Source organism: Salvelinus alpinus, chromosome 2, assembly GCF_045679555.1.
Source record: "Salvelinus alpinus chromosome 2, SLU_Salpinus.1, whole genome shotgun sequence".
NCBI classification, from domain to species: domain Eukaryota; kingdom Metazoa; phylum Chordata; class Actinopteri; order Salmoniformes; family Salmonidae; genus Salvelinus; species Salvelinus alpinus.
Window position 1 is genome coordinate 107,026,983 of NC_092087.1, and position 124,363 is coordinate 107,151,345.

General features: G+C 43.2%; 9 protein-coding genes across 16 annotated transcripts; 5 read left to right on the top strand and 4 right to left on the bottom strand.

Annotated features, from left to right (window-relative positions):
- Positions 1 to 13,472: 13,472 nt before the first annotated feature.
- LOC139548120 (zinc finger protein 883-like) lies at positions 13,473 to 51,887 on the top strand. Of its 2 annotated transcripts, none has more exons than XM_071357532.1 (2): positions 13,473 to 14,438; positions 46,964 to 51,887. In XM_071357532.1, the coding sequence occupies exons 1-2, from the start codon at positions 13,709 to 13,711 to the stop codon at positions 47,944 to 47,946; spliced, it is 1,713 nt and encodes a 570-aa protein (XP_071213633.1). In that variant the 5' UTR covers positions 13,473 to 13,708; the 3' UTR covers positions 47,947 to 51,887. The 2 variants fall into 2 exon arrangements, with proteins under 2 accessions (XP_071213633.1, XP_071213638.1); XM_071357537.1 differs by lacking the exon at positions 46,964 to 51,887 and adding an exon at positions 39,364 to 41,066.
- A 1,661-nt stretch (positions 51,888 to 53,548) lies between these two features.
- Positions 53,549 to 69,592, top strand: LOC139548440 (zinc finger protein ZFP2-like). The gene is made up of 2 exons (XM_071358148.1): positions 53,549 to 54,154; positions 65,510 to 69,592. The coding sequence occupies exons 1-2, from the start codon at positions 53,806 to 53,808 to the stop codon at positions 66,676 to 66,678; spliced, it is 1,518 nt and encodes a 505-aa protein (XP_071214249.1). The 5' UTR covers positions 53,549 to 53,805; the 3' UTR covers positions 66,679 to 69,592.
- Positions 69,593 to 71,234: 1,642 nt separating this feature from the next.
- LOC139549368 (zinc finger protein interacting with ribonucleoprotein K-like) lies at positions 71,235 to 78,658 on the top strand. The gene is made up of 2 exons (XM_071359816.1): positions 71,235 to 71,819; positions 77,112 to 78,658. The coding sequence occupies exons 1-2, from the start codon at positions 71,456 to 71,458 to the stop codon at positions 77,789 to 77,791; spliced, it is 1,044 nt and encodes a 347-aa protein (XP_071215917.1). The 5' UTR covers positions 71,235 to 71,455; the 3' UTR covers positions 77,792 to 78,658.
- Positions 78,659 to 81,996: 3,338 nt separating this feature from the next.
- On the top strand, positions 81,997 to 88,087 carry LOC139548768 (zinc finger protein 135-like). The gene is made up of 2 exons (XM_071358592.1): positions 81,997 to 82,572; positions 86,377 to 88,087. Exons 1-2 carry the CDS (start codon positions 82,248 to 82,250, stop codon positions 87,390 to 87,392), a joined length of 1,341 nt encoding a protein of 446 aa, XP_071214693.1. The 5' UTR covers positions 81,997 to 82,247; the 3' UTR covers positions 87,393 to 88,087.
- A 6,464-nt stretch (positions 88,088 to 94,551) lies between these two features.
- On the bottom strand, positions 94,552 to 97,817 carry LOC139549886 (uncharacterized). Its single transcript, XM_071360593.1, has 9 exons — positions 97,515 to 97,817; positions 97,251 to 97,427; positions 97,099 to 97,160; positions 96,930 to 97,016; positions 96,801 to 96,842; positions 96,559 to 96,732; positions 95,791 to 96,479; positions 95,398 to 95,509; positions 94,552 to 95,303 (listed from the first exon to the last, which is right to left on the bottom strand). The coding sequence occupies exons 1-7, from the start codon at positions 97,576 to 97,578 to the stop codon at positions 96,444 to 96,446; spliced, it is 642 nt and encodes a 213-aa protein (XP_071216694.1). The 5' UTR covers positions 97,579 to 97,817; the 3' UTR covers positions 94,552 to 95,303; positions 95,398 to 95,509; positions 95,791 to 96,443.
- Positions 97,818 to 100,894: 3,077 nt separating this feature from the next.
- LOC139550083 (putative nuclease HARBI1) lies at positions 100,895 to 104,018 on the bottom strand. 3 transcript variants are annotated; one of them, XR_011669973.1, is made up of 9 exons: positions 103,858 to 104,018; positions 103,594 to 103,770; positions 103,442 to 103,503; positions 103,273 to 103,359; positions 102,902 to 103,185; positions 102,787 to 102,822; positions 102,134 to 102,688; positions 101,741 to 101,852; positions 100,895 to 101,646 (listed from the first exon to the last, which is right to left on the bottom strand). XR_011669973.1 is itself a non-coding variant. In XM_071360706.1 (8 exons), the coding sequence occupies exons 6-8, from the start codon at positions 102,200 to 102,202 to the stop codon at positions 101,276 to 101,278; spliced, it is 552 nt and encodes a 183-aa protein (XP_071216807.1). In that variant the 5' UTR covers positions 102,203 to 102,822; positions 102,902 to 103,185; positions 103,273 to 103,359; positions 103,442 to 103,503; positions 103,594 to 103,770; positions 103,858 to 104,018; the 3' UTR covers positions 100,895 to 101,275. The 3 variants fall into 2 exon arrangements, 2 of the variants coding, with proteins under 2 accessions (XP_071216807.1, XP_071216815.1); XM_071360706.1 differs by having other exon boundaries at positions 102,134 to 102,822.
- A 1,408-nt stretch (positions 104,019 to 105,426) lies between these two features.
- Positions 105,427 to 108,549, bottom strand: LOC139550097 (putative nuclease HARBI1). Of its 3 annotated transcripts, XR_011669978.1 has the most exons (9): positions 108,390 to 108,549; positions 108,126 to 108,302; positions 107,974 to 108,035; positions 107,805 to 107,891; positions 107,434 to 107,717; positions 107,319 to 107,354; positions 106,666 to 107,220; positions 106,273 to 106,384; positions 105,427 to 106,178 (listed from the first exon to the last, which is right to left on the bottom strand). XR_011669978.1 is itself a non-coding variant. In XM_071360731.1 (8 exons), the coding sequence occupies exons 6-8, from the start codon at positions 106,732 to 106,734 to the stop codon at positions 105,808 to 105,810; spliced, it is 552 nt and encodes a 183-aa protein (XP_071216832.1). In that variant the 5' UTR covers positions 106,735 to 107,354; positions 107,434 to 107,717; positions 107,805 to 107,891; positions 107,974 to 108,035; positions 108,126 to 108,302; positions 108,390 to 108,549; the 3' UTR covers positions 105,427 to 105,807. The 3 variants fall into 3 exon arrangements, 2 of the variants coding, with proteins under 2 accessions (XP_071216832.1, XP_071216838.1); XM_071360731.1 differs by having other exon boundaries at positions 106,666 to 107,354; XM_071360737.1 differs by having other exon boundaries at positions 106,666 to 107,354; positions 108,126 to 108,549.
- A 1,407-nt stretch (positions 108,550 to 109,956) lies between these two features.
- On the bottom strand, positions 109,957 to 113,967 carry LOC139550054 (putative nuclease HARBI1). Of its 3 annotated transcripts, XR_011669970.1 has the most exons (9): positions 112,920 to 113,967; positions 112,656 to 112,832; positions 112,504 to 112,565; positions 112,335 to 112,421; positions 111,964 to 112,247; positions 111,849 to 111,884; positions 111,196 to 111,750; positions 110,803 to 110,914; positions 109,957 to 110,708 (listed from the first exon to the last, which is right to left on the bottom strand). XR_011669970.1 is itself a non-coding variant. In XM_071360650.1 (8 exons), the coding sequence occupies exons 1-5, from the start codon at positions 112,981 to 112,983 to the stop codon at positions 112,155 to 112,157; spliced, it is 483 nt and encodes a 160-aa protein (XP_071216751.1). In that variant the 5' UTR covers positions 112,984 to 113,967; the 3' UTR covers positions 109,957 to 110,708; positions 110,803 to 110,914; positions 111,196 to 111,884; positions 111,964 to 112,154. The 3 variants fall into 3 exon arrangements, 2 of the variants coding, with proteins under 2 accessions (XP_071216751.1, XP_071216742.1); XM_071360650.1 differs by having other exon boundaries at positions 111,196 to 111,884; XM_071360641.1 differs by having other exon boundaries at positions 111,196 to 111,884; positions 112,920 to 113,872.
- Positions 113,968 to 114,344: 377 nt separating this feature from the next.
- Positions 114,345 to 121,588, top strand: LOC139548834 (zinc finger protein 180-like). Its single transcript, XM_071358714.1, has 2 exons — positions 114,345 to 115,042; positions 120,069 to 121,588. Exons 1-2 carry the CDS (start codon positions 114,619 to 114,621, stop codon positions 120,956 to 120,958), a joined length of 1,314 nt encoding a protein of 437 aa, XP_071214815.1. The 5' UTR covers positions 114,345 to 114,618; the 3' UTR covers positions 120,959 to 121,588.
- The last annotated feature ends 2,775 nt before the right edge of the window (positions 121,589 to 124,363 follow it).

The following is a 124,363-nucleotide window of genomic DNA, read 5'->3' on the forward strand; positions in this document are numbered from 1 at the left end:
CATCCAGAGTTTATACACCTTTCAGTCATCCAGGGTTTATACACCTTTCTGTCATCCAGGGGTTTATACACCTTTCAGTCATCCAGGGTTTATACACGTTTCAGTCATCCAGGGGTTTATACACCTTTCACTCATCCAGGGTTTATACACCTTTCTGTCATCCAGGGTTTATACACCTTTCAGTCATCCAGGGTTTATACACCTTTCAGTCATCCAGGGTTTATACACCTTTTCAGTCATCCAGGGTTTATACACCTTTCAGTCATCCAGGGTTTATACACCTTTCTGTTATCCAGGGGTTTATACACCTTTCAGTCATCCAGGGTTTATACACCTTTCAGTCATCCAGGGTTTATACACATCATTGGTCGGAACAGTGGAATGTAACAAACTAATGGCGATTGGATAAAATGATTTTGGTTCCAACCCATGGGGTGTATTCATTCCGCCGATTCTGTTGCAAAACGTTTCTTAAAACGGCAGCAAAAGGAACGAAAACGGGGAGGGGACTTGAATTCGTCCAATAATTTTGTCCAACATTCAGGCGGAATGAATACACCCCAGGTGTGGAAAGAGTTTTACCCAGTTAGTGAACCCAGTTAGTGAACCCAGTTAGTGAACCTAATTGTGGAAGGACATTTTCCAGGACAGAGGACCTGATATTAGAGAATAGAAAGCCTGTCTGCCGTTACAGAACCACCCACCAATTCAGAGCCAAGCAGCGGTGTAAACGGAGTAAGGGACAGCGCAAGAAGGAGGAATGGACTTGGGACGATGTATTGGACGGTAAAGGTTGCTACACATGGGAGGAGATCCTGGCTGGAAGGGATCGCCTCCCATGGGAACAGGTGGAGGCACTGAGGAGAACAGAGGCAACCGGAGAAGGGAACCGGCGTTATGAGGGGACGCGTCTTGCACGGAAGCCCGAAAAGCCCGTGAGTAACTCCCAAAAATTTCTTGGGGGGGGGCTAAGGGGTTGTGGGCCAAGGGCAGGTAGGAGACCTGCGCCCACTTCCCAGGCTAACCGTGGAGAGCGGGAGTACGGGCAGACACCGTGTTACGCAGTAGAGCGCACGGTGTCTCCTGTACGTGTGCATAGCCCGGTGCGGGTTATTCCACCTCCCCGCACTGGTAGGGCTAGATTGGGCATTGAGCCAGGTGTCATGAGGCCGGCTCAACGCGTCTGGTCTCCAGTGCGTCTCCTCGGGCCGGCATACATGGCACCTGCCTTACGCATGGTTTCCCCGGTTCGCCTACACAGCCCGGTGCGGGTTATTCCACCTCCCCGCACTGGGCGGGCGACCGGGAGCATTCAACCAGGTAAGGTTGGGCAGGCTCAATGCTCAAGAGAGCCAGTACGCCTGCACGGTCCGGTATTTCCGGCGCCACCTCCCCGCCCCAGCCTAGTACCTACAGTGCCTACACTACGCACTAGGCTACCAGTGCATTTCCAGAGCCCTGTTCCTCCTCTACGCACTCTCCCTGTAGTGCGTGTATCCAGTTCGGTGCCTCCAGTTCCGGCCCCACGCACTAAGCCACCTGTGCGTCTCCTAAGTCCTGTACACACTGTCACTTCTCCCCGTACTAGTCCTGAGGTGCGTGCCCTCAGCCCGGTGCCTCCAGTGCCGGTACCACGCACCAGGTATAGAGTGGGCTTTGAGAGTACAGTGTGCCCTGTCCCTGCTTCCCGCACTAGTATGAAGGTGCGTGTCCTTAGCCCGGTGCCTCCAGTTCCGGCACCACGCACCAGGTCTACAGTGCGCCTTATCCGGCCAGAGCCATCCGTCTACCCAGCGCCATCTGAGCCATCCGTCTCCCCAGCGCCATCTGAGCCATCCGTCTCCCCAGCGCCATCTGAGCCATCCGTCTCCCCAGCGCCATCTGAGCCGCCCGTCTGCAATGAGCCTGCAAAGCCGCCCGTCTGCAATGAGCCTGCAAAGCCGCCCGTCTGCAATGAGCCTGCAAAGCCGCCCGTCTGCCATGAGCCTGCAAAGCCGCCCGTCTGCCATGAGCCTACAGAGCCGTCCGCCAGACAGGAGCCGCTAGAGCCGCCCGCCAGACAGGAGCCGCTAGAGCCGTCCGTCAGACAGGGTCTGCCAGAGCCGCCAACCAGACAGGATCTGCCAGAGCCGCCAACCAGACAGGATCTGCCAGAGCCGCCAGCCAGACAGGATCTGCCAGAGCCGCCAGCCAGACAGGATCTGCCAGAGCCGCCAGCCAGACAGGATCTGCCAGAGCCGCCAGCGAGCCATGAGCAGCCAGAGCCGTCAGCGAGCCATGAGCAGCCAGAGCCGTCAGAGAGCCATGAGCGTCCAGAGCCGTCAGCCTGCCATGAGCGTCCAGAGCCGTCAGCCTGCCATGAGCGTCCAGAGCCGTCAGCCTGCCATGAGCAGCCAGAGCCGTCAGAGAGCCATGAGCAGCCAGAGCCGTCAGAGAGCCATGAGCAGCCAGAGCCGTCAGAGAGCCATGAGCAGCCAGAGCCGTCAGAGAGCCATGAGCAGCCAGAGCCGTCAGAGAGCCATGAGCGTCCAGAGCCGTCAGAGAGCCATGAGCGTCCAGAGCCGTCAGCCTGCCATGAGCGTCCAGAGCCGTCAGCCTGCCATGAGCGTCCAGAGCCGTCAGCCTGCCATGAGCGTCCAGAGCTGTCAGCCTGCCATGAGCGTCCAGAGCCGTCAGCCTGCCATGAGCGTCCAGAGCCGTCAGTAAGCCATGAGCTGTCCCTCAGCCAGAAGCGGCTAGTAATTCAGAACTGCCCCTCAGTCCAGAGCTGTCTCTCTGTCCGGAGCTGTCCTTCAGTCCGGAGTTGCCCCTCTATCCTGAGCTACCTCTTTATCCTGAGCTACCTCTCTCTCCTAAGCTATCCCTCTGTCCTGAGCTATCCCTATGTCCTGAGCTACCTTGTCCCAGAGCTGTCCTTGATTCTGGTGTTGCCCCTAAATTTAGGTGGGGTTATTTGGAGGGTGGTCATTGTGGGGAGGATACGGAAGCGGGGATTGATTATGGTGGGGTGGGAACCACGCCCGGAGCCTAAGCCACCACCGTGGTCAGATGCCCACCCAGACCCTCCCCTGGACTTTTTGGTGATGCGTTCGGAGTACGCATCTTGAGGGGGGGGTTATGTCACGTTCCTGACCTGTTTTCTGTTTAGTTTTGTGTGTTAGTTGGTCAGGACGTGAGTTTGGGTGGGCATTCTATGTTGTCTGTTTCTATGTTGGTTTAGGGTTGCCTGGTATGGCTCTCAATTGGAGGCAGGTGTTTGGCGTTCCTCTAATTGAGAGTCATATTTAGGTAGGCTGTTCACAAGGTTTGTTTGTGGGTGGTTGTCTCCTGTGATGTTTTCGTGTTGTCGATGTATATTCACTATGGGACTGTTTGGCTGTTCGTTTTGTTTCGATGTCGTCTGTTGCCTGTTCGTGAGTTTACGTTTCAGTATGTAAGTTTATGTTCAGGTTTTCGTTCTACGTCGTTTTGTTATTTTGTAAGCTTTGAAAGTGTTTGTTTTCGTGTCATCAGTTTTCGTTTTATAAATAAAGATGGCATATTTCCCTGAACCCGCATTTTGGTCAGAAGATCCTTCTCTCCTCACCTCATCTGAGGATGAGGAAAGCGACAGCCCTTACAGTTCTGACTTATGTTTTTGTCTGAGAATTTGCCTTTTTTGTTTATGCCACATAAAATCATATTGTTTGTATGAAATCTTACTTTCATTTTTTCCCTCTCAAGACATTATTGTTAAAAATAGATAAACATTTTAAATGTGTATTTTATTTTGACTATGTATTTTGATTGATTGAATACAAGTCTGAATGCTTAGATGTTCATGATATGGTTTTGATATTTTGATACAGGGTTAGAATGGGGCTAACATTCTAGAACACGTAGCCTAATTCTTGATTCTAACCTTGAAACCTCACGGATTTAGTCGTTTTGTTTCATTGAATTAATTTGTGTACTAGTCTTCAAGCTAAAGGTGTATGAAAATATGATGTTCTGAAAACGTCAGGTAAGTTGTTGACATGAAGAACATTTACTACCTCATCAATGTTCCCAAAAGTATTATTCCACCGTGTCAGAGAAAACACAGGTGCTGATTGTAAAAAAAAAATATATATTTTGGTCTGAATGTAAATCAAATGTGGAACACCACTAGTTGACGTTCATTATATAGATACACTACCGTTCAAAAGTTTGGGGTCACTTAGAAATGTCCTTGTTTTTGAAAGAAAAGCTAATTATTTGTCCATTAAAATAACATCAAATTGATCAGAAATACAGTGTAGACATTGTTAATGTTGTAAATAACTATTGTAGCTGGAAACGGCTGATTTTTAATGCAATATCGACATTGGCGTACAGAGGCTCATTATCAGCAACCATCACTCCTGTGTTCCAATGGTATATTGTTAGCTAATCCAAGTTTATAATTTTAAAAGGCTAATTGATCATTAGAAAACTCTTTTGCAATTATGTTAGCATAGCTGAAAACTTGTTCTGATTAAAGAAGCAATAAAACTGTCCTTCTTTAGACTTGTTTAGTATCTGGAGCATCAGCATGTGTGGGTTCAATTGCAGGCTCAAAATGGCCAGAAACATAGACCTTTCTTCTGAAACTCATCAGTCTATTCTTGTTCTGAGAAATGAAGGCTATTCCATGCGGGAAATTGCCAAGAAACTGAAGATCTCATGCAACACTGTGTAATACTCCCTACACAGAACAACGCAAACTGGCTCTAACCAGAATAAAAAGAGGAGTGGGAGGCCCCGGTGCACAACTGAGCAAGAGGACAAGAACATTAGAGTGTCTAGTTTGAGAAACAGACGCCTCACAAGTCCTCAACTGGCAGCTTCATTAAATAGTATCCACAAAACACCAGTCTCAACATCAACAGTGAAGAGGCGACTCCGGGATGCTGACCATCTAGGTAGAGTTCCTCTGTCCAGTGTCTGTGTTCTTTTGCCGATCTTAATCTTTTCTTTTTATTGGCCAGTCTGAGATATGGCTTTTTCTTTGCGACTCTGCCTAGAAGGCCAGCATCCCTGACTGACTGACTATGAACTTGCCTTAATATGCAGATCAGTATTTTAGATGTTACGTTTTTAAAATGTTATTCTCACTCATTAAAACTAATTAATCAACTCTTGCTTCTCAATACAATATTGTTAGCTATTTAGTTAAATAAATGAAACAAATTAACTTTTGGTCTGGGATTTTTTTTATTTTTTCCATGAACTTCAGGGTCTGTAGCTTCAGCACCAACATCACACACACCAACTGACACTCACACCAACATCACACACACCAACACTCACAAGTGCCTGATTGACTATCTCCGATAGGCAGGAACGATGGAGAGTAGAGTTTTTCAGGATCCTGGATCAGTACCATGTTAAGGTCCATGTTTTCAGGATCATGGATCAGTACCATGTTAAGGTCCATGTTTTCAGGATCATGGATCAGTACCATGTTAAGGTCCATGTTTTCAGGGTCATGGATCAGTACCATGTTAAAGGACCATGTTTTCAGGGTCATGGATCAGTACCATGTTAAAGTACCATGTTTTCAGGGTCATGGATCAGTACCATGTTAAAGGACCATGTTTTCAGGGTCATGGATCAGTACCATGTTAAAGTACCATGTTAAAGGACCATGTTTTTCAGGATCCTGGATCAGTACCATGTTAAGGTCCATGTTTTCAGGATCGTGGATCAGTACCATGTTAAAGTACCATGTTTTCAGGATCCTGGATCAGTACCATGTTATGGTCCATGTTTTCAGGATCGTGGATCAGTACCATGTTACGGTCCATGTTTTCAGCATCATGGATCAGTACCATGTTAAAGTACCATGTTTTCAGGATCATGGATCAGTACCATGTTAAGGTCCATGTTTTCAGGATCCTGGATCAGTACCATGTTAAAGTACCATGTTTTGAGGATCATGGATCAGTACCATGTTAAAGTACCATGTTTTCAGGATTATGGATCAGTACCATGTTAAGGTCCATGTTTTCAGGATCCTGGATCAGTACCATGTTAAAGTACCATGTTTTGAGGATCATGGATCAGTACCATGTTAAAGTACCATGTTTTCAGCATCATGGATCAGTACCATGTTAAAGTACCATGTTTTGAGGATCATGGATCAGTACCATGTTAAAGTACCATGTTTTCAGGATCCTGGATCAGTACCATGTTAAGGTCCATGTTTTCAGGATCATGGATCAGTACCATGTTAAAGTACCATGTTTTTCAGGATCATGGATCAGTACCATGTTTTGGGGATCATGGATCAGTACCATGTTAAAGTACCATGTTAAAGTACCATGTTTTCATGATCATGGATCAGTACCATGTTAAAGGACCATGTTTTCAGGATCATGGATCAGTACCATGTTAAAGGACCATGTTTTCATGATCATGGATCAGTACCATGTTAAAGGACCATGTTTTGAGGATCATGGATCAGTACCTTGTTACGGTCCATGTTTTTCAGGATCATGGATCAGTACCATGTTTTTCAGGATCATGGATCAGTACCATGTTAAAGAACCATGTTTTCAAGATCATGGATCAGTACCATGTTAAAGGACCATGTTTTCAGGATCATGGATCAGTACCATGTTAAAGGACCATGTTTTCAGGATCATGGATCAGTACCATGTTAAAGTACCATGTTTTCAGGATCATGGATCAGTACCATGTTAAAGGACCATGTTTTTCAGGATCATGGATCAGTACCATGTTAAAGGACCATGTTTTGAGGATCATGGATCAGTACCATGTTAAAGTACCATGTTTTCAGGATCATGGATCAGTACCATGTTAAAGGACCATGTTTTGAGGATCATGGATCAGTACCATGTTACGGTCCATGTTTTTCAGGATCATGGATCAGTACCATGTTACAGTCCATGTTTTTCAGGATCATGGATCAGTACCATGTTAAAGTGCCATGTTTTCAGGTTCATGGATCAGTACCATGTTAAAGGACCATGTTTTGAGGATCATGGATCAGTACCATGTTAAGGTCCATGTTTTTCAGGATCATGGATCAGTACCATGTTTTCAGGATCATGGATCAGTACCATGTTAAGGTCCATGTTTTTCAGGATCATGGATCAGTACCATGTTAAAGTACCATGTTTTGAGGATCATGGATCAGTACCATGTTAAGGTCCATGTTTTGAGGATCATGGATCAGTACCATGTTAAGGTCCATGTTTTCAGGATCATGGATCAGTACCATGTTTTGAGGATCATGGATCAGTACCATGTTAAAGGTCCATGTTTTTCAGGATCATGGATCAGTACCATGTTAAAGTACCATGTTTTTCAGGATCATGGATCAGTACCATGATAAAGTACCATGTTTTGGGGATCATGGATCAGTACCATGTTAAAGTACCATGTTTTTCAGGATCATGGATCAGTACCATGATAAAGGACCATGTTTTTCAGGATCATGGATCAGTACCATGTTAAAGTACCATGTTTCTCAGGATCATGGATCAGTACCATGATAAAGTACCATGTTTTGGGGATCATGGATCAGTACCATGTTAAAGTACCATGTTTTTCAGGATCATGGATCAGTACCATGATAAAGGACCATGTTTTTCAGGATCATGGATCAGTACCATGTTAAAGTACCATGTTTTCAGGATCATGGATCAGTACCATGTTAAAGGACCGTGTTTTTCAGGATCATGGATCAGTACCATGTTAAGGTCCATGTTTTTCAGGATCATGGATCAGTACCATGTTACAGTCCATGTTTTTCAGGATCATGGATCAGTACCATGTTAAAGTACCATGTTTTTCAGGATCGAGCTTCTTTATGGTAGTCTGTATTATTGTGACTGTCTTTATGGTGGTCTTCATTATTGTGACTGTCTTTATGGTGGTATTCATTATTGTAACTGTCTTTATTGTAAGGAATGTTTAGTGCCTCTTTGTATGCAGTCTGTTGATATGCCAGGGCCTGGTCATGCAGTTAGGTTTGTACAGTGTGATGATATACCAGGGCCTGGGCATGCAGTTAGGTTTGTACAGTGTGATGATATACCAGGGCCTGGTGATGCAGTTAGGTTTGTGCAGTGTGATGATATACCAGGGCCTTTTCATGCAGTGTGATGATATACCAGGGCCTGGGGATGCAGTTAGGTTTGTACAGTGTGATGATATACCAGGGACTGGGGATGCAGTTAGGTTTGTATGCAGTCTGGTGATATACCAGGGACTGGGGATGCAGTTAGGTTGGTATGCAGTCTGGTGATATACCAGGGACTGGGGATGCAGTTAGGTTGGTATGCAGTCTGGTGATATACCAGGGACTGGGGATGCAGTTAGGTTTGTATGCAGTCTGGTGAAATACCAGGGACTGGGGATACAGTGTGATGATATACCAGGGCCTGGGCATGCAGTGTGATGATATACCAGGGCCTGGGCATGCAGTTAGGTTTGTACAGTGTGATGATATACCAGGGCCTGGGGATGCAGTTAGGTTTGTGCAGTGTGATGATATACCAGGGCCTGGGGATGCAGTTAGGTTTGTACAGTGTGATGATATACCAGGGCCTGGGCATGCAGTGTGATGATATACCAGGGCCTGGGCATGCAGTGTGATGATATACCAGGGCCTGGGCATGCAGTGTGATGATATGTCTTCCAGGCGATGCTGCCAGGGTGCTGCTACACACCCCAAGCCTTGTTTTCAGGGCACCGTTGAAGGGAGAGGTTTCTGGGGCAGCATTAAGGAGGTGGAACAAATGAAGTTGAAGATTCCTGGGTGGGGAGAGCGTGGTGAAACAGAGGTGACACGGTCTTGTTCTTTTTGAGCTTTTGATTCAGAGTCTTTACCTGACAAGGTAATGTTTGGATACATGCGTTATGCTGTTAGAGATTTTTTGTGCCGTATCCACTGCAGTGTTCTAGGTGTCACGTTTATGGCCATGTCACAGCAGTTTCTAAGAGGGAGATTCCACGATGTGAGAAGTGTGCAAGAGGACATGGGACAGAGGAATGTGTCATTTTGGTAGAAAAAGTTGTGTATATCAACTGTAAGGGTGTCCATGTTGCTGGGGATAGGAGGTGTCCAGTGCGAGAAATGCAGGTTGAGGTGGCCAGAGTCAGAGGAGTGCAGAAGGTGTCGTATGCTGAGGCAGTGAAGAAAAGTAGAGGAGGGTGGGTCAAGGGTGAGGGATTCTGAGAGGATCCCTGTGAATAGTAGATCTGTGCTAGAACAGAGGGATAGACCAATGAGTTATATGTTATATCAGTAAGGTTGGGCTTCTTACCGTTCATAACACAGGTTATCAACTTTACCAAAGAGATGGAACGTACAGTGATTTCGGGAAATATTCAGACCCATTGACTTTTTCCACATTTTGTTACGTTACACGCTTATTCTAAAATGGCGTAAATAAATGTTTTTCCTCATCAATCTACACACAATGCTGCATAATTACAAAGCGAAAACAGGTTGTTTTGAATTTTTGCACAAAAAAACAGAAATACCTTATTTACATACAGTTGAAGTCGGAAGTTTACAAACTCGTTTTTCAACCACTCCACAAATGTCTTCTTAACAAACTATAGTTTTGGCAAGTCGGTTAGGACATCTAATTTGTGCATGACACGAGTCATTTTTCCAACAAGTGTTTACAGACAGATTATTTCACTTATATCACAATTCCATATATATATATATTACAAAGCAATTCCAGTGGGTCAGAAGTTTACATACACTAAGTTGACTGTGCCTTTAAACAGCTTGGAAAATTCCAGAAAAGGATGTCATGGCTTGAGAAGCTTCTGATAGGCTAATTGACATCATTTGAGTCAATTGGAGGAGTACCTGTGGATGTATTTCAAGGCCTACCTTCAAACTCAGTGCCTCTTTGCTTGACATCATGGGAAAATCAAAAGAAATCAGCCAAGACCTCAGAAAATAAATTGTAGACCTCCACAAGTCTGGTTCATCCTTTGGAGCAATTTCCAAACGCCTGAAGGTACCACGTTCATCTGTACAAACAATAGTACGCAAGTATGAACACCATGGGACCATGCAGCCGTCATACTTCTCTGTCTCCTAGAGATGAACGTACTTTGGTGCGAAAAGTGCAAATCAATCCCAGAACAACAGCAAAGGACCTTGTGAAGATGCTGGAGGATACAGGTACAAAGGTATCTATATCCACAGTAAAACAAGTCCTACATCGACATAACCTGAAAGGCCGCTCAGCAAGGAAGAAGCCACTGCTCCAAAACCGCCATAAAAAAAGCCAGACTACGTCTTCCCTTCAGCAGTGATAAATTCATGAACTTCTTTGAGGAAAAGATCATGATCATTAGAAAAGCAAATTACGGACTCCTCTTTAAATCTGCGTATTCCTCCAAAGCTCAGTTGTCCTGAGTCTGCACAACTCTGCCAGGACCTAGGATCAAGGGAGACACTCAAGTGTTTCAGTACTATTTTTAGTACTCTGAACCTTCAAGCTGCATACTAGACCCTATTCCAACTAAACTACTGAAAGAGCTGCTTCCTGTGCTCGGCCCTCCTATGTTGAACATAATAAACGGCTCTCTATCCACCAAATGTGTACCAAACTCACTAAAAGTGGCAGTAATAAAGCCTCTCTTGAAAAAGCCAAACCTTGACCCAGAAAATATATTAAACTATCGGCCTATATCAAATCTCCCATTCCCCTCAATTTTTTTTTTCTGCCTTCCTGAAGACAAATAATGTATACGAAACGCTTCGGTCTGGTTTTAGACCGCATCATAGCACTGAGACTGCACTTGTGAAGGTGGTAAATGACCTTTTAATGGCGTCAGACTGAGGCTCTGCATCTGTCCTCGTGCTCCTAGACCTCCTAGACCTCCTCGTGCTCCTAGACCTCCTAGACCTCCTCGTGCTCCTAGACCTCCTAGACCTCCTCGTGCTCCTAGACCTCCTAGACCCCATAGACCCCCTAGACCTCCTAGACCCCATAGACCCCCTAGACCTCCTAGACCCCATAGACCCCCTAGACCTCCTCGTGCTCCTAGACCTCCTAGACCTCCTCGTGCTCCTAGACCTCCTAGACCTCCTCGTGCTCCTAGACCTCCTAGACCTCCTGAACATGAAGTAGTTCAGTGAAATAGTGGTAGCGTTCTGTCCTCCCAGACCGTTGGCCTGGAGTAGGATTAAATAGGGTTAAATAGTGGTAGTATGGTGTCCTCCCAGACCGTTGGCCTGGAGTAGGATTAAATAGGGTTAAATAGTGGTAGTATGGTGTCCTCCCAGACCGTTGGCCTGGAGTAGGATTAAATAGGGTTAAATAGTGGTAGTGTTCTGTCCTCCCAGACCGTTGGCCTGGAGTAGGGTTAAATAGGGTTAAATAGTGGTAGTATGGTGTCCTCCCAGACCGTTGGCCTGGAGTAGGATTAAATAGGGTTAAATAGTGGTAGTATGGTGTCCTCCCAGACCGTTGGCCTGGAGTAGGATTAAATAGGGTTAAATAGTGGTAGTGTTCTGTCCTCCCAGACCGTTGGCCTGGAGTAGGATTAAATAGGGTTAAATAGTGGTAGTATGGTGTCCTCCCAGACCGTTGGCCTGGAGTAGGATTAAATAGGGTTAAATAGTGGTAGTGTTCTGTCCTCCCAGACCGTTGGCCTGGAGTAGGATTAAATAGGGTTAAATAGTGGTAGTATGGTGTCCTCCCAGACCGTTGGCCTGGAGTAGGATTAAATAGGGTTAAATAGTGGTAGTGTTCTGTCCTCCCAGACCGTTGGCCTGGAGTAGGATTAAATAGGGTTAAATAGTGGTAGTATGGTGTCCTCCCAGACCGTTGGCCTGGAGTAGGATTAAATAGGGTTAAATAGTGGTAGTATGGTGTCCTCCCAGACCGTTGGCCTGGAGTAGGATTAAATAGGGTTAAATAGTGGTAGTATTCTGTCCTCCCAGACCGTTGGCCTGGAGTAGGATTAAATAGGGTTAAATAGTGGTAGTATGGTGTCCTCCCAGACCGTTGGCCTGGAGTAGGATTAAATAGGGTTAAATAGTGGTAGTGTTCTGTCCTCCCAGACCGTTGGCCTGGAGTAGGATTAAATAGGGTTAAATAGTGGTAGTATGGTGTCCTCCCAGACCGTTGGCCTGGAGTAGGATTAAATAGGGTTAAATAGTGGTAGTATGGTGTCCTCCCAGACCGTTGGCCTGGAGTAGGATTAAATAGGGTTAAATAGTGGTAGTATGGTGTCCTCCCAGACCGTTGGCCTGGAGTAGGATTAAATAGGGTTAAATAGTGGTAGTGTTCTGTCCTCCCAGACCGTTGGCCTGGAGTAGGATTAAATAGGGTTAAATAGTGGTAGTATGGTGTCCTCCCAGACCGTTGGCCTGGAGTAGGATTAAATAGGGTTAAATAGTGGTAGTGTTCAGTCCTCCCAGACCGTTGGCCTGGAGTAGGATTAAATAGGGTTAAATAGTGGTAGTATGGTGTCCTCCCAGACCGTTGGCCTGGAGTAGGATTAAATAGGGTTAAATAGTGGTAGTATGGTGTCCTCCCAGACCGTTGGCCTGGAGTAGGATTAAATAGGGTTAAATAGTGGTAGTATGGTGTCCTCCCAGACCGTTGGCCTGGAGTAGGATTAAATAGGGTTAAATAGTGGTAGTATTCTGTCCTCCCAGACCGTTGGCCTGGAGTAGGATTAAATAGGGTTAAATAGTGGTAGTATGGTGTCCTCCCAGACCGTTGGCCTGGAGTAGGATTAAATAGGGTTAAATAGTGGTAGTGTTCTGTCCTCCCAGACCGTTGGCCTGGAGTAGGATTAAATAGGGTTAAATAGTGGTAGTATGGTGTCCTCCCAGACCGTTGGCCTGGAGTAGGATTAAATAGGGTTAAATAGTGGTAGTATGGTGTCCTCCCAGACCGTTGGCCTGGAGTAGGATTAAATAGGGTTAAATAGTGGTAGTGTTCTGTCCTCCCAGACCGTTGGCCTGGAGTAGGGTTAAATAGGGTTAAATAGTGGTAGTATGGTGTCCTCCCAGACCGTTGGCCTGGAGTAGGATTAAATAGGGTTAAATAGTGGTAGTGTTCTGTCCTCCCAGACCGTTGGCCTGGAGTAGGATTAAATAGGGTTAAATAGTGGTAGTGTTCTGTCCTCCCAGACCGTTGGCCTGGAGTAGGGTTAAATAGGGTTAAATAGTGGTAGTGTTTTGTCCTGCCAGACCGTTGGCCTGGAGTAGGATTAAATAGGGTTAAATAGTGGTAGTTCTGTCCTGCCAGACCGTTGGCCTGGAGTAGGATTAAATAGGGTTAAATAGTGGAATGTGTTAATAGTTGTCAGGGATTAATAGTTGCCACAATTTGTATTACCGAATCAAAAATGTTATGTAGGCAGGCCGTGAATGGCCTCACACACCAGGCCAGCAGGTGGCGGTATACGCACCTTAAACCCGGATGAGCTCCGCCAACCAAATCCTAAAGAAGAAGAAGTCAGCCACCTCGGTAGCTTGCTAGGCAACGTAGCTGAAACATTGGTGCTCTTCAGACGCTTTCGGTAATTATTAGCCACTGTGTTTTAATTAAGCTCATTTCTGTCGTCTAGCTAGTTACTACGCCTTTCGTTAAAATTTTCCGTTGTTAGTCATCTAGCTAGCTGGTTAAGTTAGGAGTAGTATCAGACGAGTTGCTAATGCTAACTAGCTAGCAAGCTAACATCCCCGACCATGAGCTCACTAAGCTACTCCACCCATGAGGAGGTCTGCTGGACGGAGAAAGAAACTCTCGTGAAAGAGGAGGAGGAAGAGGAGGCTGTTACAATACAAAAACAAGTAGAGGGTGAAGCTGTTGCCGTGAAAGCAGAAGATAAAGACGTTATAGTGAAAATAGAGGCGTGCAGAGTGAAAGAGGAGGAGGATGTTACTGAAGAGATGGAGAATGCCGTTTTTGGAATGAAGGAGGACGAGGGGGGGATGACTGTTACTGTGAAGGAAGAGGAGGAAGACTATGCCGTTTTTGGAATGAAGGAGGAGGGGGAGGTGACTGTTACAGCAAAAGAAGAGGAAGAAGTTTCCAGAGTGAAAGAGGAGGAGGAGGATGTTACTCTGAAGGAAGAGGGGGAAGCTTTCAGTGTGAAAGAGGAGGAGGATGTTACTCTGAAGGAAGAGGAGGAAGCTTTCAGTGTGAAAGAGGAGGAGGATGTTACTCTGAAGGAAGAGGAGGAAGCTTTCAGTGTGAAAGAGGAGGAGGATGTTACTCTGAAGGAAGAGGAGGAAGCTTTCAGTGTGAAAGAGGAGGAAGCTTTCAGTGTGAAAGAGGAGGAGGATGTTATTCTGAAGGAAGAGAAAGAGGAGAATGCCGTTTCTGGAATGAAAGAGGAGGGGGAGGTGACTGTCTCATTGGAGGAGGAGGAGGAGGAAGAAGAAGAAGAAGAGACGACAGGAGATCTGATTAACAGTAAGTACTGTCTTAAAAACAGGCAAAAACTCTGCATTTGTTGAACTATATGTGTGGTTATGAATTGTTAAAGCTACAGATTGTCATCAACCAACAAAATGTTAATGGATAAAATGCTTCCCATATTTTATGTTTCCCAACATTTTTAATCATCACTGAATGTCTCTTCCTGTAGTGCTTTGCTCATTCTCTATACTCGACATCCCATGAGAGCAAAGTTATTATTTTGTATTTATTATAGTTATTATTGATGTTTGTATTATTAGGTCCTTGGTTGTTTAGTTATAAGATAAAGGACTGATCAGAATTTTTTTTATTTAAAATTCATTTAACTTGGCAAGTCAGTTAAGAACAAATTCTTATTTTCAATGACGGCCTAGGAACAGTGGGTTAACTGCCTTGTTCAGGGGCAGAACGACAGATTTTTACCTTGTCGGCTCGGTCACTAGTCCAACGCTCTAACCACTAGGCTACCTGCCGCCCTCAGGTTTGAGATCTCTATGGTTACCATATCATATATTACAGCCAACTCTGATTTCAAATGATGAAGAGGACAGAATCAAGACAAGGAAGAATTATTTTGGAGAAAAAAAAACGAGCCACATGTTTTTGAATATAAGCAGTAAGGCCATGAGAACCAGTGTTTGACTTGGACTGAAATAGGTTCCGGGTACTGATTATATTTAAGGTGCAGGAACAAAACAATACTTTTGACCTAATATTTTATAAGAGGTGCAGGAACTCAAGCGATAGAACATTTTTAGGTTCCGGTACTCAGTTCTGGGGAGCTCCTGCCCAAATCAAGTAGTGATGAGAAGTAGGGTATTATTGTCGAGAACACAGCTATGGGCTGTTCTTAAACATGACGTGAAGCTGAGTTCCGGGAAACATCTCTAAAGACTCTGTTTTTCACAATAACATAGGTTTGACTGCTTTATTTCTTACGTTAAAATGGTTACATGTTTCAAAAAGTTGATATTTTGTATGTTATTTTAACAGTTATTTTAACAGTTAATGTTATTTAACTAGGCAAGTCAGTTAAGAACAAATTCTTATTTACAATGACGGCCTACCCCAGCCATACCCTAACCCAGACGACGCTGGGCCAATTGTGCGCCGCCCTATGGGACTCCCAATCACTCTGTGATACAGCCTGTAGTGACACCTCTAGCACTGAGATGCAGTGCCTTAGACGGCTGTGATACAGCCTGGAATCGAACCAGGGTCTGTAGTGACACCTCTAGCACTGAGACGCAGTGCCATAGACCGCTGTGATACACCCTGGAATCGAACCAGGGTCTGTAGTGACACCTCTAGCACTGAGATACAGTGCCTTAGACCGCTGTGATACAGCCTGGAATGGAACCAGGGTCTGTAGTGACGCCTCTAGCACTGAGATGCAGTGCCTTAGACCGCTGTGATACAGCCTGGAATCGAACCAGGGTCTGTAGTGACGCCTCTAGCACTGAGATGCAGTGCCTTAGACCGCTGTGATACAGCCTGGAATCGAACCAGGGTCTGTAGTGACGCCTCTAGCACTGAGATGCAGTGCTTTAGACTTCTTCGCCACTCTGGAGCCCAAATGTTTACATTAATGAGTACATTCATTTTATTTCATCCTTCTATGACTGGTGTAGATTTATTATCTGATAAAGAAACCAACATATGACTGGTGGAGATTTATTATCTGATAAAGAAACCAACATACACCCAGCGAACATGTCTCCTCCCCAAACCTACCATCCTGTTCCCCAAACCCCACCCAGCCAACATGTCTCCTCCCCCAACCCCACCCAGCCAACATGTCTCCTCCCCCAACCCCACCCAGCCAACATGTCTCCTCCCCCAACCCCACCCAGCCAACATGTTTCCTCCCCAAACCCCACCCAGCGAACATGTCTCCTCCCCAAACCTACCATCCTGTTCCCCCAACCCCACCCAGCCAACATGTCTCCTCTCCAAACCTACCATCCCGTTCCCCCAACCCCACCCAGCCAACATGTCTCCTCTCCAAACCTACCATCCCGTTCCCCCAACCCCACCCAGCCAACATGTCTCCTCTCCAAACCTACCATCCCGTTCCCCCAACCCCACCCAGCCAACATGTCTCCTCCCCCAACCCCACCCAGCCAACATGTCTCCTCCCCCAACCCCACCCAGCCAACATGTCTCCTCCCCCAACCCCACCCAGCCAACATGTCTCCTCCCCCAACCCCACCCAGCCAACATGTCTCCTCCCCCAACCCCACCCAGCCAACATGTCTCCTCCCCCAACCCCACCCTGCCAACATGTCTCCTCCCCAAACCTACCATCCCGTTCCCCCAACCCTACCCAGCCAACATATCTCCATCCAACCCCCCCTCTCCAACAGTCCCAGAAACCATGTTTTCAACCTCTTCCCACCCCCCTTGCAAATAGTCACTAGGAATGGGCAACTAGTCACTAGGAATGGGCAACTAGTCACTAGGAATGGGCAACTAGGAATGGGCAACTAGTCACTAGGAATGGGCAACTAGTCACTAGGAATGGGCAACTAGTCACTAGGAATGGGCAACTAGTCACTAGGAATGGGCAACTAGTCACTAGGAATGGGCATGAGTAATCGAACTGTCGTCAACCTGATCTTTAACCAGAGATCAAATTTTTGTTCAAATACTGTAAAACTATTTGGTCAATGTTGTCTTGAAGACAACGTTAATTTGCTTGGACTCTAGTGTTCCATTTGTACAAGTGTATTTGCGGGACACAATAATAATAAAAAATAAACCAAAGCAAGCATCACACAGTTCTGCTCCCGAAATTCCCTTTCCCCTTCCTGTCTCACTCACTGGATTGTGTTCCGACCGCTCCCACTACACACGCCAGCTGTGTGCATCTACAGAAATAAATGGCTATAAAAACCTATCTGATGTGATACACAAGTTACATTCCTTGACAAATGAGGACAGTTTTATCACATTCTAAATGGACTGGTTGACTGAAGTAGGGGGTCTGTGTGTTCCAACAATGAGGACAGTTTTATCACATTCTAAATGGACTGGTTGACTGAAGTAGGGGATCTGTGTGTTCCAACAATGAGGACAGTTTTATCACATTCTAAATGGACTGGTTGACTGAAGTAGGGGGTCTGTGTGTTCCAACAATGAGGACAGTTTTATCACATTCTAAATGGACTGGTTGACTGAAGTAGGGGGTCTGTGTGTTCCAACAATGAGGACAGTTTTATCACATTCTAAATGGACTGGTTGACTGAAGTAGGGGATCTGTGTGTTCCAACAATGAGGACAGTTTTATCACATTCTAAATGGACTGGTTGACTGAAGTAGGGGATCTGTGTGTTCCAACAATGAGGACAGTTTTATCACATTCTAAATGGACTGGTTGACTGAAGTAGGGGATCTGTGTGTTCCAACAATGAGGACAGTTTTATCACATTCTAAATGGACTGGTTGACTGAAGTAGGGGATCTGTGTGTTCCAACAATGAGGACAGTTTTATCACATTCTAAATGGACTGGTTGACTGAAGTAGGGGATCTGTGTGTTCCAACAATGAGGACAGTTTTATCACATTCTAAATGGACTGGTTGACTGAAGTAGGGGGTCTGTGTGTTCCAACAATGAGGACCGTTTTATCACATTCTAAATGGACTGGTTGACTGAAGTAGGGGATCTGTGTGTTCCAACAATGAGGACAGTTTTATCACATTCTAAATGGACTGGTTGACTGAAGTAGGGGGTCTGTGTGTTCCAACAATGAGGACCGTTTTATCACATTCTAAATGGACTGGTTGACTGAAGTAGGGGGTCTGTGTGTTCCAACAATGAGGACAGTTTTATCACATTCTAAATGGACTGGTTGACTGAAGTAGGGGGTCTGTGTGTTCCAACAATGAGGACAGTTTTATCCCATTCTAAATGGACTGGTTGACTGAAGTAGGGGGTCTGTGTGTTCCAACAATGAGGACAGTTTTATCCCATTCTAAATGGACTGGTTGACTGAAGTAGGGGATCTGTGTGTTCCAACAATGAGGACAGTTTTATCACATTCTAAATGGACTGGTTGACTGAAGTAGGGGATCTGTGTGTTCCAACAATGAGGACAGTTTTATCACATTCTAAATGGACTGGTTGACTGAAGTAGGGGATCTGTGTGTTCCAACAATGAGGACAGTTTTATCACATTCTAAATGGACTGGTTGACTGAAGTAGGGGATCTGTGTGTTCCAACAATGAGGACAGTTTTATCACATTCTAAATGGACTGGTTGACTGAAGTAGGGGATCTGTGTGTTCCAACAATGAGGACAGTTTTATCACATTCTAAATGGACTGGTTGACTGAAGTAGGGGATCTGTGTGTTCCAACAATGAGGACAGTTTTATCCCATTCTAAATGGACTGGTTGACTGAAGTAGGGGGTCTGTGTGTTCCAACAATGAGGACAGTTTTATCACATTCTAAATGGACTGGTTGACTGAAGTAGGGGATCTGTGTGTTCCAACAATGAGGACAGTTTTATCCCATTCTAAATGGACTGGTTGACTGAAGTAGGGGGTCTGTGTGTTCCAACAATGAGGACAGTTTTATCACATTCTAAATGGACTGGTTGACTGAAGTAGGGGATCTGTGTGTTCCAACAATGAGGACAGTTTTATCCCATTCTAAATGGACTGGTTGACTGAAGTAGGGGATCTGTGTGTTCCAACAATGAGGACAGTTTTATCACATTCTAAATGGACTGGTTGACTGAAGTAGGGGATCTGTGTGTTCCAACAATGAGGACAGTTTTATCCCATTCTAAATGGACTGGTTGACTGAAGTAGGGGATCTGTGTGTTCCAACAATGAGGACAGTTTTATCACATTCTAAATGGACTGGTTGACTGAAGTAGGGGATCTGTGTGTTCCAACAATGAGGACAGTTTTATCACATTCTAAATGGACTGGTTGACTGAAGTAGGGGATCTGTGTGTTCCAACAATGAGGACAGTTTTATCACATTCTAAATGGACTGGTTGACTGAAGTAGGGGGTCTGTCTGTTCCAACAATGAGGACAGTTTTATCACATTCTAAATGGACTGGTTGACTGAAGTAGGGGATCTGTGTGTTCCAACAATGAGGACCGTTTTATCACATTCTAAATGGACTGGTTGACTGAAGTAGGGGGTCTGTGTGTTCCAACAATGAGGACAGTTTTATCACATTCTAAATGGACTGGTTGACTGAAGTAGGGGATCTGTGTGTTCCAACAATGAGGACCGTTTTATCACATTCTAAATGGACTGGTTGACTGAAGTAGGGGGTCTGTGTGTTCCAACAATGAGGACAGTTTTATCACATTCTAAATGGACTGGTTGACTGAAGTAGGGGATCTGTGTGTTCCAACAATGAGGACAGTTTTATCACATTCTAAATGGACTGGTTGACTGAAGTAGGGGATCTGTGTGTTCCAACAATGAGGACAGTTTTATCACATTCTAAATGGACTGGTTGACTGAAGTAGGGGGTCTGTGTGTTCCAACAATGAGGACAGTTTTATCACATTCTAAATGGACTGGTTGACTGAAGTAGGGGATCTGTGTGTTCCAACAATGAGGACAGTTTTATCACATTCTAAATGGACTGGTTGACTGAAGTAGGGGGTCTGTGTGTTCCAACAATGAGGACAGTTTTATCACATTCTAAATGGACTGGTTGACTGAAGTAGGGGATCTGTGCGTTCCAACAATGAGGACAGTTTTATCACATTCTAAATGGACTGGTTGACTGAAGTAGGGGGTCTGTGTGTTCCAACAATGAGGACAGTTTTATCACATTCTACATGGACTGGTTGACTGAAGTAGGGGACCTGTGTGTTCCAACAATGAGGACAGTTTTATCCCATTCTAAATGGACTGGTTGACTGAAGTAGGGGGTCTGTGTGTTCCAACAATGAGCTGCAGTTGGGGAATAATTGCATGATTTTCAGTTTATAGGCTACTTTGCGGTTTTCGCTAGTTACCACAGCCACGAAGTAAAGTTATGCTTTTTGGTCTTAATTTAAGGTTAGGCATGAAGTTAACAGTGTGGTTAGGGTTAAGGATTGGGTAAAAAAAAAAATCTGATTTTAAGAAGCGAAATTGTAGTGACTGGCACGGTTTTTGACTTTGTGACTGTGGTAACTAACGTTAGTGACGACCCTACTTTGCGTACTTTATTTTTTATTTATTTATTTATTTTATTTTACCGTTATTTTACCAGGTAAGTTGACTGAGAACACGTTCTCATTTGCAGCAACGACCTGGGGAATAGTTACAGGGGAGAGGAGGGGGATGAATAAGCCAATTGTAAACTGGGGATTATTAGGTGACCGTGATGGTTGAGGGCCAGATTGGGAATTTAGCCAGGACACCGGGGTTAACACCCCTACTCTTACGATAAGTGCCATGGGATCTTTAATGACCTCAGAGAGTCAAGACACCCGTTTAACGTCCCATCCGAAAGACGGCACCCTACACAGAGCAGTGTCCCCAATCACTGCCCTGGGGCATTGGGATCTTTGTTTAGACCAGAGGAAAGAGTGCCTCCTACTGGCCCTCCAACACCACTTCCAGCAGCACCTGGTCTCCCATCCAGGGGACTGACCAGGACCAACCCTGCTTAGCTTCAGAAGCAAGCCAGCAGTGGTATGCAGGGTGGTATGCTGCTGGCACCAGTACTGCTGGTGGCATTTAGAATTGGTTAGCTTAGGCTATAACCCCCCTCCTAAACATAGACAGGTTCCACACTGAACATATGCAAAAAAGTTTGATAAAGACAGAGAGTATTTTCATCAGGATCATTAAACTTAGACCTACTCACCATGCAGATGTCCTGGCCATAATTCATCACCATGCAGATGTCCTGGTCATAATTCATCACCATGCAGATGTCCTGGTCATAATTCATCACCATGCAGATGTCCTGGTCATAATTCATCACCATGCAGATGTCCTGGCCATAATTCATCACCATGCAGATGTCCTGGTCATAATTCATCACCATGCAGATGTCCTGGCCATAATTCATTACCATGCAGATGTCCTGGCCTCATCACCATGCAGATGTCCTGGTCATAATTCATCACCATGCAGATGTCCTGGCCATAATTCATTACCATGCAGATGTCCTGGTCATAATTCATCACCATGCAGATGTCCTGGTCATAATTCATCACCATGCAGATGTCCTGGCCATAATTCATTACCATGCAGATGTCCTGGCCTCATCACCATGCAGATGTCCTGGTCATAATTCATCACCATGCAGATGTCCTGGCCATAATTCATTACCATGCAGATGTCCTGGTCATAATTCATCACCATGCAGATGTCCTGGTCATAATTCATCACCATGCAGATGTCCTGGCCATAATTCATTACCATGCAGATGTCCTGGTCATAATTCATCACCATGCAGATGTCCTGGTCATAATTCATCACCATGCAGATGTCCTGGCCTCATCACCATGCAGATGTCCTGGTCATAATTCATCACCATGCAGATGTCCTGGTCATAATTCATCACCATGCAGATGTCCTGGTCATAATTCATCACCATGCAGATGTTCCATGTAGAATTGTTAATCCGTGTAGAAAATTCCAAGGAACAGGCAGAACAAACTGAATCGAACGTCTGGATATCATAAAGAAGACGGATTTGTTGGTTTGTAACCCGTTTATTAAATGTGTTTCTCAACTCTCCAAATTGAGCCCCGTTTCAAATGATCTACTCTTTGAAGATGAACTGTTCTGCTTCATTCTGTTTTGTTACATGTTTTATTGACCATAAAATGGGTGTCTTGACTGTGATAAGGGGAAATAAGAGCGTCTTGTCTGCTAAATCGACACAACAAGAAGGATTTTCACTCTTTACTCTCCAAATTGAGCCCCGTTTCAAATGATCTACTCTTTGAAGATTTACATTTTACATTTAAGTCATTTAGCAGACGCTCTTATCCAGAGCGACTTACAAATTGGAAAGTTCATACATATTCATCCTGGTCCCCCCGTGGGGAATGAACCCACAACCCTGGCGTTGCAAGCGCCATGCTCTACCAACTGAGCCACACAGGACCATAGATGAACTGTTCTGGTTCATTCTGTTTTGTTACATGTTTTATTGACCATAAAATAGTTGTCTTGACTGTGATAAGGGGAAATAAGAGCGTCTTGTCTGCTAAATCGACACAACAAGGCTATGCCATTGAACAGCCATAGGCTTCTACAGGCAAACGCCACACTGCTGAGGTTACTACCTTTTCTGAAGAGTGTGTTCTTACGATATAATATTAACCAGCTGATATTACAGTTAAAATAAAGGAATGTTAAATGGCATTTCACAGAATATGAGGCGATTTAACAGTTAGGATTTGTTATCTGTAATGGTTATGATAAATTAGGCATTGTTGCTCACTGTTGGCATATACAAAACAACAAAAAATATGAACAAAACAATGCACCAATTTCATAGATTTTACTGAGTCACAGTTCATATAAGGAAATCAGTCAATTGAAATAAATTCATTAGGCCCTAATCTATGGATTTCACATGACTGGGCAGGGGCGCAGCCATGGGTGGGCCTGGGAGGGCATAGGCCCACCCACTGGGGAGCCAGGAACTGCCAAACATTATGAGTTTTTCCCCCTACAAAAGGGCTTACTCATCAGTTTCATCAGCTGTCTGGGTGGCTGGTCTCAGACAATCCCGCAGGTGAAGAAGCCTGGTGTGGATGCCCTGGGCTGGCGTGGTTACACGTGGTCTGTGGTTTGTGAGGCCGGTTGAGTGTATTGCCAAATTCTCTAAGATGACGGCTTATGGTAGAGAAATTAACATTCAATTCTCTGGAAGAACTCCCGAGTTCATCTCGAGAACTCCCGAGTTCATCTCAGCCTATGCTGCCCTTCAGTTCCTTGGCTTTTTGGCCCTGACAGAGACATGGATCACCCCAGAGAACACTGTTACTCCAGCTGCTCTCTCTTCATCTATGTTTTCTCTCAGAGTCCGAGAGCATCTGGTCGCCTCTCTCACCTGTCCATCTCCTCATTGTCCACTCAAGCTTAATATTTCTCACCCACCAGGTGCCCTCGGAGAATTCCTCAATGAGCTTGACACCTTGACGAGCTCATTTCCTGACGATTGTCTCACCGCTCTTCTTACTGAGCGACTTCAACCTCCCGACGTCTGCATTCGATTCATTTCTTTCCAACTCTCTCTTTCCCCTCCTTGACTCTTTTGACCTCATCCCTTCCCAATCCCCCTCCCACTCACAGGGCAGGCAATATGCCTGACCTCACCCTTTCCCAATCCCCCTCCCACTCACAGGGCAGGCAATATGCTTGACCTCACCCCTTCCCAATCCCCCTCCCACTCACAGGGCAGGCAATATGCTTGACCTCACCCCTTCCCAATCCCCCTCCCACTCACAAGGCAGGCAATATGCTTGAGCTTATATTTAATAGAGGCTGTTGGCCTATTAATCTCACTGCAACCCCCCCCCCCCCCCCCCCTCCAGGTCTCTGATCACTACTTAGATTCCTTTTCTGTCTCCCTTTCCTCTATCCCTAACCACTCAGTCCCTACCCAGATCTTAATCCGCTGTCGCAATCTTCGCTTTCTATCTCTCCCTCCTACTACTTCTCCCTCCTGTCTCCTGGTTCTGCTTCTTTAACCTTACTTTCCTTCCGTTCCACATCTTATGACTCACATATATTTTGTTTCGATGTGTAGCATCTATATACTGGGTGGTGGTGGAAGTGTGTAGCATCTATATACTGGGTGGTGGTGGTGGTGTGTAGCATCTATATACTGGGTGGTGGTGGTGGTGTGTAGCATCTATATACTGGGTGGTGGTGTGTAGCATCTATATACTGGGTGGTGGTGGTGGTGGTGTTGTAGCATCTATATACTGGGTGGTGGTGGTGTGTAGCATCTATATACTGGGTGGTGGTGGTGGTGTGTAGCATCTATATACTGGGTGGTGGTGTGTAGCATCTATATACTGGGTGGTGGTGGTGGTGGTGTTGTAGCATCTATATACTGGGTGGTGGTGGTGTGTAGCATCTATATACTGGGTGGTGGTGGTGTGTAGCATCTATATACTGGGTAGTAGTGGTGTGTAGCATCTATATACTGGGTGGTGGTGGTGGTGTGTAGCATCTATATACTGGGTGGTGGTGGTGGTGTGTAGCATCTATATACTGGGTGGTGGTGTGTAGCATCTATATACTGGGTGGTGGTGGTGGTGTGTAGCATCTATATACTGGGTGGTGGTGGTGTGTATCATCTATATACTGGGTGGTGGTGTGTAGCATCTATATACTGGGTGGTGGTGGTGTGTAGCATCTATATACTTGGTGGTGGTGTGTAGCATCTATATACTGGGTGGTGGTGGTGGTGGTGGTGTGTAGCATCTATATACTGGGTGGTGGTGGTGTGTAGCATCTATATACTGGGTGGTGGTGGTGGTGGTGGTGTGTAGCATCTATATACTGGGTGGTGGTGGTGTGTATCATCTATATACTGGGTGGTGGTGGTGGTGGTGTGTAGCATCTATTTACTGGGTGGTGGTGGTGTGTAGCATCTATATACTGGGTGGTGGTGGTGGTGGTGTGTAGCATCTATTTACATCTATTTACTGGGTGGTGGTGGTGTGTAGCATCTATATACTGGGTGGTGGTGGTGTAGCATCTATATACTGGGTGGTGGTGGTTGTGTGTAGCATCTATATACTGGGTGGTGGTGGTGGTGGTGTGTAGCATCTATATACTGGGTGGTGGTGGTGTGTAGCATCTATATACTGGGTGGTGGTGGTGGTGGTGTGTAGCATCTACAGTGGGGAGAACAAGTATTTGATACACTGCCGATTTTGCAGGTTTTCCTACTTACAAAGCATGTAGAGGTCTGTAATTTTTATCATAGGTACACTTCAACTGTGAGAGACGGAATCTAAAACAAAAATCCAGAAAATCACATTGTATGATTTTTAAGTAATTCCTTTGCATTTTATTGCATGACATAAGTATTTGATACATCAGAAAATCAGAACTTAATATTTGGTACAGAAACCTTTGTTTGCAATTACAGAGATCATACGTTTCCTGTAGTTCTTGACCAGGTTTGCACACACTGCAGCAGGGATTTTGGCCCACTCCTCCATACAGACCTTCTCCAGATCCTTCAGGTTTCGGGGCTGTCGCTGGGCAATACGGAATTTCAGCTCCCTCCAAAGATTTTCTATTGGATTCAGGTCTGGAGACTGGCTAGACCACTCCAGGACCTTGAGATGCTTCTTACGGAGCCACTCCTTAGTTGCCCTGGCTGTGTGTTTCGGGTCGTTGTCATGCTGGAAGACCCAGCCACGACCCATCTTCAATGCTCTTACTGAGGGAAGGAGGTTGTTGGCCAAGATCTCGCGATACATGGCCCCATCCATCCTCCCCTCAATACGGTGCAGTCGTCCTTTCCCCTTTGCAGAAAAGCAGCCCCAAAGAATGATGTTTCCACCTCCATGCTTCACGTTTGGGATGGGTTCTTGGGGTTGTACTCATCCTTCTTCTTCCTCCAAACACAGCGAGTGGAGTTTAGACCAAAAAGTTATATTTTTGTCTCATCAGACCACATGACCTTCTCCCATTCCTCCTCTGGATCATCCAGATGGTCATTGGCAAACTTCAGACGGGCCTGGACATGCGCTGGCTTGAGCAGGGGGACCTTGCGTGCGCTGCAGGATTTTAATCCATGACGGCGTAGTGTGTTACTAATGGTTTTCTTTGAGACTGTGGTCCCAGCTCTCTTCAGGTCATTGACCAGGTCCTGCCGTGTAGTTCTGGGCTGATCCCTCACCTTCCTCATGATCATTGATGCCCCACGAGGTGATATCTTGCATGGAGCCCCAGACCGAGGGTGATTGACCGTCATCTTGAACTTCTTCCATTTTCTAATAATTGCGCCAACAGTTGTTGCCTTCTCACCAAGCTGCTTGCCTATTGTCCCGTAGCCCATCCCAGCCTTGTGCAGGTCTACAATTTTATCCCTGATGTCCTTACACAGCTCTCTGGTCTTGGCCATTGTGGAGAGGTTGGAGTCTGTTTGATTGAGCGTGTGGACAGGTGTCTTTTATACAGGTAACGAGTTCAAACAGGTGCAGTTAATACAGGTAATGAGTGGAGAACAGGAGGGCTTCTTAAAGAAAAACTAACAGGTCTGTGAGAGCCGGAATTCTTACTGGTTGGTAGGTGATCAAATACTTATGTCATGCAATAAAATGCAAATTAATTACTTAAAAATCATACAATGTGATTTTTTGGATTTTTGTTTTAGATTCCGTCTCTCACAGTTGAAGTGTACCTATGATAAAAATTACAGACCTCTACATGCTTTGTAAGTAGGAAAACCTGCAAAATCGGCAGTGTATCAAATACTTGTTCTCCCCACTGTATATACTGGGTGGTGGTGGTGGTGTGTAGCATCTATATACTTGGTGGTGGTGGTGGTGTGTAGCATCTATATACTGGGTGGTGGTGGTGGCGGTGTGTAGCATCTATTACTGGGTGGTGGTGGTGGTGGTGTGTAGCATCTATTACTGGGTGGTGGAGGTGGTGTGTAGCATCTATATACTGGGTGGTGGTGGTGGTGGTGGTGTGTAGCATCTATATACTGGGTGGTGGTGGTGGTGGTGGTGTGTAGCATCTATATACTGGGTGGTGGTGGTGGTGGTGTGTAGCATCTCTATACTGGGTGGTGGTGTGTAGCATCTATATACTGGGTGGTGGTGGTGGTGTGTAGCATCTATATACTGGGTGGTGGTGGTGTAGCATCTATATACTGGGTGGTGGTGGTGGTGGTGGTGGTGTATAGCATCTATATACTGGGTGGTGGTGGTGTGTAGCATCTATATACTGGGTGGTGGTGGTGGTAGTGGTGGTGTATAGCATCTATATACTGGGTGGTGGTGGTGGTGGTGTAGCATCTATATACTGGGTGGTGGTGGTGGTGGTGTAGCATCTATATACTGGGTGGTGGTGGTGGTGGTGTGTAGCATCTATATACTGAGTGGTGGTGGTGGTGGTGTAGCATCTATATACTGGGTGGTGGTGGTGGTGTGTAGCATCTATATACTGGGTGGTGGTGGTGTATAGCATCTATATACTGGGTGGTGGTGGTGTATAGCATCTATATACTGGGTGGTGGTGGTGTGTAGCATCTATATACTGGGTGGTGGTGGTGGTGGTGGTGGTGTATAGCATCTATATACTGGGTGGTGGTGGTGGTGGTGGTGGTGTATAGCATCTATATACTGGGTGGTGGTGGTGGTGGTGGTGGTGTATAGCATCTATATACTGGGTGGTGGTGGTGTGTAGCATCTATATACTGGGTGGTGGTGGTAGTGTAGCATCTATATACTGGGTGGTGGTGGTGTGTAGCATCTATATACTGGGTGGTGGTGTGTAGCAGCTATATACTGGGTGGTGGTGGTGGTGTGTAGCATCTATATACTGGGTGGTGGTGGTGGTGGTGTGTAGCATCTATATACTGGGTGGTGGTGGTGGTGGTGTGTAGCATCTATATACTGGGTGGTGGTGGTGGTGGTGTGTAGCATCTATATACTGGGTGGTGGTGGTGGTGTGTAGCATCTATATACTGGGTGGTGGTGGTGGTGGTGGTGTGTAGCATCTATATACTGGGTGGTGGTGGTGGTGGTGGTGTGTAGCATCTATATACTGGGTGGTGGTGGTGGTGGTGTGTAGCATCTATATACTGGGTGGTAGTGGTGGTGTGTAGCATCTATATACTGGGTGGTGGTGGTGGTGTGTAGCATCTTTATACTGGGTGGTGGTGGTGGTGGTGTGTAGCATCTATATACTGGGTGGTAGTGGTGGTGTGTAGCATCTATATACTGGGTGGTGGTGGTGGTGTGTAGCATCTATATACTGGGTGGTGGTGGTGTGTAGCATCTATATACTGGGTGGTGGTGGTGGTGGTGTGTAGCATCTATATACTGGGTGGTGGTGGTGGTGTGTAGCATCTATATACTGGGTGGTGGTGGTGGTGGTGTAGCATCTATATACTGGGTGGTGGTGGTGGTGTGTAGCATCTATATACTGTGTGGTGGTGGTGGTGTGTAGCATCTATATACTGGGTGGTGGTGGTGGTGGTGTGTAGCATCTATATACTGTGTGGTGGTGGTGTGTAGCATCTATATACTGGGTGGTGGTGGTGGTGTGTAGCATCTATATACTGGGTGGTGGTGGTGGTGTGTAGCATCTATATACTGGGTGGTGGTGGTGGTGTGTAGCATCTATATACTGGGTAGTAGTGGTGTGTAGCATCTATATACTGGGTAGTAGTGGTGTGTAGCATCTATATACTGGGTGGTGGCGGTGGTGTGTAGCATCTATATACTGGGTGGTGGCGGTGGTGTGTAGCATCTATATACTGGGTGGTGGTGGTGGTGTGTAGCATCTATATACTGGGTGGTGGTGGTGGTGGTGTGTAGCATCTATATACTAGGTGGTGGTGGTGGTGTGTAGCATCTATATACTGGGTGGTGGTGGTGTGTGGCATCTATATACTGGGTGGTGGTGGTGGTGTGTAGCATCTATATACTGGGTGGTGGTGGTGGTGGTGTGTAGCATCTCTATACTGGGTGGTGGTGTGTAGCATCTATATACTGGGTGGTGGTGGTGGTGTGTAGCATCTATATACTGGGTGGTGGTGGTGGTGTGTAGCATCTATATACTAGGTGGTGGTGGTGGTGGTGGTGTGTAGCATCTATATACTGGGTGGTGGTGGTGTAGCATCTATATACTGGGTGGTGGTGGTGGTGGTGGTGGTGGTGGTGTATAGCATCTATATACTGGGTGGTGGTGGTGTAGCATCTATATACTGGGTGGTGGTGGTGGTGGTGGTGGTGGTGGTGTGTAGCATCTATATACTGGGTGGTGGTGGTAGTGTAGCATCTATATACTGGGTGGTGGTGGTGTGTAGCATCTATATACTGGGTGGTGGTGTGTAGCAGCTATATACTGGGTGGTGGTGGTGGTGTGTAGCATCTATATACTGGGTGGTGGTGGTGGTGGTGGTGTGTAGCATCTATATACTGGGTGGTGGTGGTGGTGGTGTGTAGCATCTATATACTGGGTGGTGGTGGTGGTGGTGTGTAGCATCTATATACTGGGTGGTGGTGGTGGTGGTGGTGTGTAGCATCTATATACTGGGTGGTGGTGGTGGTGGTGTGTAGCATCTATATACTGGGTGGTGGTGGTGGTGGTGGTGTGTAGCATCTATATACTGGGTGGTGGTGGTGGTGGTGTGTAGCATCTATATACTGGGTGGTAGTGGTGGTGTGTAGCATCTATATACTGGGTGGTGGTGGTGGTGTGTAGCATCTTTATACTGTGTGGTGGTGGTGGTGGTGTGTAGCATCTATATACTGGGTGGTAGTGGTGGTGTGTAGCATCTATATACTGGGTGGTGGTGGTGGTGGTGTAGCATCTATATACTGTGTGGTGGTGGTGTGTAGCATCTATATACTGGGTGGTGGTGGTGGTGTGTAGCATCTATATACTGGGTGGTGGTGGTGGTGTGTAGCATCTATATACTGGGTGGTGGTGGTGGTGTGTAGCATCTATATACTGGGTAGTAGTGGTGTGTAGCATCTATATACTGGGTGGTGGCGGTGGTGTGTAGCATCTATATACTGGGTGGTGGCGGTGGTGTGTAGCATCTATATACTGGGTGGTGGTGGTGGTGTGTAGCATCTATATACTGGGTGGTGGTGGTGGTGGTGTGTAGCATCTATATACTAGGTGGTGGTGGTGGTGTGTAGCATCTATATACTGGGTGGTGGTGTGTAGCATCTATATACTGGGTGGTGGTGGTGTGTAGCATCTATATACTGGGTGGTGGTGGTGTGTGGCATCTATATACTGGGTGGTGGTGGTGTGTGGCATCTATATACTGGGTGGTGGTGGTGGTGTGTAGCATCTATATACTGGGTGGTGGTGGTGGTGGTGTGTAGCATCTCTATACTGGGTGGTGGTGTGTAGCATCTATATACTGGGTGGTGGTGGTGGTGTGTAGCATCTATATACTGGGTGGTGGTGGTGTAGCATCTATATACTGGGTGGTGGTGGTGGTGTGTAGCATCTATATACTGGGTGGTGGTGGTGTGTAGCATCTATATACTGGGTGGTGGTGTGTAGCAGCTATATACTGGGTGGTGGTGGTGGTGTGTAGCATCTATATACTGGGTGGTGGTGGTGGTGTGTGTCATCTATATACTGGGTGGTGGTGGTGGTGTGTAGCATCTATATACTGGGTGGTGGTGGTGGTGGTGGTGTGTAGCATCTATATACTGGGTGGTGGTGGTGGTGGTGTGTAGCATCTATATACTGGGTGGTGGTGGTGGTGGTGTGTAGCATCTATATACTGGGTGGTGGTGGTGGTGGTGGTGTGTAGCATCTATATACTGGGTGGTGGTGGTGGTGGTGTGTAGCATCTATATACTGGGTGGTGGTGGTGGTGGTGGTGTGTAGCATCTATATACTGGGTGGTGGTGGTGGTGGTGTGTAGCATCTATATACTGGGTGGTAGTGGTGGTGTGTAGCATCTATATACTGGGTGGTGGTGGTGGTGTGTAGCATCTTTATACTGTGTGGTGGTGGTGGTGGTGTGTAGCATCTATATACTGGGTGGTAGTGGTGGTGTGTAGCATCTATATACTGGGTGGTGGTGGTGGTGTGTAGCATCTATATACTGGGTGGTGGTGGTGTGTAGCATCTATATACTGGGTGGTGGTGGTGGTGGTGTAGCATCTATATACTGGGTGGTGGTGGTGTGTAGCATCTATATACTGTGTGGTGGTGGTGGTGTGTAGCATCTATATACTGGGTGGTGGTGGTGGTGGTGTGTAGCATCTATATACTGTGTGGTGGTGGTGTGTAGCATCTATATACTGGGTGGTGGTGGTGGTGTGTAGCATCTATATACTGGGTGGTGGTGGTGGTGTGTAGCATCTATATACTGGGTGGTGGTGGTGGTGTGTAGCATCTATATACTGGGTAGTAGTGGTGTGTAGCATCTATATACTGGGTGGTGGCGGTGGTGTGTAGCATCTATATACTGGGTGGTGGCGGTGGTGTGTAGCATCTATATACTGGGTGGTGGTGGTGGTGTGTAGCATCTATATACTGGGTGGTGGTGGTGGTGGTGTGTAGCATCTATATACTAGGTGGTGGTGGTGGTGTGTAGCATCTATATACTGGGTGGTGGTGGTGTAGCATCTATATACTGGGTGGTGGTGGTGGTGGTGGTGGTGTATAGCATCTATATACTGGGTGGTGGTGGTGTGTAGCATCTATATACTGGGTGGTGGTGTGTAGCATCTATATACTGGGTGGTGGTGTGTAGCATCTATATACTGGGTGGTGGTGGTGTGTAGCATCTATATACTGGGTGGTGGTGGTGTGTGGCATCTATATACTGGGTGGTGGTGGTGTGTGGCATCTATATACTGGGTGATGGTGGTGGTGTGTTGCATCTATATACTGGGTGGTGGTGGTGGTGTGTAGCATCTATATACTGGGTGGTGGTGGTGGTGTGTAGCATCTATATACTGGGTGGTGGTGGTGTGTAGCATCTATATACTGGGTGGTGGTGGTGGTGTGTAGCATCTATATACTGGGTGGTGGTGGTGGTGTGTAGCATCTATATACTGGGTGGTGGTGGTGTGTTGCATCTATATACTGGGTGGTGGTGGTGTGTAGCATCTATATACTGGGTGGTGGTGGTGTGTAGCATCTATATACTGGGTGGTGGTGGTGTGTAGCATCTATATACTGGGTGGTGGTGGTGTGTAGCATCTATATACTGGGTGGTGGTAGTGGTGTGTAGCATCTATATACTGGGTGGTGGTGGTGGTGGTGGTGTGTAGCATCTATATACTGGGTGGTGGTGGTGGTGGTGTGTAGCATCTATATACTGGGTGGTGGTGGTGGTGGTGTGTAGCATCTATATACTGGGTGGTGGTGGTGGTGTGTAGCATCTATATACTGGGTGGTGGTGGTGGTGGTGGTGTGTAGCATCTATATACTGGGTGGTGGTGGTGGTGTGTAGCATCTATATACTGGGTGGTGGTGGTGGTGTGTAGCATCTATATACTGGGTGGTGGTGGTGGTGTGTAGCATCTATATACTGGGTGGTGGTGGTGGTGTGTATCATCTATATACTGGGGGGTGGTGGTGTGTAGCATCTATATACTGGGTGGTGGTGGTGGTGTGTAGCATCTATATACTGGGTGGTGGTGGTGTGTTGCATCTATATACTGGGTGGTGGTGGTGTGTAGCATCTATATACTGGGTGGTGGTGGTGTGTAGCATCTATATACTGGGTGGTGGTGGTGTGTAGCATCTATATACTGGGTGGTGGTGGTGTGTAGCATCTATATACTGGGTGGTGGTAGTGGTGTGTAGCATATATATACTGGGTGGTGGTGGTGGTGGTGGTGTGTAGCATCTATATACTAGGTGGTGGTGGTGGTGGTGTGTAGCATCTATATACTGGGTGGTGGTGGTGGTGGTGTGTAGCATCTATATACTGGGTGGTGGTGGTGGTGTGTAGCATCTATATACTGGGTGGTGGTGGTGGTGGTGGTGTGTAGCATCTATATACTGGGTGGTGGTGGTGGTGGTGGTGTGTAGCATCTATATACTGGGTCCTGGTTATATTAACAACCCATCCTGGTCATGTTAACAACCCATCCTGGTTATATTAACAACCCATCCTGGTCATATTAACAACCCATCCTGGTCATATTAACAACCCATCCTGGTCATGTTAACAACCCATCCTGGTCATATTAACAACCCATCCTGGTCATATTAACAACCCATCCTGGTCATATCAACCCATCCTGGTCATATTAACAACCCATCCTGGTCATATTAACAACCCATCCTGGTCATATTAACAACCCATCCCGGTTATATTAACAACCCATCCCGGTCATATTAACAACCCATCCTGGTCATATTAACAACCCATCCTGGTCATATCAACCCATCCTGGTCATATTAACAACCCATCCTGGTCATATCAACCCATCCTGGTCATATTATCAACCCATCCTGGTCATATTATCAACCCATCCTGGTTATATTATCAACGCATCCCGGTTATATTATCAACGCATCCTGGTCATATTATCAACCCATCCTGGTCATATTATCAACCCATCCTGGTCATATTATCAACCCATCCTGGTCGTATTAACCTCCTGGTCATATTATCAAACCATCCTGGTCGTATTAACAACCCACCCTGGTCGTATTAACAACCCACCCTGGTCGTATTAACAACCCATCCTGGTCATATTATCAACCCATCCTGGTCATATTATCAACCCATCCTGGTCATATTATCAACCCATCCTGGTCATATTATCAACCCATCCTGGTCATATTATAAACCCATCCTGGTTATATTATCAACCCATCCTGGTCATATTATCAACCCATCCTGGTCATATTATCAACCCATCCTGGTCATATTATCAACCCATCCTGGTTATATTATCAACGCATCCTGGTCATATTATCAACCCATCCTGGTCATATTATCAACCCATCCTGGTCATATTATCAACCCATCCTGGTCGTATTAACCTCCTGGTCATATTATCAACCCATCCTGGTCGTATTAACAACCCACCCTGGTCGTATTAACAACCCACCCTGGTCGTATTAACAACCCATCCTGGTCATATTATCAACCCATCCTGGTCATATTATCATCCCATCCTGGTCATATTATCAACCCATCCTGGTCATATTATCAACCCATCCTGGTCGTATTAACAACCCACCCTGGTCGTATTAACAACCCACCCTGGTCGTATTAACAACCCATCCTGGTCATATTATCAACCCATCCTGGTCATATTATCATCCCATCCTGGTCATATTATCAACCCATCCTGGTCACGTTATCAACCCATCCTGGTCATGTTAACAACCCATCCTGGTTATATTAACAACCCATCCTGGTCATGTTAACAACCCATCCTGGTCATGTTAACAACCCATCCTGGTCATGTTAACAACCCATCCTGGTCATAATAACAACCCATCCTGGTCATAATAACAACCCATCCGGGTCATAATAACAACCCATCCTGGTCATATTATCAACCCATCCTGGTTATATTATCAACCCATCCTGGTTATATTATCAACCCATCCTGGTCATATTATCAACCCATTCTGGTTATATTATCAACCCAGCCTGGTCATATTAACAACCCATCCTGGTCATAGTTAACAACCCATCCTGGTCATGTTATCATCTTGATTTTAGAAACTTAAAATAAGGGCTGTGTTTTGTGTAGGCTTATCCTGGTGTGATGTTCTGATAACTGTGAACATTTCTCTAGGACATGGTGACGTATGTATATATGTAAACTCAGCAAAAAAAAGAAACGTCCTCTCACTGTATTCTGCGTTTATTTTCAGCAAACTTAACATGTGTAAATATTTGTATGAAAATAACAAGATTCAATAACTGAGACATAAACTGAACAAGTTCCACGGACATGTGACTAACAGAAATGGAATAATGTGTCCCTGAACAAAGGGGGGGGTCAAAATCAAAAGAAACAGTCAGTATCTGGTGTGGCCACCAGCTGCATTGCAGTTGCATACTGCAGTGCATCTCCTCCTCATGGACTGCACCAGATTTGCCAGTTCTTGCTGTGAGATGTTACCCCACTCTTCCACCAAGGCACCTGCAAGTTCCCGGACATTTCTGACGGGAATGGCCCTAGCCCTCACCCTCCGATCCAACAGGTCCCAGACATGCTCAATGGGATTGAGATCCGGGCTCTTTGCTGGACATGGCAGAACACTGACATTCCTGTCTTGCAGGAAATCACGCACAGAACGAGCCGTATGGCTGGTGGCATTGTCATGCTGGAGGGTCATGTCAGGATGAGCCTGCAGGAAGGGTACAACATGAGGGAGGAGGATGTCTTCCCTGTAACGCACAGCATTGAGATTGGCTGGGATGATGCTGTGACACACCGCCCCAGACCATGACGGACCCTCCACCTCCAAATTGATCCCGCTCCAGAGTACAAGCCTCGGTGTAACGCTCATTCCTTCGATGATAAACGCGAATCCGACCACCACCCCTGGTGAGACAAAGGCGCGACTCGTCAGTGAAGAGCACTTTTTGCCAGTCCTGTCTGGTCCAGCAACGGTGGGTTTGTGTCCATAGGCGACGTTGTTTCTGGTGATGTCTGGTGAGGACCTGCCTTACAACAGGCCTACAAGCCCTCAGTCCAGCCTCTCTCAGCCTATTGAGGACAGTCTGTGCACTGATGGAGGGATTGTGCGTTCCTGGTGTAACTCAGGCACTTGTTGTTGCCACCCTGTACCTGTCCCACAGGTGTGATGTTCGAATGTACCGATCCTGTGCAGGTGTTGTTACACGTGGTCTACCACTGCGCGGATGATCAGCTGTCCGTCCTGCCTCGCTGTAGCGCTGTCTTAGGCGTCTTACAGTAAGGACATTACAATTTATTGCCCTAGCCACACCTGCAGTTCTCATGCCTCCTTACAGCATGCCTAAGGCACGTTCACGCAGATGAGCAGGGACCCTGGGCATCTTTCTTTTGGTGTTTTTCAGTGGAAAGGCCCTTTTAGTGTTCTAAGTTTTCATAGCTGTGACCTTAATTGCCTACCGTCTGCAAGCTGTTTGTGTCTTAATAATGACCGTTCCACAGGTGCATGTTCATTAATTGTTTATGGTTCATTGAACAAGCATGGGAAACAGTGTTTAAACCCTTTACAATGAAGATCTGTGAAGTTATTTGGATTTTTAAAAATTATCTTCGACAGAGTCCTGAAAAAAGGACGTTCCTTTTTTTGCTGAGTTTATGTATGGACAGTTGAAGTCGGAAGTTTACATTATACACCTTAGCCAAATACATTTAAACTCAGTTTTTCACAATTCCTAACATTTAATCCTAGTTAAAGTTCCCTGTCTTAGGTCAGTTAGGATCACCACTTTATTTTAAGAATGTGAAATGTCAGAATAATAGTAGAGAGAATGATTTATTTCAGCTTTTATTTCTTTCATCACATTCCCAGTGGGTCAGAAGTTTACATACACTCAATTAGTATTTGGTAGCGTTGCCTTTAAATTGTTTAACTTGGGTCAAACGTTTCGGGTAGCCTTCAACAAGCTTCCCACAATAAGTTGGGTGAATTTTGGCCCATTCCTCCTGACAGCTGGTGTAACTGAGTCAGGTTTGTAGGCCTCCTTGCTCGCACATGCTTTTTCAGTTCTGCCCACAAATGTTCTATGGGATTAAGGTCAGGGCTTTGTGATGGCCACTCCAATACCTTGCCTTTGTTGTCCTTAAGCCATTTTTCCACAACTTTGGAAGTATGCTTGAGGTCATTGTGCATTTGGAAGACCCATTTGCGACCAAGCTTTAACTTCCTGACTTATGTCTTGAGATGTTGCTTCAATATATCCACAGAATTTTCCTCCAATATATCCACAGAATTTTCCTCACTCATGATGCCATCTATTTTGTGAAGTGCACCAGTCCCTCCTGCAGCAAAGCACCCCCTCAACATGATGTCACCCCTGTGCTTCACGGATGGGAGTTCTTCGACTTGCAAGCATCCCTCTTTTTCCTCCAAACATAATGATGGTCATTATGGCCAAACAGTTCTATTTTTGTTTCATCAGACCAGAGGACATTTCTCCAAAAAGTGCGATCTTTGTTCCCATGTGCAGTTGCAAACCGTATTCTGGCTTTTTTATGGCGGTTTTGGAGCAGTGGCTTCTTCCTTGCTGAGCGGCCTTTCAGGTTATGTCGATATAGGACTCGTTTTTACTGTGGATATAGATACTTTTGCACCTGTTTCCCCCAGCATCTTCACAAGGTCCCTTTGCTATTGTTCTGGGATTGATTTGCACTTTTCGCACCAAAGTACGTTCATCTCTAGGAGACAGTCTCCTTCCTGAGCGGTATGACGGCTGCATGGTCCCATGGTGTTTATACTTGCGTACTATTTGTTTGTTCAGATGAACGTGGTACCTTCAGGCATTTGGAAATTGCTCCCAAGGATGAACCAGACTTGTGGAAGTCTACAATTTTCTTCTGAGGTCTTGGCTGATTTCTTTTGATTTTTCCATGATGTCAAGCCAAGAGGCACTGAGTTTGAAGGTAGGCCTTGAAATACATCCACAGGTACACCTCCAATTGACTCAAATGATGTCAATTAGCCTATCAGACGCTTCTAAAGCCATGACATAATGTTCTGGAACTTTACAAGCTGTTTAAAGGCACAGTCAACTTAGTGTATGTAAACTTCTGACCCACTGGAATTGTGATACAGTGAATTATAAGTGACATAATCTGTAATTGTTGGGAAAATGACTTGTGTCATGCACAAAGTAGATGTCCTAACCGACTTGCCAAAACTATAGTTTAACAAGAAATTTGTGAAGTGGTTGAAAAATGAGTTTTAATGACTCCAACCTAAGTGTATGTAAACTTCTGACTTCAACTGTATGTGTGTACAGTACCAGTCAAAAGTTTGGACACACCTACTCATTCAACGGTTTTTCTTTATTTTTACTATTTTCTACTTTGTAGAGTAATATTTAGGACATCAAAACTCTGAAATAACACATGGAATCATGTCGTAACCCAAAAAAGTGTTCAAAAAAATAAATTGAGATTCTTCAAAGTAGCCACACTTTGCCTTGATGACAACTTTGCACACTCTTGGCATTCTCTCAACCAGATTCACCTGGAATGCTTTTTCAAAGTAGCCACACTTTGCCTTGATGACAGCTTTACACACTCTTGGCATTCTCTCAACCAGCTTCACCTGGAATGCTTTTTCAAAGTAGCCACACTTTGCCTTGATGACAGCTTTGCACACTCTTGGCATTCTCTCAACCAGCTTCACCTGGAATGCTTTTTCAAAGTAGCCACACTTTGCCTTGATGACAGCTTTGCACACTCTTGGCATTCTCTCATCCAGCTTCACCTGGAATCCTTTTCCAACAGTCTTGAAGGAGTTCCCACATGTGCTGAGCACTTGTTGGCTGCTTTTCTTTCACTCTACAGTCCAACTCATCCCAAACCATCTCACTTCGGTTGAGGTCAGGTGATTGTGGAGGCCAGGTCATCTGATGCAGCTCTCCATCACTCTGTAGAAAATAGTCCAAATTAAGAAGAAGCCTGTAATGAGTAGGTGTGTCCAAACTTTTAAATGGTACTGTATATACAATACCGGTGAAGTTTGGACACACCCACTCTTTCCAGGATTGTAGAATAATATTGAAGACTTTGTACCGTTCTAGCAACAACCCAACAATTGGCACTAGTTGTCATTATAGCAGGTAAAGGGAGATTACATATGAAAAAATATATATTCTCCATACATTTCTATTGAATAATAAATCACCAGAATACATTCTATACATATTTTCTGTACATACAAAATGCAGAGGTCAGAGGGTTTAGGGCTATGGGACAGTGGAGATTAGTTTATGAATTGCCTGGCAGGGCTGTGGGAGAGTGGAGATTAGTTGATACATTGCCTGGCTGGGCTGTGGGACAGTGGAGATTAGTTGATACATTGCCTGGCTGGGCTGTGGGACAGTAGATGTGTAGGAATGATTCAAATGGAACTGTTAGCAGCCATTTCCCGGGTAGTATTGTGAATAACTAGTGGCTATTAACCAATCGGCATCCAGGATCCAAGTGTACGGTTTTATAATGAGGGATCTAGTCTAGATTAAACTTCATAAGAAGGACGTTTTATCATATGGAGGTTTCATTCAGGTCTCTCTGTTTAACCAAATACTCTGTCTTTGGCAGGAGAGAGACCAGACTCTCACTCTGACAGCAGTAAGAGTCCTTTAGAGGAACCAGACCCAGAGACTCCCAAACCAGTGAGACGACTCAACTGCTCCCAGTGTAATAAGAGTTTCAAGTTGTCATGGAACCTAAAAGAGCATGAGAGGGCACACACAGGAGAAAAGCCTTTCCACTGCTCCCAGTGTGGAAAGAGATTTCCACGATCACAGAACCTAAAAATACATGAGCGGACACACACAGGGGAGAAGCCTTTTCTCTGCTCCCAGTGTGGAAAGTGTTTTACCCAGTTATGGACCCTGAACAAACATAATAGAATACACACAGGAGAAAAGCCTTACCACTGTTCCCATTGTGGAAAGAATTTTAGGTTGTTAGATAAGCTGAAGGAGCATGAGAGGACACACACAGGGGAGAAACCTTACCATTGCTCCCTGTGTGAAAAGAGTTTTACCCAATTAGCATACCGAAAAGAGCATGAAAGGAAACACACTGAAGAAAAGACTTACCAATGTTCCCAGTGTGGAAAGAGATTTTCACGATCACAGGAACTAAATTCACATGAGAGGACACACACAGGGGAGAAACTTCACCACTGCGCCCATTGTGAAAAGTGTTTTACTCAGTTAGGGAGCCTGAACAAACATAATAGAATACACACAGGAGAAAAGCCTTACCCCTGTGCCCATTGTGGAAAGAGATTTTCTAGATCACAGGACCAAAAATCACACGAGAGGACACACACAGGGGAGAAACCTTACCATTGCTCCCTATGCGGAAAGGATTTTACCCATTTAGGGAGCCTGAACAAACATAAGAAGAGAATACACTCTGGAGTGAAGCCTTACTCATGTTCCCATTGCCTAATGAATTTCAGGTTGTTAAATAACCTTAAGGAGCATGAGAGGACACACACATCTTACTGTGGTCCCAGTGGAAAAGATTTTACCAATTTAGGGAAACTATAAGATCATGAGAGGACACACGGGAGAAATCACGCAGTTGTTCCCAGTGTGGAAAGAGTTTTACCCAGTTAGGGAGCCTGAAAAGGAACACGCATACAGGGGAGGATAAGCTCACAGTGTGGAAAGAGTTTTAGTTAGGGAACCTAATTGTGGAAAGACATTTTCCCAGAGGACCTGAAATCACATGACAGAATAGACAGGCTGTGTTCTGATGAGTCACTGTGTTCTGACTTATGTTTGACTGTTTTATGCCGCATTAAATCTTCTTGTTTATATGAAATCTTTATCAAGGCATGTTTTTTTTTTAAATCCTCTGGAGACATGATTATGTCTAAAATCAGATTATAATTTTAAAATGTATTTTGTTTTGATTCAACACTTTGATAGATTGGATACATGTTAGAACCCTTAGATGTTAATGACATGATTTGGATATTTTAAAATGTAAATTGTTAATTGGATGAATATTGTGTGTATTTCTTGATTCTAACCTTGAATCCTCAGGAAATGTAGTTTAGGTTTCATTTAGTTAATTTGTGTTCTAGTCTTCAAGCTAAAGATGTATGAAAATGGGATGATGTTCTGATAATGTTGTTAACATGAAAAACATTCACTTCCTCATGAATGTTCCCATCAGTATTATTCCACCATGTCAGAGAAAACACAGGTGCTGATTGGAAAAACACATTTGATTAATGCACCATTTTTATCTGAATAAAAATGAACTTTTTAACTGTGTTAGCCACTAGTGGACATTCATTATATACATGTACATCTATGTACTTACAGAAATGAGCTCTTCTGAGTGGGTGAATGGATTGCTGGAAGGTGTATAACACAACGTGTCAGTCAGAACACGAGGAGAGGGAAGTTTTAGCAATTAAAAAAAATGTTTTTGCTAATTTAATTCAAGGTGACAGACGGTGACACATTCAGTGTCACGTTACACACTCTTGGCTGCATCTTGCTGATATAGGGTGTAATCATTCGTGCATCAGTTGCAAAAGATCATTTCTATTGGACAAATTCAGGTATTTTTATCCCCGTTTCGTAACGTTTTTCAACATAATCATCGGGATAAACACACCCCTGATCACCCACACACACAGTTCACTTTCATAGCAGCCACGTACAAACAGCATGACCCCTTTGCTCATGGTATAATTCTTTCTCCCATCTACGCGCTCTCCTCTTCTCACCTTTACCCTTCGTTTGTGGACTTCAGTGCACAACACATCAGCTGTATGTGACCAGGAGAAAAAACCTTTCCAAGTCAAACCATAACTACTACACACAGCCTACATCCTTGTCACCATATTAGCTAAAGTAATGTCATAGTCAACATAGCTAATAGAACAAACGCGTTAGTAAACCTGCTACAATCATGCAGTAACGTTACAGTGCAATAAATTTGTAAAACCAAAAGCTTACCTTGACTTGGAAGAGTTCCAGTGTTGGATAGCCAGCTAGCTAACATAGCATCCCTCTCTGTTTGAGCCGGGTGTCTGAGTAGGCTAAACCAGCTAGCTAACATAGCATCCCTCTCTGTTTGAGCCGGGTGTCTGAGTAGGCTAAACCAGCTAGCTAACATAGCATCCCTCTCTGTTTGAGCCGGGTGTCTGAGTAGGCTAAACCAGCTAGCTAACATAGCATCCCTCTCTGTTTGAGCCGGGTGTCTGAGGAGGCTAAACCCGCTAGCTAACATAGCATCCCTCTCTGTTTGAGCCGGGTGTCCGAGTAGGCTAAACCAGCTAGCTAACATAGCATCCCTCTCTGTTTGAGCCGGGTGTCTGAGTAGGCTAAACCCGCTAGCTAACATAGCATCCCTCTCTGTTTGAGCCGGGTGTCTGAGTAGGCTAAACCCGCTAGCTAACATAGCATCCCTCTCTGTTTGAGCCGGGTGTCTGAGTAGGTTAAACCAGCTAGCTAACATAGCATCCCTCTCTGTTTGAGCCCGGTGTCTGAGTAGGCTAAACTAGTAGGCTAAACCCGCTAGCTAACATAGCATCCCTCTCTGTTTGAGCCCGGTGTCTGAGTAGGCTAAACTAGTAGGCTAAACCAGCTAGCTAACATAGCATCCCTCTCTGTTTGAGCCCGGTGTCTGAGTAGGCTAAACCAGCTAGCTAACATAGCATCCCTCTCTGTTTGAGCCCGGTGTCTGAGTAGGCTAAACTAGTAGGCTAAACCCGCTAGCTAACATAGCACCCCTCTCTGTTTGAGCCCGGTGTCTGAGTAGGCTAAACTAGGAGGCTAAACCAGCTAGCTAACATAGCATCCCTCTCTGTTTGAGCCGGGTGTCCGAGTAGGCTAAACTAGGAGGCTAAACCCGCTAGCTAACATAGCATCCCTCTCTGTTTGAGCCCGGTGTCTGAGTAGGCTAAACTAGGAGGCTAAACCCGCTAGCTAACATAGCATCCCTCTCTGTTTGAGCCCGGTGTCTGAGTAGGCTAAACTAGGAGGCTAAACCCGCTAGCTAACATAGCATCCCTCTCTGTTTGAGCCGGGTGTCTGAGTAGGCTAAACCAGGAGGCTAAACCCGCTGCATTCGCTAAGTAAGTGAAAGTGAAACACATACTATGAAATATAGCTAGCTCTCGCTTCATTTTTGAATAAATTATTTGTTAAAAACTGTTCAGCTATTGTGTCTTTCTCTCTTTGAGTCAACTACTCACAATTTTTTTTTGCACTGCAGTGCTAGCTAGCTGTAGCTTATGCTTTCAGTACTAAATTCATTCTCTCATCATTTGATTGGGTCAACAATATGTCAGTTAATGCTGCAAGAGCTGATATGTTGGAGGACGTCCTCCGGAAGTTGTCATGCTTACTGTGTAAGTCTATGGAAGGGGGTGAAAACCATGAGCCTCCTAGGTTTTGTATTGAAGTCAATGTACAAAGAGGAGGACGGAAGCTAGCTGTCCTCTGGCTACACCATGGTGCTACCCTGCAGAGTGCTGTTGAGCCTACTGTAGACCTTCATTGCAAAACAGTGTGTTTCAATAAATTATTTGGTGACGAGAATATATTTAGTTTAGTTTTATCTACTTCTGAGGCGCCTCCACTGGAAGACACATCTGTTGGGTTGGTAGCGTGTGGAAAGAGACTATTGAGAACAGTCCAAGACACATCTGTTGGGTTGGTAGCGTGTGGAAAGAGGCTGTTGAGAGCAGTCCAAGACACGTCTGTTGGGTTGGTAGGTTGTGGAAAGAGACTATTGAGAACAGTCCAAGACACATCTGTTGGGTTGGTAGCGTGCGGAAAGAGACTATTGAGAACAGTCCAAGACACATCTGTTGGGTTGGTAGCGTGTGGAAAGAGACTATTGAGAACAGTCCAAGACACATCTGTTGGGTTGGTAGCGTGCGGAAAGAGACTATTGAGAACAGTCCAAGACACATCTGTTGGGTTGGTAGCGTGTGGAAAGAGACTATTGAGAACAGTCCAAGACACGTCTGTTGGGTTGGTAGCGTGTGGAAAGAGACTATTGAGAGCAGTCCAAGACACGTCTGTTGGGTTGGTAGCGTGTGGAAAGAGACTATTGAGAACAGTCCAAGACACGTCTGTTGGGTTGGTAGCGTGTGGAAAGAGACTATTGAGAGCAGTCCAAGACACGTCTGTTGGGTTGGTAGCGTGTGGAAAGAGGCTATTGAGAGCAGTCCAAGTTATGGACTTAGACCTGCCTCTTCACAGTTGGGGGTTATTGCTGTTGATTAGGTTTGATGGAGGTGTGTGGCGACCAATCAGGGGAGAGCTTGTCTGTCAGGGTATTGAACAGGGGTGTGTTCAATTTGATTGAACGTTGCGGAAGAGTTTGTACTGAATAACACTATTACCAACATTTTCTTGTACGTTCTTGAACAGGCTAGAGTCTAAGGCATTTTGCGTCATTTTTCACTACTGTCATAACTCTCCTGTGATGATCTGAAGGATCAGGATACAGTGGGTCTCTCTCGTAGAGGGGGGAGAGCGAGAAGTTGGCTGTTTTATGGTCAGTCATAAAATACGGTGCCCCTATGGCCTGTAGTGTTCGAGATTAGAATGTAAACTGTGGAACACGGAGAGACCCTTGCACAATCAAAAGTTTGAATAATTAAACAATATTTCTATTTTTGAGAATGTGGGAGTGGTCCATGGACACTTAAGGGACAGTCATGACGAGTGTGCTTTATTTGGTGATCTCATGAAGGACAGGAAACACTCTTTACTGTGTCTTTGGTTGTGTACACGTCTTAATTATGGGGGTTACATCTACATATTGTGAAATGTATGTGATTAAACATGAAACTATTTGTGAAAAGATGTAATGTGATGTTAACCTTCTAAATAAGAAAATATTCATGTAAAGTTAACCAAATCAGAGGCCACGGCCACGTGAGCGTAGACATTATGTCAGCGTCATGGACCACCCTTTTCTCAAAAGTATATAAAACCCACTCCTGACTAAATTTACATCAGACCACGCAAACGTAAGCTAAGGTTGCAAACGGTTGGATTTTTAAGACCAGAAAATATGAAGCGGCAGCTACAAGTTGAAATGGTTGGCACTACAACTCTACCGAAGGACAGGACTATACAGCGTGGAGCATTGGCTACGCGGCTGGAAATGGTTAAACTCTGAGACTATCGATTCACTACAGAATAAGAGCAAATCTTAGGTACTAATTACTAGTCTGCAGCTAGAAAATACGATTCACTACAGAAGTAAGAAGTCCTAGGCCGTCAAGCTACCAGTCTGCAGCCAGAAATGTACGAAGCCAAGGACAAGAATACCGACAACCGCCGAAACATCTACAGTATTCTATGCGACAACCATGGGTACACCTAACGTATCCATTATAAACACAACCAGAGACTTTGCCGATTGACTCTCCAGCAGATGGACCGGCGACCACAGAGAGAGACAACAAGACATACACTCGTAAATGTGATTTATTTTCGATTGAGCCGTAGTTCATGTAAAGTATTAGCAATTTCTATGAGTGTAGTTATCAGCTATGAGTTTCCCGCTCTTGAGCGGTCCACACCCTCTTTCTTTGTCTACCAAGCCGTCATATCTGTTTCATCCGCTAGGGACTTTTTCTTTGTATCATGTAATACCCCCATGTATGAACTAATTGTGTGTATGATAAAGTAATTTATATGTTTAAAGTATTGACTAAAGAATTCCACTCTGAAACGTGTTTAACGGTGTGAAATGTATTAGAATTATAAGACTTTAATCTAATAATGTGTGTGTGTAAGACAAGTTAAGACAACATAACATTGTGTTACTATGTAGCAATGTGAGAAATGTATAGTGAAGGCAACAAAGGACAACTGAACTACAGATGACCTGGTTATAACTCTGAAAACTGACAACAGGAAAGAGGGCCCTTTCCAAGGCCCCTCTAATCTAGGGAGGAGAGGAACAGAAACTGCCAGGCTATACTGTGTGCACTCCCCAGGCTGGTAGAAAAGGGATGAACTAGCAATGTGAAATGTGGAAGAATACAGCCCACCTAAAGAGAGGTGGAGTTTCTTCTTCTGGTAGCCAGGAGCTCCCCCCCCCCCCCCGTGCTGAACTAAAGCATCCCCTTAAATTTCCCAGGTGTGTTGCAGCCGAACGTGGCCGAGTGGCCTTAGGTGTGGGCATTGCCCTGCAGCCTAGCTTGCTGCAGCCTATAATGCTGGTGTCTGACGCTCCAAACAGTGGCTTTGCCACACACCAAAAATCATGTTACACTATTATTGCACACAGAGTGAGTCCATGCAACTGTTGTTACTCCTGAACTTGTTTAGGCCATAACAAATGGGTTGAATACTTATTGACTGAAGACATTTGTTCCACATGACATTATGGGTATTGTGTCTGGGCCAGTTATACCGAGGCTAAATGTAATCCATTTAAAAAAAAGTTAAGTCGTTCATTCTATTGTTTCTAGCCAAAAACACTGGTTGTTCATTCTATTGTTTCTAGCCAATCATACTGGTTGTTCATTCTATTGTTTCTAGCCAATCATACTGGTTATTCATTCTATAGTTTCTAGCCAAAAACACTGGTTGTTCATTCTATTGTTTCTAGCCAATCATACTGGTTGTTCATTCTATAGTTTCTAGCCAATCACACTGGTTGTTCATTCTATATAGTTTCTAGCCAATCATACTGGTTGTTCATTCTATAGTTTCTAGCCAATCACACTGGTTGTTCATTCTATTGTTTCTAGCCAATCACACTGGTTGTTCATTCTATTGTTTCTAGCCAATCATACTGGTTGTTCATTCTATAGTTTCTAGCCAATCACACTGGTTGTTCATTCTATATAGTTTCTAGCCAATCACACTGGTTGTTCATTCTATTGTTTCTAGCCAATCACACTGGTTGTTCATTCTATAGTTTCTAGCCAATCACACTGGTTGTTCATTCTATTGTTTCTAGCCAATCACACTGGTTGTTCATTCTATTGTTTCTAGCCAATCATACTGGTTGTTCATTCTATTGTTGCTGATTGGTTGATAGCTGTTAGTTATTCACGTTAATCCCGGGTAATGGCTGTTAACAGTTCCATTTGAATTGTTCCACAGCCCATAATGGAGGGTTCATTCAGGTCTCTCTGTTTAACTAAATACTCTGTTTAACTAAATACTCCTTTTGTCTTTGGCAGGAGAGAGACCAGACTCTCAATCTGACAGCAGAAAGAGTCCTTCAGGGGAACCAGACCCTGAGACGCCCAATCCAGCGATGCAACACCACTGCTCCCAGTGTAATATGAGTTTTAAGTGGTTATGGAAGCTGAAAGAGCATGAAAGGAAACACACAGGAGAAAAGCCCTTCCAATGCTCCCAGTGTGGAAATAAATTCTCACGATCACATGACCTAAAATCACATGAGAGGACACACACAGGGGAAAAACCACACAATTGCTCACAGTGTGGAAAGTTTTTTTCCCATTTAGGGAACCTGAACAAACATAAGAGAATACACTCTGGAGAGAAGCCTTACCCCTGTTCCCATTGTGGAAAGAATTTTAGGTTGTCAGGTAACCTGAAAACGCACGAGAGGACACACACAGGGGAGAAACCGTACCATTGCTCCCTGTGCGGAAAGGATTTTACCAAGTTAGGGAACCTGAAAGATCACGAGAAGAAACACACAGGAGAAAAGCCTTACCACTGCTCCAATTGTGGAAAGAGATTTTCAACATCATCAGACTTAAGAAAGCATGAGATGACGCACACAGGGGAGAAATCTTACCATTGCTCTCAGTGTGGAAATAGTTTCTTACGATCACATGACCTAAAATCACATGAGCGGACACACACAGGGGAAAAACCACACAGTTGTTCCCAGTGTGGAAAGTGTTTTTTGCATTTAGGGAACCTGAACAAACATAAGAAAATACACTCAGGAGAGAAGCCTTACCCCTGTTCCCATTGTGAAAAATTCTTTAGGTCGTTAGATAACATGAGGGAGCATGAGAAGACACACATGGGTAAGAAGCTTCACCATTGCGCCTTGTGCGGAAAGAGATATTCACGATCACATGACCTAAAATCACATAAAAGGAAACACACAGGCGAAGAAAACACACAATTACACACCAAGGGGAAAAATCACACAATTGGTCCCAGTGTGGAAAGAATTTAACGCAGTTAGAGAACCGTTCCCATTGTGGAACTATATTTTCCCGGTCACATTACCTAAATTCACATCAAATCAAACCAAGCTATATTTATTCAGCACATTTCAGACATGGAATGGAACGCAATGGGCTTCACAGGAAAAAACGATGAAAACAAAAACTGAAATATTTACTACACACAACAAACATAAGAGGATAAAAAACTAAAGATTAACAATAAAAACATTTGTGCCCAGCTGTCGATAAAAACACCGGTGGGCTAGCACTGCTAGCATTTGTCTGCTCCATTTTCATGATGGCGGCTAATTGCTACTTAACAGGAATCCAGGACACAAACTTGCGGTGTTAGCCGTAAAGGCTGACTGCATTGCGGAACCAATTGTTTGTTTTTTTAATGTTTTTTTAAAATTATGGAATATTACAACATACAATCTACCTGCAGTGAAGCCGTTCAACATTTACATTACATTCAGTCATCTAGCAGACTCGCATCCAGAGTTACCCACAGGAGCAACAAGGGTCAAGTGTCCCGCTCAAAGGGATGTCGACAGATCTCCCACCAAGTCAAATCGAGGACTCAAACCATTTATATATTTTGTGAAATGAATACCAAGTATATCTACTTCACCATCAGACCCATTTTATAGGTTAACTACAGGATCATGTAAAAGCTGTATTTTTTTAAAGATCCAATACGTAATATTGTAGCCTTATCATAATTAGGAGTACAGAAAAGTTATCTAGATCTTCAATGAGACATTGGCAGGGATCTAGCTTGCGGACTTAATATAAAACACGAGTCATTGGCATACATGGACACCTATTTGTTTTTAAGCCTTGGATTTCTAATCCTCTAATAATGTTGTTGTTAGAGCCGATGTGGAGATATTTGTTTTTAAGCCTTGGATTTCTAATCCTCTAATAATGTTGTTGTTAGAGCCGATGTGGAGATATTTGTTTTTAAGCCTTGGATTTCTAATCCTCTAATAATGTTGTTGTTAGAGCCGATGTGGAGATATTTGTTTTTAAGCCTTGGATTTCTAATCCTCTAATAATGTTGTTGTTAGAGCCGATGTGGAGATATTTGTTTTTAAGCCTTGGATTTCTAATCCTCTAATAGTGTTGTTGTTAGAGCCGATGTGGAGATATTTGTTTTTAAGCCTTGGATTTCTAATCCTCTAATAGTGTTGTTGTTAGAGCCGATGTGGAGATATTTGTTTTTAAGCCTTGGATTTCTAATCCTCTAATAGTGTTGTTGTTAGAGCCGATGTGGAGATATTTGTTTTTAAGCCTTGGATTTCTAATCCTCTAATAGTGTTGTTGTTAGAGCCGATGTGGAGATATTTGTTTTTAAGCCTTGGATTTCTAATCCTCTAATAGTGTTGTTGTTAGAGCCGATGTGGAGATATTTGTTTTTAAGCCTTGGATTTCTAATCCTCTAATAGTGTTGTTGTTAGAGCCGATGTGGAGATATTTGTATAAAAGACAGAACATACAAGGCTCCATGTACGTGTAAATATATGAAATATGAATGTATATGATGAAGTATCAGGTACCTTTATGATTTATATTGATCTGATTGAGATATATTCCTTTGTTGTTAGTGGAACTTAGTATTTGGTTCCCCCTCTTGCCCATTCATTGTACTGTGGTAAGTGTGTTAGTGTTAGGATAAAGGCAGGAAGTTGGGACTTCAGGCGAGGGGAGGAGTCCTAGCTAGACACGGGTGCGGTGTAGTCTTTTGACCATACAGACATACAAACAGGCCATTTTATGTATTTTTCACGTCAAGTAATCTATGCTTTTAGTTGATTGGAGAATCATTTTTTTGTTCGATATAAGAAGAATAAACCTTTTTGTTGCACCAGGATCCCTGGATCTCATTGAATGTTTTTGCCGTTTGGGAACTTTGAATGTGGACTGTATACGTCCGAAACAACCCTGCTTCAGGCTTGGGCAGTTGGCTGTGGTCAATTGGGTAAGGAAGCCACTACAGTTGTTATTTGATCTGATTTTAAGAGCATTTCGATGGCCATAACGAATAGATATGTTGACAGCAGACGCCCTTGTTTAACTCCTCTTGACAATTCAAAACTCTCTGAGAAGTAGCCGCTGTTTACTATTTTACAGCTGGGGTTTGCTACACATAACTTTTACCTCTTGAATAAGAGACTCAACAAAATGTTCAAAGTCCAGGCATGTATATATAAAATCCAGTCTTGCTTTTTTCAGATGACTTTTCAAAATCTGCTATAAATACCAGGCCTGACTTCTTAGATGTTTCATGATGTTCTTTTATTTCTAGTAGTTGTCGTATATTATCTCCAATGTATCGCCCATGTAAAAAACCTGTCTGATCAGGATGAACAATACCTGGTTAAACCTTTTTAATTCTGAGTGCTTTGTATTTCGCTAGTATTTTTGCATATATCTACTTAAAATATTTTGCTTCCTCTTTTAAAATATAATTCGGAGAATCATTGATGACTTTGTCTTTAATAAGTTTCTGCCAATTATTTTTGGTAGAGTTTCTGTGTTGGAGATTCAGGAAGAATTTGGTGCATTTTTCTCCATATTCCATCGTTTTCTTTATTTTTGTAATAGATTACATTAGTTCGTCCAGTTCTTTTTGTTTTTCCTCCAACTTATTTTGTATCTCTGTAGTATCATTTTTATTGCTATCTACCTGTACTATAGGTTCATGTATTTCCATTGTTAGTCTTGTCTCTTTAGACAGAAACAACGTTTTTTTAAATTATTGATGAATATTGAATTGAATGACCTCTGAAGGTACATTTAAAGGTATCCCAAAAAATAAGGGGATTTGCTGAACCTATATTGTACTGGAAAAAAATCTGTTATAAATGATTTAGTCTTAGTTAAGAATAAATTGTCCTGCAGTAGACTTTGATAAGATGTCAATATCCCCATCCACATGAAAAATCTGTAAGAGTTAGATGAAGGCCAATTAGATGATGGTCTGATCACATTCTGTCTCCTATCAATACTTGTTTAACTTTTGATGCGAGAGAGAAAGAGACAAGAAAGTAGTCAAGATGACTAGCTTAATTATGTCTCCTCCATGTATATCGCAATAGGTCAGGGGTTGTTAGTCCATAATATTTGTGATCTCCGTAAGGGCACGGTGATGAGTGATTAGCTTTACGGTCCATTGAGGTACTTAACACTGTGTTATAGTCTACTAGCATAATCATATGATCATTTGTTGCCTGTAAGTTCAATAAATTGGTATAAATGTTTTCTAATAAGTATGGATCATCCTGATTTGGACCATATAGATTAATACCATATAGATTATCTGTTTTTCCATCCACTTTTATATTCAAAAGGATCCACCTTCCTTGCGAATAATTCCTGGCTGTTTACACATTCGGATCGACATTTTTGATAATTAATATCATCACACCTTTTGAGTTCCTTTGTCCATGACAGAACATTATTTCACCACCCCATTCCTTTTCCCACACAACTTCATCTAAGGATGTAGATTGAGTTTCCTGTCAGTAGTATATGTTATATTCCCTTTCTTTCAGCCGCATAAAGACTGATCTTTTCCTATAATCTCTTAAGCCGTTACAATTATAACTAGCTATACTTATTGTAGCCCTTACTGTAACTATATACTATTCTCAGTCTAAATGAACCATAATTAGTGCTTGTGAAGTTACTGCCATAAGAGGTATTATGACGGTCAAAAATAGAGATTTCAAATGTCTGATGTTTAGAATTCAAGAAACAGGTTCGAGCAACATTTGTTTGGTTCTGTCAGATGTTAGAACATTTAGTCAAGATATTATGTGTAGTAGATCTGTGTAGATATGTGTGTATGATACTGGATGTGATTTAGTGAGAGTGTGTACGATGTCTGGATTAGAGTAAGACTATAATGTGTGATGTCTAAATAAAGAAAAACCCATGAAAGAGACCTTGCGTTACTATAGAGACGGCTTCACTACAGTACACATGTATCCCGTACAATATGTTATTATTCCCCAATGTTTCTGTTCTGATATCTTCCCATTGCTTGTTGTAAACATAAATAAACATGTAGACAAAGACACAAAAGATAGACAAACAAAAATCATATTTAATTACAGAAAGGTTCTCGACAATAGAGAGAGACAGAGTGAGAGAAGAAAAGAGAGGGGAGAGGAGAGAGAGAAGCTACTGGGGAATCCTCCACAAGCTACTGGGGAATCCTCCACGAGCTACTGGGGAATCCTCCACAAGCTACTGGGGAATCCTCCACAAGCTACTGGGGAATCCTCCACAAGCTACTGGGGAATCCTCCACGAGCTATTGGGGAATCCTCCACAAGCTACTGGGGAATCCTCCACGAGCTACTGGGGAATCCTCCACAAGCTACTGGGGAATCATCCACAAGCCAAGAGTGTGCAAAGCTGTCATCAAGGCTTTGAAGAATCTCAAATATAAAATATATTTTGGTTTAACACTTTTTTGGTTACTACATGATTCCATATGTGTTATTTCATAGTTTTGATGTCTTCACAATTAAAGAAATAAAGGAAAACCCTGGAATGAGTAGGTGTATCCAAACTTTTGACTGGTACTGTATGTTGGGTAGAATGTGGAACGACTCACCACATTGGTTAATATTCACTGTAGTAGAAACATCTGTTGGGTTGGTAGGATGTGGAAAGACCCACCCCAGTCCACCCACCTCATTGGTTAGTTTTCTCTGGGTAATGAGTCACGCAGTTTAAAGGCAGTCGTCCATTTTGAACCCACAACTCCTCCCTGTTTTTCAACTAGTCGCTCAGTACAGCACCGTTAACGTTTAATTTAACGTTCTACTACTTTTCCGTACTGAACACAGCTCAGTACAGCACCGTTAACGTTTAATTTAACGTTCTACTACTTTTCCGTACTGAACACAGCTCAGTACCGCAACCGTTAACGTTTAATTTAACGTTCTACTACTTTTCCGTACTGAACACAGCTCAGTACAGCACCGTTAACGTTTAATTTAACGTTCTACTACTTTTCCGTACTGAACACAGCTCAGTACTGTTACACCATGTAGGAGCAGTTTGGACCTACTCAGTACTGTTACACCGTGTAGGAGCAGTTTGGACCTACTCAGTACTGTTACACCGTGTAGGAGCAGTTTGGACCTATTCAGTACTGTTACACCGTGTAGGAGCAGTTTGGACCTACTCAGTACTGTTACACCGTGTAGGAGCAGTTTGGACCTATTCAGTACTGTTACACCGTGTAGGAGCAGTTTGGACCTACTCAGTACTGTTACACCGTGTAGGAGCAGTTTGGACCTAGCTGCCTTATTGGGATATGAACTGTTTGTTTGATTTTCTAAATGTGCAGGAGTAAATTGTTTTAAATTCTCACCCATTAAAGATATTCGCTAAATCGACACATGCTTTTCTTTATACGTCTCAATATAATTATATTATATCATTAAATAAATGAAAAATCTAATTAAGTGTCTCAAAATAAAATAAAGATTTCCCTTGACTGTGTTACCCTCCCCAGCCAGCAAATGGCGATGTGCCTGTTTCAGGCAATGCTGCCGGTGTGACGTATAATCTAATGGACGGGACTCTTCTTCAACAACAAAAGCGAGTCATTCACCTCCATTGCTTTCTAGCCAACATAGCCGAAAACATTTCAGCTCTTTAAATGCTTACGTTGTATATTACCCACTGTGTTTTAAACACACTTGTCGTATCTATTAGCTAGTTACACCATTTAATTGAATATTTACGTTGTTGTTAGTCAGCTAGCTAGCTAGCTGGCTGGGTAAATTAGCAGTAGTGTTAGCCTAGTCACTAATGCTAACTAGCTAACTAGCTAACATCCCGACCATGAGCTCACTAAACGACTCCCCCACTTCCAAAGAGGAGGTCTACTGGACGGAGAAAGAAGCTCTGGGGCTGAACATTGTCGTGAAAGAGGAGAAGGAAGAAGAGGATGTCACAGTAAAACAAGAAACAGAGATTGAGGCTGTTACAGTGAAAGAAGAAGAGAAAGACGTTACATTGACAGAAGATGAAGACGCGTTCAGAGTGAAAGAGGAGGAGGATGTTACAGTGAAAGAGGAGGTGACTGTCACAGTGAAAGAAGAGGAAGACGTTTTTGGAATGAAGGAAGTGGGGGAGATTACTGTCACATTGGAGGAAGAAGAGGAGGAGACAGGAGATCTGATTAACAGCAGTGAGTAATATCTTAAAAACGGGTACAAACTCTGCAGTTGTTGAACCGATGTGTGGTTTTAAAGGGGCATTCTACTGAAGGTCTACACTTTAATAGTTCTGTGCTTTAGGAATTGTGAAAGCTACAAATAGGCAGGGCGGCCAATAAACTGTTAATCAATCAAATTCAATCAAATTTATTTATAAGCCCTTCTTACATCAGCTGATGTCACAAATTGCTGTACAGAAACCCAGCCTAAAACCCCAAACAGCAAGCAATGCAGGTGTAGAAGCACGGTGGCTAGGAAAAACTCCCTGGAATGGCCAGAACCTAGGAAGAAACCTAGTAAGGAACCAGGCTCTGAGGAACCTAGGCAGAAACATAGAGGTACCAGGCTATGAGGGGTGGCCAGTCCTCTTCTGGCTGTGCCGGGTGGACATTATAACAGAACACAATAATCAGTGGTTGTCGAGGGTGCAACAGGTCAGCACCTCAGGAGTAAATGTCAGTTTGCTTTTCATAGCCGATCATTCAGAGTATCTCTACAGCTCCTGCTGTCTCTAGAGAGTTGAAAACAGCAGGTCTGGGACAGGCAGCACGTCCAGTGAACAGGTCAGGGTTCCATAGCCGCAGGCAGAACAGTTGAAACTGGAGCAGCAGCACTGCGAGGTGGACTGGGGACAGCAAGGAGTCATCAGGCCATGTAGTCCTGAGGCATGGTCCTAGGGCTCAGGTCCTCCGAAAGAAAGAGCGAGAGAATTAGAGAGTGCATACTTAAATTCACACAGGACACCGGATAAGACAGGAAAAATTCTCCAGATATGACAGACTGACCCTAGCCCCCCAACACAAACTACTGCAGCATAAATACTGGAGGCTGAGACAGGAGGGGTCGGGGGACACTGTGGCCCCGTCCGACGATACCCCCGGACAGGGCTAAACAGGCAGGATATAACCCCACCCACTTTGCCAAATCACAGCCCCCACACCACTAGAGGGATATCTTCAACCACCAACTTAGAAGAGCGCCAGTGACTCAGCCCCTGTAATAGGATTAGAGGCAGAGAATCCCAGTGGAGAGGGGGGAACCGGCCAGGCAGAGACAGCAAGGGCGATTCTTTGCTCCAGTGCCGTTCCGTTCACCTTCACACCCCTGGGCCAGACTACACTCAATCATAGGACCTACTGAAGAGATGAGTCTTCAATGAAGACTTAAAAGTTGAGACCGAGTCTGCGTCTCTCACATGGATAGGCAGACCATTCCATAAAAATGGAGCTCTATAGGAGATAAGCCCTGCCTCCAGCTGTTTGTGTAGAAATTCTAGGGACAATTTGGAGGCCTGCGTCTTGTGACTGTAGCGTACATGTAGGTATGTACGGCAGGACCAAATCGGAAAGATAGGTAGGAGCAAGCACATGTAATTATTTGTAGGTTAGCAGTAAAACCTTCAAATCAGCCCTTGCCTTAACAGGAAGCCAGTGTAGAGAGGCTAGCACTGAAGTAATATGATCAAATTTTCTAGTTCTAGTCAAGATTCTAGCAGCCGTGTTTAGCACTAACTGAGGTTTATTTTGTGCTTTATCCGGGTAGCCGGAAAGTAGACCATTGCAGTAGTCTAACCTAGAAGTGACAAAAGCATGGATACATCTTTCTGCATCATTTTTGGACAGAAAGTTTCTGATTTTTGAAATGTTACGTAGATGGAAAAAAGCTGTCCTTGAAACAGTCTTGATATGTTCGTCAAAAGAGAGATTAGGATCCAGAGTAACGCCGCGGTCCTTCACAGTTTTATTTGAGACGACTGTACAACCTTTGTAACATTTGTAAACATCTGAATATCTCTTTCTGTAGTGACGTCACATAAAAGCAAAAATCAACTCACGATGAAGAAGACAGAATCAAGACAAGGAAGGATAATTTTGATCTAGATGAAATGTATAAAATTAAATGTATAAAAACAAAAATGACCACATGTTATTTAAAATCCTTAGTAGTACTTTGACACATCTGTGCATCAATCTAAGTAATATAATAAAAAATAAAATAATAAATAATCCCCATCAGAATCCGTCAGTTTAAACTAGAGATATTGAGACGCAGCATGGGCTGAGTCTCAATCCACCGCATCTGCCTAGGTTGGCCTTCCGCAACTGCGGTGGAAGATGGCCGAGCTACAAATCAAATGTTATTTGTCACATGCGCCGAATACAGCAGGTGTAGGTAGACCTTACAGTGAAATGATTACTTTCAAGCCCTTAACCAACAATTCAGTTTGAAGAAAAACATTTCCTGATCTTTCTTATATCTCCTAGACAGAGGACAGACACATCAACACCTTATATCTCCTAGACAGAGGACAGACACATCAACACCTTATATCTCCTAGACAGAGGACAGACACACCAACACCTTATATCTCCTAGACAGAGGACAGACACACCAACACCTTATATCTCCTAGACAGAGGACAGACACACCAACACCTTATATCTCCTAGACAGAGGACAGACACACCAACACCTTATATCTCCTAGACAGAGGACAGACACACCAACACCTTATATCTCCTAGACAGAGGACAGACACACCAACACCTTATATCTCCTAGACAGAGGACAGACACATCAACACCTTATGTCTCCTAGACAGAGGACAGACACATCAACACCTTATATCTCCTAGACAGAGGACAGACACATCAACACCTTATATCTCCTAGACAGAGGACAGACACACCAACACCTTATATCTCCTAGACAGAGGACAGACACACCAACACCTTATATCTCCTAGACAGAGGACAGACACATCAACACCTTATATCTCCTAGACAGAGGACAGACACACCAACACCTTATATCTCCTAGACAGAGGACAGACACATCAACACCTTATATCTCCTAGACAGAGGACAGACACACCAACACCTTATATCTCCTAGACAGAGGACAGACACATCAACACCTTATATCTCCTAGACAGAGGACAGACACATCAACACCTTATATCTCCTAGACAGAGGACAGACACACCAACACCTTATATCTCCTAGACAGAGGACAGACACATCAACACCTTATGTCTCCTAGACAGAGGACAGACACATCAACACCTTATATCTCCTAGACAGAGGACAGACACACCAACACCTTATATCTCCTAGACAGAGGACAGACACATCAACACCTTATGTCTCCTAGACAGAGGACAGACACATCAACACCTTATATCTCCTAGACAGAGGACAGACACACCAACACCTTATATCTCCTAGACAGAGGACAGACACATCAACACCTTATGTCTCCTAGACAGAGGACAGACACATCAACACCTTATATCTCCTAGACAGAGGACAGACACACCAACACCTTATTCCTTATGAATAAACATGTTGACTGACTGTTATTCAATGCGTTTCTATAGGCTATAGTAGTAAAGGACTAATCAAATATTTTATCAAATGTTAAAGTATTTTTTTGGGGGGGGAGACTTAAAGGGATCCTACAAATCTTAATCTAATATCAAATAGCTAAATGATCCATGGCATAACCATCTTAAAACAATTCCATATGTTAGCTTAGTCTAAAAACACCAACATTCCCAATGTTGGAAATTATGGAAAAATTACAATTTATGTCAAACAGTTACACTGTTTCTATTGTTAACCTTTTGTAATTTCTTTTTTATTTAACCTTTATTTAACTAGACACAAGTCAGTTAAGAATAAATTCTTATTTACAATGACGGCCTTGGAACAGTGTTTTAACTGCCTTGTTCAGGGACAGAACGACAGATTTTTACCTTGTCGGCTCGGGGATTCGCTCTTGCAACCTTTCGGTTACTAGTCCAATGCTCGAACCACTAGGCTACCTGCCTCCCCTTGTAACACAAGTCAATTTTTAAAATTCCCCAAAATAAGCATATATTTAAAAATGTTTATACATTTTTGGGGGTCAAATTTTATGTTTACAAGTATGTTTTGTATGTTTTTCTTGTTTTGAAAAGTTATTTTGATAAATTTCATCCATTCCATGTTATTCATTCAAAGTTTTGAGTTTCTGTGATACTCAGGCAATTGAGCTAATCTGAAGACCTATATGGCCGTTATAGGCAATATGGGCACCGCTGGATATGACCTAAAATGGCGACCGATATGGTCGTTATAGTGCAATATGGGCACCAGTGGATATGACCTAAAATGGCCGTTATAGGGCAATATGGGCACCGCTGCCATCAGACTTTTAGATCACACTATGGAACGCTATGGAACGCTATGGAACACTATGGAATGCTCTGGAACACGATGGAATACTCTGGAACACTATGGAACACTATGGAACACTATAGACTATCAACTCTGGAAGATAAATATGTATTATTAGATTTAATTGTTTGTTTTTTTGTCAACAATCTACACAAAATACTGCCCTGCTGTTTCCAAAGTGGAAACATATATTGTTTTTTGGATGAATGAAAAATCAACCCCTAATATAGCTGGATTAGATGAGGGCACTTTCACCGGAACGGAATTGTGCTGAGACTCACTTCAAATGTTCGCCTGACAGAAACCATGGATTTCAAAGTTTAACAAACCATACAACTCTTTTTGACAAGGACCACTTTTACTCCCCAACTGACCCCTCGTGTCCCTAGGGGGGGGTCGTGCCCCACAGTTTGGGAACCACCCTGTAGCCTACTGACAACGTTACACGCGTGATTCGTAAATCAGGGAGAGAGATGTTTAATTAAACAAGAATGGATTCACCTTTTCAATGATAGATAAGGATACTACAGTTAAACGTTTCACATTGGATTTATTAACTACAAAAAGGTAAGATGCGTTTTTAATTCTGTTGCTGCTCTGCACACACAAGCTGGTTAGCTAGCTAGCTTGGGCCCAACGTTAAGCCACCAGACATTCAAAGCTGCTCCTCCTAGGTATAATTCTGTGGGCCTAATTCAGATAATGCATATGTCATAACAAGATGCCCAGCTCTTCAAGCCAAGTTTCCTCCATCCTCTCTCGCTCTCTCCCCACCTGCAACATTTCAGTCACATCTCGCTTCCTACACTGGTCTGTCCATAGTGACTGGCAGCTCACTGGTCTCTCCATAGTGACTGGCAGCTCAGTCACTGGTCTGTCCATAGTGACTGGCAGCTCACTGGTCTGTCCATAGTGACTGGCAGCTCACTGATCTGTCCATAGTGACTGGCAGCTCATTGGTCTGTCCATAGTGACTGGCAGCTCACTCATTGGTCTGTCCATAGTGACTGGCAGCTCACTCATTGGTCTGTCCATAGTGACTGGCAGCTCACTCATTGGTCTGTCCATAGCGACTGGCAGCTCACTCATTGGTCTGTCCATAGTGACTGGCAGCTCACTCATGGTCTGTCCATAGTGACTGGCAGCTCACTCATTGGTCTGTCCACAGTGACTGGCAGTTCAATCACTGGTCTGTCCGTAGTGACCGGCAGCTCACTGGTCTGTCCATAGTGGCTGGCAGCTCACTCACTGGTCTGTCATTATTGTGACTGGCAGCTCACTGGTCTGTCCATAGTGACTGGCAGCTCACTGGTCTGTCCATAGTGACTGGCAGCTCACTGGTCTGTCCATAGTGACTGGCAGCTCGCTCACTGGTCTGTCCATAGTGACTGGCAGCTCACTCACTGGTCTGTCATTATTGTGACTGGCAGCTCACTGGTCTGTCCATAGTGGCCGGCAGCTCACTCACTGGTCTGTCCATAGTGGCCGGCAGCTCACTCATTGGTCTGTCATTATTGTGACTGGCAGCTCACTCATTGGTCTGTCCATAGTGACTGGCAGCTCACTCATTGGTCTGTCCATAGTGACTGGCAGCTCACTCATTGGTCTGTCCATAGTGACTGGCAGCTCACTCATTGGTCTGTCCATAGTGACTGGCAGCTCACTGGTCTGTCCATAGTATCTGGCAGCTCACTCATTGGTCTATCCATAGTGACCGGCAGCTCACTCATTGGTCTGTCCATAGTGACCGGCAGCTCACTCATTGGTCTGTCCATAGTGGCTGGCAGCTCACTGGTCTGTCCATAGTGACTGGCAGCTCACTGGTCTGTCCATAGTGACTGGCAGCTCACTGGTCTGTCCATAGTGACTGGCAGCTCAATCACTGGTCTGTCCATAGTGACTGGCAGCTCACTGGTCTGTCCATAGTGACTGGCAGCTCACTGGTCTGTCCATAGTGACTGGCAGCTCACTGGTCTGTCCATAGTGACTGGCAGCTCACTGGTCTGTCCATAGTGACTGGCAGCTCACTGGTCTGTCCATAGTGACTGGCAGCTCAATCACTGGTCTGTCCATAGTGACTGGCAGCTCACTACTCTACTGTACTGAGCTATACTCCTCTGTACTGTACTGAGCTATACTCCTCTGTACTGTACTGAGCTATACTCTACTGTACTGGGCTATATTCTACTATATTGTACTGAGCTATACTCTACTATACTCTACTGTACTGAGCTATACTCTACTATACTCTACTGTACTGGGCTATACTATACTGTACTGAGCTCTACTATACTGTACTGTACTATACTCTGCTATACTGTACTGGGCTATAGTCTTCTGTGCTGTACTGAGCTATACTCTACTGTACTGGGCTATACTCTGCTATACTGTACTGAGCTATACTCTACTGTACTGGGCTATACTCTACTGTACTGGGCTATACTCTGCTATACTGTACTGAGCTATACTCTACAGTACTGGGCTATACTCTACTGTACTGGGCTATACTCTGCTATACTTTACTGAGCTATACTCTACAGTACTGGGCTATACTCTACTGTACTGGGCTATACTCTACTGTACTGGGCTATACTGTACTGAGCTATACTCTACAGTACTGAGCTATACTCTACTGTACTGAGCTATACTCTACAGTACTGAGCCATACTCTACAGTACTGAGCTATACTCTACTGTACTGAGCTATACTCTGCTATACTGTACTGAGCTATACTCTACAGTACTGAGCTATACTCTACTGTACTGAGCTATACTCTGCTATACTGTACTGAGCTATACTCTACTGTACTGGGCTATACTCTACTGTACTGGGCTATACTCTGCTATACTGTACTGGGCTATACTCTACTGTACTGAGCTATACTCTACTGTACTGAGCTATACTCTGCTATACTGTACTGAGCTATACTCTACTGTACTGGGCTATACTCTACTGTACTGGGCTATACTCTGCTATACTGTACTGGGCTATACTCTACTGTACTGGGCTATACTCTGCTATACTGTACTGAGCTATACTCTACTGTACTGGGCTATACTCTACTGTACTGAGCTATACTCTGCTATACTGTACTGAGCTATACTCTACTGTACTGGGCTATACTCTACTGTACTGGGCTATACTCTACTGTACTGGGCTATACTCTACTGTACTGGGCTATACTCTGCTATACTGTACTGAGCTATACTCTACTGTACTGGGCTATACTCTACTCTACTGGGCTATACTCTACAGTACTGAACTATACTCCACTTTTCTGTACTGTACTGAACTCTACTGTATTTCATTACAGATTTGTGAATCTTAATACTCTGAACAAAAATATAAACGCAACATGTAAAGTGTTGGTCCCATGTTTCATGAGCTGAAATAATATAATAATAATATAATATAATAATATAAGATCCCAGAAATTATCCATATGCACTAAAATATTAATTGTCTATAATGTTGTGCACAAATGTGTTTACATCCCTGTTAGTGAGAATTTATCCTGTGCCAAGATAATCCATCCACCTGACAGGTGTGGCATATCAAGAAGCTGGTTAAACAGCATGATCATTACACAGGTGCACCTTGTGCTGGGGACAATACAGGGCCACTCTAAAATGTGCAGTTTTGTCACACAACACAATGCCACAGATGTCTCAAGTTTTGAGGGAGCGTGCAATTGGCATGCTGACTACAGGAATGTCCACCAGGGTATTTGCCAGAAAATTGAATGTTCATTTCTCTGCCATAAGCCGCCTCCAACGTCGTTTTAGAGAATTTGGCAGTATGCAAATTCCGCAGACAACCGTAACCACGCCAGGACCTCCACATCCAGCGATCGTCTGAGACCAGCCACCAAACAGCTGATGAACTGTGTGAAACTGTGCACAACCAAAGGATTTCTGCACAAACTGTCAGAAACCGTCTCAGGGAAGCTCATCTGCATGCTCATCATCCTCACCAGGGTCTTGACCTGACTGCAGTTCGGCGTCGTAACCGACTCCAGTGGAAAAATGCTCACCTTCATTGGCGACTGGCACGCTGGAGAAGTGTGCTCTTCACTGATAAATTCCAGTTTCAACTGTACCAGGTAGACGGTAGACCCCAGGTATGGCGTCGTGTGGACGAGCGGTTTGCTGATGTCAACGAATTGCATTTTATCAATGGCAATTTGAATGGACAGAGATACCGTGACGAGATCCTGAGGCCCATTGTCGTGCCATTCATCCGCCGCCATCACCTCATGTTTCAGCATGATAATGCACGGTCCCATGTCTCAAGGATCTGTACACAATTACTGGAAGCTGAACATGTCCCAGTTCTTCCATGGCCTGCATACTCACCAGACATTACGCCCATTGAGCATGTTTGGGATGCTCTGGATCGACGTGTACGACAGCGTCTTCCAGTTCCCACCAATTTCCAGCAACTCTTGCAAAGCCATTGATGAGGAGTGGGACAACATTCCACAGGCCACAATCAACAGCCTGATCAACTCCATGTGAAGGAGATGTGTCACGCTGCATGAGGCAAATGGTGGTCACACCAGATACTGACTAGTTTTCTGATCCACACCCCTACCCTTTTTTTTTGTTGGTATCTGTGAACAACAGATGCATACCTGTATTCCCAGTCATGTGAAATCCATAGATTAGGGCCTAATGAATTTATTTCAATTGACTGATTTCCTTCTATGAACTGTGACTCAGTCAACTCTTTGAAAATGTTGCATGTTGCATTTATATTTTTGTTCAGTCTATTCAAATTCTACAGCGCAACGGCAGAGTCATGTCTTAAGTGGAAACTAACAGCATAAGGTGTTTACATGTCCTGATAATTAACTTAACCCCTTATGTACCATTCTAACCTCATCTTAACCCCTTATGTACCATTCTAACCTCATCTTAACCCCTTATGTACCATTCTAACCTCATCTTAACCCCTTATGTACCGTTCTAACCCCATCTTAACCCCTTATGTACCGTTCTAACCCCATCTTAACCCCTTATGTACCATTCTAACCTCATCTTAACCCCTTATGTACCATTCTAACCTCATCTTAACCCCTTATGTACCATTCTAACCTCATCTTAACCCCTTATGTACCGTTCTAACCCCATCTTAACCCCTTATGTACCGTTCTAACCCCATCTTAACCCCTTATGTACCGTTCTAGCCCCATCTTAACCCCTTATGTACCATTCTAACCTCATCTTAACCCCTTATGTACCGTTCTAACCCCATCTTAACCCCTTATGTACCGTTCTAACCCCATCTTAACCCCTTATGTACCGTTCTAGCCCCATCTTAACCCCTTATGTACCATTCTAACCCCATCTTAACCCCTTATGTACCATTCTAACCCCATCTTAACCCCTTATGTACCGTTCTAACCCCATCTTAACCCCTTATGTACCGTTCTAACCCCATCTTAACCCCTTATGTACCATTCTAACCTCATCTTAACCCCTTATGTACCATTCTAACCTCATCTTAACCCCTTATGTACCGTTCTAACCCCATCTTAACCCCTTATGTACCGTTCTAACCCCATCTTAACCCCTTATGTACCGTTCTAGCCCCATCTTAACCCCTTATGTACCATTCTAACCTCATCTTAACCCCTTATGTACCGTTCTAACCCCATCTTAACCCCTTATGTACCGTTCTAACCCCATCTTAACCCCTTATGTACCGTTCTAGCCCCATCTTAACCCCTTATGTACCATTCTAACCCCATCTTAACCCCTTATGTACCATTCTAACCCCATCTTAACCCCTTATGTACCGTTCTAACCCCATCTTAACCCCTTATGTACCGTTCTAGCCCCATCTTAACCCCTTATGTACCGTTCTAACCCCGTCTTAACCCCTTATGTACCGTTCTAACCCCATCTTAACCCCTTATGTACCGCTCTAGCCCCATCTTAACCCCTTATGTACCATTCTAACCCCATCTTAACCCCTTATGTACCGTTCTAGCCCCATCTTAACCCCTTATGTACCATTCTAGCCCCATCTTAACCCCTTATGTACCATTCTAACCCCATCTTAACCCCTTATGTACCGCTCTAGCCCCATCTTAACCCCTTATGTACCATTCTAGCCCCATCTTAATAACCCCTTATGTACCGTTCTAACCCCATCTTAACCCCTTATGTACCGTTCCAACCCCATCTTAACCCCTTATGTACCATTCGAACCCCATCTTAACCCCTTATGTACCATTCTAACCCCATCTTAACCCCTTATGTACCATTCTAGCCCCATCTTAACCCCTTATGTACCGGTCTAACCCCATCTTAACCCCTTATGTACCGTTCTAACCCCATCTTAACCCCTTATGTACCGTTCTAACCCCATCTTAACCCCTTATGTACCATTCTAACCCCATCTTAACCCCTTATGTACCGTTCTAACCCCATCTTAACCCCTTATGTACCGTTCTAACCCCATCTTAACCCCTTATGTACCGCTCTAGCCCCATCTTAACCCCTTATGTACCGTTCTAGTCCCATCTTAACTTAACCCCTTATGTACCATTCTAGTAACAACCCATCAATTAGCCATCAATTAGCCACTAGCTGTCATTATAGCAGGTAAAGGGAGATTACATATGAATAAATACATATTTTCCATACATTTCTATTGAATAATAAATCACCAGATTAAGTTCTATACATGTTTTCTGTACATACAAAATGCAGAGGGAAAATAACAAGGTTTCGAACAAGTTCCTTCTGTTGTTGCTGGACTAGAAGCATGGGTAATAATGTTGAGTTTCTTTTTTCCAGTGGAGATTAGTTTATGAATTGCCTGGCTGGGCTGTGGGACAGTGGAGATTAGTTTATACATTTCCTGACAGGGCTGTGGGACAGTGGATGTGTAGGAATGATTCAAATGGAATTGCTAACAGCCATTACCCGGGTAGTACTGTGACTAACTAACGGCTATTAAACAATTGGCATCCAGGATCCAAATGTACAGTTTTATAATGAGGGATCTAGTCCAGATTAAACCTCATAGGAAGACAGTTTTATCATGTGGAGGTTTCATTCAGGTCTCTCTGTTTAACCAAATACTCTGTCTTTGGCAGGAGAGAGACCAGACTCTCACTCTGACAGCAGTAAGAGTCCTTCAGAGGAACCAGACCCAGAGACTCCCAAACCAGTGAGACGACTCGACTGCTCCAAGTGTAATAAGAGTTTCAAGTTGTCATTGAACCTAAAAAAACATAATAGAATACACACAGGAGAAAAGCCTTACCACTGTTCCCATTGTGGAAAGAATTTTAGGTTGTTGGATAAGCTGAAGGAGCATGAGAGGACACACACAGGGGAGAAACCCTACCATTGCTCCTTGTGTGGAAAAAGTTTTTCCCAGTTAGCTAACCAAAAAGAGCATGAAAGGAAACACACCGAAGAAAAGCCTTTCCAATGTTCCCAGTGTGGAAAGAGATTTTCCCGATCACAGAACCTAAAAATACATCAGAGGACACACGCAAGGGAGAAAACGTATCTCTGCTCCCAGTGTGGAAAGTGTTTTACCCAGTTATGGAGCCTGAACAAACATAATAGAATACACACAGGAGAAAAACCTTACCACTGTTCCCATTGTGGAAAGAGTTTTGGGTTGTTAGGTAACCTAAAAGAGCATGAAAGGAAACACACAGGAGAAAAGCCTTTCCAATGTTCCCATTGTGGAAAGAGATTTACACGATCACAGCAACTAAAATCACATGAGAGGACACACACAGGGGAGAAGCCATACCACTGCTCCCAGTGTGAAAAAAGTTTTGCGCAGTTAGCGAGCCTGAACAATCATAAGAGAATACACACAGGAGAAACGCCTTACCCCTGTGCCCATTGTGAAAAGAGATTTTCACGACCACAGGAACTAAAATCACATGAGAGGACACACACCGGGGAGAAACCGTACCACTGCTCCCAGTGTAAAAGGAGTTTTTCGCTGTTAGGGAGCCTGAACAAACATAATAGAATACACACAGGAGAAAAGCCGTACCATTGTGCCCATTGTGGAAAGACCTTTTCAAGATCACAGGACCTAAAATCACATGAGAGGATACACACAGGAGAAAAGCCTTACCCCTGTGCCCATTGTGGAAAGACATTTTCACGATCACAGGACCTAAAATCACATGAGAGGACACATACTGGGGAGAAACCTTATCATTGCTCCCTGTGTGGAAAGGATTTTTCTCATTTAGGGAGCCTGAACAAACATAAGAAGGCAATGCACTCTTGAGTGAAGCCTTACCCATGTTCCCATTCCCAGGCTCTGTTCTGACTTATGTTTGATTGTTGTTTTATGCCACATTAAATAATATTGTTTATATTGTGGCAAAGAAGGGGGTCGAGTGATAAATGGCAGATATATGACAGCAGAACTAATAAACGGGCTCTGCCCGATCACTAAAATGGCCACCCCGATCAGAACTACAGATCACAAAATGGCCGACTGCCAAAACTCCCAGAAGCAAGGGGAACCCTCAGAAGGTGGAGCCGACACACAGATAAAGGGTCAAGAAAAAGCAGGAAGAGGAAGAGAGGGCTGGAAGGATCTATGAACCGTAGAGAAAGAGACAATAGATATTGGCTGGATTTACCATGTATGAGCTGGACTGTTTTGGACTTACCTGTTGGCGTTTGGACCTGGACCTACCGAGAACCCGATTCGTGTACCGAACCCTGCTATCCTTGACCTTGCCTACGACCTGGGTGGACCAGGACGGAGAAACAAACACACAGGTACTGTCCTGTTCGAAATAACTCTCATTCTGGGGTAATTTGGTGACAGTTTCCCACTTAATTTGTGACAAACGCTCATAACCTTGAAGAGGTTTGCCACAATATGAAATATATATATAATCAAGAATAGGCCTGTTTTATTTTCTTCCTCTGGAGACATGATTATGTCTAAAATCAGATTATAATTTTAAAATGTATTTTTGTTTGGATTCTACACGTTGATAGATTGGATACATGTTAGAACCCTTAGATGTTAATGACATGATTTGGATATTTTCAAATGTAAATTGTTAATTGGATGAATATTGTGTGTATTTCTTGATTCTAACCTTGAATCCTCAGGAAATGTAGTTTGGTTTCATTTAGTTAATTTGTGTTCTAGTCTTCAAGCTAAAGATGTATGAAAATGGGAGGATGTTCTGATAATGTTGTTAACATGAAAAACATTCACGACCTCTTGAAAGTTCCCATCAGTATTATTCCACCATGTTAGAGAAAACACAGGTGCTGATTGGAAAACACATTTGATTAATGCAACATTTTTATCTGAATAAAAGTATAATGAATATTTTTGTGTTAGCCACTAGTGGACATTCACTATATACATGTACAGTTGATGTCGGGAAGTTTACATACACTTAGGTTGGAGTCATTAAAACAAATTTTTCAACCACTCCACAAATTTCTTGTTAAGAAACTATAGTTTTGGCAAGTCGGTTAGGATATCTACTTTGTGCATGACACAACTAATTTTTCCAACAATTGTTTACAGACAGATTATTTCACTTATAATTCACTGTATCACAATTCCAGTGGGTCAGAAGTTTACATACACTAAGTTGACTGTGCCTTTAAACAGCTTGATAAATTCCAGAAAATGATGTCATGGCTTTAGAAGCTTCTGATAGACTAATTTACATATTTTGAGTCAATTGGAGGTGTACCTGGGGATGTATTTCAAGGCCTACCTTCAAACTCAGTGTCTCTTTGCTTGACATAATGGGAAAATCAAAAGAAATCAGCCAAGACCTCAGAAAAATCGTTGTAGACCTCCACAAGTCTGGTTCATCATTGGGAGCAATTTCCAAACACCTGAAGGTACCACGTTCATCTGTACAAACAATAGTACGCAAGTATAAACACCATGGGACCACACAGCCGTCATACTTCTCCAGAAGGAGACGCGTTCTGTCTCCTAGAGATGAACGTACTTTGGTGCGAAAAGTGCAAATCAATCCCAGAACAACAGCAAATGACCTTGTGAAGATGCTGTAGGAAACATGTACAAAAGTATCTATATACACAGTAAAACAAATCCTATATCGACATAACCTGAAAGGCTGCTCAGCAAGGAAGAAGTTACTGCTCCTAAACCGCCATAAAAAAGCCAGACTACGGTTTGCAACTGCACATGGAGACAAAGATCGTACTTTTTGGAGAAACGTCCTCTGGTCTGATGAAACAAAAATAGAACTGTTTGGCCATAATGACCATCGTTATGTTTGGAGGGAAAAGGGGGTGCTTGCAAGCTGAAGAACACCATCCCAACCGTGAAGCACAGGGGTGGCAGCATCATGTTATGGGGGTGCTTTGCTGCAGGAGGGGCTGGTGCACACAAAATAGATGACATGATGAGGCAGGAAAATGATGTGGATATATTGAAGCAACATCTGAAGACATCAGTCAGGAAGTTAAAGCTTGGTCGCAAATGGGTCATCCAAATGGACAATGACCGCAAGCATACTTCCAAAGTTGTGGCAAAATGGCTTAAGGACAACAAAGTCAAGGTATTGGATTGGCCATCACAAAGCCTTGACCTCAATCCTGTAGAACATTTGTGGGCAGAACTGAAAAAGAGTGTGCGAGCAAGGAGGCCTACAAACCTGACTCAGTTACACCAGCTCTGTCAGGAAGAATGGGCCAAAATTCACCCAATTTATTGTAGGAAGCTTTTGGAAGGCTACCCTAAACGTTTGACCCAAGTTAAACAATTTAAAGGCAATGCTACCAAATACTAATTGAGTGTATGTAAACATCTGACGCCCTGGGAATGTGATGAAAGGTATAAAATCTGAAATAAATAATTCTCTCTACTATTATATGGACATTTCACATTCTTAAAATAAAGTGGTCATCCTAACTGACCTAAGACAAGGAATGTTTACTAGGATTAAATGTCAGGAATTGTGAAAACTGAGTTTTGGCTAAGGTGTATGTTAACTTCCGACTTCAACTGAACGTCTATGTACTTACAGAAATTAACTCTTCTGAGTGGAGGGCTGGAAGGTGGATAACACAACATGTCAGTCAGAACATCAGGAGGGTTTTGAGCTTTGACCTTTTATTTAAATGAGTTTGTAAATAAAAAATAAAACTCATTATTTAAATGAGTTTTATTTAAATTAGTTTGTTCCCAGTTTAGAACAGAAAACATAAGTTGGCCTCCACACACCACATTGGTTAGTATTCTTTGTAGTAGACACATCTGTTGGGTTGGTACTGTTACACTGTGTAGGAGCAGTTTGGACCTACTCAGTACTGTTACACCGTGTAGGAGCAGTTTGGACCTACTCAGTACTGTTACACCGTGTAGGAGCAGTTTGGACCTACTCAGTACTGTTACACTGTGTAGGAGCAGTTTGGACCTACTCAGTACTGTTACACTGTGTAGGAGCAGTTTGGACCTACTCAGTACTGTTACACCGTGTAGGAGCAGTTTGGACCTACTCAGTACTGTTACACCGTGTAGGAGCAGTTTGGACCTACTCAGTACTGTTACACCGTGTAGGAGCAGTTTGGACCTACTCAGTACTGTTACACCGTGTAGGAACAGTTTGGACCTACTCAGTACTGTTACACCGTGTAGGAGCAGTTTGGACCTACTCAGTACTGTTACACCGTGTAGGAGCAGTTTGGACCTACTCAGTACTGTTACACTGTGTAGGAGCAGTTTGGACCTACTCAGTACTGTTACACCGTGTAGGAGCAGTTTGGACCTACTCAGTACTGTTACACCGTGTAGGAGCAGTTTGGACCTACTCAGTACTGTTACACCGTGTAGGAGCAGTTTGGACCTACTCAGTACTGTTACACCGTGTAGGAACAGTTTGGACCTACTCAGTACTGTTACACCGTGTAGGAGCAGTTTGGACCTACTCAGTACTGTTACACTGTGTAGGAGCAGTTTGGACCTACTCAGTACTGTTACACCGTGTAGGAGCAGTTTGGACCTACTCAGTACTGTTACACTGTGTAGGAGCAGTTTGGACCTACTCAGTACTGTTACACTGTGTAGGAGCAGTTTGGACCTACTCAGTACTGTTACACCGTGTAGGAGCAGTTTGGACCTACTCAGTACTGTTACACCGTGTAGGAGCAGTTTGGACCTACTCAGTACTGTTACACCGTGTAGGAGCAGTTTGGACCTACTCAGTACTGTTACACCGTGTAGGAACAGTTTGGACCTACTCAGTACTGTTACACCGTGTAGGAGCAGTTTGGACCTACTCAGTACTGTTACACCGTGTAGGAGCAGTTTGGACCTAGTCAGTACTGTTACACCGTGTAGGAGCAGTTTGGACCTACTCAGTGGGACCTACTCAGTACTGTTACACCGTGTAGGAGCAGTTTGGACCTACTCAGTACTATTACACCGTGTAGGAGCAGTTTGGACCTACTCAGTACTGTTACACCGTGTAGGAGCAGTTTGGACCTACTCAGTACTGTTACACCGTGTAGGAGCAGTTTGGACCTAGCTGCCTTATTGGGATATTATCTGTTTGTTTGATTGATTTTCTGAATGCAGATGTACAGTAGTATGGTAGGGTGTTTAAAATGCTCACTCATTAAAAATATTCACTAATCAACACACAATATTATATAATAAAATAAATAAAAAATCTACCCTTTTGTTTCAAAATAAAATGAACTTTTCCCTTGACTGTGTTACCCTCCCACCCAGCAAGTGGCGATGTGCCTGTTTCACAGGCCATTACACGGTGTGACGTATAATCTAATGGACGGGGCGCTTCTTAAACAACAAAAGCGAGTCATTCACCTCGATTGCTTTCTAGCCAACATAGCCGAAAACATTTCAGCTCTTTAAATGCTTTCGTTGTATATTAGCAACAGTGTTATAAACACACTTGTTGTATTTACTAGCTAGTTACACCATTTAATTGAATATTTACGTTGTTGTTAGTCAGCTAGCTAGCAGGGTAAATTAGCAGTAGTGCTAGTCTAGTCACTAATGCTAACTAGCTAACATCCCGACCATGAGCTCATTAAACGACTCTCCCACTTCCAAAGAGGTGATCTGCTGGACGGAGAAAGAAGCTCTGGGGCTGAACATTGTCGTGAAAGAGGAGAAGGAAGAAAAGGATGTCACAGTAAAACAAGAAACAGAGGTTGAGGCTGTTACAGTGAAAGAAGAAGAGAAAGACGTTACATTGACAGAAGATGAAGACGCGTTCAGAGTGAAAGAGGATGAGGATGTTACAGTAAAAGAGGAGGAAGAGAAAGAGGAGGTGACTGTCACAGTGAAAGAAGAGGAAGACACTTTTGGAATGAAGGAAGTGGGGGAGATTACTGTCACATTGGAGGAAGAAGAAGAGGAGACAGGAGATCTGATTAACAGCAGTGAGTAATATCTTAAAAACGGGTACAAACTCTGCTGGTGTTGAACCGATGTGTAGTTTTAAAGGGGCATTCTACTGAAGGTCTACACTTTAATAGTTCTGTACTGTAGGAATTGTTAAAACTACAAATAAAAAATTGCTTAACTGGAAGTCAAATTACCCTCCATCGTTAAGACAGTGGATGAATCAAATGACCCTCCATTGTTAAGACAGCGGATTAATCAAATGACCCTCCATTGCGGATATTATAGGGCTTAGCTATGGTGTGGATATTATAGGGCTTAGCTATGGTGTGGATATTATAGGGCTTAGCTATGGTTTGGTGTGGATATTATAGGGCTTAGCTATGGTTTGGTGTGGGTATTATAGGGCTTAGCTATGGTTTGGATATTATAGGGCTTAGCTATGGTTTGGTTTGAATATTATAGGGCATAGCTATGGTGTGGATATTATAGGGCTTAGCTATGGTTTGGTGTGGATATTATAGGGCTTAGCTATGGTTTGGATATTATAGGGCTTAGCTATGGTGTGGATATTATAGGGCTTAGCTATGGTTTGGTGTGGATATTATAGGGCTTAGCTATGGTTTGGTGTGGATATTATAGGGCTTAGCTATGGTTTGGTGTGGATATTATAGGGCTTAGCTATGGTGTGGATATTATAGGGCTTAGCTATGGTTTGGTGTGGATATTATAGGGCTTAGCTATGGTGTGGATATTATAGGGCTTAGCTATGGTGTGGATATTATAGGGCTTAGCTATGGTGTGGATATTATAGGGCTTAGCTATGGTGTGGATATTATAGGGCTTAGCTATGGTTTGGTGTGAATATTATAGGGCTTAGCTATGGTTTGGTGTGGATATTATAGAGCTTAGCTATAGTTTGGTGTGAATATTATAGGGCTTAGCTATGGTTTGGTGTGGATATTATAGGGCTTAGCTATGGTTTGGTGTGGATATTATAGGGCTTAGCTATGGTGTGGATTTTATAGGGCTTAGCTATGGTGTGGATATTATAGGGCTTAGCTATGGTTTGGTGTGGATATTATAGGGCTTAGCTATGGTTTGGATATTATAGGGCTTAGCTATGGTGTGGGTATTATAGGGCTTAGCTATGGTGTGGATATTATAGGGCTTAGCTATGGTGTGGATATTATAGGGCTTAGCTATGGTTTGGTGTTGATATTATAGGGCTTAGCTATGGTGTGGATATTATAGGGCTTAGCTATGGTGTGGATATTATAGGGCTTAGCTATGGTGTGGATATTATAGGGCTTAGCTATGGTGTGGATATTATAGGGCTTAGCTATGGTGTGGATATTATAGGGCTTAGCTATGGTGTGGATATTATAGGGCTTAGCTATGGTGTTGATATTATAGGGCTTAGCTATGGTGTGGATATTATAGGGCTTAGCTATGGTTTGGTTTGGATATTACAGGGCTTAGCTATGGTTTAGTGTGAATATTATAGGGCTTAGCTATGGTTTGGTGTGGATATTATAGGGCTTAGCTATAGTTTAGTGTGAATATTATAGGGCTTAGCTATGGTTTGGTGTGGATATTATAGGGCTTAGCTATAGTTTGGTGTGAATATTATAGGGCTTAGCTATGGTTTGGTGTGGATATTATAGGGCTTAGCTATAGTTTGGTGTGGATATTATAGGGCTTAGCTATGGTTTGGTGTGGATATTATAGGGCTTAGCTATGGTTTGGTGTGGATATTATAGGGCTTAGCTATGGTTTGGATATTATAGGGTTTAGCTATGCGTTCCAATTGACTCTGACCTTGAGATGAGGAAAAAAGTTTTAGGCCAACCAGTGTTGCTCCTTTAATCTAACAATGATTATCTTTATAACAGTAACCTAGTTACCGATCAGTAGGCCAGGGCTACATTTTCTCTCTCCTCAGCAGCAGGAGCACGTGACATCAGCAGCCCGAACCAGTTTCAGCTGGACAAAAAGCTATATGTTTTATTGTGTTGCAATTGGCTGACACAGATAAGAAGCTCACGCAGTTCTCTGGACTGGTCCAATCGGGTCCAGTCCGTAAAATTGCACATACCCCAAGACTTGTAGAAATTATATCAGACCCGACCCAGATCCAAGACAAAAGTCCTGTCAGTGTGACCATATTAACACATTAGAAGTGTTTTAACATATAAACTCAGCAAAAAAAAGAAACGTCCCTTATTCAGGACCCTGTCTTTCAAAGATAATAAGTAAAAATCCAAATAACTTCACAGATCTTCATTGTAAAGGGTTTAAACACTGTTTCCCATGCTTGTTCAATGAACCATAATGCACCTGTGGAACGGTCGTTAAGACACTAACAGCTTACAGACGGTAGGCAATTAAGGTCACAGTTATGAAAACTTAGGACACTAAAGATGCCTTTCTACTGACTCTGAAAAACACCAAAAGAAAGATGCCCAGGGTCCCTGCTCATCTGCGTGAACGTGGCTTGGGCATGCTGCAAGGAGGCATGAGGACTGCAGATGTGGCCAGTGCAATAAATTGCCATGTCCGTACTGTGAGACAACTAAGACAGCGCTACAGGCAGACAGGAAGGACAGCTGATCGTCCTCGCAGTGGCAGACCACGTGTAACAACACCTGCACAGGATCGGTACATCCGAACATCACACCTGCGGGACAGATACAGGATGGCAACAACTGCCTGAGCTACACCAAGAACGCACAATCCCTCCATCAGTGCACAGACTGTCCACAATAGGCTGAGAGAGGCTGGACTGGGGCCTTGTAGGCCTGTTGTAAGGCAGGTCCTCACCAGACATCACCGGCAACAACATCGCCTATGGGCACAAACCCACCGTCGCTGGACCAGACAGGACTGGCAAAAAGTGCGCGTCACTGCCGAGTCGCGGTTTTGTCTCACCAGGGGTGGTGGTCGGATTTGCGTTGATCGTCGAAGGAATGAGCGTTACACCGATGCCTGTACTCTGGAGCGGGATCAATTTGGAGGTGGAGGGTCCGTCATGGTCTGGGGCGGTGTGTCACAGCATCATCGAACTGAGCTTGTTGTGATTGCAGGCAATCTCAACGCTGTGCGTTACAGGGAAGACATCCTCCTCCCTCATGTTGTACCCTTCCTGCAGGCTCATCCTGACATGACCCTCCAGCATGAGTTTAGGATTATGATTTTCATGGGAAGATTTTGCAGTGACTTACCTCTTCCACATGGGTACAGTAGACAGGGAAGAGGTAAGGGGGGACAGGATGTTTATGAGGGGGAATGCAGAAGGAGAAGGAAGTGTGCAACATTAAACAGGGCACTGACAACAACAAAAGGAATGTACACTGACATCAGGCATGGAACTATTCAGATTCTGGAACTATTCAGATTCTGGAACTATTCAGATTCTGGAACGTTCAATACATTTTATATTCAACAAACCAAAATATCTACTAATACGTTTTCTTTCTGATACCAAAATGGCTCTAATAAACCTGTTTGAATTCAGATGTGTCCATGTAGTCTACCTGATGGCATTGATGCAGAAAATCACCTTTTCAAAATCAAACTTCTACCACAGCGACCATGTTATTTTTGTGAATTATAATGTTTTTATGTGAAAATGACATATGGATACATTCCGAACTCACTTCACTCGCGCTAATCGGTGTGTACGCAGAATAAGGTCTTAATAATGATCAAGATTACCTTAGACCGGGGCGGCAGGTAGCCTAGTGGTTAGAGCGTTCGGCCAGTAACCGAAAGGTTTCTAGATCGAATCCCCGAGCTGACAAGGTAAACATCTGTCGTTCTGCCCCTGAACAAGGCAGTTAACCCACTGTTCCTAGGCCGTCATTGTAAGTAAGAATTTGTTCTTAACTGACTTGCCAAGTTAAATAAAGGTTAAATAAATAAATAAATAGACTGCTGCGCCACTCGGTAGAATACCAGGTGTTTTAATCGGCGTAGATTAGTTGATTTATTTCCTGACTGGGCTGTGGGACAGTGGAGATTAGTTTATAAATTGCCTGGCTGGGCTGTGGGACAGTGGAGATTAGTTGATGAATTTCCTGGCAGGGCTGTGGGACAGTGGAGATTAGTTGATGAATTTCCTGGCAGGGCTGTGGGACAGTGGAGATTAGTTTATGAATTGCCTGGCTGGGCTGTGGGACAGTGGAGATTAGTTGATACATTGCCTGGTTGGGCTGTGGGACAGTGGAGATTAGTTGATACATTGCCTGGCTGGGCTGTGGGACAGTGGAGATTAGTTTATGAATTGCCTGGCTGGGCTGTGGGACAGTGGAGATTAGTTGATGAATTGCCTGGTTGGGCTGTGGGACAGTGGAGATTAGTTAATGAATTTCCTGGCAGGGCTGTGGGACAGTGGATGTGTAGGAATGATTCAAATGGAACTGTTAACAGCCATTACCCAGGTAGTATTGTGACTAACTAACGGCTATTAACCAATCGGCATCCAGGATCCAAATGTAAAGTTTAATAATGAGGGATCTAGTCAAATCAGATTTGTCACATGTGCCGAATACAACAGGAAAACAACAAGGCCTGAAACAACAATGCCGGGCCTCCCGGGTGGCGCAGTGGTCTAGGGCACTGCATCGCAGCGCTAGCTGTGCCACCAGAGTCTCTAGGTTCGCGCCCAGGCTCTGTCGCAGCCGGCCGCGACTGGGAGGTCCGTGGGGCGACGCACAATTGGCCTAGCGTCGTCCGGGTTAGGGAGGGTTTGGCCGGTAGGGATATCCTTGTCTCATCGCGCTCCAGCGACTCCTGTGGCGGGCCCGGGCGCAGTGCGCGCTAACCAAGGGGGCCAGGTGCACGGTGTTTCCTCCGACACATTGGTGCGGCTGGCTTCCGGGTTGGAGGCGCGCTGTGTTAAGAAGCAGTGCGGCTTGGTTGGGTTGTGCTTCGTAGGACGCATGGCTTTCGACCTTCGTCTCTCCCGAGCCCGTACGGGAGTTGTAGCGATGAGACAAGATAGTAATTACTAGCGATTGGATACCACGAAAAATTGGGGAGAAAAGGGGATAAAATTAAAAAAATATATATATAAAATAAATAAATAAATAACTAACAATTAAAGAGCAGCAGTAGACTGCTGTGGCAGAAACATTATGTTCAAAATAAGTTACAAATAACGTGAAAAAACACACACAATAGCACAATTGGGTAAGAGCCTGTAAAACGGCAGCCATTTCCTCCTGTGCCACTATATTTTACATCAGGGTAATGGATTCAACCTCATAGGAAGAGCAGGAGATTTCATTCAGGTCTCTCTGTTTAACTAAATACTCTGTCTTTGGCAGGAGAGAGACCAGACTCTCACTCTGACAGACGGAAGAAGAGTCCTTCAGGGGAACCAGACCCAGAGACGCCCAAACCAGTGAGACGACACCACTGCTCCCAGTGTAATTTGAGTTTTAAGTTTTTATGGAAACTGAAACAGCATGAGAGGACACACATAGGGGAGAAGCCACACCACTGCTCCCAGTGTGGAAAGAGTTTTACCCTGTTAGGGAACCTGAAAAAGCATAAAGGAATACACACAGGAGAAAAGCCTTTCCAATGTTCCCAGTGTGGAAAGAGATTTTCACGATCACAGGAACTAAAATCACATGAGATGAAACACACAGGGGATAGACCACACCACTGCTCCCATTGTGGAAAGAGTTTTACCCAGTTAGGGAGCCTGAACAAACATAAGAGAATACACACAGGAGAAAAGCCTTACCACTGCTCCCAGTGTGGAAAGAGTTTTATACAGTTAGGGAACCTGAACAACCATAATATAATACACACAGAAGAAAAGCCATTCCAATGTTTCTACTGTGGAAAGAGATTTTCACGATCACAGGACCTAAAATCACATGAGATGATACACACAGGGGAGAAGCCACACCACTGCTCCCATTGTGCAAAGAGTTTTACCCAGTTAGGAAGCCTGAACAAACATAAGAAGAGAATACACTCTGGAGAGAAATCTTAACATACTTTCCAGGACAGAGGACATGCAATCACATGACAGAATAGAGAGGCTGTGTTCTGACTTATGTTTTTGAGGTTGTTTTTAAATGAAATGTTGATATGAAAAATATGATTTGGATATTTTTAAAATTACAATTATAAAATAGATTTAGTAGAATGTGCATTTCTTGATTTTTAACCTAGAAATGTTATGAATTTAAGTTGTTGTGTTTCATTGAGTTAATGTGTATACTAGTCTTCACGCTAAAGGTGTATGAACATTTTGATGACGTTGTTCTGATAACGTTGACAATTATTTTGACACTCACTTCCTGATGAATGTTCCCATTAGTATTATTCCACCATGTCAGAGAAAACACAGGTGCTGCATTTGATTAATGGAACATATTGTTGTCTGAATATAAATATAATGTGGAACGGCACTAGTGCACATTCATTATATACATCTGTGTATTGTGTATTGTCATTATATACATCTGTGTATTGTGTATTGTTACAGACAGTGGGGAGAACAAGTATTTGATACACTGCCGATTTTGCAGGTTTTCCTATTTACATAAATGACCATTATATACCTATGTGCTTATTTTATATAATATATAAATATAATGTGGACATTCATTATATACATATTGTTACATATATTATAGACATTATAGACCTGGGTGCTCATTATATACATCTGTGTATTGTGTATTGTCATTATTGTTACATATATGACCATTATAGACCTGGGTGCTTATTTCTTTTAAATTATATATGTTTGTTTGACTGAATGAACCAGAAATTGCCTCATGTGCATATGTGTAGTAGATGTTAAGTTTGTTTTCAATTCTAACTCATTAAAAATGTTTCACTAATCAATCAACACATGCTTCTCTATATACATCTCACTGCTTCTTGACACACTTAACCCGGAAGCCAGCCACACCAATGTGCCTTAGGAAACACCCTACACACAGCATCTAAAATCACATGAGAGGACACACACGTGGGAGAAACCATACCACTGCTTCCAAGGGGGTAGTCAATGTGGAGACTATATACAGGGGGTACCGGGACATAGTCAATGTGGAGGCTATATACAGGGGGTACTGGTACAGAGTCAATGTGGAGGCTATATACAGGGGGTACCGGGACAGAGTCAATGTGGAGACTATATGCAGGGGGTACTGGTACAGAGTCAATGTGGAGGCTATATACAGGGGGTACTGGTACAGAGTCAATGTGGAGGCTTTATACAGGGGGTACCGGGACATAGTCAATGTGGAGACTATCTACAGGGGGTACTGGTACAGAGTCAATGTGGAGGCTATATACAGGGGGTACCGGGACAGAGTCAATGTGGAGACTATATACAGGGGGTACCGGTACAGAGTCAATGTGCGGCGGCACCGGTTAGTCGAGGTAATTGAGGTAATATGTACATGTAGGTAGAGTTGTTAAAGTGACTATGCATCGATGATAGCAGAAAGTAGCAGCGATGTAAAAGGGGGGCAATGCAAATAGTCTGGGTAGCCATTTGATTAGATATTCAGGAGTCTTATGGCTTGGGGGTAGAAGCTGTTTAGAAGCCTCTTAGACCTAGACTTGGTGCTCCGGTACCGTTTGCCGTGTGGAAGCAGAGAGAACAGTCTATGATTACGGAGGCTGGAGTCTTAGACAATTTTTAGGGCCTTCCTCTGACACCGCCCGGTATATAGGTCCTGGATGGCAGAAAGCTTGGCCCCAGTGATGTACTGTGCTGTACGCACTACCCTCTGTAGTGCCTTGCGGTTGGAGGCCGAGCAGTTGCCATACCAGGCAGTGATGCAACCCGTCAGGATGCTCTCGATGGTACAGCTGTAGAACCTTTTGAGGTTCTGAGGACCCATGCCAAATCTTTTCAGTCTCCTGAGGGGGAATAGGTTTTGTTGTGCCCTCTTCACGACTTTCTTGGTGTGCTTGGACCATGTTAGTTTGTTGGTGATGTGGACGCCAAGGAACTTGAAGCTCTCAACCTGCTCCACTAAAGCCCCGTCGATGAGAATGGGGACGTTTTCAGTCCTCTTTTTCCTGTAGTCCACAATCATCTCCTTTGTCTTGATCACGTTGAGGGAGAGGTTGTTGTCCTTGCACCACACGGCCAGGTCTCTGACCCCCTCCCTATAGGCTGTCTCGTCGTTGTCGATGATCAGGCCTACCACTGTTGTGTCATCTGCAAACTTAATGATGGTGTTGGAGTCGTGCCTGGCCGTGCAGTCATGAGTGAACAGGTAGTACAGGAGGGGACTGAGCACTCACCCCTGATGGGCCCCCATGTTGAGAATCAGCATGGAGGATGTGTTGTTACCTACCCTTCCCACCTGGGGGTGGCCCGTCAGGAAGTCCAGGATCCAGTTGCAGAGGGAGGTGTTTAGTCCCAGGGTCCTGAGCTTATTGATGAGCTTTGAGGGCACTATGGTTTTGAATGAGTAGTCAATGAATAGCATTCTCACATAGTTGTTCCTTTTGTTCAGGTATGAAAGGGCAATGTGGAGTGCAATAGAGATTGCATCATCTATGGATCTGCTGGGGAGGTATGCAAATTGGAGTGGGTCTAGGGTTTCTTGGATAATGGTGTTGATGTGAGCCATGACCATACTTTCAAAGCATTTCATGGCAGCAGACATGAGTGATACGGGTCAGTAGTCATTTAGGCAGGTTACCTTAATGTTCTTGGATACAGGGTCTATGGTGGTCTGCTTGAAACATGTTGGTATTACAGACTCAGTCAGGGACTGGTTGAAAATGTCAGTGAAGACACTTGCCAGTTGGTCAGCGCATGCTTAGTGTACACGTCCTGGTAACCCGTCTAGCCCTGCGGCCTTGTGAATGTTGACCTGTTTAACTTCTTGGGATAGGGGGCGGTATTTTGACGTTCGGATGAAAAGCGTGCCCAAAGTAAACTGCCTGCTACTCAGGCCCAGAAGCTAGGATATGCACATAATTGGTAGATTTGGATAGAAAACACTCTAAAGTTTCTAAAACTGTTAAAATAATGTCTGTGAGTATAACAGAACATATATGGCAGGCAAAAACCAGAGGACAAATCATCCCCCCCCAAAAAATGTCATCCTACCACTGATTTCAATGGCTGGCTCTTTTATAATAGGGCGAAATTGTGCTCGATTGCAGTTCCTAGGGCTTCCACTAGATGTCAACAGTCTTTAGAAAGAGTTTCAGGCTGGTTTTTTGAAATATTTGCCAGAAATTTTTGTTTTTCTAGGTGGCTCCCATTTTGGCTGTTTCCAAGCGCGTGCATAAGAGCGCATTCTCTGGTATTTTTCTCGGGTAAAGACAACGATTCTCCGTCTTAAATTTTATTGTTTATTTGCGTATCAGGGTACATAAGGTTTGATTATAAACGTTGATTGACTTGTTTGGATAAGTTTATTGGTAACTTATTTGCGTATCAGGGTACATAAGGTTTGATTATAAACGTTGATTGACTTGTTTGGATAAGTTTATTGGTAACGTTTGGGATCCATTTTGGATGCATTTTGAAGGAAGGAAACCAAGTGGATTATTGACTGAAGCGTGCCAGCTAAACTGAGTTTTTATGGATATAAAGAAGGAGCTTATCGAACAAAAGGACCATTTGTAATGTAACTGGGACCTTTTAGAGTGCCAACAGAAGAGTTGTACTTTTACACCGTGTAGGAGCAGTTTGGACCTACTCAGTACTTTTACACCGTGTAGGAGCAGTTTGGACCTACTCAGTACTTTTACACCGTGTAGGAGCAGTTTGGACCTACTCAGTACTTCTCTCCACATTCTACCAACCCAGCAGATGCTTCTACAACAGTGAATATTAACCAATGAGGTGGGTCGTTCCACATTCTACCAACCCAACAGATGTTTCTACTACAGGGAATATTAACCAATGAGGTGGGTCTTTCCACATTCTACCAACCCAACAGATGTTTCTACTACTGGGAATACTAACCAATGAGGTGGGTCTTTACACATTCTACCAACCCAACAGATGTTTCTACTACAGGGAATATTAACCAATGAGGTGGGTCGTTCCACATTATACCAACCCAACAGATGTTTCTACAGTGAGTATTAACCAAAATGGAAATGTCCCTTGACTGTGTTACCCTCCCCAGCCAACAGATGGCGATGTGCTTGTTTCAGGCAATGCTGCCGGTGTGACGTATAATCTAATGGACGGGACGCTTCTCCAACAACAAAAGCGAGTTATCCACCTCCGTATCTCTCTAGCCAACATAGCCGAAAACATTCAAGCTCTTTTAACGGTTTCGGTGTATATTAGACACTGTGTTATAAACACACGTGTCGTATCTACTAGCTAGTTACACCATTTAACTGAATATTTACGTTGTTGTTAGTCAGCTAGCTATATAGCTGGCTGGGTAAATTAGCAGTAGTGCTAGCCTAGTCACTAATGCTAACTAGCTAACATCCCGACCATGAGCTCATTAAACAACTCCCCCACTTCCAAAGAGGGGATCTGCTGGACGGAGAAAGAAGCTCTGGGGCTGAACATTGTCGTGAAAGAGGAGAAGGAAGAAGAAGATGTCACAGTAAAAATAGAAGCAGAGATTGAGGCTGTTAAAGTGAAAGAAGAAGAGAAAGACGTTACATTGACAGAAGATGGAGACGCGTTCAGAGTGAAAGAGGTGGAGGGTGTTACAGTAAAAGAAGAGGAAGACGTTTTTGGAATGAAGGAAGTGGGGGAGATTACTGTCACATTGGAGGAAGAAGAGGAGGAGACAGGAGAACTGATTAACAACAGTGAGTAATATCTTAAAAACAGGGGTACAAACTCTGCAGTTGTTGAACCGATGTGTGGTTTTAAAGGGGCATTCTACTGAAGGTCTACACTTTAATAGTTCTGTACTGTAGGAATTGTGAAAGCTACAAAGAGTGGGGGGCGGCCAACAAAACGTTTATGGATCAAATGCTTCCCGTTATATTTTTCACAACATTTGTAAACATCTGAATATGTCTTCCTGTAGTGCTTTGCTCAGTGTCTTTGCTTGACGTCACATTAAAGCAGAAATCATCTCATGTCTGACTTCAAATGATGAAGAGGACAGATTCAAGACAAGGAAGGATATTTTTGATCAGAATTAAATGTATAAAAAAATATTTACCACAGGTTATTTAAAATCAGATGGAGTTAGTTTTGTGCCAACAGAAATAAGGGGTTAAATGTGTGTCCAAAAAAACTAAAAATATTTCCTGATCTTTTATATCTGCTAGATATAGGACAGACTTCAAAACCGTATTCCTTATTAATCAACAAACCATAGCTAAGTACTATAATATCCATACCAAACCATAGCTAATCCCTATAATATCCACACCAAACCATAACTAAGCCCTATAATATCCACACTAAGCCCTATAATATCCACACCAAACCATAGCTAAGCCCTATAATATCCACACCAAACCATAACTAAGCCCTATAATATCCACACCAAACCATAACTAAGCCCTATAATATCCACACTAAGCCCTATAATATCCACACCAAACCATAGCTAAGCCCTATAATATCCACACCATAGCTAAGCCCTATAATATCCACACCAAACCATAACTAAGCCCTATAATATCCACACTAAGCCCTATAATATCCACACCAAACCATAGCTAAGCCCTATAATATCCAAACCATAGCTAAGCCCTATAATATCCAAACCATAGCTAAGCCCTATAATATCCACTCCAAACCATAGCTAAGCCCTATAATATCCACACCATAGCTAAGCCCTATAATATCCACACCAAACCATAGCTAAGCCCTATAATATCCACACCATAGCTAAGCCCTATAATATCCACACCAAACCATAGCTAAGCCCTATAATATCCACACCATAGCTAAGCCCTATAATATCCACACCATAGCTAAGCCCTATAATATCCAAACCATAGCTAAGCCCTATAATATCCAAACCATAGCTAAGCCCTATAATATCCACACCAAACCATAGCTAAGCCCTATAATATCCAAACCATAGCTAAGCCCTATAATATCCAAACCATAGCTAAGCCCTATAATATCCAAACCATAGCTAAGCCCTATAATATCCAAACCATAGCTAAGCCCTATAATATCCAAACCATAGCTAAGCCCTATAATATCCATACCAAACCATAGCTAAGCCCTATAATATCCATACCAAAACATAGCTCAGCCCTATAATATCCACACCATAGCTAAGCCCTATAATATCCACACCATAGCTAAGCCCTATAATATCCAAACCATAGCTAAGCCCTATAATATCCACACCAAACCATAGCTAAGCCCTATAATATCCACACCAAACCTAAACAAAAGTTTCTAAACTTTATTAGGGTAATCAAGTCATTGTTTATGGGGAAAATATGAACAGGTTACTATATTGCAGCATTAAATTAAGTTTAGCATCTGTCAGTATGTACCATTCTAGACCCATCTTAACCACGTATGTACCATTCTAGCCCCACCTTCACCCCTTATCTACCATTCTAGCCCCACCTTCACCCCTTATCTACCATTCTAGCCCCACCTTCACCCCTTATCTACCATTCTAGCCCCATCTTAACCACATATGTACCATTCTAGCCCCATCTTCACCCCTTACGTACCATTCTAGCCCCACCTTCACCCCTTACGTACCATTCTAGCCCCACCTTCACCCCTTACGTACCATTCTAGCCCCATCTTAACCACGTATGTACCATTCTAGCCCCATCTTAACCACGTATGTACCATTCTAGCCCCATCTTAACCACGTATGTACCATTCTAGCCCCATCTTAACCACGTATGTACCATTCTAGCCCCATCTTAACCACGTATGTACCATTCTAGCCCCATCTTAACCACGTATGTACCATTCTAGCCCCATCTTAACCACGTATGTACCATTCTAGCCCCATCTTAACCACGTATGTACCATTCTAGCCCCATCTTAACCACATATGTACCATTCTAGCCCCATTTTCACCCCTTATGTACCATTCTAGCCCCACCTTCACCCCTTATGTACCATTCTAGCCACATCTTAACCACGTATGTACCATTCTAGCCCCATCTTAACCACGTATGTACCATTCTAGCCCCATCTTAACCACATATGTACCATTCTAGCCCCACCTTCACCCCTTATCTACCATTCTAGCCCCATCTTAACCACGTATGTACCATTCTAGCCCCATCTTAACCACGTATGTACCATTCTAGCCCCATCTTAACCACATATGTACCATTCTAGCCCCATCTTAACCACACATGTACCATTCTAGCCCCATCTTAACCCCTTATCTACCATTCTAGCCCCATCTTCACCCCTTACGTACCATTCTAGCCCCATCTTAACCACACATGTACCATTCTAGCCCCATCTTAACCACGTATGTACCATTCTAGCCCCATCTTCACCCCTTACGTACCATTCTAGCCCCATCTTAACCACATGTACCATTCTAGCCCCATCTTAACCACATATGTACCATTCTAGCCCCACCTTCACCCCTTATCTACCATTCTAGCCCCATCTTAACCACACATGTACCATTCTAGCCCCATCTTAACCACACATGTACCATTCTAGCCCCATCTTAACCACATATGTACCATTCTAGCCCCACCTTCACCCCTTATCTACCATTCTAGCCCCATCTTAACCACGTATGTACCATTCTAGCCCCATCTTCACCCCTTACGTACCATTCTAGCCCCATCTTAACCACATGTACCATTCTAGCCCCATCTTAACCACATATGTACCATTCTAGCCCCACACATATGTACCATTCTAGCCCCATCTTAACCACATATGTACCATTCTAGCCCCACACATATGTACCATTCTAGCCCCATCTTAACCACATATGTACCATTCTAGCCCCATCTTAACCCCTTATGTACCATTCTAGCCCCACCCCTTATGTACCATTCTAGCCCCACCTTCACCCCTTATCTACCATTCTAGCCCCATCTTAACCCCTTATGTACAATTCTAGCCCCATCTTAACCGCTTATCTAACATTCTAACCCCATCTTAACCCCTTATCTAACATTCTAACCCCATCTTAACTGAACCCCTTATGTACCATTCTAGTAGCAAACTAACAATTGGCCACTAGATTATACAAGATGCTTTTTTCCAGTAGAGATTAGTTGATGAATTTCCTGGCAGGGCTGGAACAGTGGATGTGTAGGAATGATTCAAATGGAACTGTTATTAACCAATCGGCATCCAGGATCCAAATACAAAGTTGAATAATGAGTGATCTAGTAATCAAATCAGATTTTATTTGTCACATGCGCCGAATACAACAATGCCCTTAACCAACAATGCAGTTTTAAGTAGGAAATAGATAAATAAAAACAAATAATTAAAGAGCAGCAGTAGACTGTGGCAGAAACATTAAGTTACAAATAATGCGAAAAAAAACACACACAATAGCACAATTGGTTAAGAGCCTCCTCCTGTGCCACTAAATTTTACATCAGGGTAATGGATTAAACCTCATAGGAAGAGCAGGAGATTTCATTCAGGTCTCTCTGTTTAACTAAATACTCTGTCTTTGGCAGGAGAGAGACCAGACTCTCACTCTGACAGACGGAAGAAGAGTCCTTCAGGGGAATCAGACACAGAGACGCCCAAACCAGTGAGACGACACCACTGCTCCCAGTGTAATTTGAGTTTTAAGTGGTTATGGAAGCTGAAACAGCATGATAGGACACACATAGGGGAGAAGCCACACCACTGCTCCCAGTGTGGAAAGAGTTTTACCCTGTTAGGGAACCTGAAAAAGCATAAAGGAATACACACAGGAGAAAAGCCTTTCCAATGTTCCCAGTGTGGAAAGAGATTTTCACGATCACAGCACCTAAAATCACATGAGAGGACACACACAGGGGATAAACCACACCACTGCTCCCAGTGTGGAAAGAGATTTTCCCAGTTAGGGAGCCTGAAAAAGCATAAAGGACTACACACAGGAGAAAAGCTTTTCCAATGTTCCCAGTGTGGAAAGAGATTTTCAGGATTGCAGCACCTAAAATCACACGAGAGGACACACACAGGGGAGAAACCACACCATTGTGCCCTGTGTGGAAAGGATTTTACCCAGTTAGGGAACCTAAAAAAACATCAGATGAAACACACAGGAGAAAAGCCGTTCCAATGTTCCCAGTGTGGGAAAAGATTTTCACGATCACAGGAACTAAAATCACATGAGATGACACACACAGGGGAGAAACCACACCACTGCTCCCATTGTGGGAAAAGTTTTACCCAGCTAGGGAGCCTGAACAAACATAAGAGAATACACTCAGGAGAAAAGCCTTACCACTGCTCCCAGTGTGGAAAGAGTTTTACCCAGTTAGGGAACCTGAACAACCATAATATAATTCACACAGAAGAAAAGCCGTTCCAATGTTCCCACTGTGGAAAGAGATTTTCACGATCACAGGACCTAAAATCACATGAAAGGACACACACGGGGGAGAAACCACACCACTGCTCCCATTGTGGAAAGCGTTTTACCCAGTTAGGAAGCCTGAACAAACATAAGAAGAGAATACACTCTGGAGAGAAATCTTAACATACTTTCCAGGACAGAGGACCTGCAATCACATGACAGAATAGAGAGGCTGTGTTCTGACTTATGTTTTTGAGGTTGTTTTTAAATGAAATGTTGATATGAAAAATATGATTTGGATATTTTTAAAATTACAGTTATTAAATAGATTTAGTAGAATGTGCGTTTCTTGATTTTAACCTAGAAATGTTATGAATTTAGTAAAAAAGCATTTCATTAAAGCAACATATCTTTTAATATAAATCTGAATAACAATAAAATGTGGAACGCCACTAGTGGACGTTCATTATATACATCTGTGTATTGTCACATGTAGGAGCAGTATAGACCTAGTCTGTTCATTATATACATCTGTGTATTGTTACACCATGTAGGAGCAGTATAGACCTAGTCTGTTCATTATATACATCTACATGATGTAGTTCATTATATACATCTACATGATGTATTGTTACACCATGTAGGAGTAGTATAGACCTAGTCTGTTCATTATATACATCTGTGTATTGTTACACCATGTAGGACCAGTATAGATGCTTATAGTATAGATCCTAGATTCTTATTTTGATATATTTTGATCTATTTTTATATTTTCTGTTTAATTGACTGAATGAATCAGACATGGCCTAAATACAGATGTGTAGTAGATGTAAAGTTTGTTTTCAATTCTCACTCATAAAAATGTTTCACTAATCAAGCAACACATGCTTCTCTTTATACATCTCAATATAATATTGCTTTCTAGTAAAAAAATGTAAATATATTTTTGGTCTGAAAACAAAAATATATATATATATTTTACCCCTTATCCTCTCCAATTTAGTGATTTCCAATTGGTAGTTACAGTCTTGACCCATCGCTGCAACTCCCATACGGACTCGGGAGAGGGCGAAGGTCGAGAGCCGCGTGCCCTCTGAAACACGACCCTGCCAAGCCGCACTGCTTCTTGACACACTGTTCGCTTAACCCGGAAGCCAGCCGCACCCAATGTGTCTTAGGAAACACTGTACAACTGGCGACCGTGTCAACGTGCACCTGGCCCGCCACAGGAGCTGCTAGACCGGCACTCACAAGTGGCTGAATTATTTATTGCCGTCATTGCGTCACAACCTGTATCATAGACACAGAAAACACTGGAGACTGTACAGTTCACACCTGGGCACATTTTACACACCACATTGTGTAAAAATAACAAATACTTACACATAACTGAGATGAGCTTGATGCTAAAACAGGCAATTTGCAGTTGCTACATCCATTTTGTGGACTTATAAATGAATGGTCTGTGATTCATGAGCTTAGTTGTAACTGTTGTTTTACTCCTATGTTTAGAAACAAAGAAAATGTTAACAAACACTGTAGCCTCAAAACACTGTTAAAACTATAATTGTGATATCATGGATGGTCAGTTATTGCAGTCATATCTTTGTCAATGAATTTGAAAGTGGTTCCATTTCTCCAGGCTTTTTGCCCAAACAGTGGTGGGGAACTAGTTTCCCCTTTAAGGAACTATTCCATTGGTTCCATTATCCAACAGTTGAGAAGAATATATCCAGCTCAAGTATTTGACATGAACAATACAGTACCGTTCAAAGGTTTGGGTTCACTTAGAAATGTCCTTGTTTTTGAAAGAAAAGCAAAATAAATTGTCCATTAAAATAACATAAAATTTATCAGAAATACAGTGTAGACATTGTTAATGTTGTAAATGACTGGAAACGGCAGATTTTTAATGCAATATCTACATTGGCGTACAGAGGCCCATTATCAGCAAACATCACTCCTGTGTTCCAATGGCTCGTTGTGTTAGCTAATCCAAGTTTATCATTTTAAAAAGGCTAATTGATCCTTAGAAAACCCTTTTGCAATAATGTTAGCACAGCTGAAAGCTGTTGTTCTGATTAAAGAAGCAATAAACCTGGCCTTCTTTAGACTAGTTGAGTATCTGGAGCATCAGCATTTGTGGGTTCGATTACAGGCTCAAAATGGCCAGAAACCCGTCAGTCTATTCTTGTTCTGAGAAATTAAGGCTATTCCATGCGTGAAATTGCCAAGAAACTGAAGATCTTGTACAATGCTGTGTACTACTCCCTTCACAGAACAGCGCAAACTGGCACTAACAAGAATAGAAAGAGGAGTGGGAGGCCCCCGGTGAACAACTTCGATATCAGAGAGACTTCAACTTACAAGCACAACCAGCACTACGACCAGGAATACGACTTTCCCAAAGTGGATCCTTTGTCTACACCTCCCAGGGCATTTGAACTAATTCCAGAGGCCGGAGGAGAGGGTGCCGGAGCGGTCTTCTAGTGAGGCTTTGGATGCGCGCACACCACTCACCGCTCCCGAGTATATTACTCGCTATTGTTCAGTCCCTAGTTAACAAAGTCAACGAAATCTGGGCAATAGTTGCTTTCCAAAGAGAAATCCGGGATTGTAACATACTCTGTTTCAAGGAAACATGGCTAGCTGGGGACATGCTGTCGGAGTCGGTACAGCCAACAGGATTCTCAGTGCATCGCGCCGACAGGAATAAACATCTCTCCGGTAAGAAGAAGGGCGGGGGGTGTATGCTTCATGATTAACGACTCATGGTGTAATTGTAACAACATACAGGAACTCAAGTCCTTTTGTTCACTAGAATTCCTCACAATCAAATGCCGACCGTATTATCTCCCAAGAGAACTCTCTTCGGTTATCGTCACTGCCGTGTACATCGACGTCTTGCTTCCAGACAAATTAAACAACTTATTTGCGTGCTTTGAGGACAATACACAGTGCCACCGACGCGGCCCGCTACCAAAGACTGTGGGCTCTCCATCTCCGTTGCCGACGTGAGTAAAAAATTGAAACCTGTTAACCCTCGCAAGGCTGCTGGCCCCGACGGCATCGCTAGCCGCGTCCTCAGAGCATGCGCAGACCAGCTGGCTGATGTGTTTACGGACATATTCAATCAATCCCTGTCCCAGTCTGCTGTGCCCACATGCTTCAAGATGGCCACCATTGTTCCTGTTCCCAAGAAAGCCAAGGTAACTGAACTAAATCATGAAGTGCTTTGAGAGACTAGTCAAGGATCATATCACCTCCACCCTACCTGTCACCCCAGACCCACTTCAATTTGCTTACCGCCCCAATAGGTCCACAGACAATGCAATCGCCATCACACTGCACACTGCCCTATCCCATTTGGACAAGAATGCTGTTCATTGACTACAGCTCAGCATTCAACACCATAGTACCCTCCAAACTCATCATTAAGCTCGAGACCCTGGGTCTCAACCCTGACCTGTGCAACTGGGTCCTGTACTTCCTGACGGGCCGCCCCCAGGTGGTAAAAGTAGGAAACATCTCCACCCCGCTGATCCTCAACACTGGGCCCCACAAGGGTGCGTTCTCAGCCCTCTCCTGTACTCCCTGTTCACCCATGACTGCGTGGCCATGCACGCCTCTAACTCAATCATCAAGTTTGCAGATGACACAACAGTGGTAGGCTTGATTACCAACAACTATGAGACATCCTACAAGGAGAAGGTGAGGGCCCTCGGAGTGTGGTATTAGGAAAATAACCTCTCACTCAGTGTCAGCAAAAACAAAAGAGATGATCGTTGACTTCAGGAAACAGCAAAGGGAGCGCTCCCCTATCCACATTGACAGGACAGCAGTGGAGAAGGTGGAAAGTTTGAAGTTCCTCTGTGTTCATATCACCGACAAACTGAAATGGTCCACGCACAAAGACAGTGTGGTGAAGAAGGTGCAACCTCAGGAGGCTGAAAAAATGTGACTTGTCACCGAAAACCCTCACTAACTTTTACAGGTGCACATTTGAGAGCATCCTGTCGGGCTGTATCACCTCCTGGTACGGCAACTGCACCGCCCACAACCCCAAGGCTCTCCAGAGGGTGGTGCGGTATGCACAACGCATCACCGGGGGCAAACCACCTGCCCTCCAGGACACCTACAGCACCCGATGTCACAGGAAGGGATAAAAGATCATCAAGGACAATAACCACCTGAGCCACTGCATGTTCACCCCGCTATCATCCAGAAGGTGAGGTCAGTACAGGTGCATCAAAGCTGGGACAGAGAGATTTAAAAACAGCTTCTACCTACAGACTTGATATCATTGGCCACTATAATAAATGGAACACTAGTCACTTTAATAATGGCACTTTAAGACTGTTTACATATCTCACATTACTCATCTCATATTTATATATTGTATACTGTATCCTTCATCTAGGTCAGCACCAGCTGTTCTGGATGACTGTGTGATAACGCTCTCCGTAGCCAATGTGAGCAAGACCTTTAAACAGGTCAACATTCACAAAGCCGCTGGGCCAGACGGATTACCAGGACGTGTACTCAAAGCATGCGCTGACCAACTGGCAAGTGTCTTCACTGACATTTTCAACCTCTCCCTGACTGAGTCTGTAATACCTACATGTTTCAAGCAGACCACCATAGTCCCTGTGCCCAAGGAAGCGAAGGTAACCTGCCTAAATGATTACCGCCCCGTAGCACTCACGTTGGTAGCCATGAAGTGCTTTGAAAGGCTGGTCATGGCTCACATCAACAGCATCCTCCCAGATACCCTAGACCCACTCCAATTCGCATACCGCCCCAACAGATCCACAGATGACGCAATCTCAATCGCACTCCACACTGCCCTTTCCCATCTGGACAAAAGGAACACCTATGTGAGAATGCTGTTCATTGACTACAGCTCAGCGTTCAACACCATAGTGCCCACGAAGCTCATCACTAAGCTAAGGACCCTGGGACTAAACACTTCCCTCTGCAACTGGATCCTGGACTTCCTGACGGGCCGCCCCCAGGTGGTAAGGGCAGGCAACAACACGTCTGCCACGCTGATCCTCAACACGAGGTGCCCCTCGGGGGTGCGTGCTCAGTCCCCTCCTGTACTCCCTGTTCACGGCTGCGCGGCCAAACACGACTCCAACACCATCATTAAGTTTGCTGACGACAACAGTGGTAGGCCTGATCACCGACAACGATGAGACGACCTATTTGGAGGAGGTCAGAGAACTGGCAGTGTGGTGCCAGGACAACAACCTCTCCCTCAATGTGATCAAGACCAAAGAGCTGGAAAAGGCGGGCCGGACAGGCCTACATTAACATCAACGGGGCTGTAGTGGAGCGAGTTGAGAGTTTCAAGTTCCTTGGTGTCCACATCACCAACGAACTATCATGGTCCAAACACACCAAGACAGTCGTGAAGAGGGCACGACAAAACCTTTTCCCCCTCAGGAGACTGAAAAGATTTGGCATGGGTCCCCAGATCTTCAAAAAGTTTGACAGCTGCACCATCGAGAGCATCCTGACCGGTTGCATCACTGGGGCCAAGCTTCCTGACACCCAGGACCTCTATTCCAGGCAGTGTCAGAGGAAGACCCATAAAATTGTCAGAGACTCCGGTACCGAAGTGCCAAGTCTAGGTCCAAAAGGCTCCTTAACGGCTTCTACCCCCAAGCCATAAGACTGCTGAACAATTAATCAAATGGCTACCCAGACTATTTGCATTTTTTTTTACACTGCTGCTATTTGGTGTTTATTATCTATGCATAGTCACTTTACCCCTACCTACATGTACATATTAACTCAATTACCTCAACTAACCTGTTGAAGCACCTTTGGCAGCGATTACAGCCTTGAGTCTTCTTGGGTAGGAAGCTACAAGCTTGGCACACCTGTATTTGGGGAGTTTCTCCCATTCTTCTCTGCAGATCCTCTCAAGCTCTGTCAGGTTGGATGGGGAGCGTCGCTGCACAGCTATTTTCAATACGGCCTTCAATCTTTTTTGAAAATATAGAGGCTAATATTTTGTAGTCGTTATTGAGCAGACAGATTGTACGCCAATTATCGAGGAGAAGCAAGTCTTTCATGGGCTAAAGCATTAATGTCATCAGACCTGGAGTCAAACTGGGAGGGAAAGCATTATTTACAATGTAATCAGACCTGGAGTCAAACTGGGAGGAACAGCATTATTTACAATGTCATCAGACCTGGGGCCTGTTGCACAAAACTAGGATAAGGGATTAAGCCAGGATATCTTGGTGATCCTGGCTCAATTGATCCGTAATCCGGTTGCACTAAAGATGGATTTTTATTTATTTATTTTTATTTCACCTTTATTTAACCAGGTAGGCTAGTTGAGAACAAGTTCTCATTTGCAACTGCGACCTGGCCAAGATAAAGCATAGCAGTGTGAACAGACAACACAGAGTTACACATGGAGTAAACAATAAACAAGTCAATAACATGGTAGAAAAAAAGAGAATCTATATACAATGTGTGCAAAAGGCATGAGGTAGGCAATAAATCGAATAATTACAATTTAGCAGATTAACACTGGAGTGATAAATCATCAGATAATCATGTGCAAGAAGAGATATTGGTACTGGTGTGCAAAAGAGCAGAAAAGTAAATAAATAAAAGCAGTATGGGGGGTGAGGTAGGTAAATTGGGTGGGTAGTTTACAGATGGACTATGTAGGGGGCAGGAGGATATGTTATGGTATAAATTACCATGGAGATTTATTCTGTGGAGCTAGCCTGCTCCAGACCAGGCTAAATTCCAGGATCTATTTAATCTCATCCCTAATGTCAGTCAGCAGTCACCACAAATGGAAACCAATAGTTATTTCACTGCTCACTATACATTGTTATCACATATAACTAGACCCACTGTTATTATTTAAACGTTTGTGATCATTAATTTCAATGATTTTGGATAAAAAATGATTTTTAGATGACGTTGCTATCATTAGATAATTTACAGTTTCCCATAGACTATAAGGCTATATATAAAATGATAGAATATTAGGGCCACAGAGGGGAAAAAAACACAAGTCATAATATTGTAACCAGTTGTTTTAAAGGAGGACAGTTGTTAAAATGACAGATGTGGGGCATTTCGTGAAATTGTACTTCAGTATGGTTTCATAAACAAAGACATGCTGATGTGCCAGAATATTAAGTATCACATTGTCATAAGTATCAAAACTGTAAAAACAATATGTAGCTTTTCTGCAGAAAGAACCAGCCTCATAAATTTATGACTTTATCCTTTTTCTTCAGTGTGGCCCTAGTACTCTGTCATATAAACAAATACACATTCCATATGAATATAAAAACACAATGTGTAACATTATGTTCCTTTATTGAATAAGGACAAAACAAAGCAGGTAAACCATCAGCTCCTTTCGAAACTGAAGTCACAGTGACTCTACAAGATGGAAAGCACAGAATCCAAGCATATTATACAAAATGATACATACACATTCAAAGGTCTGTATATAACACACCCTGCATGTCTGCACACTAAAATAAATGCAGGACAAATCCATACACATCAACTGAACAGACAAATGAATGGATGCAGTAGCCTCCCTGCAGCCTTGTATTACACACAGTATACCGCACAAACATCATAAGAGGCCAAATTCGTCAAAAAACGAACCCAAAAAAACCCAAATTCCTCTGCCACCGCAGGACATATTTAACCAAAATTGAAAGCACACATACTAACTAAAATAATTCAACACATATTGGTCCCTCAGCAGCCGACCACTGTCGTCATCAGGGAAGATTGCCGGATTGTCCCAGTCCATGGCTGGTGGCACTCTGGGGGCCCTCTCCTTCCTCAGGCAGGCCACATTGTGGAGGACAGCACAAGCCACAGTAATATCACATGCCCTAACAGGGCTGACCCTTAATTTGTGAAGGCAGTGAAAGCGTGCCTTCAGGAGGCCAAAGGTCATTTCAACTCTGGCCCTGGTCCTGGCATGGGCATGGTTGTAGGCCTGCTGTGCTTCCTGGGGGTCTGTGAAAGGTGTCAGGAGAAAAGGCTGGCAGCCATACCCCCTGTCTCCCAGCAACACACCAGAGAATTCACCTGTCAACACAAAATCTCATCATTACTACCTCATAAACACAGTGATATTCTTGACACAGCCATGATGGTTATAAATAGGGGTTGTGTGGCTTACCTTGTGATAGGCACTGATAGATTTCAGAGGCCCGAAAGATTCTGGAGTCATGGACTGAGCCAGGCCATTTTGCCACAACATTGCTGATCACACAGTCAGCATTGCAGACCATCTGAAATCATAAGATGAGGAATATTACACCAATCAATGCACATCACTGGCAATGCAGAGTGTTCGTCAATGGACAATATCAAAAAGTTATGTTCACCTGAACATTAATGCTGTGAAAGGATTTCCTATTCACAAAATCGGCCTCATGGGCACCTGAGGGGGCTTTTATCCTTATGTGTGTGCAGTCCACTGCACCAATGACATTGGGGAAACCTGTCACACAAAGTAATGAGTATCCTACTATGTGTTAACAGTTGTCCTGTAATTTGTAGATCCTCTTACCTGCAATCCTATAGAACTCCTCTTTGATGTCACAGAGTCTTCTGTGGCCAGGGAAGGAGATGAAGACATCTGCTAATGCTTTGATAGCCAGACACACACTCCTTATTGTGCGGCAAATTGTGGCCTTGTTCAGCTGTTCTGCATCCCCCACTGAGTACAGGAAGGCTCCACTAGCAAAAAAGCGCAAGGCCACACAAACCATTTGCTCCACACTCAGTGCATGGCTCCGTGCAGTGCGGTGCTTAATCCTGGGACGCAGTAGTCTGCATAGATACCTGATGCCATCTGCAGAACACCTGTATCTTTCATATAGATGGTCATCAGGGAAGGCCAGTGGGTCCAACCGGTCCCTGAAGACCCTTTCTCGCCTGAAGGCTCTCCTCAGCACAAGTGCTTCTTCATCCACCACATCTCGCACGAATGGGCATGCCATTGTCAGAGCAGAAAGGAACACACAATTTTGGGCCTTCATATAGGCTAGTGGCCACACCTGGTGCTGGGGGGGTGGGCAAAAGAGGGCGATGCCTTATAACGATGACTTGGTTGTACTGATTGCTGGGAAAATTAAAAAAAACTTAGAAAGATGCCACCGTCCTGTGTGCTCACAATAAGAGCTCATATGTCATGGCTCACTTGACTTTACGAGAATATACCTAATTTTTATTTTGAGCTGTGTCATCTTCTTGGAGCTGGGGGAGGAAAGAAAAATAATGATTAATACATTTGTGTTACAGTTAGCATACAGTGTACATTGAAGGCATATCTCACCTCCCTCTCAAGTTTTTTTATTTCAAGGTCCAGTTTCCTAATTGTCCTCTTTTTTATTTCGGACTCCAGTGCAAGATTTTCCATCTTTTTCTTCTTGTACTGAATGTCTATGTCTGCCAGTTCTATTTGGCGCCGGAGGTGGTTGCCATACAACTTTCTGATAGCTTGTGAGCTCTGTGAACACAATACAATTAGCGCAGCTGGAATTTGGCAGGATGTGGTGTCCTTTTATTAATACGCACTATGTTGCCAGGCTGGTTTTCCCACTGTATAGCATCTGGGTCCTGTAAAAGAAATTAGATTTTTTGATTTTGATGAGGACTCCTCACCATTGTAGAGTAAATAGTACTTTCACAGTCTTAACATGATACCTCATGCCTTCTGGAATCCAGAGAGATGGTCTCCTCCTCATCATCGTCTCCATCATGTGCTGTTGCTGCTGCACTGGGGCCTTCACCCTATCACATTTAATCGGATTCATATTGAAGCTAGTAGACAAGACATGCCAGGCCTACAGTATGCCTTTGATGGAGTACTCACTGGATCAGCATCGTCTGGTGCTTGTGCTGGTGTCTCTAACAGGAACACAGTGCTGCCAGACACTGCAAGGCAATAGGTAAACCAAAGTCAGACAGTCCAAATTGATTCAATATGACTGTGGTTGTATCCCATGTAGAGATGGAAGGACATACCTTGAATGAAGCGGGTGGCATCTTGGGAGGAACCTATGCTCGTCTCTTTCCCCCCAGGGATCCCCTCTAAGACGGGCCTGCCTTTATTTAGCTCCAAGGCCATGTCCTCTGCTGGGGTAAGGTCAGCCTTTGGTGACCCACCACCCGTGCCTTGTCTGTGGGTATTCTTTTTCACTGCTAAAACAGTACAGACAATGTGTGAGCAGGCACCTTCTGGGTACAATATATGCTTGTGCTTTGTTAAATATTAGTCAGGGACCATACCATTCTGCAGAATGTTCTTGTATTTGATTTTGACCTGCTGCCATGTCCGTTTTGGCCCGTTCATGTTTAATCTACACACACACACACACACACACACACACACACACACACACACACACACACATTTAATGGAGTCACACTGCAAAAAATTACTTGGTATTTTTGCCTTGTTTTCAGTAAAAATATCCAAAAATTTATCATAGCTTTATACAGTGTGATGGAGTTACTTTACACAATTTCACTCATATCTGCAGTGCATTTCAATTAAAAATTTAACCGTTTCATAATTACAGTACAACTGCATTTTTGGAGATGTGAATTAAATATTTGAATTGTAATTGTGATGCGGAGCGGTGAGTGTGTAATTGTGCACTACTTACGCATTCAGGCGGTCTGCAATACTTTGCCACGCTTTTTCTCTTTGCTTTATCACTGTGGCGGTGTTGCCTTTCTTCTTAATTATATCTTTTACCTCCTCGTATGCCTCCATGAGGATTTGTGCTTCCGACGGGGAAAAGTACGCGGCTCTAGTTGCCATGGTAAATCAGTTAATCTGTGATCTGTGGCGGGGTCTATTTGAGTGAGCCGTGAGCGCGCACCTATCCAGGATTGGTTTCACCTGGCTTAATGAATCCGTGTCTGCTCATCCTGGCTTGGTCTTTGTGCAACCAATTAAGCCTGGACGCACATGTTTTGGCTTCATTGAGCTCAGCTGAGTCATTTATCCCGGATGTCTTAACTTCTTGCAACTATAGGGGGTGCTGTTCCGCATTAGCATATTTGGGTCTCCAAATTAAACTGCCTCGTGCTAAATTCTTGATCGTACAATATGCATATTATTGTTATTATTGGATAGAAAACAGTCTATAGTTTCTATAGGAGTTGAAATTTTGTCTCTGAGTGGTACAGAACAATTTTTACAGCACTTTTCATGACAGGGTTCAGATTTCAGAAATTTTTACCTCTGATCTGGGGTCTGTTTATAAGGCCACAGTGAATGCTATGAAGAAACCGACACTGCCTACGTCTTCCTCTGGGTGTCTGTACGTCATCACGTTTTCAATGAAATCGATGGGACGTTCACAGCCATTATAAATGACCAAAATGTACAGAGACCGCCCTTTCTCAACGTGCGCCTCAAGCGTGAAGGCCATCGGACCTGTCTCGTTCCAAATCGTTTTCTAACCAGCTATATTTCTCCGGTCATGTTTTCAGTCGTTATAGTTGTTAAAAACATCAGAATGTAGTTAATTTTAACCGTTTTATAGCAATTTATATCCGTTTAGTGCGATTCTGAGGAATTTATTTGTCGTGCACTTTCTAGCTTTGGGAACGTTTCGCGGTCTCGGTCGTTGTTAGTGGACATTTCGAAGGACAGAGGACATCTATCGACCAAAAGACGTTTATAACATAGAAAGGATACATTGCCCAAGAATATGATGGAAGATCAGCTCAAAGTAAGCAATATTTAATATGATAAACCGTGTTTCTGTCGAAATATTTTAAACGCATACATCGCCATTTTGTTTGGTATAGCTTCACTTGGCCAACCCTGTATTGAAAAGTAAGGATAATTTTAAAAATGTAAATCAGCGGTTGCATTAAGAACTAATTTGTCTTTCGATTCCTGTCAACCCTGTATTTTTTAGTCAAGTATATGATTAGCTTTTAATTAAACTAGATCACTCTGATAGATGACGTCAGACATATTGAGGCTTGATTTCCTAGTATTTTTATTGTGTAACCACGGTTTTGTATGGCTAAATATGCACCTTTTCGAACAAACTGTATATGTATGTTGTAAAATGATGTTACAGGAGTGTCATCGGAAGAATTCTGAGAAGGTTAGTGAAAAAATTAATATCTTTTGGCGGTGATTACGTTATAGCGCTCTTTGGCTGGAATCGATGCTCTGGTAACGTTTTCACATGTAGTATGCTAACTTATCGATTTATTGTGTTTTCGCTGTAAAACGCTTAGAAAATCTGAAATATTGTCTGGAATCACAAGATCTGGGTCTTTCCAATGCTATGCTTTGTCTATTCTTATGAAATGTTTTATGATGAGTAAATTGGTCATACACGTTGCTCTATCTAGTAATTCTAGTCGATTTGCGATGGTCGGTGCAATTGTAAACTGTGATTTCTACCTGAAATATGCACTTTTTTCTAACAAAAACTATCCTATACCATGAATATGTTATCAGACTGTCATCTGAAGAGGTTTTTTCTTGGTTAGTGGATATCAATATCTTAGTTGAGCCGAATTGGTGATAGCACCTGAAGGAGTAAGAAACTGATGGAGTTAGAATAGTGGTGTATTTTGCTAACGTGTTTAGCTAATAGATTTACATATTTTGTCTTCCCTGTAAAACATTTTAAAAATCTGAAATGGTGGCTTTATTCACAAGATCTGTATCTTTCATCTGGTGTCTTGGACTTGTGATTTAATGATATTTAGATGCTACTATCTACTTCTGAAGCTATGCTATCTATGCTAATCAGTGTGTGGGGGGTGGGGGGTGATCCCGGATCCGGGGTTGAGGTTCTAGAAAGGTTAATTCTACTTTTGTGCAACAGGCCCCAGGAGTCAAACTGGGAGGGAGAGCATTATTTACAATGTCATCAGACCTGGGGCCTGTTGCACAAAACTAGGATAAGGGATTAAGCCAGGATATCTTGGTGATCCTGGCTCAATTGATCCGTAATCCGGTTGCACTAAAGATGGATAGGGGGCAGGAGGATATGTTATGGTATAAATTACCATGGAGATTTATTCTGTGGAGCTAGCCTGCTCCAGACCAGGCTAAATTCCAGGATCTATTTAATCTCATCCCTAATGTCAGTCAGCAGTCACCACAAATGGAAACCAATAGTTATTTCACTGCTCACTATACATTGTTATCACATATAACTAGACCCACTGTTATTATTTAAACGTTTGTGATCATTAATTTCAATGATTTTGGATAAAAAATGATTTTTAGATGATGTTGCTATCATTAGATAATTTACAGTTTCCCATAGACTATAAGGCTATATATAAAATGATAGAATATTAGGGCCACAGAGGGGAAAAAAACACAAGTCATAATATTGTAACCAGTTGTTTTAAAGGAGGACAGTTGTTAAAATGACAGATGTGGGGCATTTCGTGAAATTGTACTTCAGTATGGTTTCATAAACAAAGACATGCTGATGTGCCAGAATATTAAGTATCACATTGTCATAAGTATCAAAACTGTAAAAACAATATGTAGCTTTTCTGCAGAAAGAACCAGCCTCATAAATTTATGACTTTATCCTTTTTCTTCAGTGTGGCCCTAGTACTCTGTCATATAAACAAATACACATTCCATATGAATATAAAAACACAATGTGTAACATTATGTTCCTTTATTGAATAAGGACAAAACAAAGCAGGTAAACCATCAGCTCCTTTCGAAACTGAAGTCACAGTGACTCTACAAGATGGAAAGCACAGAATCCAAGCATATTATACAAAATGATACATACACATTCAAAGGTCTGTATATAACACACCCTGCATGTCTGCACACTAAAATAAATGCAGGACAAATCCATACACATCAACTGAACAGACAAATGAATGGATGCAGTAGCCTCCCTGCAGCCTTGTATTACACACAGTATACCGCACAAACATCATAAGAGGCCAAATTCGTCAAAAAACGAACCCAAAAAAACCCAAATTCCTCTGCCACCGCAGGACATATTTAACCAAAATTGAAAGCACACATACTAACTAAAATAATTCAACACATATTGGTCCCTCAGCAGCCGACCACTGTCGTCATCAGGGAAGATTGCCGGATTGTCCCAGTCCATGGCTGGTGGCACTCTGGGGGCCCTCTCCTTCCTCAGGCAGGCCACATTGTGGAGGACAGCACAAGCCACAGTAATATCACATGCCCTAACAGGGCTGACCCTTAATTTGTGAAGGCAGTGAAAGCGTGCCTTCAGGAGGCCAAAGGTCATTTCAACTCTGGCCCTGGTCCTGGCATGGGCATGGTTGTAGGCCTGCTGTGCTTCCTGGGGGTCTGTGAAAGGTGTCAGGAGAAAAGGCTGGCAGCCATACCCCCTGTCTCCCAGCAACACACCAGAGAATTCACCTGTCAACACAAAATCTCATCATTACTACCTCATAAACACAGTGATATTCTTGACACAGCCATGATGGTTATAAATAGGGGTTGTGTGGCTTACCTTGTGATAGGCACTGATAGATTTCAGAGGCCCGAAAGATTCTGGAGTCATGGACTGAGCCAGGCCATTTTGCCACAACATTGCTGATCACACAGTCAGCATTGCAGACCATCTGAAATCATAAGATGAGGAATATTACACCAATCAATGCACATCACTGGCAATGCAGAGTGTTCGTCAATGGACAATATCAAAAAGTTATGTTCACCTGAACATTAATGCTGTGAAAGGATTTCCTATTCACAAAATCGGCCTCATGGGCACCTGAGGGGGCTTTTATCCTTATGTGTGTGCAGTCCACTGCACCAATGACATTGGGGAAACCTGTCACACAAAGTAATGAGTATCCTACTATGTGTTAACAGTTGTCCTGTAATTTGTAGATCCTCTTACCTGCAATCCTATAGAACTCCTCTTTGATGTCACAGAGTCTTCTGTGGCCAGGGAAGGAGATGAAGACATCTGCTAATGCTTTGATAGCCAGACACACACTCCTTATTGTGCGGCAAATTGTGGCCTTGTTCAGCTGTTCTGCATCCCCCACTGAGTACAGGAAGGCTCCACTAGCAAAAAAGCGCAAGGCCACACAAACCATTTGCTCCACACTCAGTGCATGGCTCCGTGCAGTGCGGTGCTTAATCCTGGGACCCAGTAGTCTGCATAGATACCTGATGCCATCTGCAGAAAACCTGTATCTTTCATATAGATGGTCATCAGGGAAGGCCAGTGGGTCCAACCGGTCCCTGAAGACCCTTTCTCGCCTGAAGGCTCTCCTCAGCACAAGTGCTTCTTCATCCACCACATCTCGCACGAATGGGCATGCCATTGTCAGAGCAGAAAGGAACACACAATTTTGGGCCTTCATATAGGCTAGTGGCCACACCTGGTGCTGGGGGGGTGGGCAAAAGAGGGCGATGCCTTATAACGATGACTTGGTTGTACTGATTGCTGGGAAAATAAAAAAAAACTTAGAAAGATGCCACCGTCCTGTGTGCTCACAATAAGAGCTCATATGTCATGGCTCACTTGACTTTACGAGAATATACCTAATTTTTATTTTGAGCTGTGTCATCTTCTTGGAGCTGGGGGAGGAAAGAAAAATAATGATTAATACATTTGTGTTACAGTTAGCATACAGTGTACATTGAAGGCATATCTCACCTCCCTCTCAAGTTTTTTTATTTCAAGGTCCAGTTTCCTAATTGTCCTCTTTTTTATTTCGGACTCCAGTGCAAGATTTTCCATCTTTTTCTTCTTGTACTGAATGTCTATGTCTGCCAGTTCTATTTGGCGCCGGAGGTGGTTGCCATACAACTTTCTGATAGCTTGTGAGCTCTGTGAACACAATACAATTAGCGCAGCTGGAATTTGGCAGGATGTGGTGTCCTTTTATTAATACGCACTATGTTGCCAGGCTGGTTTTCCCACTGTATAGCATCTGGGTCCTGTAAAAGAAATTAGATTTTTTGATTTTGATGAGGACTCCTCACCATTGTAGAGTAAATAGTACTTTCACAGTCTTAACATGATACCTCATGCCTTCTGGAATCCAGAGAGATGGTCTCCTCCTCATCATCGTCTCCATCATGTGCTGTTGCTGCTGCACTGGGGCCTTCACCCTATCACATTTAATCGGATTCATATTGAAGCTAGTAGACAAGACATGCCAGGCCTACAGTATGCCTTTGATGGAGTACTCACTGGATCAGCATCGTCTGGTGCTTGTGCTGGTGTCTCTAACAGGAACACAGTGCTGCCAGACACTGCAAGGCAATAGGTAAACCAAAGTCAGACAGTCCAAATTGATTCAATATGACTGTGGTTGTATCCCATGTAGAGATGGAAGGACATACCTTGAATGAAGCGGGTGGCATCTTGGGAGGAACCTATGCTCGTCTCTTTCCCCCCAGGGATCCCCTCTAAGACGGGCCTGCCTTTATTTAGCTCCAAGGCCATGTCCTCTGCTGGGGTAAGGTCAGCCTTTGGTGACCCACCACCCGTGCCTTGTCTGTGGGTATTCTTTTTCACTGCTAAAACAGTACAGACAATGTGTGAGCAGGCACCTTCTGGGTACAATATATGCTTGTGCTTTGTTAAATATTAGTCAGGGACCATACCATTCTGCAGAATGTTCTTGTATTTGATTTTGACCTGCTGCCATGTCCGTTTTGGCCCGCTCATGTTTAATCTACACACACACACACACACACACACACACACACACACACACACACACACACACACATTTAATGGAGTCACACTGCAAAAAATTACTTGGTATTTTTGCCTTGTTTTCAGTAAAAATATCCCAAAATTTATCATAGCTTTATACAGTGTGATGGAGTTACTTTACACAATTTCACTCATATCTGCAGTGCATTTCAATTAAAAATTTAACCGTTTCATAATTACAGTACAACTGCATTTTTGGAGATGTGAATTAAATATTTGAATTGTAATTGTGATGTTTCAGCGGAGCGGTGAGTGTGTAATTGTGCACTACTTACGCATTCAGGCGGTCTGCAATACTTTGCCACGCTTTTTCTCTTTGCTTTATCACTGTGGCGGTGTTGCCTTTCTTCTTAATTATATCTTTTACCTCCTCGTATGCCTCCATGAGGATTTGTGCTTCCGACGGGGAAAAGTACGCGGCTCTAGTTGCCATGGTAAATCAGTTAATCTGTGATCTGTGGCGGGGTCTATTTGAGTGAGCCGTGAGCGCGCACCTATCCAGGATTGGTTTCACCTGGCTTAATGAATCCGTGTCTGCTCATCCTGGCTTGGTCTTTGTGCAACCAATTAAGCCTGGACGCACATGTTTTGGCTTCATTGAGCTCAGCTGAGTCATTTATCCCGGATGTCTTAATTCTACTTTTGTGCAACAGGCCCCAGGAGTCAAACTGGGAGGGAGAGCATTATTTACAATGTCATCAGACCTGGGGCCTGTTGCACAAAACTAGGATAAGGGATTAAGCCAGGATATCTTGGTGATCCTGGCTCAATTGATCCGTAATCCGGTTGCACTAAAGATGGATAGGGGGCAGGAGGATATGTTATGGTATAAATTACCATGGAGATTTATTCTGTGGAGCTAGCCTGCTCCAGACCAGGCTAAATTCCAGGATCTATTTAATCTCATCCCTAATGTCAGTCAGCAGTCACCACAAATGGAAACCAATAGTTATTTCACTGCTCACTATACATTGTTATCACATATAACTAGACCCACTGTTATTATTTAAACGTTTGTGATCATTAATTTCAATGATTTTGGATAAAAAATGATTTTTAGATGATGTTGCTATCATTAGATAATTTACAGTTTCCCATAGACTATAAGGCTATATATAAAATGATAGAATATTAGGGCCACAGAGGGGAAAAAAACACAAGTCATAATATTGTAACCAGTTGTTTTAAAGGAGGACAGTTGTTAAAATGACAGATGTGGGGCATTTCGTGAAATTGTACTTCAGTATGGTTTCATAAACAAAGACATGCTGATGTGCCAGAATATTAAGTATCACATTGTCATAAGTATCAAAACTGTAAAAACAATATGTAGCTTTTCTGCAGAAAGAACCAGCCTCATAAATTTATGACTTTATCCTTTTTCTTCAGTGTGGCCCTAGTACTCTGTCATATAAACAAATACACATTCCATATGAATATAAAAACACAATGTGTAACATTATGTTCCTTTATTGAATAAGGACAAAACAAAGCAGGTAAACCATCAGCTCCTTTCGAAACTGAAGTCACAGTGACTCTACAAGATGGAAAGCACAGAATCCAAGCATATTATACAAAATGATACATACACATTCAAAGGTCTGTATATAACACACCCTGCATGTCTGCACACTAAAATAAATGCAGGACAAATCCATACACATCAACTGAACAGACAAATGAATGGATGCAGTAGCCTCCCTGCAGCCTTGTATTACACACAGTATACCGCACAAACATCATAAGAGGCCAAATTCGTCAAAAAACGAACCCAAAAAAACCCAAATTCCTCTGCCACCGCAGGACATATTTAACCAAAATTGAAAGCACACATACTAACTAAAATAATTCAACACATATTGGTCCCTCAGCAGCCGACCACTGTCGTCATCAGGGAAGATTGCCGGATTGTCCCAGTCCATGGCTGGTGGCACTCTGGGGGCCCTCTCCTTCCTCAGGCAGGCCACATTGTGGAGGACAGCACAAGCCACAGTAATATCACATGCCCTAACAGGGCTGACCCTTAATTTGTGAAGGCAGTGAAAGCGTGCCTTCAGGAGGCCAAAGGTCATTTCAACTCTGGCCCTGGTCCTGGCATGGGCATGGTTGTAGGCCTGCTGTGCTTCCTGGGGGTCTGTGAAAGGTGTCAGGAGAAAAGGCTGGCAGCCATACCCCCTGTCTCCCAGCAACACACCAGAGAATTCACCTGTCAACACAAAATCTCATCATTACTACCTCATAAACACAGTGATATTCTTGACACAGCCATGATGGTTATAAATAGGGGTTGTGTGGCTTACCTTGTGATAGGCACTGATAGATTTCAGAGGCCCGAAAGATTCTGGAGTCATGGACTGAGCCAGGCCATTTTGCCACAACATTGCTGATCACACAGTCAGCATTGCAGACCATCTGAAATCATAAGATGAGGAATATTACACCAATCAATGCACATCACTGGCAATGCAGAGTGTTCGTCAATGGACAATATCAAAAAGTTATGTTCACCTGAACATTAATGCTGTGAAAGGATTTCCTATTCACAAAATCGGCCTCATGGGCACCTGAGGGGGCTTTTATCCTTATGTGTGTGCAGTCCACTGCACCAATGACATTGGGGAAACCTGTCACACAAAGTAATGAGTATCCTACTATGTGTTAACAGTTGTCCTGTAATTTGTAGATCCTCTTACCTGCAATCCTATAGAACTCCTCTTTGATGTCACAGAGTCTTCTGTGGCCAGGGAAGGAGATGAAGACATCTGCTAATGCTTTGATAGCCAGACACACACTCCTTATTGTGCGGCAAATTGTGGCCTTGTTCAGCTGTTCTGCATCCCCCACTGAGTACAGGAAGGCTCCACTAGCAAAAAAGCGCAAGGCCACACAAACCATTTGCTCCACACTCAGTGCATGGCTCCGTGCAGTGCGGTGCTTAATCCTGGGACCCAGTAGTCTGCATAGATACCTGATGCCATCTGCAGAAAACCTGTATCTTTCATATAGATGGTCATCAGGGAAGGCCAGTGGGTCCAACCGGTCCCTGAAGACCCTTTCTCGCCTGAAGGCTCTCCTCAGCACAAGTGCTTCTTCATCCACCACATCTCGCACGAATGGGCATGCCATTGTCAGAGCAGAAAGGAACACACAATTTTGGGCCTTCATATAGGCTAGTGGCCACACCTGGTGCTGGGGGGGTGGGCAAAAGAGGGCGATGCCTTATAACGATGACTTGGTTGTACTGATTGCTGGGAAAATAAAAAAAAACTTAGAAAGATGCCACCGTCCTGTGTGCTCACAATAAGAGCTCATATGTCATGGCTCACTTGACTTTACGAGAATATACCTAATTTTTATTTTGAGCTGTGTCATCTTCTTGGAGCTGGGGGAGGAAAGAAAAATAATGATTAATACATTTGTGTTACAGTTAGCATACAGTGTACATTGAAGGCATATCTCACCTCCCTCTCAAGTTTTTTTATTTCAAGGTCCAGTTTCCTAATTGTCCTCTTTTTTATTTCGGACTCCAGTGCAAGATTTTCCATCTTTTTCTTCTTGTACTGAATGTCTATGTCTGCCAGTTCTATTTGGCGCCGGAGGTGGTTGCCATACAACTTTCTGATAGCTTGTGAGCTCTGTGAACACAATACAATTAGCGCAGCTGGAATTTGGCAGGATGTGGTGTCCTTTTATTAATACGCACTATGTTGCCAGGCTGGTTTTCCCACTGTATAGCATCTGGGTCCTGTAAAAGAAATTAGATTTTTTGATTTTGATGAGGACTCCTCACCATTGTAGAGTAAATAGTACTTTCACAGTCTTAACATGATACCTCATGCCTTCTGGAATCCAGAGAGATGGTCTCCTCCTCATCATCGTCTCCATCATGTGCTGTTGCTGCTGCACTGGGGCCTTCACCCTATCACATTTAATCGGATTCATATTGAAGCTAGTAGACAAGACATGCCAGGCCTACAGTATGCCTTTGATGGAGTACTCACTGGATCAGCATCGTCTGGTGCTTGTGCTGGTGTCTCTAACAGGAACACAGTGCTGCCAGACACTGCAAGGCAATAGGTAAACCAAAGTCAGACAGTCCAAATTGATTCAATATGACTGTGGTTGTATCCCATGTAGAGATGGAAGGACATACCTTGAATGAAGCGGGTGGCATCTTGGGAGGAACCTATGCTCGTCTCTTTCCCCCCAGGGATCCCCTCTAAGACGGGCCTGCCTTTATTTAGCTCCAAGGCCATGTCCTCTGCTGGGGTAAGGTCAGCCTTTGGTGACCCACCACCCGTGCCTTGTCTGTGGGTATTCTTTTTCACTGCTAAAACAGTACAGACAATGTGTGAGCAGGCACCTTCTGGGTACAATATATGCTTGTGCTTTGTTAAATATTAGTCAGGGACCATACCATTCTGCAGAATGTTCTTGTATTTGATTTTGACCTGCTGCCATGTCCGTTTTGGCCCGCTCATGTTTAATCTACACACACACACACACACACACACACACACACACACACACACACACACACACATTTAATGGAGTCACACTGCAAAAAATTACTTGGTATTTTTGCCTTGTTTTCAGTAAAAATATCCCAAAATTTATCATAGCTTTATACAGTGTGATGGAGTTACTTTACACAATTTCACTCATATCTGCAGTGCATTTCAATTAAAAATTTAACCGTTTCATAATTACAGTACAACTGCATTTTTGGAGATGTGAATTAAATATTTGAATTGTAATTGTGATGTTTCAGCGGAGCGGTGAGTGTGTAATTGTGCACTACTTACGCATTCAGGCGGTCTGCAATACTTTGCCACGCTTTTTCTCTTTGCTTTATCACTGTGGCGGTGTTGCCTTTCTTCTTAATTATATCTTTTACCTCCTCGTATGCCTCCATGAGGATTTGTGCTTCCGACGGGGAAAAGTACGCGGCTCTAGTTGCCATGGTAAATCAGTTAATCTGTGATCTGTGGCGGGGTCTATTTGAGTGAGCCGTGAGCGCGCACCTATCCAGGATTGGTTTCACCTGGCTTAATGAATCCGTGTCTGCTCATCCTGGCTTGGTCTTTGTGCAACCAATTAAGCCTGGACGCACATGTTTTGGCTTCATTGAGCTCAGCTGAGTCATTTATCCCGGATGTCTTAATTCTACTTTTGTGCAACAGGCCCCAGGAGTCAAACTGGGAGGGAGAGCATTATTTACAATGTCATCAGACCTGGGGCCTGTTGCACAAAACTAGGATAAGGGATTAAGCCAGGATATCTTGGTGATCCTGGCTCAATTGATCCGTAATCCGGTTGCACTAAAGATGGATAGGGGGCAGGAGGATATGTTATGGTATAAATTACCATGGAGATTTATTCTGTGGAGCTAGCCTGCTCCAGACCAGGCTAAATTCCAGGATCTATTTAATCTCATCCCTAATGTCAGTCAGCAGTCACCACAAATGGAAACCAATAGTTATTTCACTGCTCACTATACATTGTTATCACATATAACTAGACCCACTGTTATTATTTAAACGTTTGTGATCATTAATTTCAATGATTTTGGATAAAAAATGATTTTTAGATGATGTTGCTATCATTAGATAATTTACAGTTTCCCATAGACTATAAGGCTATATATAAAATGATAGAATATTAGGGCCACAGAGGGGAAAAAAACACAAGTCATAATATTGTAACCAGTTGTTTTAAAGGAGGACAGTTGTTAAAATGACAGATGTGGGGCATTTCGTGAAATTGTACTTCAGTATGGTTTCATAAACAAAGACATGCTGATGTGCCAGAATATTAAGTATCACATTGTCATAAGTATCAAAACTGTAAAAACAATATGTAGCTTTTCTGCAGAAAGAACCAGCCTCATAAATTTATGACTTTATCCTTTTTCTTCAGTGTGGCCCTAGTACTCTGTCATATAAACAAATACACATTCCATATGAATATAAAAACACAATGTGTAACATTATGTTCCTTTATTGAATAAGGACAAAACAAAGCAGGTAAACCATCAGCTCCTTTCGAAACTGAAGTCACAGTGACTCTACAAGATGGAAAGCACAGAATCCAAGCATATTATACAAAATGATACATACACATTCAAAGGTCTGTATATAACACACCCTGCATGTCTGCACACTAAAATAAATGCAGGACAAATCCATACACATCAACTGAACAGACAAATGAATGGATGCAGTAGCCTCCCTGCAGCCTTGTATTACACACAGTATACCGCACAAACATCATAAGAGGCCAAATTCGTCAAAAAACGAACCCAAAAAAACCCAAATTCCTCTGCCACCGCAGGACATATTTAACCAAAATTGAAAGCACACATACTAACTAAAATAATTCAACACATATTGGTCCCTCAGCAGCCGACCACTGTCGTCATCAGGGAAGATTGCCGGATTGTCCCAGTCCATGGCTGGTGGCACTCTGGGGGCCCTCTCCTTCCTCAGGCAGGCCACATTGTGGAGGACAGCACAAGCCACAGTAATATCACATGCCCTAACAGGGCTGACCCTTAATTTGTGAAGGCAGTGAAAGCGTGCCTTCAGGAGGCCAAAGGTCATTTCAACTCTGGCCCTGGTCCTGGCATGGGCATGGTTGTAGGCCTGCTGTGCTTCCTGGGGGTCTGTGAAAGGTGTCAGGAGAAAAGGCTGGCAGCCATACCCCCTGTCTCCCAGCAACACACCAGAGAATTCACCTGTCAACACAAAATCTCATCATTACTACCTCATAAACACAGTGATATTCTTGACACAGCCATGATGGTTATAAATAGGGGTTGTGTGGCTTACCTTGTGATAGGCACTGATAGATTTCAGAGGCCCGAAAGATTCTGGAGTCATGGACTGAGCCAGGCCATTTTGCCACAACATTGCTGATCACACAGTCAGCATTGCAGACCATCTGAAATCATAAGATGAGGAATATTACACCAATCAATGCACATCACTGGCAATGCAGAGTGTTCGTCAATGGACAATATCAAAAAGTTATGTTCACCTGAACATTAATGCTGTGAAAGGATTTCCTATTCACAAAATCGGCCTCATGGGCACCTGAGGGGGCTTTTATCCTTATGTGTGTGCAGTCCACTGCACCAATGACATTGGGGAAACCTGTCACACAAAGTAATGAGTATCCTACTATGTGTTAACAGTTGTCCTGTAATTTGTAGATCCTCTTACCTGCAATCCTATAGAACTCCTCTTTGATGTCACAGAGTCTTCTGTGGCCAGGGAAGGAGATGAAGACATCTGCTAATGCTTTGATAGCCAGACACACACTCCTTATTGTGCGGCAAATTGTGGCCTTGTTCAGCTGTTCTGCATCCCCCACTGAGTACAGGAAGGCTCCACTAGCAAAAAAGCGCAAGGCCACACAAACCATTTGCTCCACACTCAGTGCATGGCTCCGTGCAGTGCGGTGCTTAATCCTGGGACCCAGTAGTCTGCATAGATACCTGATGCCATCTGCAGAAAACCTGTATCTTTCATATAGATGGTCATCAGGGAAGGCCAGTGGGTCCAACCGGTCCCTGAAGACCCTTTCTCGCCTGAAGGCTCTCCTCAGCACAAGTGCTTCTTCATCCACCACATCTCGCACGAATGGGCATGCCATTGTCAGAGCAGAAAGGAACACACAATTTTGGGCCTTCATATAGGCTAGTGGCCACACCTGGTGCTGGGGGGGTGGGCAAAAGAGGGCGATGCCTTATAACGATGACTTGGTTGTACTGATTGCTGGGAAAATAAAAAAAAACTTAGAAAGATGCCACCGTCCTGTGTGCTCACAATAAGAGCTCATATGTCATGGCTCACTTGACTTTACGAGAATATACCTAATTTTTATTTTGAGCTGTGTCATCTTCTTGGAGCTGGGGGAGGAAAGAAAAATAATGATTAATACATTTGTGTTACAGTTAGCATACAGTGTACATTGAAGGCATATCTCACCTCCCTCTCAAGTTTTTTTATTTCAAGGTCCAGTTTCCTAATTGTCCTCTTTTTTATTTCGGACTCCAGTGCAAGATTTTCCATCTTTTTCTTCTTGTACTGAATGTCTATGTCTGCCAGTTCTATTTGGCGCCGGAGGTGGTTGCCATACAACTTTCTGATAGCTTGTGAGCTCTGTGAACACAATACAATTAGCGCAGCTGGAATTTGGCAGGATGTGGTGTCCTTTTATTAATACGCACTATGTTGCCAGGCTGGTTTTCCCACTGTATAGCATCTGGGTCCTGTAAAAGAAATTAGATTTTTTGATTTTGATGAGGACTCCTCACCATTGTAGAGTAAATAGTACTTTCACAGTCTTAACATGATACCTCATGCCTTCTGGAATCCAGAGAGATGGTCTCCTCCTCATCATCGTCTCCATCATGTGCTGTTGCTGCTGCACTGGGGCCTTCACCCTATCACATTTAATCGGATTCATATTGAAGCTAGTAGACAAGACATGCCAGGCCTACAGTATGCCTTTGATGGAGTACTCACTGGATCAGCATCGTCTGGTGCTTGTGCTGGTGGCTCTAACAGGAACACAGTGCTGCCAGACACTGCAAGGCAATAGGTAAACCAAAGTCAGACAGTCCAAATTGATTCAATATGAATGTGGTTGTATCCCATGTAGAGATGGAAGGACATACCTTGAATGAAGCGGGTGGCATCTTGGGAGGAACCTATGCTCGTCTCTTTCCCCCCAGGGATCCCCTCTAAGACGGGCCTGCCTTTATTTAGCTCCAAGGCCATGTCCTCTGCTGGGGTAAGGTCAGCCTTTGGTGACCCACCACCCGTGCCTTGTCTGTGGGTATTCTTTTTCACTGCTAAAACAGTACAGACAATGTGTGAGCAGGCACCTTCTGGGTACAATATATGCTTGTGCTTTGTTAAATATTAGTCAGGGACCATACCATTCTGCAGAATGTTCTTGTATTTGATTTTGACCTGCTGCCATGTCCGTTTTGGCCCGTTCATGTTTAATCTACACACACACACACACACACACACACACACACACACACACACACACACACACACACATTTAATGGAGTCACACTGCAAAAAATTACTTGGTATTTTTGTCTTGTTTTCAGTAAAAATATCCAAAAATTTATCATAGCTTTATACAGTGTGATGGAGTTACTTTACACAATTTCACTCATATCTGCAGTGCATTTCAATTAAAAATTTAACCGTTTCATAATTACAGTACAACTGCATTTTTGGAGATGTGAATTAAATATTTGAATTGTAATTGTGATGTTTCAGCGGAGCGGTGAGTGTGTAATTGTGCACTACTTACGCATTCAGGCGGTCTGCAATACTTTGCCACGCTTTTTCTCTTTGCTTTATCACTGTGGCGGTGTTGCCTTTCTTCTTAATTATATATTTTACCTCCTCGTATGCCTCCATGAGGATTTGTGCTTCCGACGGGGAAAAGTACGCGGCTCTAGTTGCCATGGTAAATCAGTTAATCTGTGATCTGTGGCGGGGTCTATTTGAGTGAGCCGTGAGCGCGCACCTATCCAGGATTGGTTTCACCTGGCTTAATGAATCCGTGTCTGCTCATCCTGGCTTGGTCTTTGTGCAACCAATTAAGCCTGGACGCACATGTTTTGGCTTCATTGAGCTCAGCTGAGTCATTTATCCCGGATGTCTTAATTCTACTTTTGTGCAACAGGCCCCTGGAGTCAAACTGGGAGGAACAGCATTATTTACAATGTAATCAGAAAAGACCTCCAACAGAAATGGTGCCAACTGTTGAGAAAAAGTTTTGTAAAACTCAGCAGATATACCATCAGTCCCAGGAGACTTATTATTTCTAAGGTGTTCAATAGCATAAGTTATCTCTTCAACTATAATAGGGTCATCACACTGTTTCCTTGTTCCCTCTCAGTCTCCCCAATTGATATAACATCCCCTATATTCCCATATATTCTTAAATATTTTCCAACCTCATATTTAAAAGGCTGCTAGGATATGAACACAGTAGCACAGACTAGATCCATATGACGTTGAGACTACTTCCATTGTGGGAAGTTTAGAAGATACCCTGGAAATAAGTTAATAAATACGTAATAACGCAAAAACACAACTGTTAATACTTAATAGGTAACCAGATCGTGACGACAACTAAGTTACTAAGTCTTTAACCACACAGTGTTGTTACATTGGTGAGTAAAAACTCATGCTTCCTACACTTTAACTTTTTGTCTGAAAATAAAATATACATTTTACTCAACTGCGTTACCCACTCCAGTTAGCAAAAAGCAATGTGTGACTTTTAGGCAGTTTAATGGCGATCTGGGGCTTTAAGGTAATGCTGCTAGTGTGACGTATAATCTAGTGGACGGAACGCTTCTTTCAACAGCAGCAACAGTTCGTCAGACACCTCGGTAGCTTGCTAGACAAAATAGACGAACCAATAAAGCTCTTTAGACGCTTTCGTGTATATTAGCCGCTGTGTTTTAAACACACTTATGTCGTCTAGCGTTAACGTTAGTTAGTTATCCGATTTAATTTCATATTTACGGTGTTGTTGTTCTTGGTCAGCTAGCGGGCTTGTTAAGTTAGCATTAGCCTAGCAAGCTAACGTTAACATCCCCGACCATGAGTTCACCAAGCTACCCTCCTCCTGCTAAAGAAGAGGTCTGCTGGACGGAGAAAGAAGCTATCGTCAAAGAGGAGGAGGAAGAGGAGGCTGTTACAATACAAAAACAAGTAGAGGGTGAGACTGTTACCGTGAAAGAAGAAGAGAAAGACGTTTCAGTGAAAGAAGAGAAAGACGCGTTCAGAGTGAAAGAGGAGGAGGATGTTACAGTAAAAGGAGAGGAGGATGCAGTTTTTGGAGTGAAAGAGGAGGAGGGGGAGATGACTGTCACATCGAAAAAGGAGGAGGAGGAAGATGAGGAAACTGGATATCTGGGCCCAGTTTCCCAAAAGCATCTTAAGGCGTCCAATGGTTCTAATGATGATGACCTTAACAGTGAACTTAGCTGTAAGATGCGTTTGAGAAACCGTTCCCTGATTAACAGTAAGTACTGTCTTAAAAACAGAGAAACGAAATCTGCAGTTGTTGAACTGATATGTGGTGGTAAAGGGGAAATCTGCAGTTGTTGAACTGATATGTGGTGTTAAAGGGGAAATCTGCAGTTGTTGAACTGATGTGTGGTGTTAAAGGGGAAATCTGCAGTTGCTACATTCATATTTGGACTTTTAAATGATTTATTTATAGCCATTGATTCTTGAAGAATATAACACATGCCTCATGAGCTTAGTTCAACTGTTGTATCCCATCAGAACCTCAAATAAGCTTTTTTTACTCCAATGTTTAGAAACAATGTAAATCAACACTGTATAGCCTCAACATGGTTAAAATGCTAATGTTTATATCATGGATGGTCAGTCCTTTCATCCATCGGTCTGTCTATGAATTTGAGAGTAGTTACATTTCTCCAGCCCCATCCATCATCTTATTAGCAAAACAGTGGTGGAATGACAGCTTTGTTATTGTTTGAACTGCAGATTGATTGATGTGGCTTTTTTAAAGGGACAACCTAGGTTTTAAACAGCAACAAAATGCATGTCCAGAGACTTGGTTTGGTAAACAGCTGAGGGATGGGGGCTGGAGAAATGTAACCACTCTCAAATTCATATAGAAAGCTATTGTAGCAACCTTAACCCTTAAACCTAGCGATCTCGTCAAGAAGTTGAGACATCTTGTTGTAACAGTTATAAGGTGTTGGCTTGACAGTCGCTGGACCCAGGTTTGAGTTCAGCTCAGGGCTACCCCCCGAATTCACTACACTATGAATACAAGGACTGGCCATCCATAAGATCAAAATTATAGTTTTAACAAGGTTTTGAAGCTGTACCATGTTTGTTTACAAACAGTGGCATTATACAAGCTTATGTTTTGGTTTCTGATAGGGAAATACATTTGAGGCATTTTTAAGTTATATTCTTCAGGAATCAATGGATATATACTTCATGGGTCTTTCTATAACTGCCAGTGATGGAGGGGAATGATTTCCTGTAAGGGTTAAATTATGATGTCATAATGATATTATGTCTGGGGGTTAAATTGTTAGAGCTGTTGATAAGTCATTGTATAATATTCAGCCAATTTATTTACTGGTCGATTGTTCTGTCGATAGGCTGTTTTATTGATCGTGATTTATTTTTGTAGAGCAGTCGCAAATACTCTATATATATATATATATATATATATATATATACAACATTTTGTGGACACCCCTTCAAATTAGTGGGTTCAGCTATTTCAGCCACATCCGTTGCTGACTGGTGAATAAAATTGAGCACACAGCCATGCAATCTCCATAGACAAACATTGGTAGTAGAATGGCCTTACCGAAGAGCTCTTACTTTAAATGTAGCACCGTCATGGGATGCAACCTTTCCAACAAGTCAGTTCGTCAAATTTCTGCCCTGCTAGGGCTGCCCCGGGGCAACTGTAAGTGCTGTTATTGTGAAGTGGAAACCTCTAGGAGCAACAACGGCTCAGACGCGAAGTAGTAGGCCACATAAGCTCACAGAACGGGACGGCCGAGTGCTGAAGCGATTTCCAAACTGCCTCTGGAAGCAACGTCAGCACAAGAACTGTTCGTCGGGAGCTCCATGAAATGGGTTTCCATGGCCCAGCAGTCGCACACAAGCCTAAGATCACCGTGCACAATGCCAAGCGTCGGCTTGGTGTAGAGCTCGCCGCCATGGGACTCTGGAGCAGTGGAAACTCGTGTACTCTGGAGTGGTGAATCCCCACTTCACCATCTGGCAGTCCGACGGATGAATCTGGGTTTAGCGGATGAACACTACCTGTCTGAATGCATAGTGCCAACTGTAAAGTTTGGTGGAAGAGGAATAATGATCTGGGGCTGTTTTTTTCATGGTTCGGCACCTTAGTTCCAGTGAACGGAAATTTTAACATCATACAATGACATTCTAGAATATTCTGTGGTTCCAACAGTTTGGGGAAGGCTCTTTCTTGTAGTGCATACAATGACATTCTAGAATATTCTGTGGTTCCAACAGTTTGGGGAAGGCTCTTTCTTGTAGTGCATACAGTGACATTGTAGATGATTCTGTACTTCTAACTTTGTGGCAACAGTTTGTGGAATAGTTTGGCTCTTTCCTGTTGCAGCACGACAATGCCCCTGTGCATAAAGCGAAGTCCAAACAGAAATGGTTTGTCGAGATCGGTGTGGAAGAACTTGACTTGCCTGCACAGAGCCCTGTACTCAACCCCATCGAAACACCTGAAGGATAAATTGGTCTTAGCTCAATTGTCTTAGAAAATTGAGGAAAGAGCAAACCCCAACATAATTAGGTCTATAATCAATAGCTTAACTGTTGAATATGCCTGGCTTTATAAATCAATACCAGTCAAAAGTTTGGACACACCTACTCATTCAAGGGTTTTTCTTTATTTTTTACTATTTTCTACATTGTAGAATAATAGTGAGGACATCAAAACTATGAAATAACACATGGAATCATGTAGTAACCAAAAAAGTGTTAAACACACCAAAATGTATTTTATATTTGAGATTCTTCAAATAGCCACCCTTTGCCTTGATGACAGCTTTGCACACTCTTGGCTTTCTCTCAACCAGCTTCATGAGGTACTCACCTGGAATGCATTTACATTTACATTTAAGTCATTTAGCAGACGCTCTTATCCAGAGCGACTTACAAATTGGCGCATTCACCTTATGATATCCAGTGGAACAACCACTTACAATAGTGCATCTAACTCTTTTAAGGGGGGGGGGGGCGGGGGTTTAGAAGGATTACTTTATCCTATCCTAGGAATTCCTTAAAGAGGTGGGGTTTCAGGTGTCTCCGGAAGGTGGTGATTGACTCCGCTGACCTGGCGTCAATTAACAGGTGTGCCTTGTTAAGTTCCTTTGTGGAATTTATTTCCTTCTTAATGTGTTTGAGCCAATCAGTTGTGTTGTGACAAGGTAGGGGTTGTATACAGAAGATAGCCCTATTTTGTAAACGACCAAGTCCATATTATGGCAAGAGCAGCTCAAATAAGCAAAGAGAAACAACAAACCATCATTACTTTAAGACATGAAGGTCAGTCAATCTGGAAAATTTCAAAACTTTGAAGGTTTCTTCAAGTGCAGTCGCAAACACCATCAAGCGCTATGATGAAACTGCCTCTCATGAGGACCGCCACGGGAAAGGAAGACCCAGAGTTACCTCTGCTGCAGAGGATAAGTTCATTAGAGTTACCAGCCTCAGAAATGGGCAAATAACTGCACCTCAGATTGCAGCCCAAATAAATGCTTCACAGAGTTCAAGTAACAGACACATCTCAACATCAACTGTTCAGAGGAGACTGCGTGAAATCAGGCCTTTATAGTCGAGTTGCTGCAGGCACACCTGTATTTGGGGAGTTTCTCCCATTCTTCTCTGCAGATCCTCTCAAGCTCTGTCAGGTTGGATGGGGAGCGTCGCTGCACAGCTATTTTCACCATCAACAGTCTGGATTTACCAGGTTGTTACTTTTTGGGGTTTTCATAGGCTTACAATTGTTGTTTTGATTGTTGCTTGAACAGTCGCTAAGATAATATTTGGTTCTGATAGTTGCAAAATACCTCATTTTGATGCAGCAGTTGTTAGCTTGAATGCTAACACTCATTGACAGGCTGGTAGCAAAGCTAGCCAACGAGCATTTTCCTCAAACATGATATTAAGCAGGACATTCAAACGAGCCTGTGAAATGCGCTCATAAGCAACCTGTAAATGGAGGCTATTTTTGCTGTCAGCTTATGAGAACTCCGCTGAGTTTTCCCCCATGGTGGGGAATTAGTGAATAGAGACAGAGCTTAATGTGAGTTTCCTTCAGTAGCATCCTGATCTTGCTCTCTAATGTGTGTAAAAAATCTGAATACATTGTGAAAAACAAAGATCTTCGCTCACCATTTCTGCCCACGCAGATATACTGCAACTAGATAACAGGTATACTGCATCCATAACTAGATAACAGATATACTACAACTAGATAACAGATATACTACAACTAGATAACAGATATACTGCAACTAGATAACAGGTATATACTACAACTAGATAACAGATATACTACAACTAGATAACAGATATACTGCAACTAGATAACAGATATACTGCATCCATATCTAGACAACAGATATACTGCATCCATAACTAGATAACAGATATACTGCAACTAGATAACAGATATACTGCATACTAGATAACAGATATACTGCATCCATAACTAGATAACAGATATACTGCAACTAGATAACAGATATACTGCATCCATATCTAGATAACAGATATACTGCAACTAGATAACAGATATACTGCAACTAGATAACAGATATACTACATCCATAACTAGATAACAGATATACTGCATCCATAACTAGATAACAGATATACTGCATCCATAACTAGATAACAGATATACTGCATCCATAACTAGATAACAGATATACTGCATCCATAACTAGATAACAGATATACTGCAACTAGATAACAGATATACTGCAACTAGATAACAGATATACTACAACTAGATAACAGATATACTGCAACTAGATAACAGATATACTACATCCTAGATAACAGATATACTGCAACTAGATAACAGATATACTGCAACTAGATAACAGATATACTGCATCTATAACTAGATAACAGATATACTGCATCTATAACTAGATAACAGATATACTACTACTAGATAACAGATATACTGCACATAACTAGATAACAGATATACTGCATCCATAACTAGATAACAGATATACTACATATTGGTGTTTTTTGCTTAGGGTTTCAACAACTGTAATAACTTATTTCTACAATCATCCATTTAAGACTAAATATGACTGTTGTTGCTCACTTGACTGTGTTAATAAGTCAATAGTCAAAGTTTTTGAAAGCTTTTCAACATTCATTACAGACGTAAAAATCATGGGCATCACCTTTAGCTCATATAAACAGTGGATTTCTGCAGTTGTGGGCCTTTAACCATCTGTCTGACTTTGTTGTTCACACAGGAGAGAGACTTGACTATCGTGGATCCTCTGGGGAGCCTCAACAACATCATGAAGCTGACGAGGCAGAGAAGAGTCTCTCCAGATCAGAACACCTCAAGAAACACCAGCGGAAACCCACAGGAAAGAAAACTCACTGCTGCTCTGACTGTGGGAAGAGATTCACCTCTTCAACAGACCTTAAAAGACACCAGAGAATCCATACAGGAGAGAAACCTTATAGCTGTGATCGGTGTATGAAGAGTTTTACTACATCTAACCAGCTGACTATACACCAGAGAATACACACAGGAGAGAAACCTTACCACTGCTCTGACTGTGGAACGAGTTTTGTTTCTTCCCAATATTTAAAATCACACAAGAGAACACACACAATAGCGAAACCTTACCACTGCTCTGACTGTGGAAAGTGTTTTGTTTCGTCACAATATTTAAAATCACACCAGAAAACACACACAGGAGAGAAGCCTTATAGCTGTGATCAATGTGGGAAGAGATTTAGTCACTCAAGCAACCTGATGGTACATTTGAGAACGCACACTGGAGAGAAACCTTATAGCTGTGATCAATGTGGAAAGAGTTTTACTTCATTTAACCAGCTGACTATACACAAGAGAACACACACAGGGGATAAACCTTACCACTGCTCTGACTGTGGAAAGAGTTTTGTTTCGTCCCAATATTTAAAATCACACGAGAAAACACACAAAGGAGAGAAGCCATATAGCTGTGATCAATGTGGGAGGAGTTTTACTCACTCAAGCAACATGATATCACACCAGAGAACACACACAGGAGAGAAATCTTGTGGCTGTGATCAATGTGGGAAGTGGTTTTCTCAGCCAAACATCCTGATAGCCCACCAGAGAACACACACAGAAGAGAAACATTAGATCTGTGATCAATATGGCAAGAGTTGCTCTGACAAAACATCAGAAAGTACATACATGAAGGAGTTGTTTCATGATATCAATGAAATAATGTCACAATGTAGAATGTGTTAACATTGTAGAAGGAGTATTTTAATGATGTCACAATGTAGAATGTTTAAACATTGTAGTAGGAGTATACATTTACATTTAAGTCATTTAGCAGACGCTCTTATCCAGAGCGACTTACAAATTGGTGCATTCACCTTATGACATCCAGTGGAACAGCCACTTTACAATAGTGCATCTAAATCTTTTAAGGGGGGGGGGGTGAGAAGGATTACTTTATCCTATCCTAGGTATTCCTTAAAGAGGTGGGGTTTCAGGTGTCTCCGGAAGGTGGTGATTGACTCCGCTGTCCTGGCGTCGTATTGTAATGAGTATTGTAATGATGTCACAATGTAGAATGTTTTAACATTGTAGTAGGAGTATTTTAATGATGTCACAATGTAGAACCCTAAACGTTTGCCCCCTGTTCTATTGATTTCAACATGATATGGATATTAGCCTCAGGGGCAAAATCCAGGCTCTGAATTGAAAGAGTACTATTTATGTGATTAACATAAACACAAATAAAGTGTTGCGTTTCACTTCGTTCTGAGGACCCCTACATTTAAATGCATCACTCCAAATGTAGCTGACTGTTTTCTGCAGGTTGTCCTCTAACCAGTGAGGTAAAATATATCTCCCATTTCCATGTGTTTTTTTTAGTTGTGTTAGTTTCAACAGCAAGTACAACCTGATTTCCCCCCTAATTGATATCAGTGATTTATTGCTACTTGTCAAAACAGCGTTTCTGGTGCTTGTGCAGTTTATAAGGAGCTCGTTTAAAAAAAATACAAGTAATATGATTATTGTGGCAGATGTTTGTGTAAATAGCACATTTTATGTTTAGGTTTTCAATATATCACAAATTGTTTCTGCATATTGGTTATTGATTTTTACACGTTAAAACTGTTCTGACATTGGGGCTATCCCACCTCGGAAAATGTTGTTGAAAAGACGTTGAAAATAATAAGCCCGACGTCCAATCTACGTTCGATTGTTGAAAATACTTATTTTTCAGGTGATTGTTTCAATGACTTCAAAGCAACTCAATTTCAACCGACTTTCATTCTATGCATATGGATGCAGTATAGAAAAATGGACTTGGACTGACTTATGAACAGTTTTATTAACAATGAACAGTTTTATTAACAATGAACAGTTTTATTAACAATGAACAGTTTTATTAACAATTAACTATTTTTTTAACAATCCTACATCACTCCAGCATTAACACATAGTATTTCTTGACAACATTCAAATGCTAATTATCTTTATTCCACTACTGAAGAAGCATGGCTCAAATCACCTCATATTTCAAACATTCAGCCTGACAAAAGTTTAATTATTCCATGCCTCACCACTAAGTGCATTTTTGCCAATACATAATAACAAATTGGTGTACATTTGGTTTTTATATTTTCATAATATTTCAATGTAATGTAACATTTAGTAATCACAATAATTTATGAGACTAACTGAATTTTATTGGCACAATTTTATTGTTTATTAACAATGTAGTAAAACAAGCTTATATTTCTGGTTGGATAATACATCCTATTCTCACTATTTTAATCAATGTCATTTCCTTAGAATGCTCATTAGTCTTTCAGTTTTTATTCTATAGTTTTAATCCTCTTATGTTTGTTGTGTAGTAAATATTAAAGTTTTTCATAGTTTTTTATTACGTGTGAAGAGCATTGTGTTCATCCATGTCTGAAATGTGCATTATAAATTTGAACATATTGTAAAACAAATGAACCCAATGACCAACCAATCAACAGACTCAAAACCAATGAATAAATATGTGCAAAAGCAGCACAAATCTTTGTCCGTCTTAGTATCACTTTTCAACCAATCCAGTACATTTTTGTTGAAAAAATAATAATTTTAAATCAACAATACGTCAAAGGATTCAACTACTGAAAACTGAAATAAACAAATGGATCAAACAGATCAATCCCACTTTTCCAGCCTGCTGAAGGCGTGGTGGAGTGGTAAACACCACCCCCGGCTCTACCGGGGGGCTTGAGGTGGTCTCCCACAGCTCTGCTGGTGGAGTGGTAAACACCACCCCCGGCTCTACCGGGGGCTCGAGGTGGTCTCCCACAGCTCTGCTGGTGGAGTGGTAAACACCACCCCCGGCTCTACCGGGGGCTCGAGGTGGTCTCCCACAGCTCTGCTGGTGGAGTGGTAAACACCACCCCCGGCTCTACCGGGGGCTTGAGGTGGTCTCCCACAGATTTAATAACATGTTCTAACAGAATGTAAACTTTCTGCACCCTCTTTCTCACTCAGTAGATTTCCTCCAGTTCTAATATGTGAACATGAATAAGGACATGTCAAGTTAGAATTCAACACCATGTTCTGGGGCCTTGCTGTTCCATTTCTTGACGCCCCTGCAACACAGAAAGAAACACATTTAGTCATATTATATAAAACACTCAAAGTATCTGCTGTATTATTAACTGTATGTTTTGTTTATTCCATGTGTAATTCTGTGTTGTTGTATGTGTCGAATTGCTATGGTTTATCTTGGACAGTTCGCAATTGTAAGTGAGAACTTGTTCTCAACTAGCCTACCTGGTTAAATAAAGGTTAAATAAAATAAATGCTATCCAGTTGTTGGGTGACCGGTCTAAATCTCTCCAGGTGCTTCTGGATTCTGGAGCCGACGAGAGCTTAATGGACACTACCCCATCTCCCATTACTCATACTCCTCTCCATGGTATCCTGCTGTGGGGTGACCGGTCTAAATCTCTCCTGGTGCTTTAAGAGCTTAATGGACACTACCCTGGTGTCTGAGCTGGGTATCTCCACAAAACTCCTCTCCGTGAAATGCTTATTGAAATTCTCAATTATAGTGGATTTATCGGTGGTGACAGTGTTTCCTAGCCTCAGAGCAGTGGGCAGCTGGGAGGAGGTGCTCTTATTCTCCATGGACTCTACAGTATCAGTTGAGTAGGGGTAGGGGTAGCCAGGTGGAATTATAATATCACATGACACAAGGACCTTAAGGGACATACATAATTCTAACAGCTTTTTTGTTAGTAGAGTATTTAATTGTCTTAAAGTACAGTTCAATTTCTTTTTGTAAGGTAAGAAAATGTGGTGTTTTGTTTGTAAATTTACATTTGGGAATATGAAATTTGTCCAAAAGAATAATTAAATTAATTACATAAAATTGTTTCAACTTATTTCTATCGTATGTAAAGAATCCAAGTCATTAATAAGGTATAGATAGATACAACATCCTGCTGAAACAAGGTTCGTATTGCTCTGTTGTTGAATGGACCAAAAGAGAAACAAATCTTTCCTACTGAT

What these genes read in the sequence shown, in the direction of transcription:
- LOC139548440 (XM_071358148.1), top strand. Translation starts at nt 53,806, where the DNA reads ATGAGCTCACTAAACGACTCCCCCACTTCCAAAGAGGAGGTCTACTGG. An exon ending in AGGAGATCTGATTAACAGCA is followed by an intron (nt 54,155 to 65,509) that starts GTGAGTAATATC and finishes TGTCTTTGGCAG; the next exon opens with GAGAGAGACCAGACTCTCAC.
- LOC139550083 (XM_071360706.1), bottom strand. Translation starts at nt 102,202, where the DNA reads ATGTCTTCATCTCCTTCCCTGGCCACAGAAGACTCTGTGACATCAAAG. An exon ending in GGAGTTCTATAGGATTGCAG is followed by an intron (nt 101,853 to 102,133) that starts GTAAGAGGATCT and finishes TTATGATTTCAG; the next exon opens with ATGGTCTGCAATGCTGACTG. An exon ending in CTATCAGTGCCTATCACAAG is followed by an intron (nt 101,647 to 101,740) that starts GTAAGCCACACA and finishes TTGTGTTGACAG; the next exon opens with GTGAATTCTCTGGTGTGTTG.
- LOC139549886 (XM_071360593.1), bottom strand. Translation starts at nt 97,578, where the DNA reads ATGAACGGGCCAAAACGGACATGGCAGCAGGTCAAAATCAAATACAAG. An exon ending in TGCCACCCGCTTCATTCAAG is followed by an intron (nt 97,161 to 97,250) that starts GTATGTCCTTCC and finishes ATTGCCTTGCAG; the next exon opens with TGTCTGGCAGCACTGTGTTC. An exon ending in CACCAGACGATGCTGATCCA is followed by an intron (nt 97,017 to 97,098) that starts GTGAGTACTCCA and finishes TAAATGTGATAG; the next exon opens with GGTGAAGGCCCCAGTGCAGC.
- LOC139550054 (XM_071360641.1), bottom strand. Translation starts at nt 111,264, where the DNA reads ATGTCTTCATCTCCTTCCCTGGCCACAGAAGACTCTGTGACATCAAAG. An exon ending in GGAGTTCTATAGGATTGCAG is followed by an intron (nt 110,915 to 111,195) that starts GTAAGAGGATCT and finishes TTATGATTTCAG; the next exon opens with ATGGTCTGCAATGCTGACTG. An exon ending in CTATCAGTGCCTATCACAAG is followed by an intron (nt 110,709 to 110,802) that starts GTAAGCCACACA and finishes TTGTGTTGACAG; the next exon opens with GTGAATTCTCTGGTGTGTTG.
- LOC139548768 (XM_071358592.1), top strand. Translation starts at nt 82,248, where the DNA reads ATGAGCTCATTAAACAACTCCCCCACTTCCAAAGAGGGGATCTGCTGG. An exon ending in AGGAGAACTGATTAACAACA is followed by an intron (nt 82,573 to 86,376) that starts GTGAGTAATATC and finishes TGTCTTTGGCAG; the next exon opens with GAGAGAGACCAGACTCTCAC.
- LOC139550097 (XM_071360731.1), bottom strand. Translation starts at nt 106,734, where the DNA reads ATGTCTTCATCTCCTTCCCTGGCCACAGAAGACTCTGTGACATCAAAG. An exon ending in GGAGTTCTATAGGATTGCAG is followed by an intron (nt 106,385 to 106,665) that starts GTAAGAGGATCT and finishes TTATGATTTCAG; the next exon opens with ATGGTCTGCAATGCTGACTG. An exon ending in CTATCAGTGCCTATCACAAG is followed by an intron (nt 106,179 to 106,272) that starts GTAAGCCACACA and finishes TTGTGTTGACAG; the next exon opens with GTGAATTCTCTGGTGTGTTG.
- LOC139548120 (XM_071357532.1), top strand. Translation starts at nt 13,709, where the DNA reads ATGAGCTCACTAAGCTACTCCACCCATGAGGAGGTCTGCTGGACGGAG. An exon ending in GACAGGAGATCTGATTAACA is followed by an intron (nt 14,439 to 46,963) that starts GTAAGTACTGTC and finishes TGTCTTTGGCAG; the next exon opens with GAGAGAGACCAGACTCTCAA.
- LOC139548834 (XM_071358714.1), top strand. Translation starts at nt 114,619, where the DNA reads ATGAGTTCACCAAGCTACCCTCCTCCTGCTAAAGAAGAGGTCTGCTGG. An exon ending in AAACCGTTCCCTGATTAACA is followed by an intron (nt 115,043 to 120,068) that starts GTAAGTACTGTC and finishes TTGTTCACACAG; the next exon opens with GAGAGAGACTTGACTATCGT.
- LOC139549368 (XM_071359816.1), top strand. Translation starts at nt 71,456, where the DNA reads ATGAGCTCATTAAACGACTCTCCCACTTCCAAAGAGGTGATCTGCTGG. An exon ending in AGGAGATCTGATTAACAGCA is followed by an intron (nt 71,820 to 77,111) that starts GTGAGTAATATC and finishes TGTCTTTGGCAG; the next exon opens with GAGAGAGACCAGACTCTCAC.